General features: G+C 40.7%; 2 protein-coding genes and 1 long non-coding RNA gene across 3 annotated transcripts; 1 reads left to right on the plus strand and 2 right to left on the minus strand.

The window, feature by feature from the left end:
- Positions 1–2,837: 2,837 nt before the first annotated feature.
- On the minus strand, positions 2,838–27,652 carry SPTY2D1 (SPT2 chromatin protein domain containing 1). The gene is made up of 6 exons (XM_070764514.1): positions 27,268–27,652; positions 17,587–17,701; positions 11,680–13,107; positions 10,660–10,825; positions 9,225–9,302; positions 2,838–6,839 (listed from the first exon to the last, which is right to left on the minus strand). The coding sequence occupies exons 1-6, from the start codon at positions 27,325–27,327 to the stop codon at positions 6,743–6,745; spliced, it is 1,944 nt and encodes a 647-aa protein (XP_070620615.1). The 5' UTR covers positions 27,328–27,652; the 3' UTR covers positions 2,838–6,742.
- A 9,796-nt stretch (positions 27,653–37,448) lies between these two features.
- LOC139158234 (uncharacterized) lies at positions 37,449–50,718 on the minus strand. Its single transcript, XR_011557637.1, has 3 exons — positions 50,640–50,718; positions 49,379–49,512; positions 37,449–37,813 (listed from the first exon to the last, which is right to left on the minus strand). It is a non-coding gene; the product is annotated as an uncharacterized lncRNA (long non-coding RNA).
- A 35-nt stretch (positions 50,719–50,753) lies between these two features.
- TMEM86A (transmembrane protein 86A) lies at positions 50,754–105,808 on the plus strand. The gene is made up of 3 exons (XM_070735618.1): positions 50,754–50,939; positions 97,889–98,153; positions 103,045–105,808. Exons 1-3 carry the CDS (start codon positions 50,919–50,921, stop codon positions 103,470–103,472), a joined length of 714 nt encoding a protein of 237 aa, XP_070591719.1. The 5' UTR covers positions 50,754–50,918; the 3' UTR covers positions 103,473–105,808.
- Positions 105,809–121,801: the final 15,993 nt, after the last annotated feature.

A 121,801-nucleotide genomic window follows, 5' to 3' on the forward strand; every position in this document is an offset into this window, starting at 1 on the left:
GCAGGCCTGTTTTGCTCCTGATGGAATCTGCCGACGAAGTCTCCTCTGACCAAGGAAGCGTGAGTGACAGGGAAGAGGGGAGTTTGGCAGACAGCCCAGGAGGAGATCAATCATCTGTATCATCCCTGGATTCTGAACAAGAATTAAATGACACATCCACGCATGCGTAGAGTGATGCATAGGAGACAACAACTGAAGGATTATTACAAGAGAAAATGAGGCCACCTGTAGTTGGGTGGGGCTGCTGTAATTAGTGCTACAGATAAAAGTGCAGCCTGGTGTTTTAGCCTCATGGCAGTTTATCTGATTCATTGTTTCGTCAAGATCGTGCTTTTTGTGCTGTTCAAAATTGTGTGTGGACTCTCTGGACTTTAGAATTGGACTCAATTTCTCAGTTATTGGGTGAGCAATTGGATTGCATTTAACCTGTGCCTTGTGTGTACCAGGAAATCCCTTTGACATTTAAAAAGGGAGCTGTTTCTGTTTTTCTGTTTATAAAAACTTTTGGGTTTTCCTTTTATCATGTGGTGTGTGTCTTCATGGACTAATTACCCTGTAATTATGGGTGGTTGAAACACGCCAGCAGAACAAAAATAATAATGGCAAAACCAACAGTATATATTTACAATACAAGTCTAACTGAATTTATTTATTTATTAGATTTGTATGCCACCCCTCTCCGTAGACTGGTTCTCATACGTGCAAAACATCATGCAGTTACATGCAGCTTCTAAGGGGGCCTGAACATCCACAAATATTGCTAATTAGCAAATGTATAAAAGTGGGGAAATTAAACCAACATTTTTATAATTTTCCATTTTCCTTTAAAAAAAGTTCAAAGGATTTTCACTTTTTGCTTCATCAGTCAGTCAGTCAGCTTGAGCCAGTCACTTTCTCTCAGCCCTAGGAAGCAGGTAAGTGAAAACTATTTCTGAAAAAACATGCCAAGAAAACTGCAGGGACTTACCCAGCCACTCACCAGGACAACAGCAGTGGATCAAAGGCACCCCCCCAAAAGCAGCAATATAATTCATTCATTCATTCATCGTTCATTCATATTCCCCCTTTATTATTTTTATAAATAACTCAAGGCAACAAACACATTCTATACTCCCTGTTCAGTGAGATGAGCTGGGCTGAGATAAAGAAACTGGCTCAAAATCACCTACCTGCCTTTCATGTCTAAAGCGGGACTAGAACTCATACTTCTAGGTTCAAGAGCACTGATGGCAACCTTATTTCCCTCAGGTGCCAAAAACGCAAATGTGTGCACTATCAAACATACATGGGTTCCCACACTCTACGGAGTCTACGGAGAGGGGCGGCATACAAATCAAACAAATAAATAAATAAATAAACAAACTCATAATTCAATGCCATCCCACGCACCATGACCCTCCCATGTTTCCCACCCCCATATGTATTTATTTATTTTATTTACTATTTATTATATTTGTATGCCGCCCCTCTCCGTAGACTCGGGGCGGCTCACAATACAATAAAACAGTTCATGGCAAATCTAATAATTTACAATTTAAAATGTTTAAAAAACCCCATTATTAAAAAGACATACATACAAACATACCATACATAAATTATATAGGCCCGGGGGGAATATCTCAGTTCCCCCAAGCCTGACGACAAAGGTGGGTTTTGAGAAGTTTACGAAAGGCAAGGAGGGTAGGGGCAGTTCTAATCTCTGGGGGGAGCTGGTTCCAGAGAGTCGGGGCCGCCACGGAGAAGGCTCTTCCCCTGGGGCCCGCCAACCAACATTGTTTAGTTGACGGGACCCGGAGAAGGCCCACTCTGTGGGACCTAATTGGTTGCTGGGATTCGTGCAGCAGAAGGCGGTCTCAGAGATATTCTGGTCCGACTCCCCTGCTCCCCAATTTCTGATGGGCCCAGTAGGCCTGTTTATTGTCCTTCCCAGGCTTCAAAGGCTTCCCTGGAGCCTATGGAGAGCAAAAATGCCTTCCCACAGCCCCAGAAGCCCCCCCCCCCCCGAGACAAAAAACACCCTCCTAGAGCCTCCACGTGAGCTGGCACACACATAGGCGCTGGAGCTCAGCTAGGACAATGACTCACGTACCGACATATATGGCTCCGTGTGCCAAACATGCCATAGGTTCCCCATCATGGTTCTAGAGAAATTATTGAACTGAAGCTTGACAGCATTGACATATAATCAATACTTTGATGTGAGTTGCAACAGTTGTTTTTAAAAATGTAATATTTAACTTTGTATGGAAAAGCCAAATACAGTAATGTTATGCTTGTAATAGTGACCTCCTTAATGTTTTCTTTCCTTTTACTATATTTTAAGCTGCCTAAGTAAAAAAAAAATTTTTTTAATCAGATCATATACAAAACAACAAATTAAAATTTAAGATGGTTGCACCTGCCTGATTAAAGTACCATACAAACATAAGAACACTATGCACTTTATATTCCAAAATATAAATATTCCAGCCAATCGGGGACTGTTTCTGCATCAGTGCTGGGTTGCTACTGGTACGGTACGGTTCTATGAACCTTTATTGGTGACAGGAGGGTCCGCCCACCTGCCCCGGACTCTTCTGCACATGCACAGAAGTATTGCGTGCACGAACCGATAGTGATGGGATTTAGAACCCATCACTGTTCTGCATCCTAAAAAGGCTATGAATTGAACTTTAACGCTGGAAATTCCATAGAAGATACAGTAGAAAAATGCTGGAAAAAATTTAGAAAACACTAAAATGATCTCTCTCAGAAGGGTCCCATAATGTGTTTTGTTTTGAAACCGTAAAACCCCCTTCTATCCATAGACGATTAATGAAAACACAAAACGAAAAAAATTCAAGTCATAATATTTTATAGAGCTCACTTGGAAGATTTTGGACAATTTAACAATTATCAACATGATTAGCACATTGTAAAAACATTTATTATTCCACTATTAGTTATTTTATACTCTGTTACAGTTCTTTGTCCCATTTTTTTCTTAGAAATACTTGGAAATTAGTCTTTTAGAAAGATGCTCAATGGCATCTCAACATCTGCTACAAATTAAAGCAAACCAGCAGAAATCTCAATACAATATTCAATGTTCACAATTTCATTATCAACATCATTTGTTTCAGACTGTATTCGGTGCAAAAGCATAGAGTTTAACTGAACCAGAAAAAAGTTAGTCTAACAGTTTTTACCTGAATTGTCACACTGTTAAATATAATAAATTTAACAAAAACATAAGATGGACACATTGTAAAAGAATCCTCAGTTGCATCTTATGCTTGATTGTATCACTCTGACTCAATGAAATAAATATAAATTTAAACATAGTTATAAGAAGTTATTTACTCAGTCTCTTTAAGACTATTTTCTTTCCAATGTTTTGGTCTCCTGCTGCATATGATAGAAATGCACTTTAGTTGTAAAGTTAATTAAAGTTACATAAATGAAAAAGCCAAATAAGTAGTTATTAAGATTAAAAAATGGGATTTTATAAAAATAAGTTTTAATACATTCTTACAAGATTCTTCTTTAGAGAGAACAAATCAAAATTATTTACTAGGGCTTTTCATGATGCACATTTCTGTTTCCTGGCAATTTTCTGCTGTAAAAAGTGTTAAGTACAACTGAAATATATAGAAGATAACTATAAAATGAAGTCTTCATAAATACAAAGTGCCCTTAAGTTTTATTTGATTTTAATAAACATTAGATGGTTGTGCAAAGCAAGGCCTGGAAGGTCTTGATGTAAAATGACTTTATATCATATTATCAAGCTGCAACACAGCATCTTTGACAGCACAATTCTATATTTGTTTTCTTCCTACATTCATACAAAGATATATGTTTTAAAAAAGGCACATCTTCCAACCATTGATCAAAATCTGCAATTCAAGCTAGAGTTTTCTTCAGTCACACAGAATGGATGTTATTTATATTTTCCTCCTAATGGTTTCTATCAGCTGAAATGGGAGGGCGAGAGCGGCATTTAATCCGTTCAAAGCCTCTAGAATTAATGTTGGGAAAGAGTCCAGAGTAAATTGTGGGAACATAAGGGGAGTTGCTTTAGGAGTAGAGAATTATTTAATATGCTCAAAAATGACATATGCCAATTCTATTTCAGTTTAATATTCATACACCATAAGAGAATCCTGGCATTCTACTTCCCTTACAAAGTCACTAGCCAGTTTACATAAGATTTTTAGACTGCTGTAATTCTATGACTCAGTTTAGTTTTTAAAAATGAAAACTATTTTCCTAAAGTGAAATAATGCAAATAGACAATTTTTCATAAAAAAAGAACTTACAATTTTGGATGCTATCTTTGGAATGCCAGATAACTTCATCATAATATATCTGTGTATATAAATTTTAATTAGCAAAATACTTACTAAAAAGCAATAAATTATACAGAATGAAGAGATCTATATAGGTTATCTTCTAGTTAATTATCTTCCAATTATCTTATACATGATAAATAACTTCCAAACTTAAAACATGCAGTGTATATTGAGGAGATTTCCAAATACTCCCCCCAAAATTCAGAACTGAATACAAGTTTGCCATTACAATTTTTTTTGCTAAGTCAGAGGTTTGCTGAGGACATCATCTACACAGATATCAGAGAGGCGCTGAGGAGGATTTCAATATTTCAACATTCAAATTATAAAATGAACAGTAACTTGGTCATGTTTCAACAGTCATTATCTTGGATAAAGATTAATCAGTTCACCTGAACAAAGTAGTTTTTTTTATAATACACCCCTGTAAAAATTAGCAGTAGTGATCACAATAAACGAAAAATTAAGAACTCATGTTTTGCATGCTAATTAAAGCAATTGCTAAACCATTTCATTTCAGCAAATAGGATACATTACTAAAATGAGAAAAATAACAGTTCCATATGTCATATTTTAATAGCCGAATCCATCCTTTTCTAATAAAAGATCTTATCTCTAGTGATTATTCTTTAATACATTCTTTCCAGGATATTCAATTTCCAATTCCCGTGGGTAAACTCATAGACTTAACTTTTAATTAAATAAAATTTCTTGGAAGGATTGCACTATGTGTTTTAACAAATATTTAGACTTATTTTCAGTGACTTCATTTTGCATAAATTCTTTATGAATTAAAAAATATTGAACTGGATATTCAAATATTAAACTGAAACTCCAAAGCACAATTTTTGTAGAACAGAATGATATGAGACTATGAAACGGCTATCTCTGTTATTGTGCATAGCTTGAAACCAGTGTGCAACCAAAGTTTTTAAAAGTAAAAACCACTTGTTAAACCATACAATTTTGGTTTCTTTTAGAAATCTTTTCAGCAATCTTGTTAAGCAGTTAAAGGAAGCAACTAGAAAGATGTTTATATTTACTAAAACGTAGATAACATCTGAATGAACATAAAAATAAACTACTGGCAGGCCTTGCAGTTTTTATAAAGCATGCAGTTAACCTAAGAAACCTAAATATTTAAATTAAATCAAAGACGTGGAAGTCAGTTATAAACCACTGCAAACTAGTCTTTTCCAAGATGATTTATTATGATAACTGGCAATGAAGTTTAAGTCCTGTATGCAAATAATTCATTTGGTCATATTTCTTATTATAAAAAAGTTTCTGACTATCACATAGAGACTATATTAATTTTCTACACTGCAAAATAGAAAATAATTAGCCGACTGGGCTTTCAGTGATACTTTAATCCGATATACACAGAACTAGAAGGGGTTCTAAATTCAAGAATGAGGAGAAATAGCCCTGGGTTGAGTGTCAGCAACACATCTTTTCAAGGGGGTAGAACAAAATTCGTATTGATGGCCATGTTGCTGCTACTTCATTTCTTCTTACTGTTTGTTGCTATGTATTTATTCCATGACAGTTATTTTCAGGGAACACCATCTTTCTATCAGCTCATGATGTCAAAGCTTTGTAATATTAGGATTTTTTTACATAATCTTGTCAAGCAAGAATCAGAAATGTTAATATTGCTTTCAACATCATCAGCTACATTTTTAAATCTGTGCTTTATAGGAAGAGAAAAAGTGACTTAAGAATCTTGACTCGGGACACTATCTCTTTTGAAAGATAAAAAACAATCATTTTTCTAATTTTTTTGGAATGAAAACTGACTGTATTATTATTAGGGCCCACTTGCTGTAAGCCAGTGCATAGTCAATCAACAATATGCTGGCATCCTTGAATTACTTTACATCATAGTATAATTAATTTTCATCTTTACTCTGACTAATATCCTCTATTAGTGCATTTATTTGTGTTTCAGAAAAGGAAACTTGGCAATTATTAAAGGTCAATATTTGAGCATAATTTTGTATCCAGAGTTGCCTCTGTGAGCACAGAAAAATCATTTCTGTTCATGATAGGGATTGGGTTCCAATAAAAACTTTCTGCTAAAGGAAAAAGCCAGACCAACATTTTCTCCCAATTTCCTCTTTTGAAGCAGTCCCAGTAACTAATTCCCATCCTGCCCTGGAAAGTATCCAAGTATTCCTACAGTAAGGGAAGTGGTGTTGAGTGCTGAGGAAAAGCAAAAAATCATGTCCCAAATTTTCCTTCTCCAAGGCCTGCAGAAATTTGCACCGTAAAATCTGGCACCAAATCCTTATTTTTTATATGTCCATTTTCTACATGATTTCTTATTCTTTCATATGCGAGTACAACTAAAGCTAACTTTGGAGCAAATCGTAGAGTAACAGTAAACCAAAACTGTGACAAATTGGTTAATGTGTCCTCAACTTCTTTGTTTGCTTCTTGTTTTTCAATTCTTCTTCTTCACGTCTCAATTCTTCTAGATCTTCTTGCACTCCGAGTCTCAAGCTGGAAAATAAAGTTTTAGTCATTTAAAAATTTAGAAAAATAAGAATTTAAAACTAACCACGGGATCTAAACATTTTTACCAAAATGAATTCCAAGCAACAGCTCTGTTTTATTATGATTGCTAATTTACATTCGTATCTGAGCATGTTTTTTTATTCTATGAAAGAAACTATTTTTCTTGGGATTGAACCAGTGTTTGAGTTTGTATAATTACATAACCCAAAATGAGTAAAATGGAAAAGATGGTTATTATTTATGAAACAGAGAATAATAATAATAATAATAATAATAATAATAATAATAATAATAATTTATTGGATTTGTATGCCGCCCCTCTCCGAAGACTCGGGGCGGCTCACAACAGTAATAAAAAACAATATTATAGCGAGACAAATCTCATATTAAAAAGTAGCATATAAAACCCTATCATATTTAAAAAACCAAACAACACATACATACCAAACATAAAATATAAAAAACCTGGGGGAAAGGTGTCTCAACTCCCCCATGTTTTACATAACATTAGAAATAGACACAATTCTGATATTAGAACAATATTCAGAAAAGAGAGGAACTTTTCACTGCTGATATACAAAATGCTGCTTTCTAACAGAGCTATAGTAAGAGTTATGGCACCAGTAGTATGGTGCTACCAGTACTATTACTAATACATCCAGATTACCACTTCTATATTATTAGTAACTTTTCATGCACTCAGTTCGCATCATGAAAATTCATGAACAAAATGTAATAATTTAACTTTATCCACTTTTTTAAAGTGTTCCAATAATGAGCAAAATATGTGGTTTACCTCTCAGCCCCTCCAAAAAGTCAAAGAAAGTCACTGTGTCATCACATTTGAGTTATTGGGGGGGGGGGGGAAGCATACTGCAAATGCTAAACATTTGTCCACCAGTGTACTATACCAAAAGTAGGCAACTAGGGCAAGGATTTATACCACAAAATGATTTGTACCTAAATGGTAAAAATTGAAGTATGCAATGATATAATTTCATTACACATTTCTCATTCTACGTGTGTAGATTATTCACACATTCTGGACAAGAGACTTTCCTTCATCGACATCAACAGCTTGCAGACATCTGCTTTCCTGCGGCAGAAAACCAAAGACTTGTATCTAGTGTGATTGAGAAAGAGATTGGAATTCTAGTTCCCTCATTTGTTTAAGGGATCCCCACTGCTATTGTTATGATTCTGAAGTATCAGTGTTTCACCCATGGATATTCTGTGTTTTATAATGGATATTCTGATCAGGTTTCCGAGGGATAAAGATATTTTGCTCTAACAATATACTGATCAAGCTATGTAAAGGCATCCTATTCCTTGTTACCAACTCAAAGGGAAGTTTTGAGGAAAATCATAGACTATGCAGAAATGAAGAGATTGATTTTGAAAATGAAAGATAAACAGGACTCTGATTATTATAAAATATGAGCGAAGTTTAATGATTGGATGGAAAATTAAAAGATATGTAATGGTACTGCTTTTACTCTACAGGTAATCCTTGACTTACAAAAGTTCATTCAAAGTTACATCAGCACTAAAAAAAGCGACTTAAGACCGTTTTTCACACTTCGTGACTGTTGCAGCATCTCCAGGATCATGTGACCAAAATCCAGACCTTTGGCAACTGACTCATATTTGTGACAGTTGCGGTGTCCCAGGGCAAATTTCACTTAACAAATGTCTCATTTAGCAATCTAAATTTGGCGTTCAATTGTGGTTAAGTCAAAGACTACCTGTATGTTGTGAGCCGCCCTGAGTTGGCGGAGAGGGGCGGCATACAAATCTAATAAATAAAATGTCCTTTCCTCCTGCAGTTTCTTGTTATGTCTTGATCTGTGGGAGCAAAGACCATAGTATATCTACCAATAGGGAAAAGAAATAGGAAACAGCTGAAGCAAGAGGGGAAAAGAATTTGAAAGGAGCAATTCTCTTCTGCCCATCCTGAATTGCCACGCTACTATTTATTTCTTGTTGCGGAAGACAGATAACGGTGTGGTGAGCTGGAAGGGCTGCAGTTGGAGGACGAGTGGGTGGCAGATGGCCGGAAAAATACAGAGAGGAAATCAGACAGGTGGGCAGAGGGAGGTGAAATGTAGTAGAAATAAGTGCGCAAGCAGCAGATTGGATGAAAGAGAGAAAAAAGACAGTACTCTTATGTAATCTTGTAATAGCTGATGAAAAAGCACTGAATAGCATGCAATTTCTGTTTTTGAACTGAAGCCCTATATAATTTTATGTTTACCATGAAAACCCCCTATTTAAAGAGATAATATTCTTTAAAATCATTTTAACAGGTTTCACTTTCAATGGAGGATTTCAACAATATGTAAGAGTAAATCGGATTATTTTAATTTTTACCTTCTGGCTTCCTCTTTCTGCTGTTCTTTCCAACTACTTTCCATGTAACGTAAGGCATAATCACTTTCATCTTTGTATCTAAAAATAATGAAGTTAAATGCAATACTATTTATCTAGCACAATTATTTTGCCTTGCACAATATTATATGGTAATTATTTTGCATTGCACAATAGCTGCTCAGAGTCCCTAGGGAGTTGGGTGGCATAAAATCGAATGAATGAATGAATGAATGAATGAATGGATGGATGGATGGATGGATGGATGAATGAATGAAAATTATTATTATTTCTTGGGCTGAAGTTCTTGGGGGAAGATTTGGAACATGTATAATCAAAGGGGCGGAGGTGGAAAAGGAAGCTCAGTTGTATATGTGGCTTTCTTTAGATAGTAGTAAAGATTGTGCTAATCAATCAATATTAATTATTAATTGCAATATATATTTAGAACTAGAATTGTGTATATTTAAATAAAATAGAAACATGCCAATTAATGTTATCATTGTAGGGCTAAACTAAACCAGTTTTAAGCCACAATATAAACACCATATTTTTGGAGTATAAAATGCACCCCTTTCCTCCCTAAAAGAGGCTGAAAATTTAGGTGCGTCTTATACTCTGAATGTAGCTTTTTTTTCTTTTTTTTTTAAAGCTGTTTTCCTCCAGCCCTAACTAGGTGCTAACAATCTTCCCAGCTCTTACCTTGCAGGTTCTTTCATTGTTACTCTTTGTAACAAAGAGCCCTAAGTCTTTGCAGAGTTTTTTCATGCTCTAACTTGCTCCAAATGTTTCTTTCCAGCCCAAACTAGATGCTAATGATTTTCCCAGCTCTTACTGGCTTGCAAGCTCTTTGATTGTTACTCTTTCTGAATAAGTTTTTTTTAAGCCCTAATCAGGGGATAAAATAATGTGCTGAAGCTGACCAGACTAAGGACGCTAGCTAGATGAATACCTGGTAAGCAGATTCTTTTCTCTGTTTTCCGCCCCAAAAACTAAGGTGCGTCTTATACTCCAGTATGTCTTATACTCCGGAAAAAACGGTACATATCCTTTCCGAAAGCAAGCAATTAAGTATCTTGTACTTATAGTACAACAATCTCTTTTCTTTCTACAATAAAATAATTGCAAGTCACATAATATTTCTTTCTGCAATAAAAATTATACTGCAAATCACATAATCCCTGAACTTTCTGACTGCAGTTTTGAAAATAAGCCATTCACTCAATACGGAAGAGCTACTGATAATTTGACAGAAATTCAATTTTCTTGTACGGTTGTTGCAGGCAGAAGGGTGCAACAATATCAGTTTTTAAAAATGTATGTTACTTTTTCAAATATCTTATTAAATCTTTTTACCTACGTTATAGAAATTCATATAAATGTTATGGATTGGTATAAATATACAACAGTAAAATTACGTTAAAGCTTATTTTCTCACTTTGACCGATCATAACCAAATATCTCTCTGATATGTTTCGAGATCTCTTCTTGAGGCTCTCCTTCATCATCAATAAAATCTTCCATTTCAGAATCATCATCATCTTCATCTTCAAACTTTCTTTTATAGCTACTGGTAATAGGTGGAAGAGATGGTCTTGGAAAACCTAGGTCGGAAATTTAAGACATTTTAGATAGATAGATAGATAGATAGATAGATAGATAGATAGATAGATAGACAGACAGACAGACAGACAGACAGACAGACAGACAGACAGATGATAGATATAAAAATATAAACTTAAGTTTTAAGTTATATACTGTATTTTAAGTTAACATAAAATTCCATACCTAGGACAGAGGATAGGGCATGAGGAAATTCTATCTGTGCTACAGCTGTGCAGCCTGGAAAATCATAAAGCACACTGGTCACTCTCTGTGCCAAAGAGATTTAAGGCTTGCTATTTTTGATGGCTGCTGTAGGATTCCCTGTACTGCAGCTGCCTAACCTGAGAACTGCCCCAACAGTCACGGAAAAACTTCAGGATAGATGTTGTTGGCATGCAACAACACAATCTGTCATATGGTTCAGGAATATCCTGTTTCCCCCAGATTAAGACATCCCCTGATAATAAGCCCAATCGGGCTTTTGAATGCATGGCAATAAGAAGGCCAAGCGCTTATTTCAGGGTTCAAAAAAATATAAGACAGGGTCTTATTTTGGGGGAAACACGGTCCCCATTCTAAAATCTTATTGAAGCCAACAGAATTTATACCCAAGTCAAGCATTAGGTTAGAGCAGAGTTTTTCAAACTTGGCAATTTTAAGATGGACTTTAAGATGGACTTCAACTCCCAGAATTCCACAGCCTGCATCTTAAAAGTGTTCATGTTTGAAAATATCCGTGTCAGAGTTCGTATTTTGGGGGGCAGAATATTTTTGAGGATGCAATTTTAAATAGTTGTGTTGAAGCCATCCCTACATACACATACATACTCAGAAGCATAAACTCTCAAGATACCTTGTGGGGTAATCCCAGGCCTGTGATTAGGAAATGGCCTCATTCCATTCATTTGTCTCGGAACCAGATTTTTGGATGATATTGTTTCTGATACAACAGTACACTTTGGCTTTAGCGTTCCAACTGTAGTGGCACTTGGCCGACCTGGTCCTGAGCTGCTAACCCTTCCAAGTCCAGGGTTTACGTTGGAATTTGGCCGACCAGGTCCTACACCTTGGCTGCTGCCTGAACATACTGGTCTTGAAGAGATGCTTGGTCGATTAGATCCCATGCTTAAATTATTACTGGCAAGTCTAGGTGCTGTGCTTTGCTGTCCTTGCCCTGAGCTGTTTTCTGATTTCCTGGGTCCCATGCTACGTGATCCATGTCCAGTAATCGAACTGCGGCTTGGCTGCCCGGGGCTTGAATTCAAGCTGCTTTTTGATCGTGCAGGAGGTCCTCCTGTAACTGAAATGTTGTTTGCTTGCTTGGAGCTGGAATTTTTATAACTTTCTTGTTGGGCAGAAACTGCACTGGTTGGTTTTATATGGGTGTTATTTTTTTTCAAACTCGGTTCTTTAGTAGATGATGGCCTGAGAGTTCCATTTGCAGCCGTTTTCAAGACTACAGTTTGAGACTTAGATCCAGTTTTCCCTCCTCCACTGGGTGCAGTTTTAATGTGATTATTGTGAGGAGGGGTCTTTAAAAGCCCTTTGGGTGCAGATTTTACTTTTTCAACATGGCTTGCTTTGGAACTAGACGGCAATTTGGATGATTTTTCACTTAAAACTGGCCCTTTGGTTTTCTTATCATTATTATTTTGCGAGGAATTGCTTCCTTTAGAAAAGGCGAGTTTGTCTGCCGAATGCCTGCTAGCTTTAGCATTTACTAAATCCCTCTGAGAAATTTCCTTTTTGGAAGAACCTGATGCAGTTGTGGGTTTCATTTCTTTCTCTGATCTCTTTTCTTTTAGTACAGTCCCTTTTCTGTTCCTCTTCTCTAAGAACTCACGCTCTCTTAATTCTTCTGCAGTCATTGGTCTTTCTTCTTCAGTCTTTTTTACAACTTTTATTTCAACTGGCTCATACTGCTTTTTTTCAGCCAGTTTTAAAAGATCATTAAAATTCATTGCTGGAGGTGCACGTTTGGCTGCAACCTTTGGTTTTTCTGAAACATTGGAGGGCTTCTCTTCATATTCGTCTGATTCCTGCTCAGACTCTGACATATTATAATCTACTTCATTCATTTCATCTTGTGTTGTACATTCTGTGCTTCCAGAACTTCTGTTTTCATGACCCTGCTTCTTTTTAGGCTTCTCTTCGATAGGAATGCCATTATAGCCATGAAAATTATCCTTTGTCCGTGAAGCCATAGCTCTGGCTTTTCGGTCATGTTTCATTTCTACTCGCCTAGCCAGCAGTTCTTGTTTTCTTCTTTTTTCCATAAGATCTATAAAGAAAAAAAAGCTTTAGTGTATAAAAAAACCCTCTGCAAATATATATCTTCAGATATATAAGAGCCGAGGTGGCACATTAGGAATTTTTCCTATCACCTACTACAGTGTTTCCCAACCTTTTTTGAGCCGCGGCACATTATTCATGTTTTCAAAATTCTGGGGAACACTGAAGGGGGGGGCGGGGGGGCTAAAGAAAAGTTTGGACAAAAAAAATATCTCTTCCTCCATTTCACTCTATTTCTCCCTCCCTCTTTCTCTCCCTTCCTTCCCTTCTTTCTCTCCATCCCTCTTTCTTTCTTTCTCTCTTTTTTGCTCTCTTTCTCTCTCCCTCCTTCCCTCCCTCTATGTCTTTCCCTCTCCCTCCTTCCCCCCTTTCTTTCTCTCTCTCTCTTGCTTTCTTTCCCTCTCTTTCTCTTGCTTTCTTTCTCTCATTCTCTCTCCCCTCCTTTTTCTCTCTCTCTCTTTCTCTCTCGTTCACCACGCCAGCAACAGAGAGAAAAAGAAAGAGCGAGAGAGAGCCGGAGAGAGAGTGGAGTGCGCAGCAGCCATCAGCCTCCTCGCCCTCCCAGACGTCCCCAGCGCCCGGCCTCGCGCCGCCTCCCGTTAGCCCGGCCGAAAGCCACACAGTCCCGGACTCCCGGATTGCTCGCTTCTCCGGCCAGCGCGGCGCTTTCCTGGGCAGATGGCTTTGCTGACCGGAGAAACGAGCGATCCGGGAGTCTGGGACTGTGTGGCTTTGCGCCATGAAGAGAAAACGGCAGCAGGGAAAAGTCGGCCATTTTCTCTTCATGGCGCAAAGCCACACAGTCCCGGACTCCCGGATTCCTCGCCCCAAGGCAGGAGGCGGTGGCAGAGAAGAGTGGGCGGATCGGGCGGGCAATGGGGCAGGACGGAGAAGCCAGGGGCGCGTTTGGCCGGAGGCACCGTGGGGAGGCAGGGGCAGGGAGGTGCGGCAGTAGGAGTAAAGGGACCGCGGCTGCCCCTGCCTCCCCACGGTGCCTCTGGCCAAATGCGCCCCTGGCTTCTCCGTCCTGCCCCATTGCCCGCCCGATCCGCCCACTCTTCTCCGCCACCGCCTCCTGCCTTGGGGCGAGGAATCCGGGAGTCCGGGACTGTGTGGCTTTGCGCCATGAAGAGAAAACGGCAGCAGGGAAAAGTCGGCCGTTTTCTCCTCATGGCGCAAAGCCACACAGTCCCGGACTCTCGGATTCCTCGCCCCCAGGCAGGAGGCGGTGGCGGAGAAGAGTGGGCGGATCGGGCGGGCAATGGGGCAGGACGGAGAAGCCAGGGGCGCGTTTGGCCGGAGGCACCGTGGGGAGCAGGGGCAGGGTGGTGCGGCAGTAGGAGTAAAGGGAGCCGCGGCTGCCCCTGCCTCCCCACGGTGCCTCCGGCCAAACGCGCCCCTGGCTTCTCCGCCCTGCCCCATTGCCCGCCCAATCCGCCCACTCTCCTCCGCCGCCTCTCGCCGCGGCACACCTGACGGTGTCTCGCGGCACACCAGTGTGCCGCGGCACACCGGTTGGGAAACGCTGACCTACTATGTATATTATGCATAATTTTAACAATGTTGATTTTAACATTTTAAAACAGTTTTCTGCTTTCCTTTAACAACTTGATTTTTTTCAAATGAATGAATACCTGTATTTATTATTGTTGGTATAATTTATTTATATTAACATCATGACTCCGATCCTGATAATATTCTAAAGGTTTTTCAAAACCTGGCTAACCTAGTCCTGAGTGGGTAAGGTGGTTAGAAACTTTTTTTCTTGCTCTACTTTATATGTTTCTCCCCCCCCTTCTGTTCTAGATATGTATAATCCAGTGAAGGGCTGTAAAAATACAGTGGGTATGGCTTATTTTGTGGGTGTGGCTTGCCAGCCATGTGACCAGGTGGGAGTGGCTTGATGATCATGTGACCAGAGGTAGCCCAAAGGTCATGTGATTGGCTTAAAGGTGGCCAACTTGATGTCACTCACATCAAGGTTTGGGTTAGGGTTAGGGTGCCTTGCCTCTCCCCACCTCAAAGAAATACAATTTCCCTATCTATTTACTATTACTATTAAAAAAGAAGCCGAGGTGGCGCAGTATGTAGAGTGCAGTACTGCAGGCCACTAAAGCTGACTGTAGATCTGAATGTCAGCGGTTCAAATCTCATCACCGGCTCAAGGTTGACTCAGCCTTCCATTCTTCCGAGGTGGGTAAAATGAGGACCCAGGTTGTTGGGGCAATATGCTGGCTCTGTTAAAAAGTGCTATTGCTAACACGTTGCAAGTCGGCCTGAGACTAAGGAGAAGGGCGGCATTTTAAAAAATTGAATAAATATAGATAAATCCTATACAGCTTAGGTTAAAATTTTATATTCTAACCATATGTTATCTAGAAGTATCACGCTACAGATTAAGCATAAAAGCATACAGTAGGAAATAACACCACAGATTTTAACTGAAACTTCTCTTTAAGTAAGAGGGCTGATAGCAAAAACCCTGTTACAGCATGTCCAAGAGGCAAAGGTTTGAACTAAGCACAAACCTCTCACTCTACTTTGAAACTAAGAGCTCCATTAAGGAATAGTTCTATGTTAAGATATGGGAAGACCCGCTGCTCTGAGCAAGTGCAAGCAGTTCTTGACCTACAACCATTACTTCAGCAATTGTTCCAAAGTGCAGTGGCACTGAACATAGGGATTTCTGACTCATGCCCGAATGACAGCCGTTGTAATGCTTCTGCAGTCACATGATCAAAATTCAGATACTCGGCAGCCCACCTGCTATACATTTATGGTGCTGCCACTCTCCTCCCCCAACTCCCTCGTGGATGTAGACCAACCTACACAGTAGTTGGCAGTAGTGCCAAAACTGAGCCTGAAGTTAGAAGCTTGGCTCTGGGAGTCTTAGCCAGGCCTTGATACTTTTGCTTGTACTGATGTGCTTCTCAATGGTGCACAAGGCTTGGGAAATGGTGTGATTCACCCAAAGCCAAGCATTCCCGTGATCTGCAGGACACTGCCCCACTTCAGCTATTTTTGCCAGCTGCTGAGAGGTATATGTGGCCTATTCAAAGCAGCACCAGGCCATCTCTACCAAAGCCACCTTGTACATTCTCCAATGCTTTGTGTTACTTACTTCACAAAGGGCTCTGGAGGTGGGGTCAGGTGGGTCTGAGGCTGCTGAAGGTCCCGGGCCACTATTTCGTTGTGGCAGTACCCCCTCCCCCCTTAACTCATATGGGGTCTTCCCAGGGCCTCCCCCACTGTGGGGGACTGTACTGGTCAGAATTCCCAGGAGAGAGGAAATACGAACCAAGAACAAGCAACAGTTTCGTTCTTATAGCTGGTGTTAGAGAAGGAGGGTGAAGACAGCCCCTTCCTAATAGTTCTCCGAGTATCGGCTTATGTAGATAGAAGAGTGCCTTCGTTTTGCATTCTGTCAGAATGTGTGGAACAATAATTAAATATGCTTGAAAGAATCACCATGAGGCTTGGTTTTGGGGACCAGACAACTCCTTAGCTAGAGTTTCATCTCTTTAGCTAGGACTCCGTCTGCTTAATGACCATAACAAGGGGATTGTGGTTGTTGAGCAAAGTGGTGATAGGTTATCATGCTTTGCTCAACGACCAAGATTCCAGTCCCAATTGTATGTCAAAGACTACCTTTAGCTCTTTGTAAGAATCAGTACACTATTTATTATTGTTATTATTATTATTATTGTTATTGTTGTTGTTGTTGTTGTTATTATTATTATTATTATTATTAACTGTATTTGCTTTCCCTTTTAACTGTATAATATCAAAACTAACTTACTGCTAATTGCCTGCATATTGATATAAAACTGAAACTGTTATTCCAGAAAACTGGTCCTGCCTGGTGTGCAACGCCCAATGAAAACACACACCCAGGTGGAGATTGCAAAAGACTTTATGCTGCACAGAAGGAAGACACAGGGGATCACCTTCACGAGGCCTGTGCAAAAGACCAGCCTTAAACAATATAATATATGTTTATAACTTTATGTGCTTTTAAGCCCCGTAAATCATACCACCCAAAAGACTACCGGTAACCCACTTCCATTCCCTATATTCAGCAAATTCTGTATGCATTTTAGCACAATCACCATCATTTTCACAATTCCCAGCAATTGTTACCCTCAGGTTCCTTCTTTCTTTGCAGTCACCTTCTTCCCAGACCACATTTGGGTTTCATCAGAGCAACCATTCCTGAGGGTTTTACTGACTGTTTTCATTACCTCTTTTTTTTCTAGCAAGCGACTGCAAAATGTCTGTGAAGCTAAATTTCTGAATTCTTTAAAGACACCAAATATTTAGAGGAAGGGATCTTCTGCCCCTTTCTTTAAAACAATATGTAAAAGTAAGGAAAGCATGACAATGATTTTCAAAAGGAAGGCAGAAAATGAAGTTATTTTCAAGAATAACTAATTATAGTCTTTATAGAAAGAAAAATGCTGAATGATACCCTTTTTCTTCTGTTCCTCTTCTTGCCTTTTGAGAAAGGCTCGTACAGCTGCTGACTGAACACCTTTAACTTTTGGATCCTTTTTGGGAGGGCCAACTGCCAAACTGTATCTCTTCTGAAATGAAACAAAAGTTTCACAAAGATGAGAAAAAAATATAAACTGAATGTGCAACTGTTTTCAACCATGTCCAAGTGGATTATTAGTATTATGCAAACATTTCCTTATGCATTAAAGTAAGAATTTACTTTTTACAAATGAAATGCATAGACTAAAAGAAGAAAACTTAAATTCAGCTCTATATCTCATCTTTTTTATATAGAATCTAAGAGATTTTCAAAGACAAAGTACTAAGTTAAATCAAAAAGGCATGTAACATAAAATGGCAAATAATTAGGGTCATTATTTATATTGGACTGTAGTAACTGAGTTCCTTTTTACAGTGTTTGGGATCTTATCAAGAAAAAGTTACCTTAAAAGGATTAAACACATTGAGAAAGGAATCACTATTCATAACTGTTTCAAAGAGATTCTTCTAAACCAATGGTTCCCAAAATGGGCGGTACTACACCCTGGAAGGCAGTTGGATGACTTAGAGCAATGATGGCAAACTTATGGCATGGGTGCCACAGGTGGCACGTGGAGCCATATCTGCTGGCACACAAGCCATTTCCCCAGCTCAGCTCCAACATGCCATGTGCATGCCGGACAGTTGATTTTCGGCTCACGTGGAGGCTATGGGAGGGCATTTACAATTTATAGAGGGCCTCCGGAGGAATGGAGGTAGGCATTTTTGCCCTCTCCAGGCTCCAGGGAAACCTCTAGAGCCTGGGGAGGGTGAAAAATGGGCCTACAGGGCACACCACTAGTTGGAAAACAGGCCATTTCTGGCCTCCAGGGGGAGGGGAGTCCATTTTCACCAACCGCAGGCATTGAATTATGGGTGTGGGCACTCGCACATGTGGGTACCCTTGGGAAAAAGAGTTCTCCATCACTGACGTAGATGCAAGGGGGATGGCAAGGGGGTGGGAAGAGGTCACATGGAAGACAGGAAAGCATGTGAGGGTGGTAGGGAAATGAGGTAGTAGCCTACTTCCTTCCCCGCAGCCCTGCCATGCTTGGCGGCCTTCCACGCGGCCTTCCCAGTGGTCTCCCACGCCCGCTTGCCTTCCGAGGTCAGCCTCCAGCCCAGCTTGGCCAATGGAAATGCAGACACTGGGAGAGGCAGCAGAAGGACAAGTGGATGTCCTGGAGCTGCTGCACATGTGCCCATCCTGTTTCTGAAAAGGCAGGACCCCCCCCCACTTGCAGGGTGATCCAAAGAGGTGTGGGGGATGCTGCAGAAAAGGCAGTAAAATTTCTGCTAGTGAAAGGTTATCAAATGTAACCTTTTCTGTGCTCTAGTTCAAAATATGACATTTTAATTACCTCTCCCCTTCTCACTTACAAAACATTTCTCACTCACAAAATACTGTGGTGCTAAATGATGTTTTACTAACATTAAAGTAGAACAATTGAAGATAATATAAAACATTAAAAGAGTAATTTTAACAATAACATTTCCAGATGTATGTATCCCTACTCTTGACTGTACATCTATTGTTTTAGAATAAAATCTTAGGTACATTGATCAATCTATTCACTTCCAAATATTGGGTCGATTAAGTTCAGATTATGAGCTATCATAACCCATAGGCTATGTAACCTTATCACCTTTTGTTCATATACAAAGAAACGGATGGAAAAACAATTTATCTTTTTGTCAATTATCATCTGATACACTGCTCAAAAAAATAAAGGGAACACTTAAACAACAGAATATAACTCCAAGTAAATCAAACTTCTGTGAAATCAAACTGGCCACTTAGGAAGCAACATTGATTGACAATCAATTCCACATGCTGTTGTGCAAATGGAATAGTTGTGCAAATGAAATATTAAATGAGAATATTTCATTCATTCAGATCTAGGATGTGTTATTTGAGTGTTCCCTTTTTTTTTTTGAGCAGTATATTTTGGAATAACTCAGAAAGATATGTATGGGTAGTTTAAGTTTGTGCACAAACCATGATCTGAAAACCGGTGGAAAGTGAGGTTTATAATACATCTGAAAAATCTAAGTGGAATCAGTCTCATATAAATCTGCATAACATTTGTTTGCAGAAACTAAGCAATAAAGTACCAGCATAAGGTACCAGCATTGCATTATCTAATTTGCAACTTCATAAAGGGATATCCAGAAATTCACCTTTAGTGGAAAACCTTTTGATTGGGTTTTCTTGATAGGTTTCTACAAGGATTCTTGCTTTCCAATAATATTGGATGCCATCTATAAAATTCTATATAGCTAAATGTTGCAGCAAAGTGCAAACTATATTGCTCTTATTACCAAGTACCAATATCAGATAAAATGAGCAAAAATTCAAAATGCCTTTAGAAATGGTTTAGAGCTGAATGACATATTACATGCCCTAAATATAGGTTCAGAAATAATTTAACAATGTGAAATTAGTGTTAATTCCATTTCTCATCCGCATCACAGAAATATTTTAAAATCTCATCCTCCCTATAGTAAGACTGAAAATAACAGCTGGTTTCAGATCTATCATAAGTCATTTAACAATACAGTGAAGAAAGCTCTCAATCCCGGCTGAGCAGACTTCATATTCAAAATAATCAGAACATATTAAGCTGCAATGAGTTTGTACATGAATATAATATGCCCTTATTTCAGGATTCCTACCAGTAATTCATTTAAGCTGTGTATGATTACTATATACTGTAATAACAAAAAGTAATTTGAAATATACTTAATACACCAATGTATATTAAATGTTGAGCTATCTATAGTAATAGCTGAACTATTATTATGATCTATCAGTCAAGCAGAACTAGCCTATTATTTCAGTTTAAAAACAGCTAATTAATTGTTAGAAGCTTTTCCCAAGGGAAATGAACTAATAGGCCAACCATTTCAGTGACACATGATGCAATGCTATAATTGGTTTAGTTTATTGTCAAATATAAATGTCTTCTAACACGTCTTTCTTAAAAAGCTGAACAATTTCAAGCTTTTTCTTATTTCTTGACAGTGTTTCAAATTGGCCTCCAATATAACACATGCATTTTATAAAACTGTATTTATTCATGATTATAAAATTAATGAGATGGTTCCCACAGTTATGAAAGGAGTTTTCCTTCAGCTGAAGAACCTGCCCAATGCCATTTGGTATTTGGAAAGAAAATATCCACCAGCATTGCAATCCTGTAAGAAGAGTGCAACATCCAAAATCAACATTAAAACTCACATTTTTATGAAAGGTTCACATTATTTTTGATGTGGAGCCTTCTCTATGAGTTATTTTGGAATATGATTTAATTACAGTTTTATTGTATTTATTTTTCCCCATCAACCTGAAATTCCAAGACAGAAAGATATTGTGCTCTTATTTTAAATGTACAGGAGGGGCTAAATTCTCAATTCTTCTAAGGGCAATTTATTAACACAGTTGCAAATTTTTATTTTTTTATTTATTAGATTTGTATGCCGCCCCTCTCTGAAGACAAATGAATTGTTCAAAATGTAAAAAAGATATTACTTGATGGTTTCTATGGGAACTTTCTCCTATATTATTCTATAGAAACTGATGATCACATATATTAATTATTTTGTCGGGTATAGTTCTGAGATTACCGTATTTCAAAATTTGAATAAAATGAATGCATTTAAGTACATTGCCTTTATGATGCTAAGATAGTAAATCTGGTTTTCTTTAAATGTTCGGAGCTTTTGCTAAAAAGTAGTACATAAATATTCTAACTTGTTTTATCAATCCTTGGTCCAAATTGGTCAACGACTAAATATGATAGTCATAAAAATCTGAAATGAATATTTGCATATTTTTATAATAAACAATATTTACTATGTTAATTACATACTTAAAACCATTCACTGAATTTTGGAGAAAATTGGTAACTTCATTGTCAATAAAAACACAACATGAAAACAACTGATCAAACTGAGAAAATTATATTTTCTATATAGCAATGTTTAGCAACATTGTTGTAGAATTACGAGTAGAATATGGGATACAGTTCTTATAACAAGATTTTTCTTCCTTCTATACTTTACTCATAGATGGCAAATACACCTTAGGCATAATCCACTGGACTATATAGTCAAGAAAGACCAATACATAAGGACTTTACAAAAAGAAAGGCTTCCAATTCCTTTTAACAGCCCAGCGAAATGATTTCACCTTGATATATTATAAGAAAACTAGGCAAGTGGAATTCTTGGATTCCTGTCTGGCAGGAAAATAACTTCTAAGGCCTTCACATGTTTTGAACTGTGTGATCAATGGCAGACATAAAGAACTTCATACTACAAATTATTTGAAAGACCACCAGGTTGTCTGCCTCCTGCTGTTTTACAGAATCCCTGCATGCCTTGGATTGATCTTAAACTATCTTATTCTTTCTCCATAACAATAGCTTCAACAAAAACTTTTGAAACCTAGACCACATTTGAAAAAGCAGAAAATTCACAAAACTCAAGTCAGTCTAGTGGTTCTCCACTTGGGGGTCAGGAATCCTTTGGGGGTCAAACAACTGTTTCACAGGGGTTGCCTAAGTCTATAGGAAAAGACAAATTTCCTATGGTGTTAGGAACTAAAGCTTCTATTCTGGCACCTTGGAATATATTTTTACAATCCGACCAATCAGGCATTCACAGTGGGGGTGTCCCTCTGACCTTCCTGCCAATCAGTTTAAAGCTGGAGAATTGGCGCTAGACTTATGGTTGGTTGGTGGGGAGGTCACCACAACATGAGGAACTGTATTAAGGGGTTGTGACATTAGAAAGGTTGAGAACCACTGGCCGAGTATTTGAAGTTCCTTTATGTTCCAATAATTTGCTCCAGGATAATATACCAGGGTTAAAAAATAGTGTGTCTCCACCAAGGAAAAGATCTCACCAATCCCTTGTATTATCAGGACACTTCTGCAGGAATACAATCCTTCTACTCCCCAATTGCTAGAATTATAAAATTAACAGAGTCAGAAATCATATGGGAAGAAAAGAAATCAGGATCCAAAGCCCTGTAATATGCTCTCAACTTGTAAAATACTGGTATTTAGACTGCCACTTCAGCTATTCTAAATGAATAACCAGGGGTGGGTCCTCTCGGTTCGGATCGGTTCGTCCAAACTGGTAGCAGCCCGCTGGTGACATCACAATGATGTCACAGAACTGATTCAGTCATTGCTGGTCCTTCTTTTAAATTTATTTTTCTTCTGAGCATGTACAGAAGCTGAGTTTCTGGCACTGTGCAAGCGGTCACGATCTTGTTTTTGGCTTTTTATTTTTTCTGATTTTTCAGCACTGCATATGTGCACATGTGGCATGGGAGGAAGCGAACCAGTAGCAAGGTAAGTTAGAACTCACCCCTGTGAATAGCTTTCTAATCTAGGTAGGAAAGGAAGGCAATAAACTTATCTCCATCTGCACTTCCATTTGTTGGCTTGTTGCCAAGATTAAGTTCCATTCTTCAAAATCTCCAACAAATGGTAAGAATCTATTTAGGTTCTTTCTACAACTTAATTTTACTTCCTTAAACCCAAATAATTAGTACTCAAAAGAAAAAAAGCATTGCAGCAAGATACAATATACTGCTAAAAAAAAATAAAGGGAACACTCAAATAACATATACTAGATCTGAATGAATGAAATATTCTCATTGAATATTTCATTTGCACAACTGTTCCAGTTGCACAACAGCATGTGAAATTGACTGTCAATCAGTGTTGCTTCCTAAGTAGACAGTTTAATTTCACAGATGTTTGATTTACTTGGATTTATAATATGTTGTTAAAGTGTTCCCTTTATTTTTTTTTTCAGCAGTGTATTTTAAAATACAGGAATGTACAAGCATATTTACAGATAGTCCTTAATTTCCCATTGTAATTGAGCCAGGAATTACGGTCATGTTATGCCGGTCATTAAGTGGATCATCCCGTAACTGTACCCGATTTCAGGACTTTTGTTGTAAAACAAACACCATAGTGATTAAGTGAAGACATTCTTCAGAACGGGCTTTTTTTGCAGAAAACTGGAAGCAAAAAGCAGTTTCAGAAGGAAAAAAAGGCATAAATTGTGGTAATGCCACTGTGGGACATCACAAAACCACAAATGCTGCAATGCCAGTTGCCCAGATGTGATTATATGACCAGGGTGGGTGGGGGGATGGGGGGAAGAAACGGACCATGGCTCTTCAAAACCAGATGTTAAGAATCTTTCTTTGGCATCAAGTGTAACTTTAAACTTTACTACCTGTGCCCATAACCCATTTTCTTGTATTGGAACCATTTAAAACATTATGCTGGCTTCTATGAAGAAATATTTTGACCAACTGCTGTATCCAAAGGCTTACTGGACTCATGTGGGCACTTGGGAAAAAGAGTCTCCCCTAGATGACAGGAAGAAAGATATTAGAGAGCATGCTAGTTATTTAGGCATTTACCAGCTGTGCAGAAGCCATGGGAAGCAGGTGGTCCCTCAAGTATCCTGGCCTTATGCCACACAGGCCCAACTCCTTTTCTAATATTGCTCCTATCAAAGGATCTGTGATACTGGGAAGATCGGAATCTCAGATATTTACAAAATATGGGACAGTAAATTTGGCTTCTCTGAACATGGACCTCTCCTGCTCTTCGAGGATATATATACAGTTGTACCTCTACTTAAGAACTTAATTCGTTCTGTGACCAGTTCTTAAGTAGAAACGTTTGTAAGTAGAAGCAATTTTTCCCATAGAGGAGGAGGACAGTTGCTGCCCAGAGCGAAGGGAGTGTTTCCTCTGGGCGCTGGCAGAGGTTATTCCCTCTCCAAGTGCCCAGAGAAAGGAAAACGCTCCATTCACTCTGGACTGCCAAAGCCTCCTTAAGCGCCACTGAAAGGCTCCTCTGGCAGCCCAGAAAAGTCCGAGATGGTCGAGATTAAAGGGGGAATGGCAGGAAATTGGCCAGGGCTTCGTGCCGCTCTCAAATTTCCTGGGAAATTTATCCAGGCTCAGGTTCTTAAGTAGAAAATGGTTAAGAAGAGGCAAAAAAATCTTGAACACCCTGTTCTTATCTAGAAAAGATCTTAAGTAGAGCCGTTCTAAGTAGTGGTACCACTGTATTCAATATATTCTTCAAGGTGCCCTATTATTAAACCTCTTGGTGGTCCTAAGTGTAGTAAAATAAGTTTAATAAGGCTAGATTCCAACAATATGCAAATTTGTAATGTGGCTTGATTTATGACGTAACACACACACACACACACTGTATATTTATCTATCATACTTTACACAAGAAACCATGATAAAACACGTCATTGCTTAGTGTCAGAAGCCAGGTCTTATCTCATATTCTATTTTAGTAATTCATCTTTTATTCTGTTTATTTAATAACTGCAGTTATACTACTTTAGAGGAAATATTCAAATTTGGCTAAGTGTCTTGAGAAACAAGCAAGAAAAATAGAAAAACAGCAAAGGCAAAACATAGAAAATAAGGAATAAACAATAACAACATTGTTGAATATCTTTCCATTAAAGATATTGAAATGGAGGAGTTACAAGCAATGCTTTAATGAAAAAGTGACCTTTGGAAAATCAAAGGAATGATTTGTTATTTTAGAATGAAATGGTTCCTTCACCTCATTCAATGTTTTCCCCATAAAACACTTTAATACAGGTAGTCCTCGATTTACAAGTGTTTGTTTAGCGTTCAGTGTTTGTTGGAAGTTACAATAGCACTGAAAAAAATGACTCAGTCTTCCATCCTTCCGAAGTCGTTAAATGAGGACCCAGAGTGTTAGAGGCAATAGGCTGACTCTTTAAGCTGCTTAGAGAGCTGTAAAATGGTATATAAGTGCTATTGCTATTCACTAAACAATGGCAAAAAGGTCATAAAATGGGCCAAAGCTCAAAGTCTCACTCAGCAAAAGAAATTTGGGGTTGAATTTTGGTCGTAAGTCAAGGATTACTTGCACATATAGCTGAACCTGAACTTAAAACAACAGAATTTTAGTCATAAAGTAGGCACAATCAACCACATTCCAGGCACAACCTTTCTCAGAACACCTCAACGAAACCACTATTTCTTGCTGAAGATGAATATGACATTCATTGTTCCTTGTTTTGGTAGAAGCCTACTTAGTTCTATTCATTATATCATGTGTTTTAAGGGGGGGGGGGGGGAACCCTCAACATATTTTACTGTTTTGTGCCCTAAATCCTATCAAGTTCCATAATATAACCATATATCCGTAAGCCAAATAATAAAAAGAATCACAACTTAATATGCTAGAATTTCAGTAATTTTAGGGCTGTTATTCAGTTACCTGAAATACAATACAGTACACATGTAAATGGATACAAAGTCAAGTAAAGTTTGGAAGAAAGTAGAAGTGTATTCCAGATTACTAATTTAAGTACTCAGTTTAGTACAACTGGATACCATATATTTAACTCAAGAGTAGCCAATCGAACACTCTTAGCTTAAATAAATGCAATAAATAAATGCAATTAACAGCTCTCTTGAGACTAAGGTGGTTTGCTACCCTTCATTCACTCTCTGTCTCCTTTCAAATGTATTTCTGAAGCCAATTTTTTAAAAAAATAAAAAATCCAATGTTTCTTTAGTTGAGAAAGCAATATTTTTCCCATGAATCATTTTGTTTGTAAAATGGTGGGGAAAGGAAGAGAAAGAGTTTGGGAGGGGGAGATTATACTACTATGTATCATAACCAGGAGGAAGTTAGTTTTCACTTTACTGACACCCTTTAACCACCTTTTTTTGAGGGTGGTGGTGGTTTGAGAACAGCTCTCATTGCTTCTTTCTTTCTTTCTTTCTTTCTTTCTTTCTTTCTTTCTTTCCTCCCTTCTCTTTCTCTCTCTTCTTCCAAATATGTTTCTGAAGCCAAGTCCCAAAAAATAAATAAATCTAATGTTTCTTTAGTTGAGAAAGCAATCTTTTTTCCATGAATCATTTTGTTTGTAAAATGATGGGGAAAGGAAGAAAAAATAGTTGGGAGGAAGGGGGAATATACATTATACCATAACCAGGAGGAAGTTAGTTTTCACTTCACTGACACCTCTGAGCCACCTTTGGGGGGGGGGGGGTGTTGAAAACAGCTTTCTTTCTTTCTTCTGTCTGTCTTTCCTCTCTCTTTTTTCTCTCTCTCTCTCTCTTTCTGGATCCGAGGGGAAAATGGTGTAGGGACTCCTGCTTGAGGGGGGTGGACTAGATGTCCTACAAGGTCCCTTCCAACTCTGTCATTCTGTATAACTCTGGGGTTTTAAAAAAAAGATCTTCCGGCTATTATTTTTCGCCGACCTCTCGCCAAACAGGCTTGCCAAAGCTGAAGCGAGCAAGGAGGATATGCTTGGCGATCTGGGTCTGCGATCCTGCTGCATAACCTGGACGGATGCTTCCTGCCACAGTGAGACAGGAGAGAAGGACGGCGAATTCCTCCTTTTTCAAATAGTCCGGGAACCAGGGCTGGCTGGCTTACTCGAGGCGGAAACGTCCAGCAGAGGAAGAGTTGGGCAAACAGCTGGCGCCCACGTCAATCCCAGCCCCACCGCGTCCTCCCCTCCTTCCTTTCCTCCTTTCCAAACCCCCTCCTCTCCTTCTCACCGACATGGCGCTGGTGCCCTGCTGCTCCGAGGCCTTCATGAGGACTTCGCGGAAATCCATGGCGGGCTCCTCCGACGGTTCTTTCCCTCAGCGAAGGCGCTCGGGCGGCGAGGAGCGCCCCTCCGCTCTCCTCTCGTGTCTGTGCGTGTCTCGCTCGCTTCAGGCTCGCTCCTCGCCCAGCTGACGAAAAAAAGTTGCTCGCGACGCCCCTCCCCCACCCTCACTTCCGGCCGGCGGTCTGCCTCTTTGCCTTCTCTCTTTTTTTAAATACCGCCACGGAGTTTTTCGACCGAGTTGGTGTGGGTTTTTTTTTAATTTATATTTTTTTGTTTAGACCAACGTCACTTCCGTCACTCGCGCCATAAGCGGGCACGCACGCACGCACGCGCCCTCCCCTTCCCGAATTATAATTGATTAAAAAAAAAAGATGTACGCTTGTACGTCACATAATCGGACTCCCCCCGCCTGCGCCCCCAAAGACGGTCGGATCAGAAGGTTCCACGTGTAATGTGCGGGGGGGGGGGAGGGTGTTGAGAGGCACACCGAGGGCTCGATTCGTTCTGTTCGTTCCACTCTTGGAATAGTGCGGAGGGGCGGGCTGTTGCTTTATATACGGGTGGTTGGTTGCTTTTTTTTGCTGTGGCCTTTTCTGGACTCGGAAGCTAAGCAGCGTTGGGCCGGGTTGGGGTTTAGGGCTGATTCTACGCTAGCTGGGCTGGCCATCACGATCCATCCATGAAGGGGGGGGGGGGATATTCGTTACCTGACTGTGATTTCTTCCCCAAGCCCCCAAAGCTTTAACTTGAAGTTAACTTGACAACTTGAAGACTTGTGGACTTCAATTCCCAGAATTCTCCAGTTAGTTGAAGACTTACTATGCTGACTGGGGAATTCTGGGAGTTGAAGTCCACACATCTTCAAGCAGCCAAGTTTGAAGACCTACAGTATGCCTTGGACCAGGGTTTCCCAACCTTGGCAACCTGAAGATATCTGTACTTCAACTCCCAGAATTCCTCATCCAGCGAATTCTGGGAGTTGAAGTCCAAATATCTTCAAGTTGCCAAGGTTGGGAAACACTGCCTTAGGCCAATGATGGTGAACCTTTTTTGGCTTAGGTGCACACCAGTGATAGTATGCGTGTGCATGCTCACATCCATAATGCAAAGCCCTCTTCACCATCACACCAAACTGGAACTCTTCAAACATCTTGATAAGAGTGATTTACCTTATTTTTATTTGTAACATGCTCCAAATTGTGGAATTCACAAATTGTGGAATTCAAAAATTTTCACATTTTTGTTTCCATGTAAAAGTTTTGCTAATGTATTGGTACCTAAATAGGCAGTAACAGATTTTCTGGCCTGCCTAGTTTGCGCTTAAAGTATAACACTGTATGTTATTTAGTCTAACTTTGGGGCTTTCTATTCTCTGATACAGTTATTAAGGAGAGATTGAAAACCTTATTTCTTTGTTTTGGTATTGTGGTAGGAATGGCTAAGTAGTTCATTACAACAAATGTTGTATAGCCATTATGTTATTTTAATAAAACTTAGTCTGAGTACTGTATGTTATTCAGCCTTAGATAAAATTTCTTTCAATCACTGTCTTATTTTTCCTAAGTAATCCCTTGCTTTGTGGCACTCCCACCACATATGATAATATGTTCCAAGAGTCTTTTTACATTTCCAACACTTTCCTGATACTGTATATTCTGATTCATTCTGGCCAGCCTTGTTGGGGGGAGATGTCACCTACAAAACATTTTATAGAGATTCTCTTTATATGAAGTAGCCAAAGTTAACTTTCTGTTCCTGTGCCATAAATCTTGCCAATTATCTAAATTAATGTTAAGTCTGAAATTAATTAATTGAATTAATTAATTTTTGCTTCATACAAAAAAGTTGGCCCTATAGGAAAATTAGAGAAAAAATTAGAGAAAATTAGAGAAAAAAATCAGGCTCCAACTTAGGATGTTTTTAACTTTAATGAGAAAGAAAGAGTTATAAAAATAATGAGATTGGAGTTGCCAATACTGTTACTGGTACTAGTACCATAACTTCTCAGCAGCTTACCATCAGTATTTGACTAAGTAGGTGTTCCATTTCATTGACTCTGATGTAACCTTTGTTGAAAACATTTTTGATACTATGTATGAATGGTATACAGTAGAATGAAAAAAGATGCAAATCTTCTGAATGAGATCTAGATCTTTTACAGATTTAAAATATTGCTGTAGAAAAATTCCATATACATGGTACCCAGTGTGCTGACCCATCTACCCCACTACATGTGCCTTTTCAAGATACACACCCAGATAGGTCCTCAGAAAGCACCCCTATTGTACAGGTCCAGATTCCAAGCTTAGTACAGCAACAGTCACTGGGTAACTAAGTCCAATAGACACACACGAAGTCCAGGAAAGCAGCCCAGGAATCCAACAGCCCAGGATCACGGCGTAGACTTGGCACATTGTTCCAACAGCACTAAAGTTCTCAGGGCAGGGGCACGGCAGCACTTCATGAGAGGAAAGTTTGCCTCCTTGTGAGTAGTCTAGCTCAGTGTTTCCCAACCTTGGCAACTTGAAGATATTTGGACTTCAACTCCCAGAATTCCTCAGCCAGCAAATGCTGGCTGAGGAATTCTGGGAGTTGCAGTCCAAATATCTTCAAGTAGCCAAGGTTGGGAAACACTGGTCTAGCTCAGTGTTTTTCAACCAGTGTGCCGGGGCACACTAGTGTGCCGCGAGACATGGTCAGGTGTGCCGCGAAGCTCAGAGAGAAAAAAAGCAAGAGAGAGAAAAAAAGAGAGAAAGAAAGCAAGAGAGAGAGAAAGCAAGAGAGAGAAAGAAAGCAAGAGAGAAAGAGCGCGAGAGAGCTAGAAAGAGAACAAGAGAGAGAAAACAAGAGAGAGAAAGAGAGGGAGGAAAGTAGAGAGAGAGAGAAAGACATAGAGGGAGGGAGGGAGGGAGAAAGAGCAAAAAAGAGAGGAAGGAAGGAAGAGAAAGAAAGGGATGGAGAGAGAGAGAAAGAAAGAGGAAGGAAGGGAGAGAAAGAGGGAGGGAGAAAGAAATAGAGTGAAGGGGAGGAAGAGAGAGAGAGAGAATTTTTTTGTCCAAACTTTTTTTAGCTGCCCCCCCCCTGCTCAATGTGCCCCAGGGTTTCGTAAATGTAAAAAATGTGCCGCGGCTCAAAAAAGGTTGAAAATCACTGGTCTAGCTGACCGGCATTGTACCTGTCTCCTCTTTGTTCCACATATGTCCTTGGATCCAGAGGCAGTGTGGAGTCCACCCCCATCTCATTGCTAAAGGAGGTAGCTGCTCCTGGTCCTAATTTGGAGCCTCCTTCAGCCTCCCTCAGCCTTGTGGCTCCTCCAATTGACCCAGTTGAGTCTAATCCAGAAGGTTAGCTTTCTCTGAGCCTCACTCCTGACCAATACTTGGTTCCACATTTGACTTCACTCAAACTCACCTTCTTCCTAACTCACATCTGGAGAGGGGTCCAGGGGAGGATCCATGACATTCTGTGCCTGTGAAACAAATGCCAAGGAGATCTCCAAATTCCTTTCCAGCCCTACGAATCTATACAACTAACTAGTTTAAAAAGCAAACAAGCTAAATGTTCATTTAAGCACGTGGATGCTCTCTTTCTTTCAAAACTTCCACAACATGCTGCTATCTTTATTATAGATACAAATCAATAGATTTCGGATGTACGTTTTTAGTGGCAAGTAATTTTTTCTCAATCATTTGAGACAATGTCGTTTGGTGGGACCCAGGGAAAGAGCCTTCTCTGTGGCGGCCTCGACCCTCTGGAACCAACTCCCCCCAGATATCAGAGTTGCCCCCACCCTCCTCGCCTTTCGTAAGCTTCTTAAAACCCACCTCTGTCATCAGGCATGGGGAAATTGAGATATTCCCTTCCCCCTAGGCTTATAAAATTTATGCATGGTATGTCTGTATGTATGATTGGTTCCTTAAATTGGGGTTTTTAAAATTACTTTTAATATTAGATTTGTTTATACTGTATTGTCTTTTTACTGTTGTTAGCCACCCCGAGTCTGCGGAGAGGGGCGTCATACAAATCTAATAAATAAATAAATAAATAAATTTATCTTCATCTAAAAGATGTTTTTGTTTACAGGAGTACAATATCGACTGCCAGTTGTTTTACTTTTATGAAAACCAAAATATGACTGTAATAACTGGTGAATCACTAGATGTCACTCTTTCCTCTTAGTCCTGATCTGCGGCACTAAATATCAGCAAACTGTACATGTTCTGTCTCTTTATCCCAGTGATTTTCAACCTTTTTTGAGCCTCGGCACATTTTTTACATTTACAAAACCATGGGGCACATTGGGGGGGGGCAACTAAAAAAAGTTTGGACAAACAAATTCTCTATCTTCCTCCCTTTCGCTCTATTTCTCTCTCCCTCTTTCTCTCCCTCTTTTTTCTCTCTCTCCATCCCTTTCTTTCTCTCTTCCTTGTTTCCTCTTTTTTGCTCTTTTTCTCTCCCTCCCTATTTCCCTCTATGTCTTTCTCTTTCTCTCTCTTGCTTTCTTTCTTTCTCTCTCTTGCTCTCTCTTGCTTTCTTTCTCTCTTGTTCTCTTTCTCTCTCTCTTGCTTTCTTTCTTTCTCTCTCTCTTGCTTTCTTTCTCTCTCTCTTGCTCTTTCTTTTTCTTTCTCTTGTTTTCTTTCTCTCTCTGAGCTTCGCGGCACACCTGACCATGTCTCGCGGCACACTAGTGTGCCACGGCACACTGGTTGAAAAACACTGCTTTATCCCATTGTGGTCTTTCTTTTTCAGAAAAATAAATACAGTACTATGAAATCCTAGGCTATTGCTGCCTTGCCAAATGTGAATCTAAATAACACTAAGCTTAAGATTTGCTGCATCAAAATACAGATACTCCTTGATTTACAGTCATTCATTTAATGATCATCTGAAGCTACAAAAGCATTGAAAAAAGAGCAATGACTATCACAGCAGTTCCCAGAGTCACCTGATCAAAATTAAGGTGCTTGACAAGTCCATCTGTACTGCAATAGTTCAGGATGAGTTATACAGGAAGTCCTCAACTTATGACCACAATTGAGCCCAACATTTCTGTTACTAAGAGAAACATTTGTTGTAGAGATAGAGGCCATGTGGATGTTGTGTACACCAAACTCCCTATCTGTAATAGGCCTGTCATGCCTACATGATCTCATCTAGTTCACGTAGCAAAAATGATAATCCCTGGCTGGTATGTGATCTCATCTAGGTTGTATCAACAGGATGATCTTAAGGATTTGTGGGGAGAATTCACCAATGAAAATGCTGTTGCTGTTTTCTACCTTTTGCTGCTTGGAAAAATGTATAAAAATCAATAAACACTGTGAAGGCAGTCCAACATCTTAGCATCCTGCAATGACTCCATCAATTTGTTAGGATACAAAATTTTGAATAAATATCACCATACTGTATAAGACATGTTTCTATATTAGATTTGTATAATTCATAAATTTGATTTAATGTGGATAAGGATTCAGATAATTATTGATATTGTTGGAATGTTACAAAATTTATTATTATCTTTAAAGGTTCTATATAAGATTATATAAATGAAAAGGGAATTTTTATTATGGAGATTTTAGAACGTTATTAAGCAATGAATGTAGTGTAGAGATAAATCTAGTTTTTTAAATAAAGAAAACAAAGTTGGAAAGAAGATACAAAATGGAGAAAGGTATTAGAAATTTAGAGCATTTAGAAATGGCAGAATAAAATTTTTAAAAATTCAAGTAACATTAATAATTATCTGAATCCTTATCCACATTAAATCAAATTTATGAATTATACAAATCTTATATAGAAACATGTCTTACAGAGTATCTTATCTTTTTCATCAAAACTTGATTCAAATCAGCATGTAAATTATATAATCTTATATAAGGACCTTTTAAAATAATAATTATGCAAATCTTATAATATTCCAATAACATCTATAATTGTCTAAATCTTTTTCAACATTTAATCAAATTTATAAACTTATGCAAATCTCATAATCAAACAAATCTTATAAAAAGCATCAAAATTTAATTCAAACCAACATGTAGCTTATAAAAAGTCTCTTAATGAAATAATGTTTATTAATTGTACATACTTATACATAATTATTATTAACATGATTAGATATAGCACAATAATTCTAAAGAAAAAAACTTATAACATTCACTATCAATCATCCATGCTCTTTTGTCTCTCACAAATTTGTCATCTTATACCTTTTCCCTTTCCAACTCCTCTTAATTTTTTCTTTTTCTTTCTTTCGTTTTTGTACCAATTTTTTTTCTAAATTCCTTTCCTTCCTTTTATATATGTTATTTTCATAAGTCTGCTCCCAATTCCTCCTAATCTCTTCCCCTTATTTTCCCTTTTATTTTTAAATTGTTTCCTCTGACACCCATATTCCCTTTTGCTCTCTTCACATCACGGTGAATTCCATCAATCTGTTTATTTTTTAAATTCTCTTTTCATTTTTCACATCACTATAAATCCCAATATAATCATCAAATTGTTTGTCATTTTCAATTCTCTTTTCTTTTTTTAATCACTGTAGATCCCAGTGTAGTCATCAAACTGTTCTGTCTTTTTTGTTCACTTTTCATCTGTAGGGTCTCTTTGATTTTCATTTCCCTTTATTGTATATTCTAAAGATTCTTTATAGTCCAATTTCATTTCTACTTGCTTTTCACCGCTGGTTTCTAAAAGGCAAATTTTTATATCTTCATAAAAGTTTTTAAACATCTCAATCAATTCTTCATAGATACACGCCTCCATGTTGTCAAGTTCACAATTCATAAAGTAAGCTTAAATCCATATAATCCCTTTGTATCTTTGTCCACTCCAATCCAAAATTCTCTTATCTTCTTTTATCAAAACAGTACAGCATAAAGTTTTTTCAATCATCTATTTATCTCAGGGGCAAGGTCAATTTGCAGCTGTCCAAACCCAAAAACTTTCCACAATCTATTGCAATACATTTTCTTTTTAACCAGCAGATGGCAATGGTACTCCCCAAAATAACACTTTAATAAAAAAAAAAAAAACTACGGTATGTATTTTAACTCCACTTGTGACTTATAAAATATTTTTCCAAACTTTTGTTTGTGTCTTGTGTTTTTTTAACTTGAAAAACTCAAAATAAAATCATTTTTTAAAAAATATCAGAGGATCTTTTATTTTGGGGAAAACAGGGTATTTCATTTCCTTGATTGGAGATTTACGTGTTTGGACTTCTATTTATTCATATATTCTGGGTAAACATAAAATTAAGGTTCATAGCATCAGCAATCTAACAAATTTCTGCTTTTGAGCATTTCTTGAGCTAAGTCTTTCATGCAAAGTTTTTATGTGGAAAAGAAAAAGAAATGATCTACCTATCTTTGACCTTCCTAATTGTAAGACCACTGATGCTCATCATTTATCAGCTTTTGAAAATGGTTGAATCAAAATGGTATCGCAGGCCTTGTGCCACAAGTAAACAATTGCCATAAAATTTGCTTCCCTCTTAAATTAGGGCACAGCAATAGTCTTTACAGGTAGTCCTCACTTAATGACTGTTCACTTAGCAATCATTCAAAGTTAGGATAGACTGCCACCCCCAAAAGTACTTATGACCCAGATTAAAAATCCCCATGCCTGCCCCTCCCTACATTCACTTGATTGCATTTTGAGTGCTGAGCAATTCACCTGCACTTATAGCTATTTGCAGTGTCCCACAATTATGAGACTACAATTTACAAATTTCTTTTGGTTAGGATCTGCCGACATACACACACACACACACGGAAAATTAAGTCATTCACAGTGGTGCATAAGCGCACCACTGTGTCTACCGTCCCTGTTCTACTGTCCTATTATCCTCTTTTATTGTTATTTTTCACTTATGTTTATACTAACTTCTACTGTCCTATGCACGTTTGACAAACAAATAATAAATAAATAAATGATCCACTTAACAACTAGTACTATCAACAACTATAATACTGGATTTAATTATAACCATAAGTTAGGGCGTACCTATATTTATAGTATACAGTATAGAGAATGTTAAAGAATTGGGGATTGCCCTCCTTTCTAAAAGGTGTTGTTTTATGAGTTTTTGTACACTTGTTACCAGTAAAGGGGAGCAATAGCTTAGTTTTCAGCAATTTGACATGTCAAAAATTACCTTGCCCAAAGAAGACTCACCGCAGAGCAGGTTTCAGTTAGAGCTTACTGAAAAAATATGTTTTGGCTGTGTGTATTTGTTATTTATGTGCAGAGACACCGTTTTTTAAACCCATGAAGCTATGGGATTCTCCCATTGCTGAAAACTTTCAGTGTTGATTGAAAGATATTTTAACTGGGCTATTTGTTAGGGAAGAAATGTATGAACAAATCATCCTTGTGAAAATGCATGAACGTGAGAAAAAAAAGTGGCTGCAGGCAAAATCCATAGTTTTAAAAGCTGGGAATACTATTGTTTTTTTTGTCACAGTAGATAACTATGTTACTGCTTCAGTCAATAATGTACTGGAAAGTTACAGCTGAGCTGTTTTAAAACATTCCAAAGAGGAGTCATTATGAGTCCAGTAGAGAAATTCTGGAACAGCTTTTGTTCTTCTATGTGTTAGTCCTGTGTTCCTAAATTGACTACAGTAGCTGGGCATTGGATGTATCAAATAAGAAGTTTCTTGTCTCTTTTAGTGATGCAAATGATGACTCTCATAGGCCTGGAAGGTGGTGGACTGTATATTCACTGCTGGAAGTCTCACATATAATGCAATATACTAAATGCACTAGCATCTTGTAAAATTGTGGTTAGAATGAATATGATTGTTTGGTTTTAAATAATTTGGGATTTTAGTATTTGTTTTATGTTTGGGTTTTCCTCTGCTGTATTTTGTATTTTATCCCTATTTTTGTAAGCCGCCCCAAGTCAATGGAGAAGGAGGGCATAGAAATCCAAACAAACAAACAAATAGGAGAAGTGCAGGATATGCTACAACTCAGTTTTTACAGTACTTGTGATTTTTTTGGAGATGCTGAGCCAAAATGTACAACATAAGTGTTGGTTATGACCTATAAATCCTTTCATGGCATTGGACCAGAATACCTTCGGGACCGCCTTCTGCCGCACAAAACCCAACGACCAATTAGGTCCCACAGAGTTTCCGGGTCCCGTCAACAAAACAATGCTGTCTGGTGGGACCCAGGGGAAGAGCCTTCTCTGTGGTGGCCCTGACCCTCTGGAATCAACTCCCCACGGAGATTAGGACCGCCCCCACCCTCCTTGCCTTTTGCAAACTCCTAAAAACCCACCTTTGCTGCCAGGCATGGGGAAATTGATTCCTCGTTTTATGTATGGTTTTGTTTGGATTTTATGAGTGTTTCTTAATCAAGGTTTTTTTTAACTGTCTTATTGTTTTAATCATTGGATTTGTGTTTTGTATTCTTGCTGTGAGCCGCTCCGAGTCTTTGGAGAGGGGCGGCATACAAATCTAATTAATAATAATAATAATAATAATAATAATAATAATAATAACAACAACAACAACAACAACAACAACATTTCTAACTTCCCTTATCCCTGCAAGTCAGAAACATGATATTCTCAAGCATCTGTGTGCTTTAATTCCTCTACCACTTTATGTTTTGTAAAATAATAGAGGGTTTAGACATACTATAATAGTGTTAATGGTATGAGGTTGTTATGGTTTTTGATAATGGTTCGCAGTTGGTACCATTATCAGGTAGGTGAGTTATTTTTGATGGATCTGTGGTGCACAACAGACCGCAGTTTAGTTTTTGAGATGCTTCAGCTAAAGCATGGACATTTTCCTATTTGCAGGAATTATCCCATGGTGTTTTGCTTCTGCCTGCTGATCTTAAGGGCAACATCAGCTCAGCATTTGTATATGTTGAGTTATGAAATATTTTTATTCTGTATCTGTAGTTGTTCTCCGAGTGACTGTAAGGACAAAGATAAAAGCTGAAGAATGCAGACTATCACATTCAAATGGCACCATTTGGAATATATAAATAAATCAACACTTATCTTTCACGAATGCATAGCTAGTACTAATAGACAAGGCCATTTATTGCTTTTTTCCCTGAGAAAGGAACTGAAAACTTCAAGGTCCTAGTCTGTTATAGGAGTCCTTCACTGTAGCAGCTCTGAAGCTGAGTACAACATGTACTGTAAGAAAAATGCCAAAGATAACGGTTGATGGGGCAGGACTTTTGTGTTCCATTATTGTTCAGCCAAGTAATGTTCTCAAGTAGTACAAGGATGACAATGGGAAAAACAGTGGCAGGTCTACTATAAATTATTTTGCAAACCTTGCTGGGTGAAAATTCAGTGGTGGTGCAGAAGTATCCTTGGAAGAATAGAATTTTCCCTCCTGAAGCAGAACAGATCGCATAATCTCCCTGCTCGTGGGAAAATCAGATGAAAATTCTTGATTAAAACTGCCTTTTGTCCCAAGCGTTTTAACTGCATCTGCGACAGTCATGAAAACCTCAAAATACAGAGTGCAAGACAAAATATTAGATTAGATTAGATTTATTGGATTTATATGCCGCCCCTCTCCGCAGACTCAGGGCGGCTCACAACAATGGTGAAGAACAGTACATAGTAACAAATCTTATATTTAAAAATCTAAATTACAGTTTTAGATTTAAAAGTCCAAAAAAGAAACCCCAATATATAAAAAACAACACACAATCGAATCATACACAAAACTACATGGGCAAAGGGGAGATGTTTCAATTCCCCCATGCCTGACAGCAGAGGTGGGTTTTAAGAAGTTTACGAAAGGCAAGGAGGGTGGGGGCAATCCTAATCTCTGGGGGGAGCTGGTTCCAGAGGGTCGGAGCCACCACAGAGAAGGCTCTTCCCTCGGGTCCCGCCAGACGACATTGTTTAGTCAATGGGACCCGTAGAAGGCCAACTCTGTGGGACCTAACCGGTCGCTGGGATTCGTTTTGCAAAGTGTCCATTCCATAGCCATAGTTTTGTAGTGCAGTTGTCTAACTAGCATCTTCTGCTTTTCTTCCCCACCCCACTAAACATTAATTTAGAATCAGGAGCTAGCGATGCTTTAAAAATTTGACACCCACTTCCCATCATTATTATATATATCTACATAGGGAGAAGTGACTCTTTCCTTAGGGCAGCATTAACCAAAGGATACTTTTGTCCACTCCTCAAAGTTCTAGCCATCCCAGCACCCCCCATAATTATTTGAGTGAGATCTGGGTGCTTAGCAACCCGCTCCTATTTACAAAAGTTGCAGCATCCCAATGTCAGATTACCATGATTTGCAACCTTCCCTGCTTGCTTCCCACAAGTGAAATCAATGGGGAAACTGGCAGAGAAGATTTGAAATTGCTTTGTTAAGTATCCCCAGCCTATGTAATCTCCTTGAGCCTCTGCTGAAAGGTTTTCAGTAGGTGCCTGGGCGATCCAACAAAGGAATCAGTGGTAGAAACATTACTTTTATCATGGTGGTTGTAGTACCCTAGGCCAGTGTTTCCCAACCTTGGCCACTTGGAAGATATTTGGACTTCAACTCCCAGAATTCCCCAGCCAGCTGGCTGGGGAATTCTGGGAGTTGAAGTCCAGATACCTTCAAGTGGCCAATGTTGGGAAACACTGCCCTAGGCAAATAAATTAGGGACACTTGTGGACTTCATAAAAAGAAAAATTGATCTTGGTCTTCTAAGTAGCTATTGATAGAACTGCACTATCCATCTTCTATGTGCATTTATTTATTTCGTCTTTTTATGTGTAACTCTGCCAGTAAGTGAAAGCAAGAACTAAAACACTGGGAGCAGAGAAGCATTGTATCCAATTTTTCTCCAGGCCTCTTATAGCATGGGACAGTTACCTCAAACTGGGCACAGTAAGAATCTTTTAAACTTCCATTCAGCTAAATTAGACGGCCCATTCATCCCTTACAATGAAGCATTTGTCTCTTGCAGTTGAACTATCAATGAAAGTTTATGGGAGAGGTTTAGTAAAAACATTAGCTAAAGCAAAGACAATGTGAAATCTAAATCTGAATCAGCGATACATCCAAAATATCCATAGATACACAGATTTATAGACATCAGAGAGCAAAACTGACAAAGGAGCTTTGTGTAAGATAAGAATTTATGCAACAAGTTCTTTTGAAAAGCTTTCTGTAGCCTTGGCCTGAATCTGCTTTAAGTTGGCTAAAAAATAGTATTATTCTCTTCTATTGTAAAGCGGAGAATTATACGGAAGTAATTAATATCAATTAAAACGAGTCCACAAATACATGAATTTAAATGAGAGATTCTAATACAAGAATGTGCATATTAGGAATTTTTCCTATCACCTACTATGTATATTATGTATAATTTTAACAATGTTGATTTTAATATTTTAAAACAGTTTTCTGCTTCCCTTTAACAACTTGAAATTTTTCAAGTCAATGAATACCTGCATTTATTATTGTTGGTATAATTTATTTATATTAACATCATGACTCCGATCCTGATAATATTCTAAAGGTTTTTCAAAACCTGGCTAACATAGTCCTGGGTGGGTGAGGTGGTTACAAACTTTTTTTCTTGCTCTACTTTATATGTTTCTCCCCCCCCCCCCCCGTTCTAGATATGTATAATCCAGTGAAGGGCTGTAAAATTTTTACTACCACATTGTGGGTATGCCTTATTTTGTGGGTGTGGCTTGCCAGCCATATGACCAGGTGTGAGTGGCTTGATGATCATGTGACCAGAGGTGGCTCAAAGGTCACGTGACTGGCTTAAAGGTGGCCAACTTGATGTCACTCACGTCAAGGTTTGGGTTAGGGTGCCTGGCCTCTCCCCGCCTCAGAGAAATACAATTTCCCTATCTATTTACTATTACTATTAAAAAAAGAAGCTGAGGTGGCGTAGTATGTAGAGTGCAGTACTGCAGGCCACTAAAGCTGACTGTAGATCTGAATGTCAGCGGTTCAAATCTCAAGGTTGACTCAGCCTTCCATCCTTCTGAAGTGGGTAAAATGAGGACCCGGATTGTGGGGGCAATATGCAGGCTCTGTTAAAAAGTGCTATTGCTAACATGTTGTAAGCTGCCCTGAGTCTCAGGAGAAGGGCAGCCTAAAAAAAATGAATAAATAAAATAAATAAATAAATATTGAACATCCAAAATAAACTATTTAATTCTATGTATATATGCCATATGTGTACCTGTATTACATACTGGTACACAAAAATATACATTATCTACATCTGACTTACCCAGTCTATATCTAAACATACACACATACAGTCTATATACACTTACCCAGTCTATATATAAACATACACACATAGACACACACGTATGCACAGCTCTTCTAAAATTATACACATTCAACGTCATTTACTATAATAGGAAAAACATACCCAGAGCCCAGAAGGGGGGGGAAAGGGGGGGAGGGAATCAAAATCTTTCTACCTGTTCTGCATATCTGACCAAACTTTTTCTACCAGTTCTGTGTACCTGACCGTACCTGTACGAGCCCGTCACTGGTATAATCTTTTTTTTTAAACTTTATTATGTCTTCTTTTTAAAAAGTTTAAGCTGTCCAGAGCTGTCTGGAATTGGACAGCCTCTAAGTCATGTAAGCAAAGTACATACATAAAGCCATTTGTAGATTTAGGGAAATCAGTGAGTCCCCAAAGGTGGTTTTTCAGGAGGCAACTGGACTTTCTTGTTTTTGTTGTTGTTTTTAAGAGATTTTGTTTTTCATCCAACTAGGATGCTGGGGAATGGGGGATTCCATGCCCCACCATACAGACATAGCTGAAGAAGCTTCTTGGATGAGAAGTGAAATGTTAAAAAAAAAAAAAAAACAAAGTCTTGCCTCCTGAAAAAGCACCTTTGGGACAACTTGGATGAATGAGAATCCCCATAGACAAATCTGTCAGCCTCGCTATGTTTCATCTTTACACTACGCTTCAGCTGTCATAAGTAACAGGGGGATTTTGCCATCTTGACAAAATCAGTGAAATTGTTATTATGAAGCGTTTACAGTCAGGATCAGACAGTGGACGAAACAGAGAAGAATAGGGTATACAGAGATTTTTTTAGAAATTCAATTTGTGCTGAAAGTTTGGTAGAGCTTTCAATTTGTGCTGAAATTCAATTTGTGCTGAAAGTTTGGTAGAACTCCGAGTCCTTAGAGAGGGGCAGCATACAAATATAATAAATCATTATCATTATCATTAAAAGATGGGAATTAAAGGAGTCAGCCAGAAATCAGAAATATTATTTATTTATTAATTATTTATTAATCCAATTTATAGGCCATCCAACTCCTTCCGGACTCTGGGCAGCATACAACATCTAAAAATAATATAAAAAGAAAGTATAAAGCCCATAAAATAAGTATTCATAGCTTTTTTGTGGCCGGATCTAGGTGGTACTGTATTGATCAATGGTCTGACAGAACCACGCCTGCCGATGGAAGGCCAGTAGGATGGGGGCAGTACGGACCTCAGAGGGCAGCTGGTTCCTGAGAACTGGTGCCACCACAGAGAAGGCCCTCCTCCACGGTCCCGCCCACTGGCACTGTCTAGCTGATGGGATCCAGAAAAGGCCAACCCTTAGGCCTAATCACTCGCTGGGAACTATGTGGCAGAAGGCAGTCCCAAAGAGAGTCTGGCCCTAAGACACAAAAATACCACAATCTAGAAAATAATTGTCAAGGTGGATTGCTTGGCTGGCTAAAAGCAAGGCACTATGTTATGCTGAGTGAGAATTACAGGATTTGAAGAATTCACCAAAGAAAGTTGTAGAGAGAGGGGAAGATGCTGGGAACACAGAGGAGAATAGAGAAACATTTATGAATGAGTTAACTGTTTTGGAAATATTAAGCCACAGTAGAATTCCAAAACAGGAGAGGCTGATCAATTATAAATAAGGGAATATTCAAGAATATAAATATTTGAATTTGGTAGTGCAAAAAGCTATTTATTTTATCATATAGATTTATAAAGGTGGCCCAAGTCTGCACAGAGTAAGTGGTGTGAAATTAAAACTGATATGCCTAAAAACAAACAAATAACATCATAGAGCAGATGGAACAAATATAACCAAGGCAAGCTACACACTAACGGGCAGAGCACCAATTTATCCTAAAGCTTGAAAAATATACCACGTTTGATTAAAAAGTCCAGAGTTCAGGTGGTCCAATCTCTGGAGAGGAAATATTATTCCAAAGGGAAGGTGCTATGACAATTTCAGTGGACTATTAGAATCCAGATTGTCAAATGCCCCTGAAAACAAGAGCAAAAAGTATCTCCCTAAAAAACAGCTTATTCACTCGTATATGGCATTGATTCCACTACCCAGTCCACCAAAGCAATTTTGAAGTTTATCTGCCCATCATGTTCATTCCTGCTGAACTTGAAAAACTGAGAAAAGAATGAGCCAATCAGCAGTTCCACTCAAGTTGACATATAGGAGTATACAAAAAAGGTCACTGCTACTGCTAATCCTGGAGAAATAAAAAGGCCCTTCACCCCCGCCCAAAACAAACAGGAAATAATAATGCTAATGCTTGCTTCCCATCCACATTTTCCGTATATAGTATGTGTGCTTGATTGTTTGCAAATAAGGATCTGAGCACCTGTACAGTAATAGGACGAAAGTGCCAGGCTACCCACCTACATCTCCTCTATTAAAAATATCACCAAGAACTGTACAGTTGACATGATATTGTGTCATTGATTTTATAATCCCGTGCCTCTGGCTGCAGCAGCAGAGGCTAAAGTGGGGGAAAGTTCTACACAAAATACACCGCTCAAAAAAATAAAGGGAACACTTAAACAACACAATATAACTCCAAGTAAATCAAACTTCTATGAGATCAAACTGTCCACTTAGGAAGCAACACTGACAATCAATTTCACATGCTGTTGTGCACATTCCACTTTGTACAGAACAAAGTATTCAACGAGAATATTTCATTCATTCAGACCTAGGATGTGTTATTTGAGTGTTCCCTTTATTTTTTTGAGCTGTATATATTATTTTTAGGATGCAGGAAAAGGTCACATTTTCAGGTCGCTATGATTTACCAGACTAAAAATAAAAATCTAAAATTGTAAATACTGTATTTAAATATGTATCTAAAATAAATACTGTGTGGGAAGGGTTTATAAACACTTAAAACAATGAAAACTTACCAAACAATTACAATATAAATACTTAAATAAGTACTATCAGTCGATAAATTCCACATCGCGGATTTCACCTATCGCGGCCAGGTCTGGAACGTAACACCAGCGATAGGTGAGGGACTACTGTACTATCCCAAAACGGAATTTAGAAATACAGAAGTAAATTTGGTTGCCTGCCCAACAAAGTTTATGTGGGATTGCCAAGGTACAAAGTGGCTTTTGAATTTGTATAGTTCCAGTAGAAATGCCTTTTGTTAGGATATAAGGTTAGGTCAAGGGAAGGATTTCTTTGTGTGGAGATGATATCCATAGAATGAAATGAATTGTATGTAAATATAACACATACTTAATTCACAACAGCTCACATTGTTTAGCACCTGTCTTGATGTTTTCAGGTTTATCTAAGTAAGACAAAAATTAATTTTTGATCCAGATATTTACTATTTTAAATTATGCATCCTATATTTTACTCAAATTCATGGGTACCAGTGAAGAGGAAAGGCTCCTAACACTACACTAGCAAATAAGTTAATAGCTTTACAGATACTGCCTTTGCAAGTCACTGTGGGGAAAATAATGTGTAATCATTTTGCCACACCCAGATAATTGCTTTACTGTATCATCAGTAACATCAGAGTGTTCTGAATTGTGTTTCTAAACTAGGTTATGATTCTTGAATACTTCAACTCTATTTTTGAGATAGATGAATCTTGACTATCTTCTTTACTGATTTCACGTGAAATATGATTTTGGGTTTTATGGTGCTCAGCTTATTCGGAGCTAAGCTTATTCAGGATTTGGAATTGTCCTCCATGAATAATTGAACTACAGTTTTTATAATACCTAATCGGCAGAAAAGTAGGAAATTAGCTGTTCCAACATTTTACAATTCAGAATTTCTCTCCACATGTTGACATGATGGAAGTAGCTAAACTGGCCAAGTTTACAGTATTAACGGGCAGTGTGTTTGGAGCCAAGTTCCAGAATGATGCCACGGTTCTTGGTTACTATGGAGACTAATCTGTGAAAAGACATGAATACAAAATACAATGTTAAAGTGGGACCCCAAGCGTGAATTTCCTTACTCTTTTATCTCTCTTTCTTGCCCTTTTTTGTGTAAAGTAAAGTGGTGAGAGAGGAATGTCTCCTGGCTGTAACTGAGAAAACTCTACCCAGACTCCATTATATACATATAACAACTTGATGAAATTTCCTTGCTCCTACTACAACCAAACAACCAACAATAGCTTTTGATAGCAATGAAGACAAATTTGTCATAAAAACTATTAAGATAGCTCCATCTTAAGGAGATTAAAATACAATATGATACGATACAATAATAATAAAACTCCCTCCCTCCTTCACTTTCTCTCTCTCTCTCTTCCTCCCTCCTTCCATTCAATAATGTCCATTTCTCAGAGACTGCTGGACAAGTCCTTGCAGTTTTCTTGGCAAGGTTTTTCAGAAGAGTTTTGGCATTACTCTTCTCCTAGGGCTGAGAGAAAGTGACTAGCCCAAGGTCACCCAGCTAATTTTTGTACCTAAAGCATATCTGGAATTCAGTTTGCCAGTTTATAGCCTGATGCCTTGAACCACTACGCCAAACTGGCTCTCAAGGATTATATGGCTGTTGCTAAACTAGTTAATCATGATGTTCTTTTTCTTGCATCAATTATTATCAGGCAAAACAACCATGTAATCTTAGCCCATTTTAGAGGAGGTTCCTAGGGCGTTCCTTCCTGGTCTAAAGTGGTTGTGTACCCAAAATATGCTTAATGTTGATACTAGCTCACTCCATTTTATGGGTTTGTGCAATAAGCTAATTCAATCAATTGCATATATACAAAGCATTTTACTGAATGCTCATACAACTGAATATTGTGACTTGAACATAGGCTAAGCCAGTGTTTCCCAACCTTGGCTACTTGAAGATATTTGGACTTCAACTCCCAGAATCCCCCAGCCAGCGAATGCTGGCTGGGGAATTCTGGGAGTTGAAGTCCAAATATCTTCAAGTAGCCAAGGTTGGGAAACACTGGGCTAAGCAAACTGAAATATCAGTAGCTCACTCTGAAGAATTGCTGATGGTGCTACAAATGAAGGCCAATGGACAATTCTAAAGATTTGGAATGAAGTAGATAAATAATTATGCAACACACAAACTTACAGAGTTTGTTTTAGAAATTAAATCCTAATAGCTTCTTAGGAGCATAAAACAAAAGGCGCGCTTTAATTTACAAATAGTTCAAAGCGAATGAAGACAAGGAAGAACAAGGAATTCCCTTATCTTACTGATCCTCCAAGAGTTGCCAAAGTTCCTAGAAATTAGTCCTCGAAAAATCCAAGCCGAACAAAGCAAATCAAACTAGTCCCTGAGCAGGCTATGAACAGGCAGGTTTTCTCAAAACTGGCACCATAGAAGCCAACATTCAAGCTACGATACAAACCGGAAACATAGAGGTTAATATTCAGGAACTATGATATGTGCATAAGTGCATCATTGTGCCTACCGCCCCTGTCCTACTATTCTATTGTCTTCTATCATTACTTTTTATCATTGCTTATCTAATGTTTTATTTGTACAAATTACCATCCTATAATTGTTTGACAAATACATAAATAAAATAAATAAATTTCAAGATTCATGCTGCAAGATTCTGGAACTACAATGCAAGATTCATGAGTGGAATTGTTCCCTGCAATTAGCATGGTTAAGGTCTTAAGTAGTTAATTAACCTGCAGCTCTACTCTTGAGTAAACCTTGTTGGGTTAAACCCTTATGCAAGTCCAAGCACTGCTCCTCCTTATGACCCCCCAAAAAGCTCCCCTGAAAATTTCTGCCGTCTGGAGATAGGACATCTGGTGGGGTAACCTTAAAACTGCCCCCTAAATTTAATAAGGACAAGAAAATCTCTATGCCCCTTGTGTATGATGAGGTATTGCTCCTTTTGCATCATTGCCTTGCCCACATCAGCTTCTGCCTGACACAAGGTAAACTTCAGCCTTCATCTTTCAAAAGATTCTCACTCCCACTAATTCTACCACTGAGCAAGATGGGAGTTGTAGTCTAACACGCCTCTTCCTGTTTCCATCCACAATAAGAATAAAGGTCAAACTATAGTTTTCTATTGCTATATGGTACTGCCAGCTTTAATAGAAGGGGATCAGGGCCCTTTGTCTACGCCTATGAATTAGGAGCGAAGCCACTACTGAAGCCTGCATGTATTTGAATAAATGGAGATGTAAACATATTGGCCCAACCTAATATTTTATAGTAGGATTTCCTTTGCTGGTGACTGGTTGTCTTTGCGTAAGAGGCCCTATTTTAACAGCATCTCTCTGGGATGTCTCAATCATACATAATTAATAGGGAGGTTAACACACCCATTAAATATTTAGATAATACAGCTGATAGAAATGGTTACTGTAGCTCCAAATGAACACGGAGTTCTTTGGGCCTAGGGTTAACTCCCTTAATTCCCTAATTGTCTGGAGTAGTTAAGATTATGGCACTCGTAGCTTCCCAATGACACAGTTCAGACTTTAGCGCAAACAGAATCAATAATACAGATGAGCTCCCATATATCAGTTTGGCCCTCTAAATCAGAGGGGTGCAAACTGCCAGTGCTTGTGGGAAATCTGAAAGGGCAAAATGTGGCCTTAGATATTTTCAAATTTGTCCTCAAACCCCCTACCCAGGGGTGGGCAGCAGGCAGGAAGGGGTGGAATGCAGTTCCACTGGCGGAAATGAAGCTGTGTGTGCCCAGCTCCAGCTGACTATCCCCCCCTCCCATCCTCCTCCTCCTCCTCGGAAAGCAGCAGGGAGACCAGCACCAGCAGGAGTTGCAGGGGACCCTTTTCCTCCCGCCTCTTTTCTCAAGAGCTGATCGGCACCCATTCGCCTAGCTACCCAGACTGAGGCAGGGGGCGACCCAGGAAGGAGAGCGCGGGAAACGTGAAGCAAATTGTCACCCCAGAGAGCGACACTGGTGAGGTTGTAAGTCGAGGACTTAACAGTTCACTTGAAAGATGATGATTGTTCAAGCCACTCCCACCTGGTCACATGGCTGGCAAGCCACTCCTACCCAGTCACATGACCACCAAGCCACACCCACAAAATAAGCCACACCCACAGTATGGCAGTAAAAATTTGGGCTGCCCATTACTGCCCCTACCTATGATGAACTCTTCCACTCCCGACTTCAGATGCTACAGGGCTGTGCAAATGCTCCACCTGTCTCAGATTTGGTGGTGGTTTTCCATCTATTATCTTCAATAGCACTTCCTGCTTCTCTGTCCCAGTTCCTGTCCCATTAGCTCTGCCTGTTTTCTTTTTTTCTGTTCCACCCACTCCTTTCATCATGCCTGATTTTTACATTACCTCTCTTTTTTTGCTTCTTTCTTAACTTGATCGGGCTTCAGAGGCAGATTTATTTATTTATTTGTTTGTTTGTTTGTTTGTTTGTTTGTTTGTTTGTTTGTATGCCGCCCCTCTCCGTAGACTCGGGGCAGCTAACAACAATAATAAGACAATATAAACAAATCTAATATTTAAGTTAATTTAAAAACCCCAATTTAAGAAACCAATCATACATACAGATATACCATGCATAAATTTTATAAGCCTAGGGGGAAGGGAAAGTCATGGAATACCATGTTGGGTGCGTGCCCCCCTTCGTGAGTCAGACCCTGTACTATCTGGGTCAAGTCCATGGCTGTCATGGTGGCCATGAACTCCTGTGCTAGTCCAGAGGTTTCTCCGAGTGATGGCAGGTTAAAGTCCCCCAAGAGAACCGGTTGCTCCCGGTTCAGACCAGTTCTATAGAACTGGTAGTAGGAATTTCCCCCCTATTGGACAAACTGAGCCACTCAGAGTCCGTTGGAGTGAGTGGCATATAAATACAATAAATACAATAAATAAATATAATAAATAAATAAACTGGGTGCAATCGCTGGTTGGCCATGCCCCTGAAACCGCCTCTAATGGCGCCATAGATAGTGCCATTAATTTTTTTGTTTCTGTGCATGTGCAGAAGCTTGGGTTTTGGCACTGCACATGCGTGGGCACCCACACGATGCGGGAAGAAGCGAATCGGCAACGAGGTAAGTTAGAACTCACCCCTGTCTGGCTTGTATCTTTTTTCTTTCCTTTTCATTTCTATGTGAGTGCTCTAGCTCAGTGTTTCCCAACCTTGGCAACTTGAAGATATTTGGACTTCAACTCCCAGAATTCCCCAGCCAGCGAATGCTGGCTGGGGAATTCTGGGAGTTGAAGTCCAGATACCTTCAAGTTGCCAAGGTTGGGAAACATTGCTCTAGCTTGTTTCAGTTATCATGAAAATGTTTCTTGGGAGAGGAGGAGTGAGCAGGAAATATGTATTTCAGAGACACAGAGAGAAAATCATCCAGGGAGATTCAGTTCACTCTGGAGTCTAGTCCTTTCCTTTGCTGGATAGCAGAAATTACAGTACTTCATTTCTTTTATTGGTTGGTTGGATTTCAAACTGGAACCTGGAACCACTGTGGTTAGAGTGCAGTACTGTAGGCTACTTTTGCTACTCACCGGCTGCTAGGAGTTTGGCAGATCGAATCTCACCATGCTCAAGGTTGACTCAGCCTTCCATCCCTCAGAGGTGGGTAAAATGAGGACCCAGATTGTTGGGGCAATACGCTGATTCTGTAAACCACTTAGAGAGGGCTGCAAAGCACTGTGAAGCGGTATAATATTCTAAGTACTATTGCTATCCTGTTTGTAGTAGATCTGTGACTTTTTTTAGTGGCGGACTAGCTGACTAATAAAGAATGGGCAGACTAATAAAAAATAATAGTAATTGTAATGGAAGATTTGGCTATGCCAGTAGCAACTTTCTGGTTTTTTTCAGTACCTGAAGTTTGCAGCTTCATGATCATTGGGGAGAAGGGTGGGGAGCGCTAGAAATCATTGGCTGAAGGATGGACTAGTATTGCCTTGTCTCCTTTATGATGCTTCAAATGTAAATTCCTGGTTTCTGTATGTGTGCTGGAGGAAGAAAAAAAAGAATGCTATTTCCATGCTTTTCCTAAGAAAACTATACAGTGTTCCCTCGATTTTCGCGGGTTCAAACTTCGCAAATAGCCTATACCACGGTTTTTAAAAAAATATTAATTAAAAAATACTTCACGGGTTTTTTTTCTATACCACGGGTTTCCCTGCCTGATGATGTCATACGTCATTGCCAAACTTTCATCTGCCATTTGCTGATTGGCCGAAATCTCAGCCAATCAACGTTGTTATCGCAAAAAAAAAATGTTAATAAATAATAAATATCAGGATCACTAAGTGTCTTATTCAATGGTGAGTAAATGGTTGTTAAGGCAGTGGGAAATGGTAATTTAGGGATGTGTTAAGGGATGGTTTGTGATACTGCTCATGGGCAAAAATGGTGTATTTACTTCCGCATCTCTACTTCGCGGAAATTCAACTTTCGTGGGCAGTCTCGGAACGCATCCCCCGCGAAAAACGAGGGAACACTGTACATTTATATCCATGCAAATAATGCAAGGGCATCCTTACTTTCAATGTTTACCCTTTGGTTATCTGTTAAATTTCAGTTTATATCAGTAGACTCGGGGCGGCTCACAACATACAATAAAACAATTCATAACAAATCTAATAAGTTTAAAAAACATTTAAAAACCCATTATTAAACCAGACATCCACACAGACACGCCATACATAAATTATATAGGCCCGTGTATAAATTTATTTATAAATTTATTTATTTATACACAATTTATTTATACACTATGTATGTATGTATGTATGTATGTATGTATGTATGTATGTATGTATTTATTAAGGTTCTTCTGTTGCCTCCAATAAAGACTAACCTAGCTTTATGTTTTGTTTGTAGCGAGCCACAGCGGCAGTTAACCTTGCTCTTAAATCGGCAAAAGGGATCAAGGAAAGGACGATGGAAAACATTTAGAACCCCCCCCCCCCCAAAAAAACCACCCCACAATAATAATAGAAACTGGCCCACCGACGCAATTATATATGTTTATTGAGAAGAGGTCGACCTCATTTTTAGGGGGAGAGCAGTTCCCACATTTGATCAACTGCCCGCTCCCCTCACAATACGCAACTGGGATGGGTCTACTACTCACCAGCGAGTGCGAGCCCAGGAGGGGCGGGGCGGAGCCGTCTTCGCTGCAGGACCTCCCCCGGCCGCTCTCTTCCCTCTCTGCTCATTCGCTGCCAACGCGATGACGTCACGGCGTTCTTTAAAAAAGCCCAGAGAAAACAATCGGCATTGAGGGGAAAAAAATAGATGCCCTCCTGCTCTGATGATTAAAAAGCGGTAGTAGCTTGTGACCCGCAGTGGGAGCCGAGCTCCATAAAGCAAGCGCCAGAGAGAACTACATATAGAAGCCGCCTCGGCAAACATGGTGTCCCCGGTGACCGTGGTGAGTTCAATCAGTTGTTGTTGTTTTCTTTTTTTGGCACGAGTGAAAAAGAAAAAAAAAAGTCCGGACAAGATACTCCGATAGTAACTACCATCAGACGGAAAGGAGATGCGGTGTATTTGCAAGGCGATTTTATGATCGCCGCGGGAGCCTTTTGGATAGATAACAATAGATAAAGAGTCGCTATGCGGCAGCAAGGCTGCCTCCAGCATATACAGTATTTGCTGTTAAGTAGACTCCGGGGTTTCTCCTCCTAGTACGTTTTCAGCTTTCCTTCCTTCCTTCTTTCCCTCCTTCCTTCCTCTCTCTCTTTCTTTTATTTATTTCTCTCTCATTTCTTTCTTTCTTTCTTTCTTTCCTTCCTCTCTCTTTCTTTTATTTATTTCTCTCTCCTTCCTTTCTTTCTTTCCTTCCTCTCTCTTTCTTTTATTTATTTCTCCTTTCTTTCTTTCCTTCCTCTCTCTTTTATTTATTTCTCTCTCCTTTCTTTCTTCCTTTCTCTCTCTTTCTTTTATTTATTTCTCTCTCTCTTTCTTTCTTTTCTTCCTCTCTCTTTCTTTTATTTATTTGTCTCTCCTTCCTTCCTTCCTTCTCTCTTTTATTTATTTATCTCCTTTCTTTCTTTCTTTCTTTCTTTCCTTCCTCTCTTTCTTTTATTTATGTCTCTCCTTTCTTTCTTTTTTCCTTCCTTCCTTTCTCTCTCTCTCTTATTTATTTCTCTCTTCTTTCTTTCTTTCTTTCTTTCTTTCTTTCTTTCTTTCTTTCTTTCTTTCTTTCTTTCTTTCTTTCTCCTTCCTTCCTTCCTCCCCCCTCCCGCCCCCACCAGGCTTTGTTAGAAAGAAAAATTGGCATGCCAAGTGTTGCTTTTCTTAGCGCCCCCCCCCAAAGCTCGATTGGATGAAAACATTAAACATGTGACAAGCAAGCGTGACTTTGTTTATTTCATTCCTTGGATCCCGTCGGTCGGCGGTAGGGCAACAGGGAAGATATTGGAGGAGGAGGGAAAAAGAGGGTCCGGACTTAAATCTCCCTTTTAATGTCTGGCTTCGGGAGAGAATTTAAGTCCACTGATGTTTGGCGGTTTTTGCTTTTGTCTTGCCCCGAGGCTAAAACCGGTAGTAGAACTTAAGCCCGTCTACTCCATGTAGATTGTAAATCACGAGTTGATGCCGCCTTGCTTGAAGGAAGATTCGGGGAATTCCTTGTGAGAGAAAAATCGGTATCAGCATTAAGTTCTGTTTCTTGCTTGCCTTTGTCCCCCTCTGCTCCCAAACACCAAACATTAGATTGGCAATAATGAAACAAAAACAAAAACGGGAGAGCAACAGAAGTCAACACTCTATCTATCTATCTATCTATCTATCTATCTATCTATCTATCTATCTATCTATCTATCTATCTATCTATCTATCTATCTATCTACCTACCTACCTACCTACCTACCTACCTACCTACCTACCTACCTACCTACCTACTTGAATTTGTATGCCACCCAATTTCCAAAGGATTCTGGGCGGCTCACAACCAAAAAAACAACATACAATGTAATATGTTTTAATATTACATTGCATGTTATTGTTTTGTTTATGAGGTGGGTTTTAATTGCTTCTTCTTACAAACTGTTCTACTTAAGAACCTGGTCAGGGAACGAATTAAGTTCATAAGTAAAGGTACCACTGTATTTATATCAGCTGGCCAGTATTTTCCTTCAGTACATGCATCTATTACCATTAAAAACAGTTCAAGACAATTTAAAACCAACAATTAAAACAGTTTTTAAAAACCATGTATGTCATTAATGGCTGGATCTCGATGGTATACCATCAAATCAATGACCCCAGGCCTGCCTGAAAAGCTAGGACTTTATAGCTTTTCAGAAGGCAAGTAGTGTAGGGGCAGTCCGGATATTGGGAGGTAGTTGGCTCCAAAGAGTTGGAGCAACCACAGAGAAGGCCCTCCCCTGTGGGCCCATCAGTCGACACTGTTTAGCTGACAGGACCCAGAGAAGACCAACCCTGTGGGCCCTTATCAGTCGCTGGGAGCTATGTGATAGAAAGTGGTCTCAGAGATAGTCTGGCCTTAAACCATGTAGGGCTTTAAAGGTAATGACAAACACCTTGAATTGCGCCTGGAGACCAGTCGGGAACCAGTACAGTCCACGGAGAATTGGTATAATGTGAGTGTACCTAGGTGCACCCACAACAACTCACATGGCTAGTAGCCTCCGAATGCTCTTGCTCTTATGTGAGCAGAATAATGGAAATTAAGTTGATTTAAATTTAGGATTTAAATTTAGGATGAGCTGGTTTGGCCTACTGATTAAGGTAGTAGCCCAGGAGCCAGGAGGCTGTGAATTCTAGGCATGAAAGCCAGCTAGGTTACTTTGGACCAGTGACACACTCTCTTGGTTGAACCCACCTCACAGGGTTGTCATGGGAAAAATAGGAGGAGGAAGGAGTGTTTTGAGTTACTTATAAAGTAATAAAGGGAAGATAAAAATCTAATAAATAAACATGTCCCCGGTAATAGATGCATGTTACTGAAGGAAAATACTGGCCATCTGACATAAATAATATGGATTTAGAAAGACAGATTTCAGACTTATGACATCTTTTACAATTTGGGAAGGTGGCTTGAATTTGGTTCTCTGGTCAACTGTGAAGCATCTTGGATTCTATTTTTCAGAACTTATTAGGAGGATAACGTAGGTTTTCCTTAGGAAATTTTTTCCAGACTTCCTATGGCAGCAGAATAATAAATCCATGCCATTGTCTTTCAATTTGAAAATGCAATACACAGTGTGTTCATTTTTTATCATCGAATGGGGTGGAGAATTCTGAATGACATTTGCAACTATACAGATCATGAACTACCAGGAATAACAGGACAATCTGTGATTGATGCCTTTTAAAAAGTTCCCTGTATCATATGTTTTGATTTGGATTAATTTATTTACTGATATATATCTTGTTTTTCTTCTTTGTAACTGAAAAAAAGACTTAGACACTAAAACGTTAAAAACATAAATTAATACTGATGCCATTTAATAAAAGCTTGGTGAAAGAAAAGTGTGCTTATCTAAATTGATTTATCTATCACAGAATGCTGAGATACAGGATCTAAAAGCCAAAAATTCTTCCACTCCATAGTTTGGAAGCAACAAATGAGAAATTCTCATGCCAGAAAAACAGACCTGTGGTAGCAGAGATATCTTCAGAAGAGATTTCTGCAGATCCATCAGCTGGACAGGGCTCATAACAGGAGAGAACTTCTTAGTGTCTAAGTGATTTAGGACATTAAAGTTTAATATCCACCCTGAGTCCTACAGGATTGAGCAGCATAATAATCGAATAAATTAAATATCAGCAAATAAAATGCGCCTGGTGTAAAACTGGCAGCCAGAGCAGATTTTTTTCCAATATTATAAAGGCATCATTGGTGCTTTTGCCTGTTAGGCTGCAATGTATTGCATCAACTGTAGTTTCTGTCTGCTTTTCAAGTGCAATCCAGGTTATCACATATTGTAAATTCTGCAACAGTAGAGATACTGCTTGGGAATTCAGTGACGAATTAGCTTTCCAGAACTGAGAACCTGCTGTTTCAAGGAGAGTATACAGTAACTTCATCTAAAAGAAGCTGAAGCTCAATTCCTACATTCATTGTTCTAATTATAACAGTAACAGTAATTGCAGTTGAGACTAGAAAATAGAAATATGAAGGTCGCCCAGAAAATAATGCACCCCATTTTTTTTCTTCAACAATTATTTATTGAACACAATGAAACTTACACACAAGAAAGAATGATGTTTTTTCTACACTCTCTATTTTTCCACGTAATCTGTGTCTCATTTTATGGCTTTCATCCAGCGAGACACAAGGACCTGTATGCCCTGTCGGTACCACTCTTTGTTCTGGTCACAAAGCCTTGGAGCTCTGCTGAACCACCTTCTAATGGCCTCACCCTTTTTGCCCAATGTCTAACCATACTTCTGTCGACTGCAGATTCTCCATAAACTGTACACAAACGTTTGTGAATGTTCCCAACAGTTTCTCCGCAGTGAGAAATTCAATGACGACATGCTGCTTGTAACATACATCACTTACAGACATCATTTTAAAACACTGCTGCAGCTACACCATCTGTTTGAAGAAAGGCAAAATTTGCACACGCACTCTCTCGACAATTCAAGTAATGTATATCTAAAGTTTCACATTTGTACCATTACTGTAGGCTGAGAAAAAAAAGGTGCATTACTTTCTGGGTGACCCTTGTAAAAATGTCTTTTCAACACATTTAAGGTTGATCTTTGGGGTGACAAGTAAGCTATTGGTATGAGATGTGATGAACATACTTGGAGCTATCCTGCAAATTATGCATTGTTTTGCCTCCATAAAGAAACAAACTTCTAGCTATTTTGTTTTTGTTTTAGTACTGATAAGAATTGCAAAAATACAAAAGCTAGTTTTTTTCTCATGGAAAATTTCTCCCTGACGACTGCGTTATTGCAATCTGAACGTACAACATTACTGTACATTTTGCTTTTATTATTTGTCAGGGAAAGGCTTCTGTTGTGTAGAATAGGAATCATACTATTATATCTTGATTTATCTGATTGATTATTGTCTATACTACTGGTAGCAGATTTTTCCAGGGATTCCAATCAAAATCTTTTTCAAACTTACCTGGAGAATGAAACCTAGAAATGTTGACATCAAAGCAAATCTCTGTTAATTTACATCTATTTTATTTTTATTTATTTATTTTGTCCAATACACAATGAGGGTTTTAGTGGGTATATATCTATATACACACATAGTAAAATACATGATGAAGGTTATAGAGGTGATACTCATAGTAAAATATATCTAAGAAATACTGTAATAGAAAAGAAGGTATAGTAATAGAACATATCAATGAAAGAATAGAAGAAGAGATATAGGAATAGAAGAAAGGTATAGGAGATATAGGAGAGCAATAGGACAGGAGACGGAAGGCACTCTAGTGCACTTATACTCACCCCTTACTGACCTCTTAGGAATCTGGATAGGTCAACCGTAGATAATCTAAGGGTAAAGTGTTGGGGGTTTGGGGATGACACTATGGAGTTCGATAATGAGTTCCATGCTTTGACAACTCGGTTACTGAAGTCATATTTTTTACAGTCAAGTTTGGAGCGGTTAATATTAAGTTTAAATCTGTTGTGTGCTCTTGTGTTGTTGTGGTTGAAGCTGAAGTAGTCGCCAACAGGCAGGATGTTGCAGCATATGATCTTGTGGGCAATACTTAGATCTCCCTCTACTTCAGGAGTGTTAAACTCAAGGCCCGGGAGCCAGATTTGGCCAGGGGGGTGTTTAAATCTGGCCCGCAGAGCCATCCTGGAAACAGTGAAGGACTAGCCTGTGGTGCCTCTGCCAGCAAAAATGGAGCAAGCGGGCCTCCTGAACTCTGTTTGCACTGGGAGAGGTTTGAAGCAGGCCACTGCAGCCTAAAACAAGAGCTCAGGAGCCTGTTTTTGCTTGCAGAGACCTTGGGCCCCCACAAGCACCAATGACATGAGTGACATTGAGCTGGTCACACACACCCTGCCCCCCCGTCCCTCCCTCCAGGGTCAAACAGAACCTTGATGCGGCCCTAAAGGAAATTGAGTTTGACCCTTGCTCTACTTCATCTGGGAAATATTTATGATCAACAGGTAATAATGAAACCTGCATGAACATGTTTCCCCATTTATATTTGGTACTGCGGGAAATAAATGTGTGCAGGAAGGATTATATATACTGTTTTCTTTTCATAGTGCTGATTGATCTCTTTTTCATCAATGCGATACAACATCTCTATTATTTACACTAAGAACATTATTTTACTCCTGAATCTGTCTATGTATTTGTTCCTAAACTGCAACTATTATATCTGGCTACTTTTTTCCCCCAATACTTTTTCCACTTTTAGAGTTTGGGAAACTGATCAGATTAGGAAATGGGTTCAACGTCTGATCTTGAGCCACTTGTATAATAAGATTGTCCCTGTCTTTTACAGTGGGTGTAAACTAGACTAGATTAAATCTTCATGTCTTGGTTCAAAGCCCAAAGGAAATTGTTGAACAGTGTGTGCCTTCAAATCTGTTTTCGACACCTGGTGAGTGCCTGGACTAGTCCGTGCTGTTTTCTTGGCAAAGGATTTCAGAAGAGATTGGCCATTGCCCCCTTCTTACAGAGAGAGAGGGAGAGACTGACTTAAAATGATTAAGCTGGCTTCCTGACAGAGGTGGGACTAGAACTCACTGTCCCACAGTTTCTAGTCTGGTACCTTAGCCAATTTTCCAAACTCCTAATAAAATTAAAGAACTAAAGAAGGAAAAGTAAATGCTTGCTTAATCCATATTAGACAGATGTGTTGTATTTGCTCAAGAGGTAGACTGAGGATTTAGTGGAAAGGAGAGAGCTATAAATCTACGAGAAGCAGATTCAATTGTTTGCTTTCAGTTATCAGCTAGTCAGTGTCCTATCTCTTAGTCTACAAAGGTCTCTGCCACATCAAATAACCAAATATTTTTCTTGGTTTCCTTCAATTATGTAATGCTGCTTAATGCAGCTTGCAGAAGACTTCTAAGCTCAGTTCTCCAGTAACAAGCTCATAACAAAATTCTTGAGATATTCGAACTAATTCTGCCAAGGTGTCTTATTTTCATTGGGTGCCAAAGAAAGATTTTCATTCAAAAGGTAAAAGAAAGGAATCCCTGGGGGTCTTGCTCACTGTGCTTTTATATAGGGCATTTCCTCAAATCCTTAATGTCTGGCGCTACTACAGTAAATCTTCCATACACTACGTTTAGGGTTTTTTTTTAAGGACAATATGTGAAGAAACTACATAAGAAACACTGACATGCTTTGCAGGAGGGTCATGCCTCCTCTTCTCCTTGTTCAAATGAACATACTACTACCCTGTTTCCCGAAAATAGTCACCCCGAAAGTAAGACATGGGAGAGGTTTCGTAGAATTGCCTAATATAAGGCATCCCCTGAATGTAAAACGTAGGAGATGTTTCATTTCGCAGTATTCCCGAACAGAACATATATAACACTGCTGTCCATAAATTGTATCGCAAAACGCCTGCATCAATCAGATTTAAAACACATCCAATACGCATCCAACATGCAGCTGCGTGTTTGGAATACTTTTTTGCTGCAGCAGAATACAGGATACAATTCATTGGAAAAAAAATAAGACATCCCCTGAAAATAAGACATAGCACATCTTTGGGAGCAAAAATTAATATAAGACACTGTCTTGTTTTCCGGGAAACACGGTACTATGGTTTTTGAAAGGTGGGAAAACATTTATTTATTTATTCGATTTTATTTATTTATTTGATTTTTATGCCGCCCTTCTCCTTAGACTCAGGGCAGCTTACAACATGTTAGCAATGGCACTTTTTAACATAGCCAGCATATTGCCCCCACAATCCAGGTCCTCATTTTACCCACCTCAGAAGGATGGAAGGCTGAGTCAACCTTGAGTCGGTGATGAGATTTGAACTGCTGACCTACAGATCTCAGTCAGCTTTAGTGGCCTGCAGAATAGCACTTTACGTTTAGAATTTCTCCATCAACATCCTCCCTTTTTACAACAGGTACATGAACCACTAGTTTGGTCTAGTGGTTAGTGTCAGGCATAGGGGTCTAGTCTAGCCCTGCCTTAGGCAGAGAAATCAAATGGATGAGATCTCGCACTTTTAAGGAAGAATGTAATAACAAGTCATGTTTTAAAAACACTGCCAAGAAAATTTCATGAAAGTCTTATGTCCTGTCCATGTAAATCACAAGACGTCACGGATTGACAATGACACACAAGCAAATAATTACGATAACCTTATTACAACATGGCATTAAAAAATGTTTAGACACTCAGAAAAATCATATTTCAAACAGCTTTCGGCTGTAGCGAGGGGGGCGTTTTGCCCAGGTTCACCTGGTGTACCAGTTGCGGCCCTATTTGGACCGGGAGTCACTGCTCACCTCGAGGCTCGACTACTGTAATGCTCTCTACATGGGGCTATCTTTGAAAAGTGTTCGAAACTTCAGGTCGTGCAGAATGCAGCTGCGAGAGCAATCATGGGCTTTCCCAAATATGCCCATGTTACACCAACACTCCGCAGTCTGCATTGGTTGCCGATCAGTTCCGGTCACAATTCAAAGTGTTGGTTATGACCTATAAAGCCCTTCATGGCACCAGACCAGATTATCTTAGGGACCGCCTTCTGCTGCATGAATCCCAGCGACCAGTTAGGTCCCACAGAGTGGGTCTTCTCCGGGTCCAATCAACCAAACAATGTCTCTTGGCGGGACCCAGGGGAAGAGCCTTCTCTGTGGCAGCCCCGGCCCTCTGGAACCAACTCCCCCCAGAGATTAGAATTGCCCCCACCCTCCTCGCCTTTCGTAAGCTTCTTAAACCCCACCTCTGCCGCCAGGCATGGGGGAATTGAGATACTCTTTCCCCCTAGGCCTTTACAATTTTATGCATGGTATGTCTGTATGTATGTTTGGTTTTACAATAGGGGTTTTTAACTGTTTATATTGGATTGTCATATGCTGTTCACTACTGTTGTTAGCCGCCCCGAGTCTACGGAGAGGGGCGGCATACAAATCCAATAAAATCAAAATCAAATCAATTGTTAGAAATATGGCGAATACTGTACCACTCATATGAAAAGAGGTTGATGAAGAATCGTGCTTTGTAGGCATAGCTACCGGTAGAATATCCTCAACTGAGATATTTTAGATAAAAACTGAAGTATGTCTCATATACAGTATGCCATCTCAGGGGATTAGTGTAGCCTCATTCCTAAACTTCACTACCATATGCTGTGGATTATTTATTTCTGTTATATTTAACAACTGCTTCACAACATTGCTCCTTAGTATTCCAGGCATATCTCACAAGCATTAGCACAGTCCTGCGCGATAAACAAATAGAATAGATTGAAGTTTAAGCCAAGAAATAATGCAACTACAGAAGCTCTCATCCTCCTTGTGTTTATGGCTGAAGTTGGCAGTGTGAAGGCAGTGTACTGCTTACCAGCCTCTATGTTCCACTTAATTATAACAATGAAATCCAAAGTAATTAACTTTAGCAATAACATTAAAATGAATTGTTTTAATTAGAAATACACCATAAGAAGCTTACATACTGCCAACACAGTATAAACCCCCTGTGCTAATTGATTTTCAGTAATGGGAAAAACAGTAGTTGTGGGTGCAGCCTTGGTCTTTGGAAATGTGCTCACTTGTCCAGCTCTGGAACAGAAAGAAAATAGGAGACATAGGTTTGAGGTGATTGACAGCATCCTGGAGTTGAGGGTTAGATGAGATATTGGGCAGTACTTTCATCAGTTTGCCTTACTGACAATTGAATTACTGGCTTTGCACCACTTTTAAATCAACCACTTTAAATCAACGTGTTTCCATCTCTCTTAATCATTACAGTGGTACCTCTACTTACAAACTTAATTTATTCCATGACCAGGTTCATAAGCAGAAAGGTTTGTAAGAAGAAGCAATTTTTCCCATAGGAATCAATGTAAAAGCAAATAATGTGTGCGATTGGGGAAACCACAGGGAGGGTGGAGGCTCTGTTTCCTCCCAGGAGATTCCTAGAGAGGTCCCATAGAGGCTTCTCCCTGCCTTTTCCGGCCCTGTTTCCTCCCAGGAGATTCCTAGAGAGGTCCCATGGAGGCTTCTCCCTGCCTTTTCCGGCCCTGTTTCCTCCCAGGAGATTCCTAGAGAGTCCCCATGGAGGCTTCTCCCCGCCTTTTCCAGCCTCGATCCCTCCCAGGAGGTTCCTAGAGAGGCCCCATGGAGGCTTCTCCCTGCCTTTTCCAGTTACAGTTTCGGAAGCTCGGGTTTGTAGAGTAGAAAATGGTTCTCGAGAAGAGGCAAAAAAATCTTGAACACCCGGTTCTTATCTAGAAAGGTTCATAAGTAGAGGCGTTCTTAGGTAGAGGTACCACTCTATTTTGCTGTACCTCAATCAATCTTCATAAGTGAGTAATCCCCTCCTGACTTTTTTTATAGTGGAAGAGACTGAAGTGAGGACACATAGACACACAAAAAAGATGAAATCTTTCTCTATCTTGGTCAAAGAGATTGTATGTGGGATTGTATATATATTTTCATTGGTACTACAGAAGAAGAATCATTAAGCTCATTGTTCTGACTTTCTTGTTTTTGGTTTTCTTTTTTCCATAATATACAATATACGATAACTGTTGTATGTTAATTTACTTTAATTTGTTTGACTTCTATGTCGCCTAATCCCATGGGAATCAGGGCAGTTTACAACAATATAAAATACAATAACAATGGTAAAAAAGTCAAATATTAAATACTAAAAAACAGTAAAAACCCATTATAAAACCCAATACAACTGTCCAATCAGAACAAACATACATACCAAATCAATCACACTTTGGCTCTTTTAAAACATCAACATCCTTCAATTTTCCCATTAATATTTCTGTTCCTTCCACTTCCAAACTTGCCACCAAGGCATCAAAAAATTCCCTTAGTTTTTGCCTTTTTTCGTCTTCATCTCAGCAATTCTACCATCTCATCTTTTATCTCCATCCAGTAGTTGACTATTCAATAAGCTCATGAGTGCTGGATGGGAGACCACCAGGAGCTCTAGGATGGGCCGTGAAAGTAAATATGTATCCAAGAGGACCTTTCTGTTTAATTGCCCAGAAATCACAAGACAAGTTTTCTATGAGCTCCTTTATTTACGGTGATTAAACCAGGTTTCCTTCGCTTCTTCTTGACAAAGCTCTCTTGAGAGTACTCCCATGTGTGAATGTGAGAGTACAAATGAGGGCAGGTAGAGGTTTTGACACTATCATTGAAATACGAAGCATTGATGAGCAATCCTGCTTTACTTTGATTTCCAAAGAAAATTTCAAAACTTCTCTTACTACAAGTTAAAAAGCTTGCTTGTGAAAAAAAAATCCTAAAAAAATCCTTACCTTACTTATAGACTTGACCTTCTCTTTACTATACAGTGATCCCCCGGGTATTGCGATCCCGATCATTGCGAAACGGCTATATGGCGATTTTTCAACCCGGAAGTCAAAACACCATCTGCGCATGAGCGCCCTTTTTTTCTATGGCCACGCATGCGTAGATGGCGCCAGGCAGATCAGCTGCTGGGCGGCTTCCCTGGGTCTTCCCCCTCTTGCTGGCGGGAGGGCGAGCGGCGGGCATCAGCGAGGAGTTTCCCCACCGCCCACGCAAACTCCTCGCTGCTGCCGCGCCTGCCGCTTGTCTTGTCTGCTGCCTGCCTGCCCGCGCGCCCGCCGCTCGCCCGCCCTTCGCCCGCCCCACGCCGTTTGCTCGTGCCACTTCCCAGCTGAGTCCTGAAGCAAATTGGCTTCAGGACTCAGCTGGGAAGCGGCGCGAGCGAGCGGCGCGAGCGAGCGGCGTGAGCGAACGGCTTGTCCGCCACCTGCCTGCCCGCTCGCCCGCCCTTCGCCCGCCCCACGCCGTTCACTCGCGCCGCTTCCCAGCTGAGTCCTGAAGCGAATTGGCTTCAGGACTCAGCTGGGAAGCGGCGCGAGCGAGCGGCGCGAGCGAACGGCTTGTCCGCCGCCTGCCTGCCCTTCGCCCGCCGCTCGCCCGCCCTTCGCCCGCCCACGCCGTTCGCTCGCGCCGCTTCCCAGCTGAGTCCTGAAGCGAATTGGCTTCAGGACTCAGCTGGGAAGCGGCGCGAGCGAACGGCGTGGGCGGGCGAAGGGCGGGCGAGCGGCAGCGAGGAGTTTGCGTGGGCGTTGTGCAGATGGTGTTTTTACTTCCGCAGCGCTACTTCGCGAAAAACCGATCATTGCGAGGGGTCCTGGAACGGAACCCTCGCAATGATCGGGGGACCACTGTATATGCGTAGCTGTATAGAATACAGTGATACCTCATCTTACAAACACCTCGTCATACAAACTTTTCGAGATACAAACCTGGGGTTTAAGATTTTTTTGCCTCTTCTTACAAACTATTTTCACCTTACAAACCCACCGCCACTGCTGGGATGCCCCACCTCCGTACTTCTATTGCCAGTGAAGCACCCGTTTTTGCGCTGCTGGGATTCCCCTAAGGCTCCCCTCCATGGGAAACCCCACCTCCGGACTTCTGTGTTTTTGTGATGCTGCAGGGGAATCCCAGCAGGGGGATCCCAGCAGCGCAAAAACGGGTGCTTCACTGGCAATGGAATTCCGGAGGTGGGGTTTCTCATGGAGGGGAACCTCAGGGGAATCCCAGCAGCACAAAAACGTGAGCTTCGGCTGGCAAAAGGGGTGAATTTTGGGCTTGCATGCATTAATCGCTTTTTCATTGATTCCTATGGGAAACATTGTTTCATCTTACAAACTTTTCACCTTAAGAACCTCATCCCGGGAACCAATTAAGTTTGTAAGACAAGGTATCACTGTATACTCTGTCAAATTATAGCATCTATTAACATTGTTTTTCAAAACTCTAACCACATTGTATCGTAACTGTGAGAGAGTGCTTTGAAAAGTGAGCATGGACATACCCAACTATTTTCATCGTTCTGTTTCTAGATATTTCCATTTGTTCCTGTTTTTTCCTGTTCTTTGAACCTGCAAATGAAGTGGCCTGTTTTATCTGGCTTCACGAAGTTCACTGTACTGCACCAACAGAATAATGGGCTAAATATATTTGAATGATGTGAATATGAGATTTCTGCAGGTTTCAATTTCTGCTATTAGAACTACCACAACTCTCAGAAATATTTGGATAACACATTTGTGTTCTTTATTGATTCTATCCCCAGTCTCATATGAAAGAGGGGTGTTAAGCAAGAAATATATTTACATAAAATATGAAAGACAAGCAAGAAATATATGTATTGTTTTTGTTGTTATTGTCTCATTGTATACATGTAAAAAAATTTTTTTAAAGAAAAAGAGGGGTGTTAAATTCCATTAATTTCCATGGGAAATGTTTAAAACCGGCAGTAGCAGTTATTAATAAAGCTAGGCTAGGAAGGATTTTGCTATGTAATATCTAATGTGTTCGGTGTTGTGTGCTTTTAAAAAGTTGTATTATGCTAGCTAGTTTGGTGGGGTGAGTCATAAACTGTTCCTAATGGCAATTCCTTTGTGGATAAGAGAATTTCCCAGAAAAAAATAACAATAGTTTATTCATAGGCACTTCTAGCCTAAAACCCAGTGGAAAGGCTGCTGAGAAGATTTTTAATGTCAATTACAAAAAAAGCCTGTTCTTAAAGCCCAGCATTAATTAATAATATATATATATATATATATATATATATATATATATATATATATATATATATATATATATACTGTATATATATATATATAGTTCATTCTTAGTGGTCACCTCATAGATTTTCTTCATGATGATCTACCTTTGACCTGATCCATCATGGTGCATTTATAGTCTATCCACGTTGCTGTTAATCATCCTTTTCTTCTTTTTCTTTCCACTTTTCCTAGCAACTAGAACCTTCTACGAAGAGCTAGGTCTTTGTATAATGTGACTGAAGTAGGGATAATTTCATTTGTGCCTCAATGTGAGAAATTTGAGTTCATTTATATCTGCCTATATGATGCTTAAGGTCATAAACTCTTAGAGAGAAATTAAAACTATCCGCAGAAGCAAGAATACAGTGATCCCTCGATTTTCGCGGGGGTTACGTTCCAAGACCTCCCGCGAAAATTGATTTTCCGTGAAGTAGCAGCGCAGAAGTAAAAACACCATCTGCGCATGCGCGCCCTTTTTCCATGGCCGCGCAAGGGCTTGAAGTTGGAGGCGGGGAGGCAGGGAGCGACGAAAGGCTAGCAATGATTGCTTTTAATGTTGGCCACCCATCCAGCACCTCCGGCCTTCTCGCCGCTAGCCCCCGCCCGCCCCGATTCGCCCCTCTCACCGGCTTTCTTGGGGCACGAGTCCTCCTGCAGCAGCGCTGGCGGCAACGGCTTCTCGGCTTTTAGAATGCCCGCCTCCTTCCTTCCTTCTCTCTCCTTCCTTCCTTCCCTCCCTCCTTCCTTCTCTCCTTCCCTTCCCTCCCTCCTTCCTTCCCTCCTTCCTTCCTTCCCTCCCTCCTTCCTTCCCTCCCTCCTTCCTTCCTTCCCTCCCTCCCTCCTTCCTTCCCTCCTTCCCTCCCTCCTTCCTTCCCTCCTTCCTTCCCTCCTTCCTTCCCTCCCTCCTTCCTTCCTTCCCTCCCTCCCTCCTTCCTTCCCTCCCTCCTTCCTTCCCTCCTTCCTTCCTTCCTTCCCTCCCTCCTTCCTTCCCTCCCTCCCTCCCTCCTTCCTTCCCTCCCTCCTTCCTTCCCTCCTTCCTTCCCTCCCTCCCTCCTTCCCTCCTTCCTTCCCTCCTTCCTTCCCTCCCTCCTTCCTTCCCTCCCTCCTTCCTTCCCTCCTTCCTTCCCTCCCTCCTTCCTTCCCTCCCTCCCTCCCTCCTTCCTTCCCTCCCTCCCTCCTTCCTTCCTTCCCTCCTTCCTTCCCTCCTTCCTTCCCTCCCTCCTTCCTTCCTTCCTTCCCTCCTTCCTTCCTTCCTTTCTTCACTCCCTCCTTCCCTCCCTCCTTCCTTCCATCCTTCCTTCCTTCCCTCCTTCCTTCCCTCCTTCCCTCCCTCCTTCCTTCCTTTCTTCCCTCCTTCATTCCTTCCCTCCCTCCTTCCTTCCCTCCCTCCTTCCTTCCTTCCCTCCTTCCCTCCCTCCTTCCTTCCCTCCCTCCTTCCTTCCTTCCTCACAGAGAGCAACAGAGAGCGCGAGATGGAAAGGAGAGAGGGAGAAAGAGAGAAATGAGAAAATGATTGAAGCAGAGAATGACAGGAAAGAGAGAGAGAAGTGACTCTTGAATGAAAGCATACAGTATGGTGAAAGCACTTAAACAATGACAGAATAAAACCCCCCAGCCCTCACCTGTGTTTGAATTTCATTCACTCAGTCATTCATTCATTCTTCTGTATGCCACTCAGTCCCAACACTTTTAACCCATAAAGTACCATTTCCCATCCCCTTAATTACCATTTCCCCTTCCCATTACAGTACCTCTACCTGTACCTGTACACATTGAATAAGACACTTAGTCATCCTGATAATAAATGATAACAATATTTATTTACATTTTTTTGGCGGGGGGTTAGCATAACTAGGATAACTCGGGATCTTCTTCTATCACCATTTCTACAATGGACGCTGCAGGTGATGGTGTGACAGACCTCTTGGTTTTCGTGACAAACATAGTTATGGGCAGTTGTTGGTGCAGTTTCTTTTTCTGGGCTAACATGGCTCTGTATGGTGCAAAGGTGTTGTCAAGGGAGGCCTTAAATTATATAGAGCGAGTCATGTTGGGATCCCAAAGTTCCACCATGTGTTGGAGATGTGCAGCAGCTCTGTTCAGTTCTGCAAGCCGCTCAAGCGTTAGGCCAACATCTTCTTCCTCAGCTTGTTCAGCTTCCTCTTCCTCCTCTTCTTCACTCGCTGACCTGGTCAGCTCCTCCAGATCTTTGTCTGTCAGTGGTAGGCCATGCTCATCAAGCAACCCATTGACTTCATCTGGTGTCATGTCAACGAAGCCCTCTCCACCCAGTGCCTGTGCCAGCTTCACAGATTTCTGGACTGCAGCATGTTGAATTTCTTCGGGAGCAAATCCCTTGTAATCATACACCACTTCTGGCCACAATTTTTTCCAGCAGACATTCATTGTCTGTGACTTCATATCCATTAAGGCATTCTGAATGTTCTTCAGACACGATGCGATCGTGTACTGACGCCAGTAGCCCTTCAATGTGAAGCTTTCATCAGCGTCCATTGCTTCCACGAGGCTTGCAAGGGAATTGTGCGTGTACAGTGCCTTAAATGCGCGGATAACACCTTGATCCATCGGCTGGATAAGCGATGTGGTGTTTGGTGGCAAGAATTCGACTTGTACCCCAGCATGTTCATGTGCCAGGTCATCATGGCCTCCAGCATTGTCCATTAGGAGAAGCACTTTGAAATTGAGTCCTTTGCCAGCTAAATAATCCTTCACCTGTGGGATGAAGCACTGATGAAACCAGTCCCACGTGAGGGGTTTTGTAATCCATGCTTTAGGATTATGCATCCAGTACACTGGCAATGCATTCTTATTTCTGTTCTTGAGGGCTCTTGGATTTCGTGACTTATAAATTAGCCCTGGCTTCATCAAAAAGCCTGTTGCATTCCCACACATGATCAAAGTTACCCGATCTTTCTGGGCCTTAAAGCCAGGGGCTTTGGCTTCATCTTGCATCAAGAAAATCTGTGAAGGCATCCTCTTCCAGAACAGGCCTGTTTCGTCCATGTTGAACACCTGTTCTGGAAGGTAGCCCCCTTCTTCAATTAGGTCTTTAAACGTGCCCTGGACTTACTTTTCGGCTGCACCTGTATCTGCTGAGGCAGCTTCTCCGTGCAATGACACACTCTTCAGGCCATAGCGCCGTTGAAATTTCTCGAACCACCCTTTGCTTGCTGTGAATGTGTATGGGGCCGAAGAAGCAGAAGATGTTGATGGCTGGGGGTCTTCAGAGTCATCAGCACCTTCACCAGCACCTTCATCTGCAGAGAATGACAGGAAAGGGAGAGAGAAGTGACTCTTGAATGAAAGCATACAGTACTGTATGGTAAAAGCATTTAAATAATGACAGAATAAAAACCCCCAGCCCTCACCTGCGTTTCCCTCATCTGCATCGCCTCCTTCTGTGTTTGCAAGATGGGTGTAGAGTTGCTGTGCCTTTGTCCGTATGGTGCTGGTATCCAAAGCAATGCTCTTTTTACGGCAGTCTTGTACCCACATGGACAAAGCAGCTTCCATCTTCATAAGGCGTTGGTTTCTAGGCGTCACCATTCTTTTTGCAACCTTGTTGAATGTTATCAGAGAAGTTTGCCTTATCTTCTTTTCGTCTCCGAATGTATCGCACACTCGATTCGTTGATCCCATAATGCCGACCAACATCTGCATAAGAGCGTCCCTCTTTCAGCATGTCCAAAAGTTCAATTTTCTCCTTAATTGTCAGCATCTTCCTGCTCTTTTTAGCGTCGCCGCCTCCGCTCCGCGTGCAACGTTTAGGAGCCATCTTCCAACAAGTCTTAACAAGTTCCAAAAGTTCCAAAGCACGCTGGGCAAACAACACTGATTGGCCGAGATTTCTGTCCATCAGCAGTCGGGCGAAATTTTTGCAATGACAACGCTGATTGGTCGAGATTTCGGCCAATCAGCAATGGCAGACGTAAGTTTGGTGATGACGTATGACGTCATCGGGCGGGGAAAAACCGTGGTGTAGAAAAAAAAAACGCGGACTATTTTTAAATTATTATTTTTTGAAAAACCGTGGTATAGCCGTTTCGCGAAGATCGAGACCGCGAAAATCGAGGGATCACTGTAGATGTAATCTCAGGCCTGAGCCAGGGTGGCGCAGCAGGTAGAGTGCTGTACTGCAGGCCACTGAAACTGACTGTAGATCTGTGGGTCAGTGGTTCAAATCTCATCACCGGCTCAAGGTTGACTCAGCCTTCCATCCTTCCAAGGTGGCAAAAAAATCTTGAACACTTGGTTCTTATCTAGAAAAGTTTGTAAGTAGAGGCATTCTTAGGTAGAGGTACCATTGTATTTACAAACATCTTAGGATTTTGTTATCCCCTTTCCAGTAACATTTCCCCTTCCTATAGTAACATTTCCCCTTACATTAGTACTTTCACTGAGTAGTCTATTTATCACCCTAAGATTCCCCATTCTCATTAAGTCATTCTCAATCCTGAATGTTATGCTGTTAAATTATTGCAGATTGTTGATTTAGAGCTAAACAGAAAAACTGCTTATAGAAGCATCTTGTTATATAATTAATACATTAAAATTTGGATGGCTATACCGTATTAAACCATATTCTATATTTGCACAAAATGAATCTTTATTTTAAAACTAGTTAAGTCCCCTCTATAAATATGAGTACATTGTGGCAAACTTACTATTTCAGTTTATAGTACAAATATAGTACAAATACATCTTTTGTTCTTTATTTATTTATTTACTAAATTTCTTTGCCTTCCATCTCACCGTTCATGCTTGATAGAATTATGTTTTAAAAGTGAAGCGCCTCTTCCTCTCCCAGAACATCTGAAATCAGTCCTAGGATATGTGGATTAATTGTGGAGCTTCCAGACTGAAAGGCATCAAGTTGGGTTGTGCCTTGTGTAGCAATTAGAAGCTTAGCCTCCTTTTGAATTGTAAGCAAACACCCTTTTCCCAGTGCAACTCCTCCAGAAAGAGACCACTTTTTTTTTGCACTGTACTTCCCATGGGACTATTTTGCAAATGCCATCATCAGCAAAAACATCTCCTTCTTTTTATAGCATCCTTAGGAGTGAATAGACTGTTGGAATCTTAATGTGCTCATTCATTCATTATGATAATTTTGCTCTTAAGGAGTAATCACTTTGCTATTCCTGTTTTATGGAGTGGAAGCCATCCTCGACGTGTGATCCGAATGACGATGGATATTCACTGCAAATCTGAGTTTAGAAAAAAAAATTAACATTGTGCCTCCCTGTGTGGCAAAGAGAAGCTGAACATGTACTATATGCAGTTTCCACAAATCCCATGAATAGTGAATAAGAAGAGGTTCTTTATATGGTAGGACAAGGTAGGACAATATTTGAGGGGTCAGGCTCTGCCATTCAATTTTTGATCTTTCAGTGTGCTGCTGGGAGATGTCTGGTGACACTGTGACATCACCCAAAGAGACAGCTTAAATGAGAAAAGGAAGCAAAGATTTTAGAATCTACGGTAGTATCACAAACAATGAAAAGACCACCCTACTATTTGCTGTTTGCATAGCTAGTGCAGTGGTACCTCTACTTACGAACTTAATTCGTTCCGTGACCAGGTTCTTAAGTAGAAAAGTTTGTAAGTAGAAGCAATTTTTCCCATAGGAATCGATGTAAAAGCAAATAATGTGTATGATTGGGGAAACCACAGGGAGGGTGGAGGCCCTGTTTCCTCCCAGGAGATTCCTAGAGAGGCCCCATGGAGGCTGCTCCCTGCTTTTTCTGGTTACAGTTTCGGAGGCTCGGGTTTGTAAGTGGAAAATAGATCTTGAGAAGAGGCTAAAAAATATTGAATAGCCGGTTCTTATCAAGAAAAGTTCGTAAGTAGAGGCACCTCTGTACAATACGTTGAAATACCCTTACCTGGTAGAACCTTTCATGATAAGGTTCCATCAACATCAGTGGAAAAAAAAGTTGTGACGGATTATATTCTTTTACATGGAACACTCATATTTAATTTTTTAAAAAGCCTCCCAGTGGTGATAGTATGACTTGCCTCCAACTCTTGCCTTCTGGATAGATGGCTCTAAGTCATGTCAATCCAAAAATATTATAGAATTCTTCTATAATTCCTTTGGAGCCTGGGGAGGGCGAAACACGAACCTACTGGGAATACCAGAAGTTGGGAAACAGGCTGTTTCTGGCCTCCAGAGGACCTCCGGGAGGTGAGGAAAGCTGTTTTCACACTCCCCAGGAATTGAATTATGGGTGTGGGCACTCGAGCATGTGCGATAGTGCATGCCCACGCTCTTTCAGCACCCGAAGAAAAAAAGGTTCGCCATCACTGCCCAAGAGGTTCAGTGGTTCATCGATGAACAAACTAAATCCATTAAATTAAATCATAATTGCGGGTGATTGATTCTTGGAACCCGTCACCTTCAAATTGTATTATCTTGGATACATGGATTCAAATCCTCCACCACTTTTTTATTGTAAATCTGAGAGCAAGATTTTTTTTAAAAAATTATTATGGGACATGTATTGCCTGATACGCTTTGTAAATAAATCTGCCTCTGCTGTTTAAAATGCAGAGTCACAGTCCAATCTGGTGTAAAATCAAAGCAAAAGGCAAAAACAGTTAAGAGGTTGCTTAACTGTCAATTTAAGGACTATTCCTACCCTTAATATTGCCATATTTCATCCAACTTTCCAGTAATACTGCAATACAGCTCAGGCTCATTGTTCAAAATTTGTTAGAAGCTGAGGGTTGAACACTTCATGGTCTGTGATCAGCAAAGCATATTTTATTTATTTATTATCTATGTCTGTCTGTCCGTCCATCCATCTCTCTCTCTTCTCTCTCTCTCTCTCTATCAGAATGGAATGGAATAGAATAGAATTTTATTGGGCAAGTGTGATTGGACACGCAATGAATTTGTCTTTTGTGCATATGCTCTCAGTGTACATAAAAAAAGATAAATTAATCAAGAATCATAAGGTACAACACTTAATGATAGTTCTATCTATCTATCTATCTATCTATCTATCTATCTATCTATCTATCTATCTATCTATCTATCTATCTATCTATCTATCTATCTATCTATTTACATCACATTCACCATAATCAGGCTGTGATTTCACCGAAACTTCGCATAGACATTCAAAATATTACACGGGGCAAAACCCGAACTCAGAACAATCTACATACATATACCCGTGAAAATCTACGAAAATATATATACATATAACATATATATATATTATATATATCCATTCTACCCCTGCCTTTATTATGTTTATAAATACCTTCAGGTGGCAAACATTTCTAATATCTTTCTGCGGTTAATTGGGCTGAGAGAGAACGAATGGTCCAAAGTTACCCAACCTGCTTTCATGCCTAAGGCGAGCTTAAGAATCTCTCCTAATTTCTAGGTCAGCACCTTTACCACGTCACTAAACCTTAATCTTCCTGTTGTTTGTGACTGGCCTTGTGAAGTGTTGTGTTCCCATCTCCCGTCAAGTTCACAGAAAACACAAGATCTGCTTAAAATGCTGATATTTTTCCCTCCACTATATGGCTCTTTTCAGTTTTAGAATTGCTTCCTCCAATTCATATAATTGTAGCTGGTTTGGAATTAAACAGATGGATCGGTTGCCATCAGCTTGAGCACATCAATAGCAGGATATCTGGCCTCTAGAGGCATTCTTGCATTGGCTGCCGATCAATTTCCGGTCACAATTCAAAGTGTTGGTCATGACCTTTAAAGCCCTACATGGCTTTGGACCAGACTACCTCCGGAACTGCCTGCTACCTCACGAATCCCAGCGACTGATAAGGTCCCACAGAGTTGGCCTTCTCCGGATCCCGTTGACTAAACAATGTCGTTTGGCGGGCCCCAGAGGAAGAGCCTTCTCTGTGGTGGCCCCGGCCCTCAGGAACCAACTCCCCCCAGAGATTAGAATTGCCCCCACCCTCCCTGTCTTTCGTAAACTACTCAAGACTTATTTATACTGCCAGGCATGGGGGAGTTGAGATATTCCTTCCCCCTAGGCCATTACAAGTTATGCATGGTATGTCTGTGTGTATGTTTGATTTTATAATAAGGGTTTTTAGTTGTTTTATTATTGGATTGTCACATGCTGTTTTTATCATTGTTGTTAGCCGCCCCGAGTCTACAGAGAGGGGTGGCATACAAATCCAATAAATTATTATTGTTGTTGTTGTTGTTGTTGTTATTATTATTATTATTATTATTATTATTATTATTATTATTATTATTATTATTCTTAGGTAGAGGTATCACTGTATAGGAGATGCAATCCCCACACATTATCCTGCATTCTGGCCCAATTCTTCTCCCCACTACAAAGTTTATGCCATGTATCAGTTGTGTTTTTTCATTCATTATGTTGGCTCTTTTACCTATCTTTTTCTATAACATTAATCACTCTGCCCACCCCTTGAACTCTCCAGTTATATTTCCCCTCCAACTTCCTGAGGCTATGACAAGGCATGCTTACGTTCAACTCTGATTGACCAACAGAGCCAGCAACTAACTAATATCACTGTCTGACACCGGCTCAAATTCCTGCCTGCCTCTCTCCTCCTTCCTCAGTGAAATAAGAGAAGACAAATGTCCATCCTTTTGCTTTGTATGCATAGCATGCTTCTATGCCCATCAAGGCGAGTGGTACCCTGCCAGGAATAGTGCATTTAGGTTGTTTTGCTCCAGCCTGTAAGAAGGCAGTCAAACTGTGGCTGTCCTCCAAGGGAGGCACAAAGGATGTAAAACCGTGTTATTTGGGCAGTGACATTCACTGTAATTGAAATGACCCGTTCCTGAGAAGCAGAAGCACAAAAGATGACCAGAGTTCCTCCTTCCTGCACACTTCCAGTTGTAGCAGCATCTGATTGGTGATGGTAGAGATTGTGGTGATGGTGTCTCATTGAAGTTCTTTCTTTTAATAGTTGTACTGATGAAGTATAACAATTTTTTCTTTTAAAAAATGATGCATCAGCAATAACCCAGTAAGAAATTTATTTATTTATTGTTAGAAAGGGACCATGCAGGTCATCAAGTTCATATATACATATGTACACTTCAGATGGTGCAAATTCAGTGGTGCATGCAATAACGGTTATACCTATGCTGTTATGCCCGTATTACTCCATCTCTACACAAGCTGCATTGGTTGCCGGTCGGTCTTGGAGCCCAGTTCAGGGTGTTGGTTGTCACCTTTGAAGCACAGTATCTATCTCATTTGTTAGCCGCTCTAAGTCCGCTTCGGAATGAGCGACATATAAATACAGTAAATGAATAAATGAAATGAATGAATTATAGCAATTAAAATAAACTAAATGTCTTCGGAAGAAAAGAGGCAAATAAAGAAAAAATAAACTCAATTGCACATGAGGCAATATGTAAATGAATGTGAATGAATGATCTTTAATGCTCCAGGGTTTTTAGAATGGGTTTTAGAATAGTTAATTATATTAATTGGATTTTAGTAATTTATATTGTATACTGTTCTCTTTGATGTGTTGTGAGCCGCAAATCCAATAAATGAATGAATGAATGAATGAATGAATGAATAAAATAAAATAAAAGGAACACTCAAATAACACATCCTAGATCTGAATGAATGAAATATTCTCATGGAATACTTTGTTCTGTACAAAGTTGAATGTGTACAACAGCATGTGAAATCGATTGTCAATCAGTTTTGCTTCCTGTGTGGACAATTGCCCAGGTTCACCTGGTGCACCAGTTGCGGCCCTATTTGGACCGGGAGTCACTGCTCACAGTCACTCATGCCCTCATCACCTCGAGGCTTGACTACTGTAATGCTGTCTACATGGGGCTACCTTTGAAAAGTGTTCGGAAACTTCTGATCATGCAGAATGCAGCTGCAAGAGCAATCATGGGCTTTCCCCAAAATGCCCATATAACACCAACACTCTGCAGTCTGCATTGGTTGCCGATCAGTTTCTGGTCACAATTCAAAGTGTTGGTTATGACCTATAAAGCTCTCCATGGCACCGGACCAGATTATCTCAGGGACCGCCTTCTGCTGCACGAATCCCAGCGACCAGTTAGGTCCCACAGAGTGGGCCTTCTCCGGGTCCCATCAAGTAAACAATGTCATTTGCCGGGGCCCAGGGGAAGAGCCTTCTCTGTGGCGGCCCCGGCCCTCTGGAACCAACTCCCCCCTGGAGATTAGAATTGCCCCCACCCTCCTTGCCTTTCGTAAGCTCTTTAAAACCCACCTCTGCCGTCAGGCATGGGGGAACTGAGATACTCTTTCCCCCTAGGCCTTTACAATTTATGCATGGTATGTTTGTTTGTAGGTATGATTGGTTTTAAAATAAGGGTTTTTTAGTTGTTGTAGTATTGGATTTACATGCTGTTTTTATTATTGTTGTTAACCGCCCAGAGTCTACGGAGAGGGGCGGCATACCAATCCAATAAACAAACAAACAAACAAACAAACAAATACATTTGATTTCAGAGAAGTTTGATTTACTTGGAGTTATATTGTGTTCCCTTTATTTTTTTGAGCAGTGTATAAGATTAATTAGTCCTCGGAGAGGGGCGGCATACAAATCTAATAAATAATAATAATAATTATTATTAATCCTGTCTTTAGACATATTGTTAAGGCAGACCATATAGAATATTGCATCATCATCTCATTTTGAAAATACAAAAGCATTTTGAAAATTGATAACAATATGTTAAATAACGTTAGCACTTATACATTTCTTTCTATCTGTATTTCACAATCCATAATCTGATCAGCCTCACATCTGGAAATCCCCACAAGAGAAGACAATATACTGTATTTTTCGGAGTATAAGATGCACCTTTCCCCCACTAAAAGAGGGTGGAAATATCAGTGTATTTTATACACCAAATACAGTCATTTTTTTGCCTTCTGAAGCCCCACCCTGCACCCCATTTTTGCGAAAAATGCTATGTTTTTTTGCAAAAACTGCATTTTTGCCTTTCCCCAGCCCCAGAAGTATTCTGCAGACTTGTAAAATTGGGGTGAAAAATGGGCTGGTTTTTTTTTTGCAAAAATTGGCCTTTTTTGCCTTTTCCCATCCCTCAGGAGAACTCTGCAGACTTCCCAGACTCTCTGGCTGCTCTATTTTTTGCAAAAATGGGTGAAATGCGTCAATTTTTGCAAAGAACTGGGTGCATAGAGGGTTTGGAAGCCTGCAGAGTGCTACTGGGGGCCCGCAAAGGCAAAAACATCCATGTTTTTGTGAAAAACGGGGCACGTAGAAGCTTGCAGAGTACTTCTGGAGTCCGGGGAGGACAAAATCCTTTTTTCCTTACTTATCTCTTTCAAATTTTGATGTGTCTTATACACCAGTGTGTCTTATAGTCTGAAAAATATGGAAAATTCTGCTGCATCTATCAGACAACTGCATCGTCCCTGCTCTGGCTGCTTTCTGCACCCTGCTAAGAAGAGGGAGAGTTTATCATTCCAGATGTAACATGAAATGAGTAATTTGGCCTTGCTTTCACCTGGCCTAGAGATCAGAGAAGCCAACTATTCCAAATGATTTGTTTTGAATGTGGTTGAATTCATTTCAAAAGACAGCACTATCAAATTGTCCTTGACAACGGTATCACATCCTTATTACATTTTACATGCAGATATTTTTTCAAGCTTGATTTTCAAACAAATATCTAGAAGTGGCTTTTATTTTAAAAAATAAATAGGGGAAGGGCAGAATTTTGGGAAAGACTTTTAGTCATATCATATACTATGATGGACCATGAGGTCTTTTTCTGCCGTCAGTCTTCTATGTTTCTATGTTTCTATCTCAGTACACTCATATAACACCAACACTTCGCGTGCTGCACTAGCTGCCGATTAATCTCTGGTCACAATTCAAGGTGTTGGTTATCACCTATAAATCCCTACATGGTTTAGGGCCTGACTATTTACAGGACCATCTCCTGCCACATACCTCCCAGAGGCCTATTAGATCGCACAGAATCGGCCTCCTCTAGGTCCCGTCAGCTAAACCATGTAGGTTGGTGGGACCGCGGGGCAGGGCCATTCCTATTGCCGCCTCCAATGGAACCAACTCCCCCTCCCCGATGTTTGCACTGCTCCCACTCTATTTTTCAAAAAGCTGTTAAGACCTGGCTTTGTTGACAGGTCTGGGGGCTGCAAACCCTAATATCTGACGTGCCCGAATTATGTTTGGCTGGTATGTATGTCTGTTAGATTCATTTTGGGTTTTTTTTTAAATAAAGTGTTTGTTAGGGTTATAATGGGGTTTTAATCTACTGTTGATGTTCGACTTCTTTTTATTGCATTATTTTTTATTGTTGTAAGCCGGCCTGAGTCCTTCGAGATTGGGTGGCATAGAAGTCGAATAAATTAAATAAAATTGAGGTAAACTGCTGGATTTCCTCTGCTAAGTTTAGCTTACACGTCTGGACATTGTTTTAACTTTAGACCACAATGTAAGCTGGGTTTGATCACCTTTTTTTTCTAAATGTAGGGCATTGGTAATTCTCCGTACTGAAGGAGCGGGTCCAGCAGTCACATGGGTTGCTCATGTCCAATCCGGTGGAACTGAGCCTAGTATTAAAAAAGCTTGCCGGATCCGCCCCTTCCCCAGAATTCGCTCAGTTCGCATATCCTGCGGTTGTATTGTGATAGCTCGTTCAACATTCTAACACCTTCCCTTCGATCCTTTTCTTCAAAAGTAGTAAGATTTGTTTTATCATTATTATTTACTTGCACCAATAGCGCCAGCCGTTTGCGGCTCGGCTTTTTTTCCTTTGGAGAAGTTGCGGTTTCGTTTCCCCCCGGCGGTTTTGCCGGTTACGATTCCTGCGGCCGCTTGTGGATTCTTCTAATCCTTTGGCCTGGAGGTCCTGGTGCAAGTATTAATCTATTGAATTATTGATTATTTATTGTATACAATATATTTAAGGGCTTAAGAAATACCTCCTGCGGAGTGAGACGCCTTCTAGTCTCCTGGACTTAGTCGATCGCTTCCCCTTTAAGAAATTTACGGGGCGATTTTTTCGGCGCGAAGGCCTTCGCGCCCTTTTTAAATCTAGGCCTCTCGTGTTTGCCTCCTGCCAGCCGCGTAGGCCTCAGTCCACCGCGTGGATCCCGGAGCGGGCCTTGGGGGTCCCAGGCTAAATTCTCCACCGGCTAAGCCTCCAACCAGAGTGCCTTGGTTTACTTAATTATAAAGTTTAGGGAGGCTGGCCCCGCTGGATTTGGGGGCACGAACTCTGGGTTTGCCCAGATTGTCCTCACGTTTCAGCAGCTTCGAGGCCTCGAAGCAGGATCCATTCCTCTTGGGAAGTCCTTGAAATTCTTCTCCTTATTATTCAGTTATTGGCTCAGCCTTGTCTTCTGTTAATTGTCAGACTATGGCTACTTTTCCCAAGAGAGGCACAACTAAAGGTCCCAGAGAGGCCAGGCCTACAGGCGATGAGATTACTAGTATCCCCCAGGCCTCTTCCTCCTCTTCTCCAGGGGCCCGCCCCTTGACCAAGGTCACCAGGGCCGAGAAGAGAAGGGACCTAGCCCTACAAAAAATCCATGACAAATCAGCAAAACGTTTGAAAGTGCAGGCCCAAGTAATCAGTAGTCAAGACCCACCAGAGGCTTCTAGTCTTCCTCCTTCTGGGGTCCCTGTGTTATCTCTGGATGAGCCAAACCTAGACAGACCCCAACCTAACCTATGGGGCATAGGTCCAGAGGAACCAGATATTATTGAAGATTCCCCCCAGCCAGGATCCTCCCAGGCCTTTAGGGATTCTTCTGCCATTTCTGCTGATATTTCCAGCTTACCTCCTGAGTTCCAGTCTATTTTTGCTGTGTTGTCCAAAGCCATTGATGCCAAACTCTCCACCATCAATGAGCTTCCCTTACCTCTTCCTCCTTCTCGCTCCTCCCGCCCCTTGGGTTCTCCCCCAGCGGTCAGAGCTCCTATGCAGGATGATTCAGATTCCTCCCAGGATGAATATGAGGATATAGAGGATGATGAGGATGCTTTTCAAGGCTTATCAGATGATGAGGAATCCCAAATAAAGGTTCCCCCTCCAATTACTATTTTTCCTTCTCAATTATTCAAATCTCTCCTCCTCAAAGCTAGAATTTCTACGGGATTAGCGGCCCAGGAGAAACAAGCCTCCACTTCCACTGATCCCCCGGAGGAGAATTTACCTTACTTCACAGAGGAACAGGAGGATAACGAGGTAATTCCTATGCCTAAGTTGTTTAAAGATGCTTTACTCAAACAGTGGGAATTTCCAGCCTCTGGCCTTAATCCCTCCACCAAGGACAGAAAGTTGTACAAACTTTCCTCTTCCTATGAAGAGCTTCTATCCTTTCCCAAACCGGATGAACCTGTCAAGATTCTTCACTCGGCAGCGGCTGTGCCAGGCGAGGCGGAGGAAGTCCTCCGCCCAGAGGACAAGCGCATTGAGCAAATGCTCAAAAGAGGATTCACCGCTGATTCCTGGGCCACTAAAAGCTCTGCAGCGGCTTCCTTTTTCTCCAGAGCCATGCTGCTGTGGCTTCGCCAACTTCAACAGCATATTCCTCCCGATGACTTGAGAGGTCAGCAAGACTTCAACAAGGTCTTTGCAGCTGCCCAGTACGTGGCTGATGCCACCTTGCAATCTACTAGATTTTCTGCTAAGTCTATTGCAGCTTCTACTACGGCAAGAAGACTCCTATGGATTCGCCCTTGGCAAGCGGGAGTTCGCCAAAAGTGGCAGTTATCCCAGGGTCCCTTAAAGCGCGACCTTCTCTTCGGTGATCTTCTGGATCCACTCCTCACGGAAACCACGGACAAGAAGAAAGTTTTGGGTCCAACCACAAAAAAGGCTACCAAAACGCAGTCCTTTCGTCGCCCAGGGCGCCAGCAAGATCAAGCGGCTTCCTACCAGAGATCTCCAGGTCAGTATTCCCCCCGCTTTCGTTCCCAAGGTAGGAACTCCAGGGGTAGAGGGTTTCGCTTCCAAAGGGGAGCTTCCTCTAACAGGGCTTCAAAGAAACCTAGATGGTAATCTTACCTCTATTCCCATAGGGGGTCGCCTAGCTCATTTCGCCTCTAATTGGCGTCTCACCTCCAAGGACCCTTGGGTCATTGACACTGTTCAAACAGGCCTTCTTTTAGAATTTATTTCTCCTCCCCCTATACGTTTTATTTCCTGCCCTTCTCCCAGGTCATCCTCAGATTGTAACCGTATGGAGGAGGCCATTTCTCATCTATTGTCCATCAGAGCCATTCAACCGGTCCCTTCCGGTCAGAAGGGCCTAGGTTTTTACTCCATCCTATTTATGGTTCCAAAGTCCTCCGGAGGTTGGAGAGCTATTTTGGATTTAAAGAAACTAAATCTATTCATCAAATATAGGAAGTTTAAGATGCACTCCTTGTCTTCTATTTTGGCCGCCATTCACTCGGGAGATTTCATGGTCTCCTTAGACCTCACTGAGGCCTACCTTCACATCCCTATAGCCAAATGCCACAGAAAATTTTTACGTTTTTCCTTTCAAGGCAGGCATTTCCAGTATAGGGCGATGCCATTTGGCCTTTCCTCGGCCCCTCGGGTCTTTACAAAGCTCTTGGGGTCCCTGGCGGCCTATATCCGGGCGTTTCCCATCCACATTTTATGTTATCTTGATGATATTTTGATTCATGGGAACTCCCTAGAGAAAGTGAAAACAGACCTTTCTGTCACCATGTCAGTCCTTCAGGACCATGGATTTTCCATCAACTTTGATAAAAGCCACCTCCAACCTTCCACATCCATTTCTCACCTGGGATCCATTATTGATTCAGAATCCTCCCAGGTTTTTCTCTCTCCCGAGAGAAAACTCAGTATAGTGGAGTTAATTTCTAACATTTTATCTAATTCTTCAGTTTCCATAGTCACTCTATCTTCCCTTTTGGGGAAGATGGTGTCATGCATAGGCATCATTCCCTGGGCTCGCCTTCATGCTAGGGAACTCCAGTGGCTCCTGTTACCTTTTCAGAGATCAGGGCACAGCAACTCAAATCGACACATTGTCATCCCACTGAGTGTTCGCAGATCCTTCAAGTGGTGGAAGTCTCCGGCCATGGACAGAGGATCCCCGTTCAGGTGCCCGGATCAATTTGTCATCACCACAGATGCCAGTCTATCGGGATGGGGCGCCCACGCCCAGGGGATGATAGCCCAGGGCACGTGGTCCCCGGAGGAAGCTTCCAGGCCAATCAATTGGCTAGAGTTAAGAGCCGTTTCCCTGGCTCTGAAGCATTTCTCTCCTCGCATTCCCAACCGGCACGTTCTCATTCTCACCGACAACATTGCCACGAAAAGCCATATTTGCAGACAGGGGGGCACGAGATCCAAGGCTCTCATGAGGGAGGCCCTCAAGTTGGGCCTTTGGGCGGAAAAACATCTCCAGTCGCTCCTAGCCGATCACATCTCGGGGAGTCTCAACGTCCAGGCGGATTGGCTATCCCGGGCAACGATAGACCCAGGAGAGTGGAACCTCCATCAAGACCTGTTCCATCAAATCACCCTCAGATTCGGCCTACCAATCCTGGATCTCTTCGCGACCAATGCGAACGCCCAACTCCCTCGTTTCTATTCCAGATTTCCATCCCCGGGAGCGGAAGCAATCAATGCCCTCCGGAGTCCATGGCCTCCAGGCCTACTCTACGCATTTCCTCCAATTCCAATCCTCCCGGACGTGATTCACAAGGTCCTCACCGAGAGGGCCCGAGTAATCCTAATCGCCCCTCACTGGCCCCGCCGGCCCTGGTTCGCGGATCTCCAACAGCTGTCCGTCCAGGACCCTTGGCGACTCCCCGTTTCGGGGGATATGCTGCGGCAGGGGGCCTCTTTCCATCCAGACCCGGAATGGTTCCACCTCACCGCCTGGCTGTTATCAGGAGAGATTTAGAACTGCGTGGTCATGACCCCGATTCAGTGGAGGTCATTTTAAAGGCCAGAAGGGGTTCGACCAATCGAATCTACGACCACACGTGGTCCAAGTTTCACCAGTGGTGTCTACAGGAAGGTCTCTCCCCTCTGTGCATCCCCATACACAGAATAATTTCCTTCCTTATGCAAGGCTTCCATAAAGGGCTTTCCACCAGCACCCTCCGGCGTCATCTGGCAGCCATTTCATCTGTCCTAGGGGGTCCCCGCAGACAGCCTCTCCGATCCTTCCCTGAAGTTCAGGAATTCCTCAAGGGCATAGCCAACCTCAGACCTTCCAAGGTCCACAGGTACCCATCCTGGGATTTGCCACGGGTTCTCCATTCCCTCACGCAGGCACCATACGAACCCCTAAAATCGGCGTCCCTCAGGTACCTATCCTTTAAGGTAGCATTCCTGGTGGCTATTACCTCTGCCCGACGCATTTCGGAGCTGGCTGCCCTCTCAATCAGGCAGGACCTTTGTCAATTCCATCAGGACAAGGTAGTCTTGCGACTGGACCCCACCTTCTTACCCAAGGTCAGTTCCATGTTCCACAGATCTCAGGATATTGTCCTACCTTCCTTCTGCCTCCAACGAGACCATCCCTTGGCAATTAGATGGCACACCCTGGATCTCACCAGAGCGCTGAGAATCTATATCCAACGCACAGGACCCTTTCGGAGGTCAGAAGCACTTTTTGTAGCCTATCATCCCAGAGTCATGGGGGCCAAAGTGTCTTCAACAGTAATAGGCCGTTGGATCAGAGGGACTATATCTAAGGCCTATGAGTCGGCCTCCCTCTCAGTTCCAAGGAACATCACAGCGCATTCCACCAGGAGCGCAGCCACCTCGGCCGCTTGGGCGACTCAAGCCCCGTTGGAGGAGGTCTGCAAAGCAGCCACTTGGGCCTCGCCAAATTCCTTCATCAGGCACTACAAGATTGATTCTTACGCTTCAGCGGACGCTGCCTTCGGCAGAAGGGTACTCCAATCCGTTATCTCACACGATAGCAAGCTAATCCCACCCTAGGGACCATCTATTGGGTATGTCCCATGTGACTGCTGGACCCGCTCCTTCAGTACGGAGAATAGGCGTTGATTGCTTACCTGAACGCCTCTTCTCGTACGGTGAGCGGGTACAGCAGTCACTTCCCGCCCTTGTATGTGTCTTCTTTACCTTTCTATATCTTTCTTCCTCTAACAATGAGAGTTGAACACTACAGAGCTTCACAACTGAGCCTAGTCTATGGATTCGCGAATTCTGGGGAAGGGGCGGATCCGGCAAGCTTTTTTAATACTAGGCTCAGTTCCACCGGATTGGACATGAGCAACCCATGTGACTGCTGTACCCGCTCACCGTACGAGAAGAGGCGTTCAGGTAAGCAATCAACGCCTATTTTCTGCTCAGTTGCATTCAAGGTCAGATCAATATTTTGTAATCTGGTTCAGGAAGAAATTACTATGAATAGCATTGCTTGTCTGAAACCGTGATGGCAAACCTCTGCGGGCACACAAACCATTGCCCCAGTTCAGTTTCTGCTGTGTGCGCATGTGTGCCGCCCACCCACCAGCTGATGCCATTCATGTGGGGGGATGGAGCACATGCAGGAGACCGAGAGTGGGGTATATGTGTGGGGGTCACGCATGTATGATTGGGGTGGGGCCAGTAGTGGGCAGCCAAAAATTTTATTGTCATACTGTGGGTGTGGCTTATTTTGTGGGTGTGGCTTAATGGTCATGTGACTGGGTAGGAGTGGCTTGCCGGCCATGTGAATGATCATCATCGTTCAAGTGAACTGTTAAATCCTCGACTTACAACCTTACCAGTGATGCTCGCTGGGGTGACAATTTGCTTCGTGTTTCCCGCGCTCTCCTTCCTGGGTCACCCCCCCACCTCAGGCTGGGTAGCTAAGCAAACGGGTGCTGCCAGAAGTATAAATGCTGCCAGCGCCGCTTCCACCCATGCCTTCTGCTTGCACCTCAGGTGGGAGGTGGCCACGTGAGGCTGGAGGGGAGACGGGCAGGAGAGAGGGAAGCTCGTCTGAGGCCAGGAAGGAGGAAAGAGGAAAAAGGCAAGGAGCGCAGACACAGCAGCAGCACCAGGGGAAAAAAGGAGAGCCGAGCTGAAACCAGTAATCCAGGAAGTGACAGCCGCGGATCAGCTGGAGCTGCACACTTATCTTCATTTCCGCCAATGGAACTGCGTTCCACCCCGTCCTGCCTGCTGTCCACCTCTGGGTGTGGCACATGGGGTCGTGCATGCATGCACAGGGGGCATGCGGGTCCCTTGGAGTGCATGCATACATTGCATTATGGAGGTACAACATGTGCTCTTTCGGCACTCGGCGCCAAAATGGTTAGCCACTACTGGTCTAGAAACTTGCTATTTTCTGTTCATCCTTGAGATGTTCCTTTCACTTAAAGTAGACAAATCGTAATCAGAAAATGCTTCTGAGATGCTTGGAACATTTGTTTTAGAAATGAAATTTGTAATCTGCCTGAAATATAGCCAAGATCTAACATTTAGTCTTAATAGAAATGTCCTTACTCTGCCTATTTTTGTCTTTGTTAATGCTTTCAGAAACAACAATTTTCATCTAGGGAACTAACTGCATAAATGGTATGAGTCAGCCCAATGCATCTCTAAAATTATATTACAGAATTTCTGAAGACAATTCAAAGAAAAATAAGAGTCTTTTATCCTCCCCATGGGAAAAGGAGCTTGCTGCAATCTTAAATAAACCATAATTTCCCATTAAGAGTATAACACAGCTACTCTTTTTAAATTGTGATTGTGCTCTGAATATTTTACCTGCAGAAAATGTCAGCTAGCAGAAGATAGAAAAACAGACCCGCAATAACAGCTGGGTATTCATCAAGGAAGTTTTTTTCTGGATCCTTATGTTAAGCCATTCTTGAATCAATCCAGAATGGAAGTTCCTCTGGATCCTTATGTCAAGCATTCTTGAATTAATCAATACAAATTTTATTCCATCCATGTTGAATTTTAATATCGAGTATTGGTCAAGTTTTGTTTCTCTCAGCTTTAATTTAGCTTTTTCTTCAAATTGTTAGAATTTTGTTGGAATGGTTGGAAACAGATATAAAAATCAAAAGAGGCAACTAGACTTTCTTTACCAGACACTCCAGTTGCCTCTTGAAAAAGCACATTTGGGATAACCATGACCTAGATGACTTGAGAATATCCATAGACATAAAATCACCATATTGTACTATATGTTTGCCGGGCTCTCTTGTAGGAGCCTCCCGAAAATTCAAGGGTACAAATTTCAGACACACACACGTTTGAAAATTCAAAACAATGTTCTTTATCCCAAAAGTCAAAATAAACTAAGCACTCTTTTTGTATTGCAAAGAGCACTCTTCCCAAAACAATTGGGTAGTCTGTACAATTAACCTTAAATAGTCATTAAGTACTTAGCTAGCAACTGTGAAGAAACTTCACACCCCTCCTTCTTCCAACGAAGTGAAACACACACACACACATTGCTCTAGTTTGTTTTCAAAGGCGTGAAAAATCAACAAGCAAAGTCCAGAAACCAGCAACCCAGGATTCCTGATGAACTGCGATCAGATACTCTTTCACAACGGCCAAACCCACACGCTGCTATTTATAGCAGCAGCCCTAATTACTGGAGCCCCACCCAACCACAGGTGGCCTCATTTTTTCTTGTAATAACCCTTTAGTTGTTGTCTCCTATGCATCACTCTACGCATGCGTGGATGTGTCATTAATTCTTGTGCAGAATCCAAGGATGATACAGATGATTGATCTCCTCCTGGGCTGTCTGCCAAACTCCCCTCTTCCCTGTCACTCACGCTTCCTTGGTCAGAGGAGGCTTCATCGGCAGATTCCATCGGGAGCAAAACAGGCCTGCGGCATGTGGATGTCTCCCCCACATCCACCTGCACATTCCTTGGGGCAGGAGCTGGGCCAGAGCTAACCACAACACTATATAAATCAACGAGATTCCTTCTCTAGGACTTCTCAGAATGACTGATGCAGCAATTCTACCAAACTGAATTTTTAACGGATGGAAGAACTTCAGTAAATATGTGATAAACACCCATTAGTAGTATTTAATTTTTAAAGATTAATTAAAAGCCACTTTTATCCCATAATTTCCTTCTTTTTTTAGCTCATTTGCAAATGAAAGGACAGCTGTTACCTACAAACATCTAGATCAGTGTTTTTTCAACAGAGGTTCCATGAAACCTATGAGTTCCACAAGGGCCACCCAGGGGTTCTGCTGCTTAATGAGAACACCCCCCCCCCCCCGACCAGGACTGTATCATGCAGCAGCAGCAACCCTCACCGCCCCCTCCGCCTCAGGTCTGGGCTTTCATCGCCTTATTCCGCTTTTGCCTCTGCCTCCTCCCAGAACGCTTATTCGGGGACCACATTGAAGTCGCAGCCCCACCCACACATTATGGATGCCAGCGGCTGGAGGAACCCCCCCCCCCCCACACACGGCATGCTGGGAAGTGTAGTTCTAAGGAAACTTGGAAGTGCCTCAAGAAGCCCTCGGCCACCTTTTCGCTGTGATTCAGCTTTGGCTTTTGGCCGCTGTTTGCTGCGGTGGTAGCAGCTCTTCCTTCGACAACCATCAGCTTTACATTGCTTCTGATCTTTCGCCCAACTAACCTCAGATTGTGCCCATACTGGTATGTCTGCCCAAATCCCAGTAACTCTGGGTGGTTTACAACATTAAAAACAAGGCATAAAACTATGCCTCACCAATGCTAGCAACAACAGGTCAACTACTTGATTGGTTCCATCTCTATTCAAGGTCCTCAGACGAGCTGACAAAATCATGTCTTAAGGGCCTTTTGGAAAAACAACAAGGTGAGGGGGAATTGTATTCCTGGGGCAATGTTGTTCCATGAAGAAGGGGCCACCAGTGAGAAGGCCCTTTTTCAGGGATACATAGAAACATAGAAGACCTCATGGTCCATCTAGTCTGCCCTTATAATATTTCCTGTATTTTATCTTAGGACAAAGGATGGGCATATGTTTATCCCAGGCATGTTTAAATTCAGTTGCTGTGAATTTGTGGAAACCGCACAATGACACAATTAGTGTACTAGTCTTCTAAAGTGTGTGAGGAAAAAATTGCGAGCATGAAATGTGCTGTAGCAGAGTGTTGACTTTTTTGAAGTCAAAATGGTCTCCAACAGTCCAACTCACCTACAAACATTTTACAAGCATCAGTATTAGGTCAGGAAATGACTGGTCTCTTTAGAGAACTGCTGATGCAGTTTGGGGTTAGGGGACAGAGTCCACAATCTCTTTGGATTCAACATGTCTATTCATATAATGGTGCTGTCTGAAATTGGTTGGGTTTTTTGAAGGAAAAAAAGCAAATTAGGTAACGTCCTCAATGCTAGCAATATAGCACTGATGATGTTGCCTAGTTCAGGTAGTGAAACGTCCTCAAACAGCCAAGCTCAGATAGCACCAAGGAGCCATCATTTCAATCCTGAGCTACAGATAAATAAATTCAAATAAACTAGGCTTTATTCACTTCAGTGAAACTTGCTCTGAAGTCACTGTTGATAAGATTGCAGGTTTAGGATACAATCCTGCAACTGGAAAATGAGCAACATTGAACCTTCTGCTTTGGAAAGGGACATCATTTGTATCAGTAGGAGCAGGAGAATTTTGCTTTTTTCCCCACCCTTACTGTAAAAAATTAGGGGGCCATTTAGTCTGAAGAAATCTCCCGCTTCCTTTTCCCCTCCCCCAGCAATGTCCTTCTCAATCCTGGATTGCCAGGTTACTTGTCCTAAGTGTATTAATTTGGAAAAAGAAGCGGGAACTGTTTGTCAGTTTGTACTTCATTTGATCAATATGACCCATTTACAATGGAAGTTGAGCTGAATTTCTTAGATCGCCAGTAGTTTCCTGAAAGAGCATTTTAGTTTTGACTACCTACTACATTCTTGGGGGGGGGGGTGTCGTAGTATTGCTAGTTACTTCTCAATGATTTAAATCAGAATTCCTATTGCCCGTACAGGGGTAACTCTACCTACAAACGCCTCTACTTACAAACTTTTCTAGATAAGAACCGGGTGTTCAAGATTTTTTTGCCTCTTCTCAAGAACTATTTTCCACTTACAAACCTGAGCCTCTGAAACTGTAACCGGAAAAGGCAGGGAGAAGCCTCCATGGGGCCTCTCTAGGAATTTCCTGGGAGGAAACAGGGCAAGAAAAGGCAGGGAGTAGCCTTCGTGGGGCCTCCCTAGGAATCTCCTGGGAGGAAGCAGGGCCTCCACCCTCCCTGTGGTTTCCCCAATCGCACACATTATTTGCTTTTACATTGATTCCTATTGGAAAAATTGCTTCTTCTTACAAACCTTTCTACTTAAGAACCTGGTCATGGAATAAATTAAGTTCGTAAGTAGAGGTATCACTGTATCTATTTCAGGGATCTAGCATTTGTGAAGGATAGGCTCAAATCGTTATACTTTGTTTACAAGGGAGTATGGCAGAGTTGAATGGCCTTGTTGACTGTATCCTTTTCCTGATCTCTACTCTACTGCCAATGACTTCCTGTCAGCATTATTTTACACACAATTTGTGCTTAATCTCTGCTTAAAACTATTTTTAAGGAATAGTGTCTGCAGCATATGCCATATGGGATATTTCTTCCAAATCAACTCTGGTGCAGCGAAGCTATAAGTTCTGGTTTTTTGTCTGGGTCATTTCATAGGTAGGAATTTTACCTACTTTTTTCTTTCCTGGCTAGTTTCAAATTTTGCTTCTTGATACCCTGTTTCCCCGAAAATAAATCACCCCCGAAAGTAAAACATAGGAGAGGTTTCATAGAATTCCCTAATATAAGGCATTCCCCAAAAGTAAGATGTAGGAGACGTTTCGTTTCACAGCATTCCCTAACAGAACATAGTAGAAAGTAGAAACCAAACATTTGAAGAAAGTATAATTGTTGTACATGGAAATAATGGTACGATAGTAGTAAGAAATTTTTGATAGGATTCACAGTTTGTCTGGTTATGCTGGTTTGTGATGACAACTACTGTGCAATATATAATAAATGTTCTTTTTTTTTTGTTCAGCAATAAATGTGAATTCTTCTTCATTGAAAAAAAAAATAAGACATCCCCTGAAAATAAGATGTAGCACATCTTTGGGAGCAAAAATTAATATAAGACGCTGTCTTATTTTCGGGAAAACAGGGTAGTTCTGACCATTTTCATAATCCTCCCGGACCTGACCATAAGGGGAATCCTTGGTTTTACTCTTTCTCATTTAGGCAACTTATTTTACGTTCAAGAAAATTGTTCTGAAATTTCAACATGCCAAAAACAATATTCCCAGGAGTGGGTTCTGACTTACCTTGCTTTTGGTTTGTTTCCTTCTGCATTGTATGGGCACGCATGCATGGGCATGCATTTGTAATGCCGAAAATCAAGTTTCTGTGCATGCACAGAAGATGGGCAAAAAACAGCTTTGTGCATGCACAGAAGCCAAAAATAAAATGGCAGCGCCCACAGACAGAACTGCCTCCGTGACATCATCACCGGTTTACTAGTGGTTCTAAAGAACTGGTTAGAACTGGTAGGAACCCATCTCTGAATAGGCCTCATTAACTGTCCATGATACACTATCCATGCCCTATTGCAGCAACCTCTCTTTGTAACCAAAACATACGAAGAGAGGTTGCTGGAACTAGGAATGGATAGTCTAGCAAAAAGGAGGACCAGAGGACATGATAGCAGTATACAGATATTTGAGGGTTTGCCACAGAGAGGAGCCGGAACGCTAAATTGCGCTTGCCACGGCGGCTTGTAAGTTCTTACAGACCAGTGCGATTTTGCCGATACACCTGTGAAGGTAGCAAAAATCGCACACGGAGCCACAGGCAAAATCTCGCTGAAACACAGGTGCAATTTTTCTACCTCCACAGGTGCAGCAGCAAAATTGCGCTGGTCTCGCAAGAACTTAGCGAGCCATGGCGGCGAGCACAATTTAGCATTCCAGCTCGTAGCCCATCGCTGAGGGGGTCACACTATTTTCCAGGGCACCAGAGGGCCAGACCAGGAACAATGGATGGAAACTGACCAAGGAGAGATTCAACCTGGAAATAAGGAAGAACTTTCTGACTGTGAGAGCGATCAACCAGAGGAACGGCCTGCCAGCGGAGGTTGTGAACGCCCCATCACTTGACACATTCAAAAGGAAATTGGACTACCATCTGGCTGGGGTAGTGTAGGATTTCCTACTTGAGCAGGGGGTTGGACTTGTTGATGACGTGTAAGGTCTCTTTCAACTCTAATAATTAATTGATTATTGGGAGGCTGGGTTGCTGGGTCATTATTTTTGCTCTGAAACATTTTCAGAGTTGGCTGGTCCCTGCCTGCGTTGGAATTATGCAGTAAAATATTCTGATTAAATATACACTGAGAAATTTGTTTTCTCTTCCCAAATCCAGCTCCAGATTGTGCTGTATCTTATCTCCCCTCCTCTCAATGTGATCCTTTCTTCCTGGGAACCTGCCGCCTTATTGCAGTCTATTGCATCACCTCCCTCTTCCGTAGATTATTTTCATAACACTATTTTTCATTTTGCTATGCCCTTGTATGGAGCTACTTTAAGAGTCTCATTAATTTTAATAAGGGGACTTCTTGAGGTCTGAAAAATGTCAGCCTAATTTAATGAGTAGCAGATTGATACTCTGCTTGCACAAGATCCATGGTAGTTAACCTTCCCCTCCAAATCAAAGTGCACAGAGCCCTAATAAGGACTAAACTATGCATACATTTCGGATGGAGGGGCAAGAGTTTATACCAGTGAAGGCAGTGATGGGCTACTACGGAAACAGTCAGGAACACAGTTCTGGTAGCAAAATTTGGAGCTCCACCCCAGAGCACCCAATTTGTAATGAAAGATGTTGAAACAAAATGCATAAGCCACGCCCACAGTGTGGTAGTAAAAATTTTGGTAGCCCATCAATTTGCACTGAAAGATCAACATCTTTCAGTGCAAATTGGGTGATCTGGGGAGGAGCTCCATTTTCACTACCCCAATGCGTTCCTCCCCTTCCGGGCAGTAGCCCACCCCTGGTTTATACATATTATTACTGTGTTTCCCCCAAAATAAGACCCTGTCTTATATTTTTTTGAATCCTGAAATAAGTGTTTGACTTTATTGCCATGCATTCAAAAGCCCGATTGGGCTTATTATTATATTTTGGGGAAAATAGGGTAATAGCAGGATTATTGATTGATTGATTGATTGATTGATTGGATTTGTATGCCGCCCCTCTCAGTAGACTCAGGGCGGCTAACAACAGTAATAAAAAACAGCATGTAAATCCAATACTAAAACAACTAAAAAACCCTTATTGTAAAACCAAACATACATATAAACAAATATACCATGCATAAATTGTAAAGGCCTAGGGGGAAAGAATATCTCAGTTCCCCCACGCCTGACGGCAGAGGTGGGTTTTAAGGAGTTTACGAAAGGCGAGGAGGGTGGGGGCAATTCTAATCTCCGGGGGGGAGTTGGTTCCAGAGGGCCGGGGCCGCCACATTATTTTATCCCAGTAGCATATCTGGGCTGCAAAACTCCAAATATTTAAATAATATAATTTTTGAATCGGTGTCTCAATTCTTTGAATAGTTTCTGGGGATAAAGGCACATGTTAATATATAACTCTAAGGAATTTGTACCTTCTTTGATAGGTCGGTTCTTTTTTAATCCTGACTTGATTAATTTTCATTGACTCACTCATTCTCTGCACCTTTATTACTGTGCCAAGATTCTTTTGTTTTTAAGGTTTTAAGGGCCCGTTGCCAAGGGTTTACTTATATTTTTCTGGCAAATGTTCCATTCGCTCTTTCAAAAAGTCAGACTTTGCTGGATATCAACACTGCAATTTCCCTCAGCTGAGGAGCGATGCTCTGGTTGAGGTGATGCAAAAGGCTCCTTTGGGGGACAATCAGCAATCAGAAATGTCAACTTTGAGACAAACCTGCACATATATTTGATTAAAAAAAACCTTCACGACCTTATCACCAGGAAATCTTATAAGAAAGCCATTTGCATGAGATCCAGTTCCTTTTCTCAGAAAATATTGATTGTGTGAAGGAATTGCAGCATTCTTCATTACAGTTACCAGATATAGACTGCATAGAAACATAGAAACATAGAAGACTGACGGCAGAAAAAGACCTCATGGTCCATCTAGTCTGCCCTTATACTATTTCCTGTATTTTATCTTACAATGGATATATGTTTATTCCAGGCATGTTTAAATTCAGTTACTGTGGATTTACCAACCATGTCTGCTGGAAGTTTGTTCCAAGGATCTACTACTCTTTCAGTAAAATAATATTTTCTCACGTTGCTTTTGATCTTTCCCCCAACTAACTTCAGCTTGTGTCCCCTTGTTCTTGTGTTCACTTTCCTATTAAAGACACTTCCCCCCTGAATCTTATTTAACCCTTTAACATATTTAAATGTTTCAATCATGTCCCCCCTTTTCCTTCTGTCCTCCAGACTATACAGATTGAGTTCATTAAATCTTTCCTGATACGTTTTATGATTAAGACCTTCCACCATTCTTGTAGCCCGTCTTTGGACCTGTTCAATTTTGTCAATGAGGTCTCCAGAACTGAACACAGAATTCCAAATGTGGTCTCACCAGTGCTCTATATAAGGGGATCACAATCTCCCTCTTCCTGCTTGTTATACCTCTAGCTGTGCAGCCAAGCATCCTACTTACTTTTCCTACCGCCCGACCATACTGCTCACCCATTTTGAGACTGTCAGAAATCACTACCCCTAATTCCTTCTCTTCTGAAGTTTTTACTAACTTAGAACTGCCAATATAATACTCAGATTGAGGATTCCTTTTCCCCAAGTGCATTATTTTACATTTGGAAACATTAAACTGCAGTTTCCATTGCTTTGACCATTTATCTAGTAAAGCTAAATCATTTACCATATTACAGATCCCTCCAGGAAAATTAAAATTAAAAATTAAAAATTAACATATACTGTATGGCAATACAGTGTTAAGACTTTTCTGCATCTGTGCTGCATTCTAGTAGCTATCTAGATTTTTGCAGCCCACATTTTATAATGCACAATTTTAATGCATTTCTTAACAAATATAAAAATGAAGCAAAAAGTGGAACCTGCAAATGCCATTTAACCAGTTCAAAGAAAGCTCACTCTTTCCTTTCAAACCCTGAATAATATAAACTATAAGATAGCATAGATACAAAAGAAATAAACGCAGGGAAGAAGACATAAAAAATGGCATTTATCTAATTTTCTACAATATAGTAGGCCACACAGAATCATATTTTCTTATTTTCCCCCTTGTTGCTATAGAGCCAATTCAAAAGTTGAGAGTTGACACATTTTATTAAATTACCCTTTTCACTCTGGGGAACAAATATCCTTGAAGTAGTACATAATCACATTTTTTCGCAGGAGCATTGTTCGAGTGCAATATAATGAATGCTTCTCATACAAAGATAAATATAGTTCAAAGTTCTGAATATAACTTACCAATATATATGAAATGGTTTTATTTAGAAACATAGAAGATTGACGGCAGGAAAAGACCTCATAGTCCATCTAGTCTACCCTTATACTATTTATTGTATTTTAGCTTAGGATGGATATATGTTTATCCCAGGCATATTTAAATTCAGTTACTGTGGATTTAACGACCACATCTGCTGGAAGTTTGTTCCAAGCATCTACTATTCTTTCAGTAAAATAATATTTTCTTATGTTGCTTCTGATCTTTCCCCCAACTAACCTCAGATTGTTTCCCCTTGTTCTTGTGTTCACTTTCCTATTAAAAACACTTCCTTCCTGAACTTTATTTAACCCTTTGACATATTTAAATGTTTCGATCATGTCCCCCCTTTTCCTTTTGTCCTCCAGACTATACAGATTGAGTTCATTAAGTCTTTCCTGATACGTTTTATGCTTAAGACCTTCCACCATTCTTGTAGCCCATCTTTGGACCCATTCAATTTTATCAATATCGTTTTGTAGGTGAGGTCTCCAGAACTGAACACGGTATTCCAAATGTGGTCTCACCAGCGCTCTATACAGCAGGATCACAATCTCCCACTTCCTGCTTGTTATACCTCTAACTATGCAGCCAAGCATTCTACTTGCTTTCCCTACTGCCTGACTGCACTGTTCAACCATTTTGAGACTGACAGAAATCACTATCCCTAATTCCTTCTCTTCTGAAGTTTTTGCTAACACAGAACTGTCAATACAATACTCAGATTGAGGATTCCTTTCCCCAAAATGCATTATTTCACATTTGAAAATATTAAACTGCAGTTTCCATTGCTTTGATCACTTATTTAGTAAAGCTAAATCATTTGCCATGTTACAGACACCTCCAGGAATATCAATCCTATTGCACACATTAGAGTCATTGGCAAATTATTTCATCCCAAATATCTGCTCCACCAATGTGGTATTGTCAAATCAGAAAGACGTGTAGCCAGGGGTGGTTCTCTGCCCGCTTGCTGAGTGGGTGTGGCCTACTCAGCCTCCTGCATTATGTTGGGGGGGGGGAGGCAGAGCGGGCGGTGGGGGGAAGTCGACCCCAGGTCTGGAGGCTTTCCTTGAGCCTTCAGGAGGACAAAAAGAGCCTCCCCCGAAATCTGGGGGCCCTCTGAAAGCCAGAAACTGGCCTGTTTCTGAACTTCCGTAATTTCTTGAAGGCTCGTTTTTCACCCTCTTAGAACCTCAGCATGGGCCTTGCAATTATTTGGCACCCAAAACAAGCTGTGTGGAGAATCCTGGGAAGGGGAGCAGGGGCGTGGCTAGCCAGTCCTTGCAACTACCAGTTCGGCAAAGCAGATATAAAATTAGCATCCAGTTCAATTGAACTGGTCCGAACCAGCTAAATTGCTTCCCTGTACTGTGTGGCCAAATCATGCATATTAAAGTGCCTTCAAATTTATTACATTTCCGATGTAAGAAGGATGGTGACTAACACTAAGCCTACCTCCCCTCCCCAATTTTTATTGAATTGGGTTAGCCTTTAACTCGTAAAAAAATATATTTAGTATTCATGAAAAATGGGAACATTGATTCTGTAAGGCAGTACAATCCAATTTCTGTCCTGAAATTTTAAAAAAATATTTAAATTTATTGTATGCTATCCATTTTTCTTTTCAAAATTAGCTCAGATCTAATACTTTTATTGCAATGCTGTACTGAGAAGAGACAGAAGCAAAGAGGTAAATCACAGAGTTTGGATTAAAACAGGTCTTGGCAACTTTAAGACTTAGGGACTTCAACTCCCAGAATTCTCCAGCCATTCCTCAAATCTTAAAGTTGCCAAGTTTGGGGTCCCCTGTTCTAGGCATTTGAACCAAACAAATCTTGATTATAGTGATATAGTTTTATCAGGAGGTATTGTTTAATTGGAGTGTCATAAGTTTGTACTTTTGTGATGTTTTTAATTGTTGTAAACTACCCAGAGTTCATTGCTATGAGTTGGGTGGTTCTGTCAATAATTTATATAAACAATCTTTAGCCGGATCAGATAAATACTGCAACAAGGGCACACAATGCACATGTGGACCACTGGTTGGTGACCTGTGATTTAAACGTATTGATTTGGATGTTTTCCAGAACTTTTATTAATGGGAATAAAATTTATTATTAAAATGAGTGGTGATGGACAGTGCTGGTTTAAATTTGTGAAACATGTCTTGGAGATAAAATACTCAAAGATTTAGTAATACATTTTTTCCAGTGAGGCCAAGCAATATTAAACTTAGTAAACTTTTTACTAAACTTGCTTAATAAACTTTTTTTAGTAGGCTGTCCTATCCTACAGCAATTGTACCAGATGTTATTCCTCTTGTAGAGATCAGTGTGAAATCATATATTTTTAACTGCCAGTAAAAGTGAATTGCTTTGGAAAAACCTTTTGAAGGAACTCCTTGTGCTACTTGTAATTATTTACACATTTATCCAGGTCATGGTTTTTTTTATAAAAAACTACAGGTTCTTTTGTGCAAACTTATTAAGGCTGATATTTTGTTTACTTATTGAAAAAACAAATTCTACCCCCCCATGCCTATAATTTCAGTGTTAGAGTATATATTTAAAATTGTCCTAAGGCTGGTAGCTAACAAATAAAATATGATGAGGTAATGCAAAATAAATTGTTATTAATAAAAAATGTAGAAGGTTTGGGACATAATTTGCCAAATACATCATAGTGATGGGTTTGCATAGAATCAGCTCAGAAATGGGCTTGACCTGTCATGGAATCATCGATGTATTGTAGCCATAATTAAGGCCAATGTTTATTTGGGTCACTCTGAATATAAATTCCTAATAGTTTGCAGCTTTAATCTTGCAAATAGATGCAAAATGAGGCTGAATCACACATTAACATTAGTATCCATATTTCTAAAACAATTAAAAAGAGATTGTAGGGAAGGTAAAGCCGCACAATTAAGAGAATGCTCATAATTCACACTATCAGGAAATTTGATTCTGCCTGGTATCATGTTGAGAAATGTTTATTGAATGACAGTGGATGAGTGGTTATAGCCAGTAATGGGCAGCCAAAAATTTTATTGCCACACTGTGGGTGTGGCTTATTTTGTGGGTGTGGCTTGATGATCATGTGACTGGGTAGGAGTGGCTTGCCAGCCATGTGACCAGGTGGGAGTGGCTTGAACAATCATTATCTTGCGCGTGAACGGTTAAGTCCTCAACTTACAACCCCACAAGTGTTGCTCTCTAGGGTGCCAATTTGCTTTGCTTTTCCTGCGCTCTCCTTCCTGGGTTACCACCCGCCTCAGGCTGGGTAGCTAGGCGAACGGGTGCTGATCAGCTGTTGAGAAAAGAGGGGAGAGGAAAAGGACCCCCTGCAACTCCTGCCGGTGCTGGTCTCCCTGCCGCTTTCCGAGGAGGAGGATGGGAGGGGGGGCTGGTCAGCTGGAGTTGGGCACACAGCTTCATTCCTGCTGGTGGAACTGTGTTCCACCCCGTGTTGCCTGCTGCCCACCTCTGGTTATAGCCATGTGGGGATCCTGAGGGTGGTAATGACATGTCTTTTGAAAACTTCTTAAGGAAGGCTGGGCCATCCATGTCTCAAATTGATCACATGCTGCTTCCTCCCCATTTTGTATGACTGCAAAATGGCTGACCATTGCTAGTTTGTCCCCCTATTTTCAAGCAAACTTACGTGGAGAAATGCACTTCATCTCCATGCATTCAATGGCATTGCCACATCGCTGCACATACACTCTTGCTCACCTTGGGAGCCAAAGTGATTTTAAAAGGCATTCTGATCTTGGCTAAAAACCATTATCTGCTCTTGATCTAGCCCAGGTGGCACATGGAACCTTATCTGCCGGAATGTGAGCTGTCGCCCTAGCTCAGCTCCAGCACACGCGTGTGCTCCGGCCAGCTGATTTTCATCTTGCACAGAGGATCTAAGAGCATTTTCAGCTTCCAGAAAATCTCTGGGGGGCGGGAGAAGGTGTTTTCACCCTTCCCAGGCTCCAGGGAAGCCTCTGGAGTTTGGGAAAGGCAAAAAATAGACCCACTAGAAGTTGGGAAACGGGGCCATTTCCAGCCCCCAGAGGGATGGGGAGGCCATTTTTGCCCTTACCACACATTGAATTATGGGTGTTGTTAAGTCAGGACCACGAGAGACTGTTGTAGTTCTTTGAATGTTTATTGAAAGCAGGAACTGGAACAGTAACACACACCAACTACGCTAGATCCCAACAAAGGCAACGGCTCCTCCATTGCCTTATTTATAGTCTCGCAAAAGCGCGGCAAAACTGCAGACAACTGTTTAATTTTGGTGGCTTCTGTCTGCTTGCTGTGCGGGAACCTATCACAATAAACCCTTCATTTAAATTGACGGACATAACAGGTGTGGGCACTCGCACATGCACAACAGCGTACGACATTGGTTTTCGGCACCCAAGGATAAAAAGGTTCGCCATCACTGATCTAGCCTGATATTCCCTAATCCAGTACCCTTCACGCTGACCAGAGAATTTAAAAGTGTAAAGGCCCACACATCATGAAGGACTCCTTTCATCCTTTCCAAGAGTCTGTCTTCCTACATATTCATATAAATAAATGACTGATGGCAGAAACTGACTACAAAAGCAACATATGCCCTGCTGAAGCTATGGTTTGGGGAAATTATATTTGTTTGAGCATGTACAGTATATGCAGAGTACAGTACAATATATATGTGTTACGTATGTCTGTGTGTGAGAGAACTAAACTTCAGAACTAATTTAGAACTAATTTCACTCCTGTATACAAACGCTAGTGCAATGCATATAAAACCCCTAATCATAATCAGACAGATGGATTTCCAAGATGCTGATACTTTGCAGGAAATAAACTTCTGTTCTTGGCATGGAAAAGTTCTGAGGCTAAACAGCTGATGACAGATGGAGAGGCGAAAGTATGGTGAAGTTCAATGTACTTTCGTTTATGAAAAGGCTGCTAATCAGAAAGATTTTTGAATAAAAGGGGAAGTAGGCTGTCTAGAGTCAGAGGAAGGATTTGGAAGGATTTTATTGTTTTTGGGGTTCAATGGCTATTGAATAGATCTTAACATCCACTTCTTGTTTCTTCTAGGTGAAGAGTGAAGGTCCTAAACTCGTGCCCTTTTTCAAAGCCACCTGCGTCTACTTTGTCCTCTGGTTGCCAACCTCAAGCCCTTCCTGGTTCAGTGCCCTGATCAAATGTTTGCCAATCTTCTGCCTGTGGGTCTTCCTGCTGGCACATGGAATCAATTTCCTGACAGCCCATCACAATGCCTGTAGGATCTTTGTGGGTTTGATATTCTCTGCCTTGGGAGATGCTTTCCTCATCTGGCAAGAGCAGGGCTACTTTATTCACGGTTAGTTGGTTTGTCTGCTTTGAAGGGGACACAGAACCTTTTGGGGAAAATGCCCAGTTGCTGTCATGAGTGGAATCAACGCCTAGTTTTGGTACCAGAGCTGGAACTAGTCTGTTCCCAGGTGAAGCGTTAGTATATAACTGGGGATGTGGGGAGCAGCAACAAGAAACTGAGACAAGAAAAGGTCATGTTGGTACATGGAGGAATGTCACTGCCTACCCTAATTTCTGTTCTGTCGGGCTCTCTGGTAGAATCCTCCCAAAAATTCACAGGTACAAATTTCAGACACACACACGCTTGAAAATTCAAAACAATGTTCTTTATAATGAAAAGTCACTTAAACTAAGCCCTCTTTTGGTATAGCAAAGAGCACTCGTCTCCAAACAAACTGGTAATTTATACAAGTCCCTTATCAGTCCTGTGATACTTAGCTTGCAGCTGTGAGGCAATTCACAGTCCTTCTTTCACAAAGTGAAACACACTTTGCTCTGGTTTAGTTTCAAAGCAGGGAAAAATCAGCACACAAAAAGTCAAAGTCAGTAAAGCAGTCATGAAACGATCAGATAATCCTCCACAATGGCCAAACCCACAGGCTGCTATTTATAGCAGCCTCACTAATTACCACAGCCCCACCCAACCACAGGTGGCCTCATTTTCTTTGATAATAATCTCTCAGTTGTTGTTGCCTATGCATCGCTCTCCACATACGTGGCTGTATCATTAACTCTTGTTCTGAATCGAAGGAGGAGCTAGATAATTGATCTCCTTCTGAACCGTCTGCCATACTCTCCTCCTCCCTGTCATTTCCGAGCGTGGGATTCAGTTTCTGCACATGCGCAGAAGCTGAATCTTGTGTGAGTGAGCGCGTGAGATTTCCAGGTTTTTTCCACTTCTGCGCATGCACAGAAGGAAAAAGAACCCGGAAATGAGCATAGGTGCCTGCTTGCTGCTGCCCACCGCCTGCTTGCTACTGTTCACCACAGGCAGCGGCTTCCTCCACCACCCGCTTTCTGCCGTTCACCCTATGCGCCGAGCCTCCCCCCACCGCCCACTCTGCTGCCACAGCATGCGCATGTGTAGCAGGCCGAAATCTCGTGTGCGGACATCTTTCTGGCAGCAAAAATTGCCAATTCCTTTGCTTCTGTGCGTGCATCGAAGCAAAAAAACTGGTAATTTTTTAGCGGAATTGTTCCGGTTGGTCATGCATGCGCATGCACTCCCAGCTTCTACCGGAATGGGCCTACACGCTCCGCTTTCCACAGCGCAACGACGGTTCTGGGCGTTCTGCCTGGAGCCCATGCCTGGTTGGAACCCACCCCTGTTTCAGTCCAATTACTCTGATTTGAGTTGCAGAAAGGGGCGAAATTGGATTACGCCTGGGTGCCATGTGGCTCATACAGGAATAGATCTATTGGATAGTGACAGATCTTTCCCCTGAAATCTTTTTTTTTTAAATAAAATTTATTCATTTTTTCAAATATAACAAAAAAGACATAAACAAAACATATACATACAACATTTGGGAAACGAAAGCTTCCCCACTTTTTTTTTGAATGTTTGATCAGAGAATTTTCCTTCTTTCATATATTATTAATTCTTTTATTTGACATGTTGCTTTGCTTGAATTTTAATTATTTCTTTGCTGTTCTTTCCTCTAACCAGTCGTAAAGTTTCCCCCATATTTTATAATAATCTGAATCTTCCTTTCCCTCTAATTTTTTGGACAACCTGAAATCTTTTCTGTTGTCTGTTCCTTTTAATTTTCGGCCCCAGGATGACATTCATAATTTCATTATAGTCTTTGTCATCCCTCTGCATCCTGAAGTAATTTTTCTAAATCACTCCTCCCCGGATGTTGAATTAATAAATCAAGAAACAAATTCATAATTATAATAGATGCCAGAGATCTTTAGGACTTTTAGTTGTCATTCATACATCCCAATTACCTTTGAAAAAAATGAAGATACGGCTTTTTGTGACATTCACTATTTCCCCCCTTACAATAAATTTTGCAGATTTTTGTTGTAATCCAAGGTATCCTTTCAGTATCAGAATTAAGCTAGTCATCCCATCTCAAAATAGTGGGCTTTACCATTATGCACTAGCGGCAGCGATGGGTTGCTCCTGGTTCAGCCCAGTTCTAACAATAGATAGTATTAGGGGTGGGAGATTCCGACCACCTGGAATGCTTCTGCACAGAAGCGTTGTGCACATGTGAAGTGGTAGTAAAGGGTTTTGGTTCCTGCTGGTTCAGACCAGTTCTATAAAATCGTTAGTAACCTGGTGGCCTGGGTCGTTGGAACTGGCAGCAACTCAGGCCTGCCAGGTTCTCACAGTAGCACTATAGGCGGCCATCTTGTTTTTTGCTTCTGGGCATGCTCAGTGCACCACTGAGTGAACTGACAGGAAAGAAAAATGGAACCCACCTGTGGAACCCACTACTAACTAGCGATTGTATAGGTGAGGACAGCTTGGTCTGTGTCAGGCTTTCCTTGGCTAGCCAGGCGAGACATAAACTCTCAAACTGGAAGATTTAATGTAGAAAAGCTGTGAAGACATTATAATACAATTCTGCCAACTGCTGGGTATTAAACATTAAGCTCTGTTTCTAGTAAAATCAAGATTCAGATTCTTGTATCTGTTTTTCCTACCCATATGATGCAAGGGACTAGAGGTCATTCCTGGAGTGGGAAAGACAATTTCTGTCTCTTTCTTGTTTAAAAAAAAGACAGAACAGAGCAAAAGAGAATAAATATAAGATATTTTCTTTTGACTGTGAGAATTTCTCTCTCAGCCTGAAATGGCATAGCCATTTTTGCGGGGTTTTTTACTTACTGCAAAGTTGAAGGCAAAGCTGACATTTTCTATTGCACATTTTTTCATCCACACTGATGCAATCAGATTTTCAAGAAAAGATTGGACAGCCATTTGTCCAGAATGGCACTGGGCTGGAGATTAGACTAAAAGGCTTTTAAGGTTTCTTCTGGCCCTACAATTTTATGATTTAGGGAGGCCAAATTAGGGTTTCAAAAGATCCAATAGTTACTAAAAGGCAGCAAAGAGTTACATTTTTTCTGTATCTCGAGAAGTTAAGCTGCATTTTTTTAAGCTAACACCTGGTAGCTCCAGACAATTTTTAGGATAGCTAAATCTTAATCCTATAGTTAGCAAAGTTAATGCAACATGAGTGGCTTAGTTTCAGGACACATAGTCAGTAATGTCCTGTTATGTTATTCCCTCTACAGAGTTATTTTTCACAAATACATTTTTACTTTTGCAAATACAGTGGTACCTCTACTTAACAAGTTAATTTGTTCCGTGACCAGGTTCTTAAGTAGAAACGTTCTTAACTAGAAGCAATTTTTCCCATAGGAATCAATCTAAAAGCAAATAATGCATGCAAACCCATTAGGAAAGAAATAAAAGCTCTGAATTTGGGTGGGAGGAGGAGGAGGAAGAAGAGGAGGAGGACAGTCGCTGCCAAAGGAAGAAGGTGAGGTGAGGTGAATCAAAAAAATCCAAAACTTTAAGGCTGAAAAAAAAAGAAAAAAGAAGAGGGACTTTGAGGCAGTGAGGAAGAACACCTCCCATACACCAAAAGGCTCCTCTGGCAGCCCAGAAATGCCTGATCTAAAACCTGGCAACTTCAAATCTCCACCACTAAATGCTCTGTCTTACACATTGGTAAAAAGAATCAGAATATTAAATATAAACTTGGAGGAATTGAACTTATTGATAACTCTCAATCTGTCAAAGACCTTGGAGTACTCATATCCAATGACCTAAGTCCTAGCACTGCAACAACATTGCCAAAAAGGCTTTAAGAGTTGTTAACCTAATCCTTCGCAGCTTCTTCTCTGGTAATTCTGAACTGCTAACAAGAGCTTACAAAACATTTGTTAGACCAATCCTAGAATACAGCTCGCCTGTATGGAACCCACATTGCATATCTGACATCAACACAATTGAGAGAGTCCAGAAATATTTCACAAGAAGAGTCCTTCATTCCTCTTCTCACAACAAAATACCTTACTCCGCCAGACTTGAAATTCTTGGTTTAGACAACTTACAACTCCGTCGTCTCCGTTCCGACTTAATTATAGTTCATAAAATCATATATCAAAATGTCCTACCTGTTAACGACTATTTCACCTTCAGCCGCAACAACACACGAGCACGAAATCGATTTAAACTAAATGTCAACCGCTCCAAACTTGACTGCAAAAAATACGACTTCAGCAACAGAGTAATCAACATCTGGAATGCACTACCTGATTCTATGGTTAATACTCCTAACCCCAAAACCTTTAACCTTAGACTATCTACAATTGACCTCTCCCCCTTTCTAAGAGATCTGTAAGGCGCGTGCATAAGTGCATCACTGTGCCTACCGTCCCCTGTCCTATTGTCTTCTTTTGTTACTTTTTATCATTACTCATCTAATGTTTTATTTGTACAAATTATCACCCTATAATTGTTTGACAAAATAAATAAATAAATAAATTAAAGGGGGAATGGCAGGAAAGTGGGTGGGCCTTCGTGCCGCTCTCAAATTTCCTGGGAAATTTTTCCAGGTTTGATTTCTTAAGTAGAAAATGGTTCTTAAGAAGAGGCAAAAAAATCTTGAACACCTGGTTCTTATCTAGAAAAGTTCTTAAGTAGAGGTACCATTGTATTGACATTACTAAAAATTTGCTAGTGCTTCCCTACCCTGGGAATGACATTGTTTTTGTGAAATAAATGGTAGCATTTGTAGAAATGAATTGGACACAGAAAAATACACGACTTTTCACTTGTAAATTTTGCTGAGCATTGTTCTAAAATTATTATTGTGACCTATGTTAAGTACTTTGTTCTCTGCTAATTCATACCCTTTGTTCTCCTTCCCCAGGCTTGTTGATGTTTGCTATTACACACGTACTGTATTCCTCAGCATTTGGAATTAAACCTTGGGATCTAAAAGTTGGCCTTGGGATTGGCTTGGTTTCCAGTTTTTGCTACACCTTCCTGTATTTCTACCTTTCAGGCCCCTTTACCTATTTGGTCGCTCTCTACGTTGCCTTAATTGGCTTCATGGGCTGGCGGGCTATGGCTGGCATGCAGCTCTGCAACGACCTTTGGACTTGGACCAAGCTTTCCGCTTGCATCGGTTCTGTGCTTTTCATGGTCTCTGATCTGACGATTGCGATCAACAAGTTCTGCTTTCCTGTCCCCTACTCAAGAGTCATCATCATGGTCACTTACTACGCCGCTCAAATGCTCATTGCGCTTTCTGCGGTGGAGAGCAAGGATGAAGACGTTTTCAAAAAGATAAAATAAGAGACTGATGCCCGCACATCCATCCACCCTATTGAGGATGCTACAGCTGCACTCATCCTGGAGGATGTTTCAGAATCTGTGACTGCAAATCTTGCTTCTTTGAAGCTTCTCTTTATAGTATTTGGATGGTCTTGTCTAGTCCTGTTGATTGAAGCATGGAACTCACAGGGGAGGTTTAGGTAGTTTTGGAGTATTGACTTCCTGACCCTTGGAAACTTCTCTTAAAACATGAGTGTATTTGTATAATACAGAAACTGGTGCTGAACATTCCAGTGGGACAAAGCTCGTTTCAGGACAATATTACTATTAAATAGGGTAGGCAATACACTGGAATTTAGGAGCCTTGCCTTCAACATGGAATGTGCAAAAGAGTCTCCATGCTGCCTAAGCCCCTGTATGTCATACATTGCATTAGAAATGTGAACCACTGTGAGTCTACTCGAGAAATCTTTGGGACCTGAAAAATAATCACAGGATGTAGGAGCACTCATGCCAATCACTATGGGTAATGTAATATATGCTGCCCTTGGGAGAAATCAGCTTCAATTCTAGATTCATGAAAACATGTATTTATAGGCCATGCATAGCCTTTTAAAAATGTTTATTTTGGTGAATGTGAACCCTGCAGAGCATCTGTTTTTCTGCAGATTTTAAAAGCAACAACAAAATGCAATGAACTTTCTCAGGCTGGTAGAGATTGGAGGCAGGGGGAAACGTGGGGATAAAAAGGGGTTTTAACCATAAAACAAATCATGCTGTTCAGTGAATCAGCACTTCCAAGGGAAAATGTTCAATGTTATTAGTACTGAAGCACTTAAGAAGGACACTTGGGTGTTTTTAAGACACCAGCTGCTTTGTAGACATAATTGATTGGCCAAAAAGCCCCCAACCAACTTATACAAGGTTCTCAGCCTCTTTTCCTCTCCACAATCAGTGCCAGTGTGTCTTGGAAGAGAATGCACACACAAGAATCTGAGTGTGACGTTGTGAAGAACGACTGTGAAATGGATTTCTAAGGTACATTTGCAATTCGCCCTCCACCTGTGGACAGTTTAAAATGAAGCCAGTGGCTTCCAGGCATTTGGGCTCTCCTTTCTGTAGATGTGTGCATCAGTATTTCTTCATCACCTCCAGCAAGAGCTGTAGACTTTGCAGGTGCCTTCATGCCTACAGCTGCAGCACGGATCATGCTGACGGGCACCGACAATCACCAAAGTGCTGAGAAACTATGGCTTCATCGTGCTCCAGAGCCACTCATTTGCTCATTTTCCTCTGGCCACAATGAACTACTGCCGGTCAACTTGGGTGGGAAGTCCAGTTGCATGCTGGCACATTTTCTCTTGTTTTGTGGCATCCAGCATACAAACTAGGTTCTGTCGACTCGCACTGCAACGGTCGGTGTGCAATCCCTTGGGTCCACCCCCTTCTGGTTTTGCTCAGTGGCATTTTGACAGGGCATCATTTCCCTTACGTGTTTTTCTTATTACATTTTTTTCCCTTCACAATCTGTTGCATACGATCATGTCAGTGTTTATTTCTTAACATTTTGATTGATTGATGTCATTTAGATTTGCTAGAACTTCTGCAACACTCGGCATTAACAGATGTAAGACCATAGGAGCTGTAACACGCCCTGGAAGGCACCAGGTTGGGGAAAGACTGATGTAAAATGTAGAGCAGGAGTCCCCAATCCCTCGACCTGAAGCCCAATATTGGGCTGCGGCCCATTCAGAACCGGGCTGTACAAGTGATGGGCAAGCGTGAGCAGCAGGCATGTTCGCTCGTGCGCAAAACTCCATTTGCATGGAATCATCCCCTTCCCCCCTCTGCCGTTGCCATCAATCCGCAAAGCTGGGAAGGATGGGGACCGTTGATGTAGAGCATCTCATTAGATTTCCCCCATTGCATTATAAGAACATAAGAGCCATGCTGAATCGGGCCAAAGCCCATCGAGTCCAGCATTCTGTGTCACAGAGTGGCCCACCAAATATACATGGGGATCTTGAGCAGAAAGAGAGGGCATTGACCTCCATTTGTTGGGAGTCAAGGGAAAAGGAGGGTTTTGCCCAAATAATTTGATATTATTTCTTTCTGCTTGCAGAAGTAATTGTGTAGCAATGTCATCTCGGGAGTTATATTATGTATAACTTCTATGCACAATATTCCTAGTGAATATTGTTAGGCATTCTAAAGAAATCAACATCTGAAAGCTGATTCTCATTCAACAATCCCTTGTTCAGCAGCTGTTTGAATGTAACAATGGTGCTGAATGAGTAGTGTGTGTATGTATGTATGTATGTATGTGTGTGTGTGTGTATATATATATATATATATATATATATATATATGTCACATGTTTAAGCTGAATTTGAAAATTAAGGGAGACTAGGATAGATCTATTTCGGCCTTATTTTGGCCTCATCAGCTAGCCATATATATATATATATATATATATATATATATATAATATATATATATATATATATATATGTATGTATGTATGTATGTATGTATGTATGTATGTATGTATGTATGTATATATATATATATATATGTTTTTTCTTATGTCGGATGACCCTGGTATATTTCCAAGGAACGTCACAGCTCCTCTTTTTTTGCCTATAGGCCCAGCCCAGGGCCACTGCAAGGCAGTAATATATCTATAGCCGACAAACTATATTTTGTATGTGTTAAATGTTTATAGCTGGAATTTAAAATTAAGGGAGACCAGGATAGATCTATTTCGGCCTTATTAGGCCTCATCAGCTGGCCACACCCATTCTTTTACTGGGATTCGATCTGGGAAGCTTCTGCATTGTAAAGCAGAGAGCTAGCAATTAGACCCATCCGATCTGAATCCATCCAGCTTTGTACCAGGGAGGGGTATATGTTTTTTCTTATGTCGGATGACCCTGGTATATTTCCAAGGAACGTCACAGCTCCTCTTTTTTTGCCTATAGGCCCAGCCCAGGGCCACTGCAAGGCAGTAATATATCTATAGCCGACAAACTATATTTTGTATGTGTTAAATGTTTATAGCTGGAATTTAAAATTAAGGGAGACCAGGATAGATCTATTTCGGCCTTATTAGGCCTCATCAGCTGGCCACACCCATTCTTTTACTGGGATTCGATCTGGGAAGCTTCTGCATTGTAAAGCAGAGAGCTAGCAATTAGACCCATCCGATCTGAATCCATCCAGCTTTGTACCAGGGAGGGGTATATGTTTTTTCTTATGTCGGATGACCCTGGTATATTTCCAAGGAACGTCACAGCTCCTCTTTTTTTGCCTATAGGCCCAGCCCAGGGCCACTGCAAGGCAGTAATATATCTATAGCCGACAAACTATATTTTGTATGTGTTAAATGTTTATAGCTGGAATTTAAAATTAAGGGAGACCAGGATAGATCTATTTCGGCCTTATTAGGCCTCATCAGCTGGCCACACCCATTCTTTTACTGGGATTCGATCTGGGAAGCTTCTGCATTGTAAAGCAGAGAGCTAGCAATTAGACCCATCCGATCTGAATCCATCAGATCGGATGGGTCTAATTGCTAGCTCTCTGCTTTACAATGCAGAAGCTTCCCAGATCGAATCCCAGTAAAAGAATGGGTGTGGCCAGCTGATGAGGCCTAATAAGGCCGAAATAGATCTATCCTGGTCTCCCTTAATTTTAAATTCCAGCTATAAACATTTAACACATACAAAATATAGTTTGTCGGCTATAGATATATTACTGCCTTGCAGTGGCCCTGGGCTGGGCCTATAGGCAAAAAAAGAGGAGCTGTGACGTTCCTTGGAAATATACCAGGGTCATCCGACATAAGAAAAAACATATACCCCTCCCTGGTACAAAGCTGGATGGATTCAGATCGGATGGGTCTAATTGCTAGCTCTCTGCTTTACAATGCAGAAGCTTCCCAGATCGAATCCCAGTAAAAGAATGGGTGTGGCCAGCTGATGAGGCCTAATAAGGCCGAAATAGATCTATCCTGGTCTCCCTTAATTTTAAATTCCAGCTATAAACATTTAACACATACAAAATATAGTTTGTCGGCTATAGATATATTACTGCCTTGCAGTGGCCCTGGGCTGGGCCTATAGGCAAAAAAAGAGGAGCTGTGACGTTCCTTGGAAATATACCAGGGTCATCCGACATAAGAAAAAACATATACCCCTCCCTGGTACAAAGCTGGATGGATTCAGATCGGATGGGTCTAATTGCTAGCTCTCTGCTTTACAATGCAGAAGCTTCCCAGATCGAATCCCAGTAAAAGAATGGGTGTGGCCAGCTGATGAGGCCTAATAAGGCCGAAATAGATCTATCCTGGTCTCCCTTAATTTTAAATTCCAGCTATAAACATTTAACATATATATATATATATATATATATATATATATATATATATATATATATATATATAAAAAAATCAGTCCTTGAAGCTGTAGCTCTTGTAGCAATCCCCGTAGTTTAGATTGGATCACTACTAGAGTTGGAAGGGACCTTGTCGGTCATCTAGTCCAAACCCCACTCAAGCAGGAGTCCCTACACCATTTCAGAGAAATGGCCATCCAATCGCCTCTTGAAAGTCTCAAATGTTGGTGCTCTCACAACCTCCACAGGCAAATTGTTCCAATGGTTGATCGCTCTCAGTCTCAGAAAGGGTCCAGGTTGTGATTCCCAGTTATCTGATTGCAATCCAAGTACTGTACTTGGCAATCAGCTTGCAACGACAATGTCACAGCATCCCACAGTCCCTTGATTGCTGTTTGTGACCTTCACGCTTTTGACAAGACAAGTCAACGGGGGAGCTGTCCAGAGGTCACAAATGGCAGTCACATGACATCACTCTTTTAACAGCTTTGTGAAATTTGCTTAGTAGTAACAGGTGCTAGAACTGCTGTTGGGAAGCAACACAGTTGGGTGACATTGCTCTTTACAACTGCTTCACTTAGCGATGGGAATTCCAACCCAAATAGTTGTTATTAACTATCAGTACTGAAAATATTTCCGCTCGCTCGTATTGTCCATCCCCCTTTACACAGCTGTGTCCTATTAATCCAAAGTAATCCTAGACATCCAGCCCATAATCTCACTGATCCCAGATACGGAACTATGCCCCAGATTTTAACCATGAAAAGGGAATAATGCATTTTAAGACTTCCCATAATTATTCCAGCAATACACTACAGTCAGTTCAGTAAACTGGGAATTTTTACCATAATATAAATTGACGTTGTCTTTACTATTGCTTCATTATAGCAGCATGTTTTGCAGATAGCTGCTACAATAGATTTAATTTGCGGAAGGGATAATTCGAAGCCAAACCATTCTGAAATAATTTTGTTCCTTTATCCTTTATTCAAAGATGAGGGAACAAAAAGTAAAAGTGACCTACAGTTTACACTTTAGGTAAGACTTGAATGAACCACTGAGCAGTTTTTTCCATGGACATTGCTTGCTGATATCTTTCTGATTTTGTACTGGAGTAGAAATCTGGCAAACTTTTAAATCAACATAGCAATAAGGGACATGGTGATATCCAAATTTACTAACTCCTCTTTTAAAAGTATGGAGAGCTGTTCAATGAACCAGCCACAGGGGAACAAGGCTGTTTATCATGTATTTGTATTACAGTATATGTCTGATTTGTCTTTTCTTTCCTTCTTAAAAGAGTTCCCTGATTGTATGATTTTTTTAAAAATATACCTGTGCAATTTGGCTGATTACGATCTCTTTCGAATTAGGATATTTGAACTGGGACTGCTCATAAAACAAACTGATTCCTATGTGACTTTGCCTTTGAATCTCTTTGATACAATTTAGACACACTCTTGCTGATGTGAAAAAGAGGAGGAGGAGGAAGAAGAAGACAGAAAAAAAGAAGGAAAGATGTGAGTGAATATAGATATACATGAGCCAAACCTGGATATACGTTTTCTAGTGGAAGCATTTTATATTGTATTTTTCTACAGGTGATGATCTTGTAGTTTGCCTTTCCATAGTCTTTCAATGTATTATGAAATTGTCTTCTCCATCTGTTCTTCTGTAGTCCCATCTATTCTTTTAAGTCTAACACTCTGTTTAGTTGTCTATTTTCATCTATAGAATTCCAGAATTTTAAGAGAAACTAATGGGCGTAACAGTAAATGCATTCCAGAGTTGGTAGGGATCTAACATCTCATTTGCCACTGCAGCCTTGATAAATGGCTAACTGGTTTCAACATTTACTCTCTCCACAAATAATAATAATGTAAATAGAAGAAGAACTATTATGGCAAAAGAAAACCAAGATAATACCAATAGTGATGGGTGCCTTGGGTGCAAAAATATCTGGAGCACCCCGGTTAATTGCAAAAGGCAGCTTTACTTGAAATAGCTTACATTCTGTGACAATACTTTTAATATAATTAAACAATAATATCTGCATAGGGCAGGTTTTGGGGAAGGATTCACTCAGTAGGACATCAGAAATGCCATATTAGGTCCAAATATCTGAATGACTGTGACCAACCATAATAATAGTAACCATTTCTTTTGGAGATTGTCAAATATCCCATGCTATCAGAATGTTCTTCCTAACACTGAGTTAAAGTCAACTTCCCCTGTAAGTTTTGCCCCTGAACAACAGAAAACATGTTTCTTGCATCAACTCTGTGACAATCCTTTGAATGTTTAAAGATAGCTATCATGATTCACTCTTCAACCTCTCTTCGCCAGGTTTGGCTGCCAGCCCTTAACTATCTTTGTCATCCTTCTCGGGACATGACCCAGTTCGTTGATTGCTATCATACAATCCAGACTTAAATTAGTAGTATTCAAGACATGTATTGGTTTCACAACTAATTTGTGAAACTAATTTAACTATCTTTGTCATCCTTCTCGGGACATGACCCAGTTCGTTGATTGCTATCATACAATCCAGACTTAAATTAGTAGTATTCAAGACATGTATTGGTTTCACAACTAATACTGCATTGAAGTTGCAGAGTTTAAAAAAAGGCAGTTCTGTTTAAATAAAGTTTGAAATATTTAGGTTTTTTTTAAAAAAAAAACAGTAGGTGAGTTAAAATTTCTCAGCTTAATCTCATGCAATATTTATCTTTCGATACGCAAGGATTTGTGTGTGTTTCATGTTGACAGGGTTGTTCTTAGACTAGATCAGGGATGGTGAACCTTTTTTTCCGTGGGTGCTGAAAGAGTGTGGGCGTGTGCTATCGCATATAGGCGAGTGCCTACACCCATAATTCAATGCCGGGGGGGGGGCAAAAACAGCTTCTCATGCCCCCTCCCCTGCAGAGGTTCTCTGAAGGCCATAAATAGCCTGTTTCCCAAATTCTGGTCGACCCAGTAGGCTCGTGTTTCGCCCTCTCCAGGCTCCAAAGGCTTCCCTCATCCCCCCCAAAGGCTCTCTGGAAGCCAAAAACGCCTCCCAGAGCTTCTGTGTGAGCCAAAAACCAGCTGGGTTGCACACACATGCAGGTTGGAGCTGCGCTAGGGCAACAGATCGCATGGCAGCAGATATGACTCTGCATACCTCCTGTGGCACCCATGCCATAGGTTCGCCATCACTGGACTAGACCCATCATTCTTTCCAGATTTGCAGGGCTGTCATAATTGCTAGTAAGAAAGCTAATTTCTAGGACAGCAACCTGAATCCAGCAGCCACATCAATGACTGAAATACCAGAGGCAGATCCCAGGTCAGGTACCTGTGGACCCCTTTCAGAAAACACCTTTCAGAACAGGGGATCTTTTAAAGTTTTGAAAGATGAAGAAAAGTGAATAAAATCAATGGGAGGAGCACATCTGATAGTAGATAAAGAAATTACATTGAATGTTTAACAGATTTTCTTGGGGGGGAGGGAAATACTTGTGGGAACATTTTAGATTGCTGGTGGAAATTGCAATGCAGGTCATTAGATCCATTTTCCTTGAAAAAGGCTGGATGATTGCAAAGGAGAAGATAGCAATGTTGTAGTGGCATTTGCAGCACAGATGAAAACAATTCATGTCAAACTGGCTTTAATAAAGGATTCCTACACTGCAGTTGTATGGATCTTAAAGGTCCACAAAATATGTTAGATTTTTCCTTCTAAAGAAGTGGTTCTCAACCTGGGGATCATGACCCCTTTGCGGGGTTCAAATGACCATATCACAGGGGTCGCCTAAGACCACGGGAAAAGACAAATTTCCCATGCTGTTAGGAACTAAAGCTTCTATTCTGGCACCTTGGAACATAGTTTTACAATCCAACCAATAGGGTGTTTACAGTGGGGGTGTCCCTCTGACATTCCTGCCAATCAGCTTAAAGCACTGTTGGGGGGGATTGGCACTAGACTTATGGTTGGGGGTCCCCACAACATGAGGAACTGTATTAAGGGGTTGAGGCATTAAAAAGGTTGAGAACCACTGTTCTAAAGCAGGGATCTCCAACCTTAGCCGCTTTAAGAGTTGTGGACTTCAATTCCCAGAATTCCTCAGCCAGCTTTGCTGGCTGAGGAATTCTGGGAGTTGAAGTCCACAAGTCTTAAAGAGGCTAAGGTTGGAGAACCCTGTTCTAAAGGACCTAAACTGAGAAAGAAAATTCTCACATCTCCTCCTGCCCTGTAGAAGCCATTCTCCTATCCCTTCCTCCAGCTTTCTTAATGGCATCAAGAGGTCAGAGGCTAGATAGGAGAAATTGAGATAAATCAGGTTGCTTGTAGAAACAGATTAATGGACAGATACCATTCAGGGGGATCTTTCTATCTTGCAAGATGTGTCAACCAGTGGTAAAATCTACTTACTTTCCCTACTGGTTTGGAAGGGTGCACCACTGTCAGGCGCTCCGCTTGTGCGCACACCACCATCATGCTATTTCACCCTCTGCGCATGCACAGAGAGTTAAAAAAAGAAAATGGTGACTCCTGGGCAGGTGGGCGGAACCTCGTGTTGCCTCTGCTACCAGTTCTCCAAACCATCGGCGGCCGCTACTATTGGTACGTCCGTATCTGGCTGAACCAGTAGCATTTCACCTCTGGCCTCAACCCAGAGTAATAAGTAGATCAACTCTGGAAGTCACCAAAATGTTCTTCCTCCTTTTGTTTGCATTCTTTTCAAAGGGAAGAAGTTCTTCATCTCTTTTTGCACACCGGTTCTTTCTGGATGGGGCCATCGAGGTGCAGAGCCTCTGATGTCAGAGACTGTCAAACTCTGCCACACTTCCAGAGGTTTTTTTATTATTATTTTTCATTTAGAGGAGCTGGACTCCCTACAATAACACCTTTGATTTTCTGAATCATAATGCTTGCATATCTACCTCGCAATCGTACTATAAGAAATGTGTGGTGGCTTTTTTTTTTCCAAAATGGAAGTCATATATGTAAGTATTCAAATATACAGCATTCAGTTCATGTTCCGGAGTTTGCATAACTGTTTTAATGAATGCCATGTTGCTTTCAAGCAACAGAAAAAATGTGAATGCAATGGCCAGCATTGTTATCTGTACTGAAGAGGTGAACAAAACTGAAAGTAACAAAGGGAAGGGAAGAAAGGCTCTTGGGTTTTAATTTGTGATCATTCAAATAATGATCCCAAATTATTTGCAAATGTGGCTATATAATTCATAAAATTTCCTTATGCTGTAAAAATGACATTTTGGTTTGTAAATGAGATTTTATTATTGTCAAACTTTGCATAAAGTGTGTATATATAAAATAATAATAGCCATCCTGTGCTTCTTTAAAGCTCGGTATTCCCATTTAGTTGCAATCAATAGAATAGAATAGAATAGAATAGAATAATAGAATAGAATAGAATATCACAATCTTGCTAAATCCCTTCATAAATCAAATTAACACTTAACTGAATTGCTCATTTGCATTGCCATCATAGTGAAAGAACACAATCAGATGAAGAACTTTATCTACTTTGCATAAGGCATCTTTTGATTGTGTTAACAATAATAAGGCCCTCCCAAGGCAGGTGAAAAACAAACCCTATTTTTGTGCCAGTATTTGCAGAAGATACAATTCAGCACAACAAGGTACTATTAAACACTTTGCTTTCAAAGGTATTATACAATATTTTCAATAAATATGGCAATGTAGAGTTAAGCATGGGCTGTTTGAAATGTTATGTAGCAAAAGCATTATTGGCAAAGGTATATCCAATATCTTGCAGTCCCTTTTCTGTGATTTGTGGATCTCTTTTAATAGATAAATCTGCCAGCATATGCTTTTTCTGTTCACATCTTATGCTTTTAAATGTACATTTAGAACATCTTAGATGTTCCTCATGGAAAAGCGAAAGCAGTGAAGTATTAACAGTCAAAAACATTTAATATATCATCTGCTTACTTTCTCAGATTCGCAAATTTTCACTTAAGAAAATAGATACAGTGTTCCCTTGATTTTCGCGGGTTCGAATTTCGTGAAGTCTATACCAAGGTTTTTTAAAAATATCAATTAAAAAATACTTTGCGAGTTTTTTCCCTATACCACAATTTTTCCCACCCAATGACGTTATATGTCATTGCCAAACTTTCGTCTGCCTTTAATAAATATTTTTTAATAAACTTTAATAAATAAACATGGTGAGTAATAATCTAAATGGTTGCTAAGGGAATGGGAAATTGTAAATTTAGGGGTTTAAAGTGTTAAGGGAGGCTTGTGATACTGTTCATAGCCAAAAATAGTGTATTTACTTCCGCATTTGTACTTGGCGGAAATTTGACTTTCGCGGGCAGTCTTGGAACACAGCCCCCGCAAAAATCGAGGGAACACTGTATTCTCAGATAGAATTGACCCAATGAAATGACTGTCAAAACACCTTCCTGTCTCTAACACAGGGGTGTCAAACTCATGGTGTCACGCAACATATCACAACTTTCCTCCATTTCGCTAAATGGGGTGGGCATGGCCACAAGTTTTACACCCCTCTAACACATACAGCTGCTTCTCTGAATTGGGTCCAAAGATGATACATGCAGGACTGAGAACAATTCACCAACCAACAATTATTGGCCAAAGACAAGAATGCATCTGGGATTTCCATTGCCATGTATTTGGACCTGTTCTGTGTTAGCTACTGCAACACTTGCATCTACACTTACCACTATGTTTCTGAAAAGACTATATATAATTTCCAGTATAAAATACTGTATATAACATATAAATAAAGTGAAACCTAGGCAAAAGAACCATGTGTGGTGTGCATTGTTTGGTAATTATTGGTAAAACAGAAAGCAGGGAAAGTCCACCTTTCATATAGACATACATTTTGTGAGGAAGTGTGGAAAGCTAATTGTACTTAATCTGGGAAGGAATAGATTAAGGAATGACAGCATAATTTATAAGGATTCCAAGCAGAAAATGTATTTACAGTATATTCTGTTGCTTCAGAGGGATGTATGGAATGAATGGATAAAAAATTAAAGGGAAGCACAAGATATCCTAACACTGAGACTGATTTGGAATGTCCTGCTCTAACAAACCAGTGGGTTGGAGTTTTGGGAACATTTCATTAGTGTCTCATTATTTTAAGATGTAATAAATGCAAGAGTTTACTTGTTTATTGGGCACGCGATAGGACCGTGAATGTGAAACCTATGGTATGCGTGCCAGAGGTGGTACACAATCTGCTGGCATGCGCACCGTCATCCCAGATTTCTGTGACATTTCTTTTGTGAGCTTCTGTTTCCCTGTAAATGATGAAACAAAAGCGCACAAGAGAAAAAGATCTTACTTCCTGCCCTGCTTCCGGTTTTGGGATGCCCTGCCTCCTGCCAGCCAGCTGGTCTTCGGAACTTTGCTATGCATGTCAGTGCATGTGTGCATGTTGGTGCTTACATGCGTGCATTCATGCATGTGCACATTTGCACACGTATGTGCAGATGTACATCCAACACGCATGAGTACCTTTCAGTATGAGTATGCACACTCGCAGTTTGGGCACATGGTGTCTAAAAGCTGTAGGATACATTGCAAGGTTTAAGTTGAAAGTGTAATTATTTTGGAATGGACCACTAAGTATTTTCTGTTTGTTCTATGGTGGCATCATTTGATTCATTCTTAAGATTGGTAAAAGAAAGAAAGGCTAAAGTTGAGAATGTGATATCAAATTATATTCTAAACACACTATCAAAAACAAAAGGAAAAAAAAACCCCAAACTTGATTTACTGTGCATGAGCTATAGCTAAAATATTGGGGTTTTTTCTGGAGAAAACTATTACACATGATTTAAATAATGTCAGATCACATTATTATTTTCTTCCAAGGTTTACTTTAAGATCTGAACATTTAGTTCTATAAAAGTTTATTTTGAGAGGGATTTTCTGTTTCTTCGTTTTTGTTTGTGCTTCTGCATTTTTCTTGTCACTCATATACATACACACACACTCTTAAGTGAGGGAGTTTATAAAGTTATAATTTTGTTGAATAAACTATAATTGGGTGAGGGCATACTTTTGGCTAAACCCTTAATGGTGGCTTACGAACCACCATGACTATGTTCCTATATTATATCTCTCACCAAAACCAACCTTTTCACACCCCTTTTGGCATAACACAGTGAGTGAACCTATTTCTGAGAAATTCGTAACAGTAGGAATTTTCTCTGACACAGGATAGTCTGCTCTGTAATATTTTAAGCAGAAACTGGATTTTTCTTTGAAGCTTTAGCATGTTGAAATTGTCTTATTTATTCATGGTACAATTTGTTTATACTGTAGTTCGCTTGGATTTTTTAAAAAAGGAGAACCATAAAGAGATTCCCGCCAATCAAAATATTTATTTTCCTGTATGAGATTAAAAATTGGTCTTACTCACCGTTAAGAACAGGAAATTATTAGAAAGGCTGCAATTATAAACTATCTCGAGGTTGGACTACTGCAATGCTCTCTACATGGGGCTACTTTTGAAGAGTGTTCGGAAACTTCAACTCGTCCAAAATGCAGCCACGCGAGCAGTCTTGGGCCTTCCAAGAAATGCCATATCTCACCATCACTCTTCAGACTGCATTGGCTATCGATCTGTTTGCAGGCACAATTCAAAGTGTTGGTTGTGACCTATAAAGCCCTACATGGTATAGGACCAGACTATCTCCAAGACTGCCTTTTGCTGCACAAATCCCAGCGACTGGTGAGGTCCCACAGAGTTGGTCTCCTTAGGGTCCTGTCAACCAAACAATGTCAGCTGGTGGGACCTAGGGGAAGAGCCTTCTCTGTGGGGGGCCCGACCCTCTGGAATCAGCTCCCCCCGGAGATTCGCATTGCCCCTCCCTCCTCGCCTTCCAAAAGAGTTTTAAAACTCATCTTTGCCACCAAGCTTGGGGTTTTTAGATCTTCCCCCCTGACCAATAAATGTTTTCAGTATGATTGTTGAATGATTGGTTTGATAGGTTCTCTTTTAATTAGAATGTTAATGATTGTTTTAATGTATTATTAATTGGATTCATATTATTGTTCTGGTTTTGTACATGCTCCGAGTCCTCGGAGAGGGGCGGCATACAAATCCAATAAAATAAAATAAATAAATCTCTGCTGGATACAAAAGGTCTAATGCCTGTCTCACAGATTCTAGGTTTGACTCTTACATTTCCCCAGTTCTTCCCTCCATGAACACAATTGTGACAGTTGAACCAAACAGCCTGATGTTCCTTTTGTGCACCCTAAACTCCCTCTACACTCAACTTGCCAATACTGTATTATAGGGAGAAGCATCTGCCAGCTTCTTTTGAAACTTCTATTGCCTAATGATGGCTGTGGTAGCGGTACTCGACTGGCTCATGGCTGTCTTATCTCTTTCTCTTTTGATAACATGCCTCATCTTTTCCAAGCAGCATATAAATGTAAGAACATACAAATCAAGATTACTGTGAAAATGTAAGGAATGATGTGATGAGGGTTTTAAAACGCATACAAAGTTCTGAATTCGTATTAGGTAAAGTAGGCTTATTTAATACAAAGCATATTACCCTGTTATTGATGATGATATCGTGCCAGAGCCATTGTAACAATGGTCCATGAAATATGAGAAAACCAACATTGTAAAAGCCGTAATGGTGCAGTGGTTAGAATGGAGTTCCACAGGCTACTTCTGCTGCCAGCTGCCAGTTGTTCAGCAGTTCGATTCTCAACTGGCTGAAGGTTGACTCAACCTTCCATCTTTCCGAGTAAGGATCTGTTCTGGGTCCTATTCTTTTTAATATATTTGTGGGTGACATAGGGGAAGGTTTGGTAGGGAAGGTTTGCCTATTTGCCGATGACTCTAAAGTGTGCAATAGGGTTGATATTCCTGGAGGCGTCTGTAATATGGTAAATGATTTAGCTTTACTAGATAAATGGTCTAAGCAATGGAAACTGCAGTTTAATGTTTCCAAATGTAAAATAATGCACTTGGGGAAAAGGAATCCTCAATCTGAGTATTGTATTGGCAGTTCAGTGTTGGCAAATACTTCAAAAGAAAAGGATTTAGGGGTAGTGATTTCTGACAGTCTCAAAATGGGTGAACAGTGCAGTCAGGCGGTAGGGAAAGCAAGTAGGATGCTTGGCTGCATAGCTAGAGGTATAACAAGCAGGAAGAGGGAGATTATGATCCCACTATATAGAATGATGGTGAGACCACATTTGGAATACTGTGTTCAGTTCTGGAGACCTCACCTACAAAAAGATATTGACAAAATTGAACGGGTCCAAAGACGGGCTACAAGAATGGTGGAAGGTCTTAAGCATAAAACGTATCAGGAAAGACTTAATGAACTCAATCTGTATAGTCTGGAGGACAGAAGGAAAAGGGGGGACATGATCGAAACATTTAAATATATTAAAGGGTTAAATAAGGTCCAGGAGGGAAGTGTTTTTAATAGGAAAGTGAACACAAGAACAAGGGGACACAATCTGAAGTTAGTTGGGGGAAAGATCAAAAGCAACATGAGAAAATATTATTTTACTGAAAGAGTAGTAGATCCTTGGAACAAACTTCCAGCAGATGTGGTAGATAAATCCACAGTAACTGAATTTAAACATGCCTGGGATAAACATATATCCATCCTAAGATAAAATACAGAAAATAGTATAAGGGCAGACTAGATGGACCATGAGGTCTTTTTCTGCCGTCAGACTTCTATGTTTCTATGTTTCTATGTTTCTAAAATGAGCATCCAGTAAAATGAGCACCCAGATGCTGACTTTGTAAACTGTTTAGAGAGAGCTGTAAAGCACTGTGAAGCGGTATATAAGTCTAAGTGCCATTGCTATTGTATTATGCCCATTACAGATATAAATTATATAGCATATCCCCTCCAAGACAATGTATACCATCCTTCAGATACCCATAACAACAGCAGTGTAACAAACCAGTCCCTTGGGACCTTTTCTATTTTTACACAAGTATATGTATATAATATGGGACATTAATGGTTTTAGCCCTGAGGCTCTGAGTGCTGTGCTGAGAATTGGAACTGAAATTAGTCTGCTGTACTCTTCTGTTTTGCTTGGAACTACTACCACGTTGGAAGAATCTGCTCTTGGTATTGTATATTTATTGTATCTGCTTTTATGTATATAAAGACGTTAATGAATCCTGCTGAATCCGTTTACCTGTGTGTGTTTTCTGGATTTAATTTTGCTACAAACTGATAATGCACGATGAAGTGAATTGGGCTTGGGAATTATAAGCTGAGTCCTGGGGTTTTTTATTATATCAATAATAAACATTAGAAAATCTATTCATAAGTTGGTGAAAGCTTTGTAATTGCAGTTGCAGTTGCGTGAAATCATTGTCAATATTTTTAAGTGCTTATAATGTACAATACAGTACTTTAAATCAAAGTACCCCTTCTCTGCAAAATTAGTGACACTAAGGTTTGCTGACCCTTATAGTTCTGAAACTAGATTTTGCAGAAAATTACTTTTTTTTTTTTTTTTAAAGGATCCTTTCATTTTTCATCTTTCATATAATCAGGTTGTGGGTTTCAAAAATTTTAGCAAGGGATTCTCTGCCTGGTTGTTGGGTGGGGGTGATCATGGTGGGCGTGGCCTAGTCGGCTCCTGCACTAAGGCGGGGAGGGTGGTTTTGCTCTCCCTGGGCTTAGCAGACTTTCCCGGAAGGGCAAAAATGGCCGCCTCAGCCTCTTGAGGCCAGAAAGGGAACTTCCAATACGCCTGTTTTTTGGGTCTCTCCAAGCTTCCATGCACACCCTGCACTTACCTGCATCCAGAATAGGCTGTGTGGGGACTCCTGACAGGGGAGGGGCAGGGTGGGTGGGGTCAGTCAAAAGTGGGGTTTGGGGGTCCTTTGAAGTGCACTGAATCCTAGCTAGAGCTTCTCCAAAACCCCTGCGAACCCCCAGCAGCCCACCCTTGCCTATAATATTCTCTGCATCTTTATCAGAGACTCTGAGGACCCTCTCTTCTGATATGAGAATGGGACAACTTGCCACAGCCAACTTGCTTTCTCCAGCTCACCATGGCCAACTCTATTTATTTTATTTTTATTTGTTTATTTTGTCCAATACAAATTGAAAGTTAGAGAATAAAAACATGTAGTAGTAAATATCAGGGAAAGGATAGAAGAAAAGATATGAGAATAGAATACGTCAATGAAGAATAGAGGAATATGTCCATGAAGAATACAGAAAAAGATACTATGAATGGGAGAAAAGATATATAAAATATAGGAGGGGCAATTGGACGGGATGGAAGGCACACTAGTGCAATTATGCTCGCCCCTTACTGACCTCTAAGGCACCTAGTGAGGTCAATCATGGATAGTCTAAGGGGAAAATGTTGGGGGTTGACACCACGGAGTCTGGTAATGAGTTCCATGCTTCGACAACTCAATTGCTAAAGTCATATTTTTTACAGTCAATTTTGGAGCAGTTGATATTAAGTTTGAACCTGTTGTGTGCTCTTGTGTTATTGTGGTTGAAGCTGAAGTAGTCATTGATAGGGAGGATGTTACAGCATATGATCTTGTGGGCAATACTTAGATCATGTTTAAGATCCATGGCTGTGGTGAGGAGGTTTTGCTGCGGCCAACTCACCGCGGGCAATTTGCTGCAGGACAATTCGCCATAGGACAATTTATCAATTCAACTTAATTATTTAAAATGGATGAAAATTCTTTTTGTCATTCAGATTTCATTTTGTCACTACTTTTGCATCCTTTCATTATTCTATGCCACCATTTTTTTGATATCAGTGTAACTCTTGTCCTGCAGCGAATTGTCCCATGGCAAGTTGTCTCATAGCGAGTTGGCTATGGTGAGTTGACCACGGCAAATTGGCCACACTGAATTTTCATAGACCTTTCCAATATACCTACAATTGGATAGTTTCTTTTCTGTGGTGGAGACCCCCTGTCAGGGGTTTTCTATCTAATGTCTGCTTTTGAATTAGTGGCTTTAAAACCTTGGAGACACCATAGTATGTGTTGTGGTTGGCTCTGGCCCAGCTCCTGCCCCAAGGACTGTGGATGTGGAGGAGACATCCACATGCTGCAGGCCTGTTTTGCCCCCGGTGGAATCCGCTGATGAAGGCTCCTCTGACCAAGAAGACATGAGTGACAGGGAGGAGGAGAGTGTGGCAGACAGCTCAGAAGGAGATCAATTATCTAGCTCCTCCTTGGATTCAGAACAAGAGTTAATGATACAGCCACGCATGCGGAGAGCGATGCATAGGCAACAACAACTGAGAGATTATTATCAAAGAAAATGAGGCCACCTGTGGTTGGGTGGGACTGTGGTAATTAGTGAGGCTGCTATAAATAACAGCCTGTGGGTTTGGCCATTGTGGAGGATTATCTGATCGTTGTGTTTCCTGACTGCTTTCCTGACTTTGACCTTTTGTGTACTGATTTCCCCCCGCTTTGAAACTAAACCAGAGCAAAGTGTGTTTCACTTTGTGAAAGAAGAAGGACTGTGAATTGCCTCACAGCTACAAGCTAAGTATCACAGAACTGATAAGGGACTTGTACAAATTACCAGTTTGTTTGGAGACAAGTGCTCTTTGCTATACGAAAAGAGGGCTTAGTTTAAGTGACTTTTCATTATAAAGAACATTGTTTTGAATTTTCAAACGTGTGTCTGAAATTTGTACCTGTGAATTTTTGGGAGAAGTCTACCAGAGAGCCCGACAGAACAAGTATGATACTACAATCATTTTCTCATGGTAGTACGTTTCCACTAATTTAACTTTTCTGCAGTCCTCTAATTGAAATGCTTTACTTTTATGTTGGCTTTCTGGTTGACTGTTGCCACATTTTTATACTGATTGTTGTAGTAAGTTCCAATGGCATTAAAGGAGTCTATACAAGTTAGGTTTAAGATATTGGGTTTATAGATTAAAT

The sequence above is a fragment of the Erythrolamprus reginae genome, chromosome 1, assembly GCF_031021105.1.
Source record: "Erythrolamprus reginae isolate rEryReg1 chromosome 1, rEryReg1.hap1, whole genome shotgun sequence".
In the NCBI taxonomy this organism is placed as follows: Eukaryota; Metazoa; Chordata; class Lepidosauria; order Squamata; family Dipsadidae; genus Erythrolamprus; species Erythrolamprus reginae.

Excerpts from the sequence above, each read along its gene's own strand:
- SPTY2D1 (XM_070764514.1), bottom strand. The coding sequence starts at position 27,327 with ATGGATTTCCGCGAAGTCCTCATGAAGGCCTCGGAGCAGCAGGGCACC. Across the intron at positions 17,702-27,267 it reads AGGGCACCAGCGCCATGTCG|AAGAGATACAGTTTGGCAGT; the intron begins GTGAGAAGGAGA and ends GTTTCATTTCAG. Across the intron at positions 13,108-17,586 it reads AGAGGAACAGAAGAAAAAGG|ATCTTATGGAAAAAAGAAGA; the intron begins GTATCATTCAGC and ends TTTTCTTTATAG.
- TMEM86A (XM_070735618.1), top strand. The coding sequence starts at position 50,919 with ATGGTGTCCCCGGTGACCGTG. Across the intron at positions 50,940-97,888 it reads TGGTGTCCCCGGTGACCGTG|GTGAAGAGTGAAGGTCCTAA; the intron begins GTGAGTTCAATC and ends TGTTTCTTCTAG. Across the intron at positions 98,154-103,044 it reads GCAGGGCTACTTTATTCACG|GCTTGTTGATGTTTGCTATT; the intron begins GTTAGTTGGTTT and ends CTCCTTCCCCAG.